General features: G+C 40.8%; 3 protein-coding genes, 1 long non-coding RNA gene and 2 pseudogenes across 6 annotated transcripts; 3 read left to right on the top strand and 3 right to left on the bottom strand.

Moving 5' to 3' along the window:
• Positions 1-1,610: 1,610 nt before the first annotated feature.
• On the bottom strand, positions 1,611-43,979 carry LOC129653811 (uncharacterized). Its single transcript, XR_008715217.1, has 3 exons — positions 43,780-43,979; positions 4,907-5,013; positions 1,611-3,107 (listed from the first exon to the last, which is right to left on the bottom strand). It is a non-coding gene; the product is annotated as an uncharacterized LOC129653811 (long non-coding RNA).
• LOC129653763 (putative methyltransferase-like protein 7A) lies at positions 17,753-29,373 on the top strand. The gene is made up of 2 exons (XM_055583460.1): positions 17,753-18,594; positions 28,043-29,373. Exons 1-2 carry the CDS (start codon positions 18,097-18,099, stop codon positions 28,277-28,279), a joined length of 735 nt encoding a protein of 244 aa, XP_055439435.1. The 5' UTR covers positions 17,753-18,096; the 3' UTR covers positions 28,280-29,373.
• Positions 25,270-26,242, bottom strand: LOC129653802 (thymosin beta-10-like; annotated as a pseudogene).
• Positions 43,980-44,195: 216 nt separating the features above from the next.
• On the top strand, positions 44,196-58,364 carry HIGD1C (HIG1 hypoxia inducible domain family member 1C). Of its 2 annotated transcripts, none has more exons than XM_055583482.1 (4): positions 44,196-44,605; positions 45,323-45,431; positions 50,539-50,673; positions 57,670-58,364. In XM_055583482.1, the coding sequence occupies exons 2-4, from the start codon at positions 45,338-45,340 to the stop codon at positions 57,732-57,734; spliced, it is 294 nt and encodes a 97-aa protein (XP_055439457.1). In that variant the 5' UTR covers positions 44,196-44,605; positions 45,323-45,337; the 3' UTR covers positions 57,735-58,364. The 2 variants fall into 2 exon arrangements, with proteins under 2 accessions (XP_055439457.1, XP_055439451.1); XM_055583476.1 differs by lacking the exon at positions 44,196-44,605 and adding an exon at positions 44,696-44,840.
• A 5,831-nt stretch (positions 58,365-64,195) lies between these two features.
• Positions 64,196-92,411, bottom strand: LOC129653934 (natural resistance-associated macrophage protein 2-like). 2 transcript variants are annotated; one of them, XM_055583571.1, is made up of 16 exons: positions 92,387-92,396; positions 89,575-89,726; positions 88,745-88,864; positions 87,966-88,085; positions 86,636-86,742; positions 85,823-85,893; positions 85,656-85,723; positions 83,017-83,172; positions 82,218-82,376; positions 81,109-81,195; positions 80,111-80,230; positions 79,811-79,960; positions 79,200-79,273; positions 76,531-76,684; positions 74,452-74,505; positions 64,196-64,709 (listed from the first exon to the last, which is right to left on the bottom strand). In XM_055583571.1, exons 1-16 carry the CDS (start codon positions 92,394-92,396, stop codon positions 64,686-64,688), a joined length of 1,626 nt encoding a protein of 541 aa, XP_055439546.1. In that variant the 3' UTR covers positions 64,196-64,685. The 2 variants fall into 2 exon arrangements, with proteins under 2 accessions (XP_055439546.1, XP_055439550.1); XM_055583575.1 differs by lacking the exon at positions 64,196-64,709 and having other exon boundaries at positions 74,395-74,505; positions 92,387-92,411.
• Positions 92,412-112,755: 20,344 nt separating this feature from the next.
• On the top strand, positions 112,756-114,682 carry LOC129653961 (putative methyltransferase-like protein 7A; annotated as a pseudogene).
• Positions 114,683-144,179: the final 29,497 nt, after the last annotated feature.

Here is a 144,179-nt window from a genome sequence, read left to right on the forward strand (position 1 = left end):
TTTACTTTTCTCTTTCAAAATTATTTTTGGCTACTCTAGATCCTTTGCATTTTAATAGAAATTTTAGAAACAACTCCTAATTTTTACATAAAGCTTGCTGGGGTATATACTAGAACTGAATTAAAGTTACAGATTAATTTGGGAAGAATTGACATCTTAATCATATTAAATCTTCTGATTCATAAACCTGGTGTATCTTTCCATTTATAGTCTTTAATTTCTCTCAGCAGTCTTTTGTGGTTGTTACTGTATACACATTTTTGCTAAGTTTACCTCCAATTATTTAATGTCTTTGATGCTATTTACATGACAATTTAAATTTAATTTACTTAAATTTCAATTTCCAGTTGTTCCAATTGACATTATCAGTCTTACCTGTTTACTGTGTATCTCATCACCTTGCTAATAAACTCTCTGAATAACTTTAGTAGCTTTTCTGTAAATTCCTTAGGATTTTCCACATACACAATCATGTCCGTGAATAATAACTGCTTTACGTTTTTCTTTCCATATGACTTTTATTTCTTTTTCTTGCGTTTTGTACTGTCTAGGACTTCCAGTACAATGCTGACTAGAAGTGGTGAGGGTGGAGAGCTTTGCTTTATCCCAATCTTAGAAGCAAATACAACTATTTAAAAAAAACACAGCAAGTATTTATTAGGATGTAGGCAACCCTTGTGCACTGTTGGTAAAAAATGTAAAATGGTGCAACTGCTATGCAAAATAGTATAATGAAAAATTAAAAATGAATCACCATATGATTCAGCAGTTCTACTCCTGGGCACATAACAAAAAAATTGGAAGCAGGCTCTTGAAGAAATATTTGAATAATTATGTACACAGCAGCATTATTCATAGTAGCCAAAATGTAGAAGCAACCCATGTGTCCATCAACAGAATGGTATACAGGTAAAATGGAGCATTATTCAGCCTTAAAAAAGAAAGATATTGTGTCACTTACTACAACATGGATGCACCCTGAGGACACTATATTAACAGAAATAAGCCAGTCACAAAAGGACAAATATTGTATGATTCCAATTATATGAGGCATCGAGAGTGGTCAAATTCAGAGACAAAAAGAATGGTGGTTATCAGATGCTGGGGAAAGGGGAGAAAAGGAGAGTTATTGCTTAATTGGTAGGGTTTTGCATGATGAAAAGAGTCTGTGGATGGAAGGTAGTTGCAGTAGCACAACAAGATGCATGGTCTTAATGTTGCTGAGCTGAATACTTAAAAATGGTTAAGATGGTGCATTTCACATTATGTCTATTTTACCACAATTTAACATATTTTAAAAAATTTAAGGCAATGATTACCAAAGTAGGTAAAAAACAAGAACCAAGTGATCTCCAGGCAAGAATACTGGAGTGGGTAACCAATGCCTTATCCAGGGGATCTTCCCAACCCATGGATCAAACCTGGGTCTCCTGCATTACAGGCAGATACTTTACCATCTGAGCCACCAGAGAAGCCCAAAGATGTCCATAAGATGCATTTAAAATATAAAGATACATATAGGTAAAAATTTAAAGTTGGAAAAAGGAAACATAAGAAAACATAAGGAGTGGCTACATACATATCAGACAAAATAGACTGTAGAACAAAAACAAACACTAAAAATAAAGAGGGACGCTTCATATTCATAGAAAGGAAATATATCAGGCAGCTATGACTATTATATATGCATTTGTGCCAAATAATGGAATCTCAAAATACATGAAGCAAAAATTAAAGTAACTAAAGGGAGAAACAAATTCACAATCGTAACTGCAGGCCTTCCCAGGTGGCTCAGTGGTAAAGGATATGCCTGCCAATGCAAGGAGACACAAGAGACACAGGTTTAATCCCTGGGTCAGGAAGATCCCCTGGAGGAGGAAATGACAACTAATGCATTCCAGTATTCTTGCCTGGAAAATCCCAGGAACAGAGGAACCTGGGGTACAGTCCATGGGGTCACAGAGTCAGACACAACTGAGCGACTGAGCACGCAATACATCTTTCACTATAACTGATACAGCAACTAAATAATTAATAATACAGAAGATGTGAATGACACTTTCAACTACCTTAAGTTAACTGACATTTATAGAACATTACACCTGATGACTTCAGCATTCTTTTCAATGAACCTGGACCATTTTCCAAGAAAGAATATATTCTGGGTGATAAAGCAAATTTCAATAGACTTCAAAAGACTGAAGCCCACATAGTATGTTCTGTGACAATATAATTATTGATAAATTAGAAATCAATGTATGTAGATACCTATGAAAGCCCAAATATTTAAGCAACTTCTAAAAATCCACAGGGTCAAAGAAAAAAAACACACAAGGAAAATTAGAAAATACTTTAAATTGAATGAAAATGAAAAGAATATATCAAATTTTGTGCATCCACCTAAAATAGTACTATAATAAAAATTTATAGCTTCAAATACTTATAGAAGAGGAAAAGGGGTTAATATCAATTATCAAGGCTTTCAACTTCAGAATTGAAAGATGATCAAATTAAACTCGATGTAAATAGAAGAATCACTGCAGATGGTGACTGCAGCCATGAAATTAAAAGACGCTTACTCCTTGGAAGGAAAGTTATGACCAACCTAGATAGCATATTCAAAAGCAGAGACACTCCTTTGCCAACAAAGGTCTGTCTAGTCAAGGCTATGGTTTTTCCTGTGGTCCTGTATGGATTTGAGAGTTGGACTGTGAAGAAGGCTGAGCGCCGAAGAATTAATGCTTTTGAACTATGGTGTTGGAGAAGACTCTTGAGAGTCCCTGGACGGCAAGGAGATCCAACCAGTCCATTCTGAAGATCAGCCCTGGGATTTCTTTGGAAGGACTGATGCTAAAGCTGAAACTCCAGTACTTTGGCCACCTCATGCGAAGAGTTGATTCATTGGAAAAGACTCTGATGCTGGGAGGGATTGGGGGCAGGAGGAGAAGGGGACGACAGAGGATGAGATGGCTGGATGGCATCACTGACTCAATGGACGTGAGTCTGAGTGAACTCCGGGAGTTGGTGATGGACAGGGAGGCCTGGCGTGCTGTGATTCATGGGGTTGCAAAGAGCTGGACACGACTGAGCAACTGAACTGAACTAAACTGAAATAAAAGAAAAAAATACCAAAGTTCAGAAAATAATGAAACAGAAAACAAAGACTAGAGAAAAATTAACAAAACTAAAAGCTAATTTTATGAAAAGATCAATAAAAGACATAAACTTTTGGATAAACAGACCAAAAAAAGGACACAGACTATGTTAGATAAGGTCTTCAAGAGGACATGATCAGTGACTGACTAATGAGCTGGACTTGAGCAATCAGAGGCTCCTCACCCCCTCAACTGTCCTAGGAATGTCCGTTTTCCCCTGTTCCCAGTAGAAGCTGTTCCAAAGACAGAGAAAGGTGCTGCTGAGACCATCTGGACTGTGGAGGTGACAGATCCCAGTGAAGGGCTCTATTTAAACTTTCATGATTCTGGTGGTGGGTGTGGAGATCTACTCATCTCATGGCCACCTAAGACAGAGGAGGCATTGTCGAATAACTAGTGATGGTAAACACTCTAAGAGTATATTTGTATGAAATTTCTATAAATTAATATGTCCTGGTATGATATTATCAATCATAAATTTTAAATGTATGTCACAGAAATAACTAAATTTCCTTGTCAATTGCACTATATCAATGAACTCTCATCAGATCCTTAACCATGGCCTTTTTTTAAGTCTTTTGTCATTTACAGACCGTTACCATTTTACCCTGATGCTTTCAAAAAAGTGTCCCTGCAAAAGTGCTTCATCTTTAAGGAGATTCATGGGGAAGACTCAAACAAGTACGGGTTTCTGATAACTAAGATCAATCTGCCTTCATGTGGAGGGATAATAATGTACCTTTCAAGTAATTCCCCAAGGCTACGTGCACAGCCCTACAATATGTTGTAGAACTGTAGTGCAAGATTTGCTCCTGTTTCCACATCAGCAAAATGGACCCATTATGTTGATGATATAATGCTAACATGTGAAGACCTGCCTCTGCTGCAGGGTGAGGAAAAGGAAGGGTGGTGAACCCACAGAAAATTCAAGGCACAGGCACTGTTTTCAGGAGTTGTCTGGTCAAGAAAGTCATGAGTTGTCCCAGAAGCCGTGAGTGATAATGTGCAAGCCTAGTCAACTCCTACAAATCTAAAAGAGGTGTGAGCCTTTGTAGGGATTTGTGGTTTTGGAGTACTCTTTACCCTCATCTGGAACAGTGCCTTGTCAAATAGACAGCAACTGAAAGTCAAGTTTCGAAGGTCATGATGTGCAAGTCCGGGCAAAAGAACATGACATTGAATAGAGGCTCTATTTCACCTATAATCTGTGAGCAGTAGGGTTGGTAAAAAGGAAAAATGGAATATTGGAAGCAGCAGACTAAAGTACTAACAGGAAAAACCACCTTGGCCAGGGAGACTAAAGTACTGTCCCAAGTTTTAATACATCTGAATGATCAATCAGTAGGGCCAGTCACCCCACATGCAAAAAGACGGACCCTTGCAAAGACACCCAACATCGTCAAGTCACAGGGAAGAGCCACTGCCCTGATTTTCACCATGAATCAATGTGCTGTTCTGCTGAAAACACCAAGGCCCATCACACCTGGGAAACATGTTATCTCCTGGAATTTGTAGTAAGACATCCCACCAGGATGGGTGAGTTACTTCATGCCCCTGGGTGAGTGGCAATCCATCTCCATTGGGATCCTATTTTCTTGCTGCAAGTTGGACCTGCTGAAACACTATGCCTGAAATTGAACAAGCCACGTGGAGAAAGAGAAGCAGGTGTGGGTCCTGGTCTGGCATATCCCACCACCCAGCCCATCTCCTCACACCTGACAGTGCTGCCTCCCTCAGCCCCATGTACGTACAACTAGGTCCTAAAGTTGCCAACCTCCTTCTACTCAAGGCCAGGTGAGCACGTTCTATCTTCCTCCGGGTTTATCATTTGGCTGCTGTCTTTGTTCCCTCCACTGGCCTGGAAGACAATAGAGTTCACATAAAAATCCTCACTAAATTTACCCAGCAAGCCTTAAATGACAGTCAGAAAAGCCTGTCCTTATCAAACATTGAAATGTCTCTAACAAGAAAGGCTGTTCCTTAGACATTATTCCTGCCTCAGAAGGAGGCACTTGTGCCATCATCCTAACAGAGTGTTGTGTGTTCATACCTGATGAGTTAAAGTGTCATCTCTATTAAATCAAATGAAGACACAAATGAATGCCCTCAGTGACCTGACCCCCAGCAGAGGGGACTGAATAAATCAGTGGTGTGGATCATGGGGGCTTAGTGGAAAAAGTTATTTATTTTGGGAATCATTGTCTTAATCTGTGTTTTCTCTTGCTTGTGTCTATACTGTTGCTGTACCATCTGCTTCCAACACAGCTAGACAGCCACCAAATAAGCCACCTCCATGCCAATAAAACTCCTTGCTGACTGCTTCAGGCACACTGTGGAAGGGGGAACATGTAACATCATAAAAGTCAGTCACAAGGGGTGAAGTGCTGGAGGAGGTAATTCAGAGGACATCACAGCCAGCTGACCTGTGAGCTGGACCCAGGCAATCAAGCTCCTTACCTCCTCCTCTGTCCATGGAATGTACACTTTGCCTACCATTCCCACATTGGGAGCTGTTCCCAGGACTCATTCTTGAGTAAGTAAGGTGCTGCTGAGGCCATGAGTACACAGATGAATCCAGTTAAAACCACTAGATAATTTTTTACAATTCTGATGGGCAGGTGTGGAGATGAACTTGTCTTGAGGCTGCCCAAGATGAGCTTTGTAAATAAGTTCCCTTGCTTATTAAAATCACCACCTACCAGGGAATGTAACTTGGTGCAGCCAGTTTGGAAAACAGTACAGAGCTTCCACAAAAAAATAAAAAATAGAAATACCATATGATCTGGGTTTCCCAGGTGGCACAGTGGTTAAAGAATCTGCCTGCCAATGCAAGAGATGCAAGAGATGCAGGTTCAATCCCTGGGTTGGAAAGGTCGCCTGGAGTAGGAAATAGCAACCCACTCCAGTATTCTTGCCTGGAGAATCCCAGGGACAGGGGAGCCTGGTGGGCTGCTGCCTATGGGGTCGCACAGAGTCAGACATGACTGAAGCGACTTAGCAGCAGCAGCAGCAGTGCATAATTAATTCCAGTTAATATATTTTATATTTATTGGTTATTACAGCAAACATTTTTTATGCTCCAAAAGAAATGTCAGTCCAGCAAAAAAGCTGCATTTAATTTTCTTTTAAGATAGATAAGCTTTAAGGAAGAAACAGTTTCTCTTGCTATCTCATTTTCAAATTACTAATACTTTACCAGAGAAATAACTACGTATCTTGTCAAACATTAAATAGGCTACAAAAAAATTTCCAAGATACATTTCTTCAATTTCTAAAAAGTAAATAAAGGCTCTCATGGGCTTCCCAGGTGGCGCTAGTGGTAAAGAATCTGCTCGCCAATACAGGAGGCATTACAGACGTGGGTTCGATTCCTGGGTTGGGAAGATCCCCTGAAGAAGGGCATGGCAACCCACTCTAGTATTCTTGCCTGGAGAATCTGATGAACAGAAGAGCCTGGGGGGTCATAGGGTTTCACAGAGTTGGACACAACTGAAGCGACTTAGCACACACCCACACAAAAGCATTTACATTCATTCCCAAGCTAAGTGAATGTTAAAAAACAAAGTTTAAAAAAAGATCTCTCCTCTTTGGATAGTCCACTTAGTTACATAAAGTATTTTCTGTCCAACACTTTCTCAAATTCAGCATAATTATTTCCTAAGAGCATGTTGATAAGAGCCTTCATTTCTAATCATTTATGTGTTCTGGCAAAACTGCAAAATTCCTTGGCTACCACAAGTCACATTAGTTGACTGTGAAATTTCTCAATCTTTTTTTTTAAACAACAGTATATGGATCTTTAGTTGCAGCATACTAACTCTTAGTTATGGCATGTGGGGTCTAGTTTCCCGACCAGGATATGAACGTGGGCCCCCAGGACTGGGAGCAGGGAATCTTAGATACTAGACCACCAGGGAAGTCCCTCATCATCTGTTACTTTGAGACACACACTCCCATCAGAATGTCTACACTGAGAACCATATGCACCTTCAAAGAGTTGGCAAGGTTAAGCCTTCTCAATGCACAGCTGAACTTCTGCCAGGTCTGAAACTGTGGAATTATTTGCCAGTGGGGAAAGGAGAAGGGAAGGGAAAGGCTGTGGGGCAGGAGGTGGTAAACCTGACCCACCAACCTGCCTCCCACAACTACCACCAGGTTCAAATCAATGGAGAAATGACAAAGTAAAAATAAATGATGTTGGGTCAACTGAGTAGCCGACTGAGAATAAAGATGGATCCATAAGGATCACACAAGGATAACTTCCAAATTGCTGTCGAAGATTTAAATGTAAAAAACAAAAACACACATTTTCTAGAAAAAGCCCTGAGGGAATTTGTACAGAACTTCAGAGTAGGGAAGGCCTTTCAAACTATGACATAAAATCCAGGAGCCATAAGAGAGACTGATTCATTCTACTACTGAGAGAGTCAATTCCTAGGCAGGTTAACAAAAAGTCTCGGGGTCCCCAAGGAGAGAGGGGTCTGCGGTTCTCTAGGAGATAGAGGTCTGGAATTCTCAAGGAGGAAAGGACAATTTTTTTTTCCCTCCACATTCCTTAGTCTTAGTCACATAAAATGTTTTTATCTTTAAGCCTCAAACTGATGGCTACACAACAGCTCAGTTTAAATGCTGTACTAAGGATGGGCCAAGAGGAGCTACCCCACGTCTGAGGCCAGGCGCGGCAGCCGGGACGAGCTACCTTACATCCAAGGAGCGGTGGCTGCTCAGGCACAGGAGGGCTGAGAGGAGCTACTCCAAGTTCAAGGTCAGGAGGGGCGGCCGCAAGAAGATAACCCTCGTCCAAGGTAAGGAGCAGTGGCTGCGTTTTGTTGGAGCAGCTGTGAAGAGATACCTCCACGTCCAAGGTAAGAGAAACCCAAGTAAGATGGTGGGTGTTCCGAGAGGGCAACAGAGGGCAGACACACGGAAACCATAATCACAGAAAACTAGTCAATCTGATCACACGGACCACAGCCTTGTCTAACTCAATGAAACTAACCCATGCTGTGTGGGGCTACCCAAGACGGGCGGGTCATGGTGGAGAGGTCTGACAGAATGTGGTCCACTGGAGAAAGGAATGGCATACCACTTCAGTATTTTTGCCTTGAGAACCTCATGAACAGTATGAAAAAGCAAAATGATAGGATACTGAAAGGGGAACTCCCCAGGTCGGTAGATGCCTAATATGCTACTGGAGATCAGTGGAGAAATAACTCCAGAAAGAATGAAGGGATGGAGCCAAAGCAAAAACAACACCCAGTTGTGGATGGGACTGGTGATAGAAGCAAGGTCCAATGCTGTAAAGAGCAATATTGCCTAGGAACCTGGAATGTCAGGTCCATGAATCAAGACAAATTGGAAGTGGTCAAACAAGAGATGGGCAAGAGTGAATGTCGACATTCTAGGAATCAGCGAACTAAAATGGACTGGAATGGGTGAATTTAACTCAGATGACCATTATATCTACTACTGTGGGCAGGAATCCCTCAGAAGAAATGGAGTAGCCATCATGGTCAACAAGAGTCCGAAATGCAGTACTTGGATGCAATCTCAAAAACGACAGAATGATCTCTGTTCATTTCCAAGGCAAACCATTCACTATCACAGTAATCCAAGTCTATGCCCCAACCAGTAACGCTGAAGAAGCTGAAGTTGAACGGTTCTATGAAGACCTACAAGACCTTTTAGAACTAACACCCAAAAAAGATGTCCTTTTCATTTTAGGCGACTGGAATGCAAAAAAAAAAAAAAAAAAAAAGACCATTCAGGTATGACCTAAATCAAATCCCTTGTGATTATACAGTAGAAGTGACAAATAGATTTAAGGGACTATACTTGATAGACAGAGTGCCTGATGAACTATGGACAGAGGTTCGTGACATTGTACAGGAGGACAGGGATCAAGACCATCCCCATGGAAAAGAAACGGAAAAAAGCAAAATGGCTGTCTGGGGAGGCCTTACAAATAGCTGTGAAAAGAAGAGAAGCAAAAAGCAAAGGAGAAAAGGAAAGATATAAGCATCTGAATGCAGAGTTCCAAAGAATAGCAAGGAGAGATAACAAAGCCTTCTTCAGCAATCAATGCAAAGAAATAGAGGAAAACAACAGAATGGGAAAGACTAGGGATCTCTTCAAGAAAATTAGAGATACCAAGGGGACATTTCATGCAAAGATGGGCTCGATAAAGGACAGAAATGGTATGGACCTAACAGAAGCAGAAGATATTAAGAAGAGGTGGCAAAAATACACAGAAGAACTGTACAAAAAAGAGCTTCATGACCCAGATAATCATGATGGTGTGATCACTGACCTAGAGCCAGACATCCTGGAATGTGAAGTTAAGTGGGCCTTAGAAAGCATCACTATGAACAAAGCTAGTGGAGGTGATGGAATTCCAGTGGAGCTATTTCAAATCCTGAAAGATGATGCTGCCAAAGTGCTGCACTCAATATGCCAGCAAATTTGGAAAACTCAGCAGTGGCCACAGGACTGGAAAAGGGCAGTTTTCATTTCAATCCCAAAGAAGGCAATGCCAAAGAATGCTCAAACTACTGCACAATTCCACTCATCTCACATGCTAGTAAAGTAATGCTCAAAATTCTCCAAGCCAGGCTTCAGCAATATGTGAACCGTGAACTTGCAGATGTTCAAGCTGGTTTTAGAAAAGGCAGAGGAACCAGAGATCAAATTGCCAACATCTGCTGGATCATCAAAAAACAAGAGAGTTCCAGAAAAACATCTATTTCTGCTTTATTGATATGCTAAAGCCTTTGACTGTGTGGATCACAATAAACTGTGGAAAATTCTGAAAGAGATGGGAATACCAGACCACCTAACCTGCCTCTTGAGAAACCTATATGCAGGTCAGGAAGCAACAGTTAGAACTGGACATGGAACAACAGACTGGTTCCAAATAGGAAAAGGAGTACATCAAGGCTGGATATTGTCACCCTGCTTTTTTAACTTATATGCAGAGAACATCAGGAGAAATGTTGGGCTGGAGAAAGCACAAGCTGGAATCAAGATTGCCAGGAGAAATATCAATAACCTCAGATATGCAGATGACACCACCCTTATGGTAGAAAGTGAAGAAGAACTAAAGAGCCTCTTGATGAAAGTGAAAGTGGAGAGTTAAAAAGTTGGCTTAAAGCTCAACATTCAGAAAACGAAGATCATGGCATCTGGTCCCATCACTTCATGGGAAATAGATGGGGAAACAGTGGAAACAGTGTCAGACTTTTTTTGGGGGGGGAGGGGGAGGGGCTCCAAAATCACTGCAGATGGTGACTGCAGCCATGAAATAAAAGAGGCTTACTCCTTGGAAGGAAAGTTATGTCTAACCTAGATAGCATATTCAAAAGCAGAGACATTACTTTGCCAACAAAGACTTGTCTAGTCAAGGCTATGGTTTTTCCAGTGGTCATGTATGGATGTGAGAGTTGGACTGTGAAGAAAGTTGAGCGCCGAAGAATTGATGCTTTTGAACTGTGGTGTTGGAGAAGACTCTTGAGAGTCCGTTGGACTGCAAGGAGATCCAACCAGTCCATTCTAAAGGAGATCAGTCCTGGGTGTTCTTTGGAAGGACTGATGCTAAAGCTGAAACTCCAATACTTTGGCCACCTCATGCGAAGAGTTGACTCATTGGAAAAGACCCTGACGCTGGGAGAGATTGGGGGCAGGAGGAGAAGGGGATGACAGAGGATGAGGTGGCTGGATGGCGTCACCAACTTGATGGACCTGAGTTTGAGTGAACTCCGGGAGTTGGTGATGGACAGGGAGGCCTGGCGTGCTGTGATTCATGGGGTCACAAATAGTCGGACATAAGTGAGCGAGTGAACTGGACAGAAAACTTATAGGATGTAGCAAAAGCAATTCTAAGAGGCAAGTTTAAAATGATAGATGCTTACCTCAAGAAACAAGAAAAATTTCATATAGCTTAATTTTATACCTCAAGAAACTAAAAAAAGAAGTACAAATAAAGATCAAAGTTATCATAAGAGAGTGCCAGAGGAGTGTAATCTCCTTGGTTCTGTCTCGTCTCAACAAAAAATTGAAGCGAGGGACTTAAAGCCCTCTGCATGTTATAGCTCTCAGACAGATTGTATTATAGCTCTCGGGTCTCGGACCGACCTTGTTATAGCTCTTAGACAGATCAGTGTTACAACTCAGTTTTATTTGCAAAATACATCCTCGAGGCGTGAGGGCATGCTTACTGAAAGAGAGAAAGAGAAGAGAGGGCCCAGCCCTTTGGCTCCTGGCTCCTCTATGTTTTTTTCTTCCCCCTGGGCCTGCCCTGTGTAAATCGGGCTAGCCAGGAGTGCTGTTTGTTCTACCTGCGGTCCTCACTCTGGTCCTTGGACCTTCCTTTGTTCTATTTTCGTGGGCTTTTCCCTTGTCTTTTAACCACCGCCATTCTGGACTCCTGTTTCCTATTCTAACTACCTAACAGAAGGTCTTTGTAAATAATAAAGATCAGAGTGGAAATAAATAAAACAGAGACTAAAAAGACAATAGAAAAGATCAATGAAACTAAGTACTGGTTTTTTTAAAAAAAAAGATTTAATAGACAAAACTTTAGCTACACTCATTAAGAAAAAAGAGAGGACCCAAATAAACAAAATCAGAAATGCAAGAGAAGACTTAACAATTGGCACCATGGAAATACAAAGAACTATATGACACTACTTTGAGCCAACAAACTGGTTAATAACGTAGAAATGAATAAATTCCTAGAAACATACCACCTACCAAGACTGAATCATGAAGAAATAGAAAATCTGAACAGATACTTTACTGTTGTTCAGTTGCTAAGTTGTGTATGATTCTTTGAGACCCCATGGCCTGCGGCACGTCAGGCTCCCCTGTCATTTACTATATCCCAGAGTTTGCTCAAATTCATGTCCTTTGAGTCAGTGTTGCTAGCTAACCATCTCATCCTCTGCCACAGCCTTCTTTTGCCTTCAATCTTTCCCAGCATCAGGGTCTTTTTCAGCAAGTCAGTTCTGCACATCAGGTGGCCAAAGGATTGGAGCTTTAGCATGAATCCTTCCACTGAATACCCAGGGCTGATTTCTTATAGGACTGACTAGTTTGATCCCATTGCAGTCCAAGGAACTTTCAAGAGTCTTCTCCAGCTCCACAATTCATGAGCATCAATTCTTTGGTGCTCAGCCTACTTTATAGTCCAATTTTCACATTCATACTTGACTACAGGAAAACCACAGCTTTGATTAGATGGATGTTTAGTGACAAAAAAAAAAAGTCTCTGCTTTTTAATATGCTGTATAGGTTTGTCATAGCTTTTCTTTCAAGGAGCAAGCGTCTTTTATGGCTGCAGTCACCATCTGCAGTGATTTAGGGGCTCAAGAAAATAAAATTTGTCACTGCTTCCACTTTTTCCCCTTCTATTTGCAATGAGGTGATGGAACCAGAGGCCATGACCTTAGTTTTTTGAATGACGAGTTTTAAGCCAGCTTTTTCACTCTCCTTTTTCACTTTCATCAAGAGGCTCTTTAGTTCCTCTTCATTTTCTGCCATTAGAGTGGTATCATTTGAATATCTGAGGTTATTGATATTATGTTTGTGATTGATCCAACCTGGCATTCTCAAGGTGTACTCTGCATATAAGTTATTAAGCAGGGTGAAAATATACAGCCTTGGTGTATATTACTAGAAGGTTATGAGACAGATTACTGCTGATTCAGTCGTGTCCGATTCTGTGCGACCCCAGAGACGGCAGCCCACCAGGCTCCGTTGTCCCCGGGATTCTCCAGGCAAGAACACTGGAGTGGGTTGCCATTTCCTTTTCCAATGCATGAAAGTGAAAAGTGAAAGTGAAGTCACTCAGTCGTGTCCGACTTTTCATGACACCATAAACTGCAGCCTACCAGGCTCCTCTGTCCATGGGATTTTCCAAGCAAGAGTACTGGAGAGGGTTGCCATTGCTTTCTCCAGACAGATTACTAGTAAAGAGATTAAATCAGTAATCAAAAATTATCCAACAAATAAAAGTGTAGGACTAGAGGACTTCACTACTGAACTCTATCAAATATGCAAAGTATTAATACCAAGAATTCTCAAACTCTTCTGAGAAATAGAAGGGGAAGAAATGCTTCCAAACTCATTTCACAAGGACAGCATTATTCTGATACTAAAACCAGACGAGGATGCCACAAGAAAGAAATTTCTGCACTTCTGAAAATACCATTAAAAACACAAGCCACAGAGTAGGAAAACATTTGCAAATCACATATTTGATACATACATGATTTGATACAAGAATTCTCAACACATAATAAGAAAATAACCCAATTTTAACATGTTCAGGGGATTCCTTGGCAGTCCAGTGGTTAGGATGCTGCACTTCCACTGCAGGGGGTGTAGCCTCAACCCCTAGCTGGGGAACTAAGATCCTGCATTCCATTCAGCATGGCCAAAAAAGCAATAATAAAAAATAAAATGTTCAAAAGATTTGAACAGACACTCTGAACAAGATACATGGATGGCAAATAAGCTCATCAAAAGATGCTTGACATCATTAATCATCTGGGAGATGCAAGTTAAAACAACAACGAGGGACCACTAGATACATTTCAGGATGCCTAAAATTAAAAGGACTCCCACACCAAGTGTTGGTGAGGTTGTGGAGCAACTAAATCTCTCATACACTTGCTGGTGGTACAATCAGTTTGGAAAACAGTTTGGCATTTTTCTTTAAGAGGTAAACACATACCTACCATGTGACACTGACATTCTATTAAAGAAATTTATCCATGAGAAATGGAAGCATATGTCCATACAAAGGCTTGTACACTAATGTTCACAGTAGCTTAACTTAAAAAAAAAATGTTGGACCACACTGGGTCTTAGTTGTGGCATGCAGGATCTTTGTTGCATCATTTGGGATCTTTCATTGAGGTGCACGGACTCTCTAATTGTGACCTGTGGGTTCCAGAGCACTCAGGTTCAGTAGCTGTGGTGTGGGGGTGAGAGGGTACCAGGCAGGAAGGCTAGGTTCTCCAAACGGAAGAAACAGGCTGCAAGTGTCAGACATTTTTTATCTCTCTCTTAAGCAGCAGGAGGAAACAAACTATAAGTGTTGGTGTTTTTATCCCCTTCTCTGGTGGTGGTGGCGGTATAGTCACTAAGTCGTGTTGAAGGAGGAAACAGACAGAGCTGGACTCCATCTTAGGCCAGGCTGAGAACATTAGGCTACAAGCATGGTCACTCTCCCAGTAGACTCTGAACTTTGTTCCCAGTGTCTACAGAAGTGGCATACCAATGGAAAACCAGACCCCCCCCCAAACCCCACTCCCTGATAAAAGAGCCTCAGGACTTGTACTTGGACTCTCCGTTGCCTAAAAGAATATGCTAATTATCTCTGTAATAGAACAAAGTGGTAAATTCCATTATGTTTATCGGGATATGACCACAGTCCTATTGATAAATATCCACTGTTCATCTAGTCTTGTGACACATGAATCATGGGTTAACTTTGATCGTTATCTTTTACCTTGTCCAGACTAGTTTCAAGAAATTTGGGGAGGTGGGTTTGAGCAAGTACACTTAGGGTATATAAGGTTTTCTCAAAAACTGGTCAGGGTCCTTGGCTAAGAGGAGACTCCACCTTGGGCCCGCCGGTGTAATAAACTGCACTCCACTATCTGCATTGTTCTTCTGAGTGAGTTTGTTTCCCGGAACGCGTGGCTACAACAGTGTCTGACTCTTGCAACCCCGTGGACTTCAGCCTGCCAGGCTCCTCTGTCCATGGGATTCTCCAGGCAGGAATACTGGAGTGGGTTGCCATTTCCTTCTCCAGGGGATCTTCCCGACCCAGGAATTGAACTCAGGTCTCCTGCATTGCAGGCAGATGATTTACCAAGTGAGCTATGAGTGAAGCCCTCCCCTTCTCTATATAAATTTAAAAAGAGGTTTCTTTTAAGATCTGTGTTGCCATGATGACACCTGATTCCACCTGAACTTAACTTTTCTCAAACCTTGAGCTAACCAATGTATTTTTCTTATGGAAATGTCTGTCTTAAGCTATGTTAATGAACTATGTATTTACCCTAGACTCTGTCTTCAAGTTAGTTCCACCTAAGATTAAGAACAGACTTTGACAAACCAGTATGCTTTACTCATGCAAATGTTCTCTTAAGCTACATTAATGAGACTGTATTTGCTTGGAAACCTGCCTCTCTTCAAAATTCATGTCAATCATTTTATGGCCTGGGACATCTCACCTTGTGCCAATGTTATTTCAAAATACATGTTGTGCGTGAGGGGCCTAGTACCAGTCTCTGAGTTTTGAGACATTTCCTTTCTCTAATTAGCAGACTGCTAGTAGCTATACAATGGCAACCCACTCCAGTACTCTTCTCTGGAAAATCCCATGGATGGAGGAGCTTGGTAGGCTGCAGTCCATGGGGTGGCTAAGGGTCAGACATGACTGAGCGACTTCACTTTCACTTTTCACTTTCATGCATTGAGAAGGAAATGGCAACCCACTCCAGTGTTCTTGCCTGGAGAATCCCAGGGACGGGGGAGCCTGGTGGGCTGCCATCTATGGGGTCACACAGAGTCAGACACGACTGAAGCGACTTAGCAGCAGCAGCAGTAGCTATATAACATCTAGCTAAACACTAGCAGGGGGGCACTCTTTCTGCCCCCTTCTGATGTCTATGTCAGAAGCTTTCTCTATCTCTTTTATACTTTAATAAAACTTTATTACACAAAAGCTCTGAGCAATCAAGCCTTGTCACTGGCCCCAGATTGAAATCCTCTCCTAGAGAGGCCAAGAATCCCATCATCTTTCACGGCTCAGCAACAACCTTTCAGGGACTTAGATGCTATGCAGCATGTGGGATCTTAGTTTCCCAATCAGGGATGGAACCTGAGTCACCTGCATTGCAAGGAGGGTTCTTAACCACTGGACCACTGGAGAAGTCCCCATAGTAGCTTCATTTGTAATAAGCTACTGTAATAAGCTATGAAAACTGTTAACAACTCAAATATCCATCAAATTCAGGAGAGTAGATAAACAAACTGTTTAGATCCATACAATAGAATACTACTCAGTGGAAAATCAATGGATACATACAACAGTATGAATGACTCAATTATGCTGGATGAAAGAAATCAGACAATAAAAGTAGATATTATATGATTCCAATTAACATAAAATCATACGATGTATGTGTATGGGCTTAGTCGCTCTGTCATGTCCAATTCTTTGCGACCCCATGGACTGTAGCCTGCCAGGACCTCTGTCCATGGAGATTCTCCAGGCAAGAATCCTGGAGTGGGTTGCCATCCTCCTCCTGGGGATCTTCCCAACCGAGGGATCAAACCCAGGTCTCCCACATTGCAGGCAGATTCTTTACCATCTGAGCCACTAGGGAAACCCAAGAATACTGGAGTGGGTACTCTATCCTTTCTCCAGAGGATCATCCTGACCCAGGAATCAACCAGGAATTGAACTGGGGTCTTCTGCATTGCAGGCAGATTCTTGTAAGCCCAACTATAGGAAAGGCAAACTAACCTCCAGTGACAGAAAACAGATCAGTGGTGGCCTGGGAATACAGAGGGCAGGAAAGAGGGATCACAAAGGGGAAAGAGGTATTTGGGAGGCAGGGAGTGTGACTGATATATTCATTACCTTGACTGAAGCAGTGATTTCATGTGTGTGTACATGTGCCAGAATTTAACCAAATGATACAGCTTAAATATGTGTAGTTTATTTTATGTTAATTCTACCTCAAGAAACCTGTTAAGATGGAGCACGTATTTATAAAATACGTATTGGGTATAACATATAATGAAACAAAACACTCCCTGTATCCATCACATGGTTTTAAAAAGTAAACATTACCATTATTTTTGAGCATTTCTATGTTTCCTGAACACCCTAAGGCCCAGGTTTCTTGTTAAAAACAGATGGATGTCTGAAAATATTTTCTTAACACTTTAAGTTCCCAAAAGTGAATATTCTGGGGACTATTTTTATGTAAGTTAATTCAGTCGTGTCCGACTCTGTGCGACCCCATAGACAGCAGCCCACCAGGCTCCCCCGTCCCTGGGATTCTCCAGGCAAGAACACTGGAGTGGGTTGCCATTTCCTTCTCCAATGCATGAAAGTGAAAAGTGAAAACGAAAGTGAAGTTGCTCAGTCATGTCTGACTCTTAGCGACCCCATACACTGCAGCCCACCAGGCTCCTCCATCCATGGGATTTTCCAGGCAAGAGTACTGGAGTGAGGTGCTATTGCCTTCTCCGGTAAGTTAATTCAGTAATGTAGTAATTTGGCACAGTTTGAAGGTGAAACTTGCCCTTTAAAAATGGGCAGCCCAAAACAGTAACTTAAAAATAATCCCACTGTGCAGTTATGAACATCTAAGAACCTCTGCCTAGAATGCAAAAGGGAAAACTCTTGCTGTCACCAGACAGGCATGTGCTTTCACTTCTTTTTTAAAAAAAATGAGGCAGAGGTGGGCAGGATGGAACAGAAGTAGGACGGGGCACAGAGTAATAAATCAGGTTTACCAACGGCCTTCTGGTGTGTTTTAACCAGGCTCCACCCTCAGATTGTTTTCTTAGGAGACCGGAGAACAGAAGCTGTGAGTACACTCTGCGTTTAAAACTGCAGCAGTAGTCTCCAAGCAGGAATAGGGGGCTGTAATCAGCTTTCCTTCTAAGGAAAAGCTGGGAACCTTCTCATTTCACTTCATGAAAAATAAGCCATGAGGCAATTTCTGCCAAACATCTATTAACTGGATAAAACGGGTCTCTTGCCCGAGATCTGACTTCAGCTGTGTATTTCCAGCACAGCCAGTTCTTCTTTCCTCTGCAGCTGATTGGCTCTGGAGTGTGACCAGAAACCTACTTCCTGCAATTAAAGGAGTCAGCTCTTTGACCACTGACCTGTTTTGTTCTCTTCTGAGTGATGGCGCTCACCATTTTTATCCTCCGGCTGGCCGTCTGCATCCTGGCATTTCCCTTGTACCTGCTGGACTTTCTGGGCTTGTGGAACTGGATATGCAAACAGTGGTTCCCCTACTTCCTGGCAAGGTTCACTGTGATGTACAACAAACAGATGGAGAGCAAGAAGCAGGAGCTCTTCAGCAACCTGCGGGAGTTCATGGGCCCCTCTGGGAAGCTCTCCTTGCTGGAGCTGGGCTGTGGCACGGGGGCCAACTTCAAGTTCTACCCCTCTGGATGCCAGGTGACCTGTGTTGATCCCAACCCCAACTTTGAGAAGTTCTTGATCAAGAGCATTGCCCAGAACCGACACCTACAGTTTGAGCGCTTCATAGTGGCTGCCGGGGAGAACATGCACCAGGTGGCCTCAGGCTCCATGGATGCGGTGGTCTGCACCCTGGTGCTCTGCTCCGTGAAGAACCAGGAGCAGATCCTCCAGGAAGTGTGCCGAGTGCTGAGGCCGGTGAGTGCGGGCATGAGGAGGGCTGCTTAGTAGCAACCACATCACCACGGGCAGTCCTCCCAATTTCAGTAGATCAAACACCCTAACATAAAAGTAAAGCTACTAGAAAAAATACTGTTGAATTTTTTTAAAAATATTCGAGTGCAGAAGAAGCTATGAAGGAAAAGATTGATAATACATGAATAAAAAAAAAAGTTAGAACTCCTGCAGGGAAAAGGACCATAAATAAATTTGAAGTACAAAAATATTTTGTAAAAAATATTTACCAAGGATGATAATGAGTTAACTTCCTTCATAAAGGTGTTACAAATCAACAAGATCAACAGGATTCTTAAATAAATTGTTTTTTAAAAGAGGGAAAAAAAGCAAAGCACAGGAACAGAAATATAAATAAAAATAGCCAATATATGATTTAAATATCTAGTCTTGTAATTAAAGAACAAATTAAAGCATGATATTTTACAGTGGAATCTTGAAAATAAAACAAATGAATATAATAAAATAGAAATAAATTCATAGATATACAGAACAAACTAGTGGTTACCATCTGGGAGAGGGAAAAAGGGAGGAGCAAGAGTGGTATGGGATTAAGAGATACAAACTAGTATGTGTAAAATAAATAAGCAACAAGGATATATTCTACAGCACAGTGTAGTCATTATTTTGTAATAACTTTAAGTGGAGTATAACTATAAAAATTTTGAATCACTTTGTTGTACACCTGAAACTAATATTATAATCAACCACGCTGCTGCTGTTCCTGCTAAGTTGCTTCAGTCATGTCCGACTCTGTGCAACCCCATACACGGCAGCCCACCAGGATCCTCCGTCCCTGGGATTCTCCAGGCAAGAACACTGGAGTGGGTTGTCATTTCCTTCTCCATAATCAACCATACTTCAATTAAAAAGAAATTAAAGCAAGAACCTTTTTATCTACTATTCTGTCAGAGACTTTTAAGTTCAATATGGTATTGGGGTGGGTCTGGGGGTCTGGATACCCAACTGGAGGAAGTGTCCTCTTCGGAGGGCAATTTAATAATATCAAATTTTCAAGTAATTTACATCTTCATCCAACAGGAATTTATCCTATAGTTATCATGCAAAAAACCACAAAAACTCATTTAAAGGTAAAAATATTCATTACAGTATTTTTAATATAATAAATTGGAAATAACATCCATCAATGGGAAGTTGTTAAGTAAATTGTCACGTAGTATAAAGGATTTCTTTGCAGCTGTTAAAACAAGAAATTTTTACCTATGTCAATGAAAAACATCCTCAAGAGATAGTGTTAATTTTAAAAGCAATGAAAACAGACTATTATTTAGGTGCTAATCCATTTGTGTGTGGGGGGAGAATATACTTATATAAGTATTTATGTTAATGGGAATTATAAACATGTAACAATTAACAGTGGTTACCTATTGGGAAGGGAACTGGATGAGGGGAAAGAATTTCTTTTCATTTTATACCTCTCCGTATAGTTTGAAATTCTTTATACCTGTATGTAATTTTCACATATTACCTTTATTGTTTACTTAAAAGCTAGTTTTATTTTATTTTTTTTAAATTTAATTTTATTTTTAAACTTTACATAACTGTATTAGTTTTGCCAAATAAAAGCTAGTTTTAAATAGAAGCTTGGTGTGCTGCAGTCCACGGGGCTGCAAAGAGTCAGACACGACTGAGAAACTGAACAACAATTCTACACAAAGCTGAACATATATAAAATATTAATATTTTAACATTTGAATTTACTCTTCTAGGGGGAAAAGATGGTCTGTAATCCCCAGTTTTATTTTCTCCCATCCAAGTACTAACCAGGCCCAACCCTGCTTAGCTTCTGAGATCAGATGAGATGGCCATGTTTAGGGTGATACCGCCAGAGACCTCAGTTTTATTTTCTAACAGAGGAAGTTCCTCAGGAAGAAATGGACTTGAAGATAGTGTTTAGAGGCAATAATATACAGTTGTCCCTGAGAGTCACTCCCTACCCCCACCACAGATACCCAAATCTATACAAGCTTAAGTCCCTTACATAAAATGGTATAGAATCTGCATATAACCTACGCATATCCTCCCACATACCTTAAATCATCTCTAGATTACTTTTTAATACCTAATACAAGGTAAATGCTATATAAATAGTTGCCAGCATGTGGGAAATTCAAGTGTGGCCTTTTTTGAACTTTCTGGATTTTTCCCCAATATTTTTTATCTGTTGGTTGAAGCCAAGGATACTGAGGGCCGATTGTAATTCTGTGTTTGGCTCAAGAATAGGCCAACATCAAAACTGTAACTGAAAAAGGTCTAATTCTAACATTCAAATCCTGGGTTCATCTGTCCCAAGACTGGGCATTAACTGGGCACATTTAAGAGACATTTTGCTTATGTATTACTAATCTCACAACGCCTCTGCAAAGCAAATAATGATCACCTCGGGTTTAAGCATTGAGAATGCTCTTAGGGGATCATATTCTTCCTTTAGCTCCTACAAAGCACCCACTCACTGCTGAATAGAACCTGCATTGTCATTCACCCCATCATGCAGTCCTTAACGCAGGGACTGTCTTCATGTTGGGCTGGGGAAACAGACCTAGAGAAGTTAAGAAACTTGCCCCACATTACACAGCCAGCTGCTGCTGCTAAGTTATTTCAGTCGTGTCCGACTTTGTGCGACCCTATAGACAGCAGCCCACCAGGCTCCCCTGTCCCTGGGATTCTCCAGGCAAGAATACTGGCGTGGAGAATACTGCCATTTCCTCCTCCAATCCATGAAACTAAAAAGTGAAAGTGAAGTTACACAGTCGTGTCCGACTCATAGCGACCCCATGGACTGCAGCCTACCAGGCTCCTCCGTCCATGGGATTTTCCAGGCAAGAGTACTGGAGTGGGGTGCCATTGCCTTCTCCGACACAGCCAGCAGATCTGACTTTAATGCACATATTCTTATCACTGCACCACAGTGCTTATCACTGGGGCTTTGTATTGCTTCAACTTCAACATTTCTACCATTTTTGCTGGCTATTCTTCTTCTGCCCATCCCTTAAACATTGGAGTTTCTATTTTGGCTCTAATTTTGCTTATATACACCCCCTGTGTAATCTCATGTACCACCAAAATTTTCAATTACCACGCACACAGATGGTTTCCAAATCTAATTATCAAGCTCAGATCTCTCTTCTAATCCCAAATCTTCATGCCCAGTTGGCTACACAAGTCACCTGAAAGGGTAACAGGCTCTCTAGCCTAACCTGTGCAACCCAGAGGGCATCAGCAACCTCCTCAGACCTGGGTCTCCTCTTCTCTCCTGTCCTCTTCCATGGATAAATTTTTTTCCATCAGGAAATTTCAAGTTTTCCATTTCTGAACACACGTCTCATACTTGCCCACAGAGGGGCAAGTAGAGGGAACTCCCTCTCTAAACTCTGCCTGGACAGCTAAGACTAGGGAAGCTAGAAGAGGCTAAGAAGAATGGGTTTTGGAGGTACTCATTGGTCCCTTTCCTCCTTCTCGCCCCAGAGGTAGGTTAAGTAGAAAACTTCTGAAGACTCGTTAATAATGTGTACCCTCTACTATGTCCAGACTTGATCTATATTTACAGGAGTGTCCTAGATGAAACCACAGCAGTTACTGCTACTTGACAGTTATTTACAGACAGTATCCACTGATTGGGGAAAAAAATCAAATTACAAAATATTATCATGAATTCAGTAACACTTTTAGATGGCTCAGTATCTTTGTCTTTTTTTAAAAAAAAAAATATTTTTTAGTTGAAAGATAACTGCTTACAGAATTTTGTTTTCTGTCAAATCTCAACATGAATCAGCCATAGGTATACATATGTCCACTTCCTCTTGAACCTCCCTCCCATCTCTCTCCCCATCCCACCTCTCCACATTGATACAGAGCCCCTATTTGAGTTTCCTGAGATATACAGCAAATTCCCATTGGCTATCTATTTTATATATGGTAATGTAAGTTTCCATATTACTCTCTCCATACATCTCACCCTCTCCTCCCCTCTCCCCATGTCCATAAATTTGCTCTCTATATCTGTTTCTCCATTGCTGCCCTGCAAATAAATTCTTCAGTACCATCTTTCTAGATTCTGTATATATGTGTTAATATGTGGTATTTCTCTTTCTGACTTACTTCACTCTAATAGGCTCTAGGTTCATCCACCTCATTAGAACTCACTCAAATGTGTTCCTTTTTATGGCTGAGTAATATTCCATTGTGTATATGTACCATAACTTCTTTATCCATTCATGTGTCGATGGACATCTAGGTTGATTCCACATTCTAGCTATTGTAAATAGTGCTGCAATGAACAATGGGGTACATGTGTCTTTTTCAGTTTTGGTTTCCTCAGGGTACATGCCTTGGAGTGGGATTGCTGGGTCACATGGTGGTTTTATTCCTAGTTTCTTAACGACTCTCCATACTGTCTTCCATAGTGACTATATCAACTTACATTCCCACCAAAAATGCAAGAGGGTTCCCTTTCTCCACACTCTCTCCAGCATTTATTGTTTGTAGACTTTGATGATGGTCATTCTGACTCATGTGAGGTGGTATCTCATTGTAATTTTGATTTGCATTTTTCTAATAATGAGTGATGTTGAGCATCTTTTCATGTGTTTGTTAGCCATCTGTATGACTTTGCAGAAATGTCTGTTTAGGTCTTTTTGCCACTTTTTGATTGGGTTGTTTGTTTTTCTGGTACCAAGTTGTATGAGCTGCTTGTGTATTTTGGAAATTAACCCTTGTTTCGTTTGCTATTATATTCTCCAATTCTGAGAGCTGTCTGTTCACCTTGCTTATAGTTTCTTTGGCGTGCAAAAGTTTTTAAGTTTAACTAGGTCCCACTTGTTTGCTACTGCTGCTAAGTCACTTCAGTCATGTCCGACTCTGTGTGACCCCAGAGACGTCAGCCCACGAGGCTCCCCAGTCCCTGGGATTCTCCAGGCAAGAACACTGGAGTGGGTTGCCATTTCCTTCTCCAGTGCAGGAAAGTGAAAAGTGAGAGTGAAGTCACTCAGTTGTGTCCGACTCTTAGCGACCCCATGGACTGCAGCCCACCAGGCTCCTCCGTCCATGGGATTTTCCAGGCAAGAGTACTGGAGTGGGTTGCCATTGCCTTCTCCCACTTGTTTACTTTTGTTTTTATTTCCATTACTCTAGGAGGTGGGTCACAGAGGATCTTGCTTTATGTCATCAAGTGTTCTCCCTATGTTTTCCTCTAAGAGTTTTACAGTTTCTGGTCTTACATTTAGGTCTTTAATCCATTTTGAGTTTATCTTTGTTTATGGTGTTAGAAAGTGTCCTAATTTCATTCTTTTACGTGTAACTGTCCAGTTTTCCTAGCACCACTTACTGAAGAGGTGTCTTTGCCCCATTGTATATTCTTGCCTCTTCTGTCAAAAATAAGGTATCCATATTGCATGGGTTTATTTCTGGGTTTTCTATATTGTTCCATTGGTCTGTATTTCTGTTTTTGTGCCAGTACCATACTGTCTTGATGACTGTAGCTTTGTAGTATAATCTGAAGTCAGGAAGGTTAATTCCTCCAGCTCCATTCTCCTTTCTCAAGACTGCTTTGGCTATTCGGGGTCTTTTGTGTTTCCATATGAATTGTGAAATTTTTAGGTCTAGTTCTGTGACAAATGCCATTGGTAATTTGATAGGGATTACACTGAATTTGTAGACTGCATTTGGTAGTATAGTCATTTTCACAATATGGATTCTTCCTACCCAGGAGCATGGAATATCTCTCCATCTGTTTAAGTTGTCTTTGATTTCTTTCATCAGTGTCTTGTAATTTTCTGTATACAGTTATTTTGTCTCCTTAGGTAGGTTTATTCCTAGATATTTTATTCTTTTTATTGCAATGGTGAATGGGACTGATTCCTTAATTTCTCTCTCTGATTTTTCATTGTTCGTATACAGGAATGCAAGTGACTCCTGTGTATTGATTTTGTCTCCTGCAACTTTGCTAAATTCACCGATTAGCTCTAGTAATTTTCTGATAATATCTTTAGGGTTTTCTATGTATTGTATCATGTCATCTGCAAACAGGGAGCACTCTCCTTTTCTGATCTGGATTCCTTTTATTTCTTTTTCTTCTCTGATTGCTGTAACTAGGACTTCCAAAACTATGTTGAATAATGGTGGTGAGAGTGGATACCCTTGTTTTGTTCCTGATCTTTGGGGGAATGCTTTCAGTTTTTCACCATTGAGAATAATGTTTGCTGTGGGCTTATCATATATGGCCTTTACCATGTTGAGGTAGGTTCCTTCCATGCCCATTTTTTTTAACAGTTTAAATCATAAATGGGTGCTGAATTTTGTCAAAGGCTTTTTCTATTGAGGTTTCTATTGAGACTATCATATGGTTTTTATCTTTCAATTTGTTAATATGGTGTATCACATTGATTTGCATATATTGAAGAATCCTTGCATCCCTGGAGTAAACCCAACTTGATCATGGTGTATGAGTTTTTTAATGTATTGGTGAATTCTGTTTGCTAAAATTTTGTTGAGGATTTTTGCATCTATGTTCATCAGTGATATTGGCCTGTAGTTTTCTTTTTTCGTGTTGTCTTTGTCTGGTTTTGGAATCAGGGTGATGGTGGCCTCGTAGAATGAGTTTGGAAGTGTTCCTTCCTCTGCAACTTTTTGAAAGAGTTTTAGAAGGATGGGTATTAGCTCCTCTCTAAACGTTTGACAGAATTCACCCGTGAAGCCATCTGCTCCCGGGTTTGCTTTTTGGCAAATTTTGATCAGTTTCGATTTCTGTGCTTGTAATTGGGTTGTTCATAATTTCTAATTCTTCCTGGTTCAGTCTTGGAAGATTGAACTTTTCTAAGAATTTGCCCATTTCTTCCAGATTATCCATTTTAGGTTATGCCATATAGGTGCTCAGAAGTCTCTTATAATCCTTTGTATTTCTGCATTGTCTGTTGAAATCTCTCCTTTTTCACTTCTTATTTTGTTGATTTGATTCTTCTCTCTTTTTTCTTGATGAGTCTGGCAAAAGGTTTGTCAATTTTTTTTATCTTCTCAGAGAACCAGCTTTTATTTTTATTAATCTTTATGATTGTTTCTTTCATTTCATTTATTTCTTCTCTGATCTTTATGATTTGTTTTCTTCTGCTAATTTGGGGGATTTTTTGGTTCTTATTTTTCCAGTTGTTTTAGGTATAAAGTTAGGTTGTCTATTCAATGTTTTTGTTTCTTGAGATAGGACTGTATTGCTATAAATTCCCCTCTTAGAACTGCTTTTGCTGCATCCCATAGGTTTTGAGTTGTTGTGTTTTCATTGTCATTTGTTTCTAGGAAATTTTTAATTTCTCTTTTGATTTCTTCAGTAACCTGTTCATAATTTAGAAACATACTGTTTAATCTCACAGTGCAGCTTGTCACTTGTGTACATCTTGCAGGTGGACTTTCCTCCACCTCACATACAGGGTCTTCAAGATGATGCGGTGGAGAATCCTCCAGGTTCACAGGAAATTTCACTTTGCTTGCTTCTCCTGCTCAATGATCTCTTTGGTGGAAAGGATGTTCTTCTCCTGAGTCTCAGTCTTCTTCAGCTTGGTCTTATCGAAGCTGTTGATTTCCCCATGTTGGGCTTGTCTGCCATTTTCTTAAAACAATCCGAGAAGTTCCACTTCAAGTCTCCTGTCCCAGTGCTCCCACTTGTGTCACTGACAAAAGAGACCTAGTGGTTTTTTTTTTTTTTTTTTTTTTTTCAAAAACTCGTGCTTTTATTTTTTCCCTACTTTTTAAAATTAATTTTTATTAAAGTATAGTTGCTTTACAATGTTGCATTAGTTTCTACCATACAGCAAAGTGAATCCCTTTTAGACTTCCTTCCCATTCAGGTCACCACAGTGCATTAAGTAGAGTTCCCTGTGCTGTACAGTATGTTCTCATTTGTTAGATGATTCATTTTCTGAAATTAATCCTATCACTTTCATTCTGTGATAATGGTACAAAGGTACAGGACATGGTTATTTAGCCTCAGACAGTGGTTGGTATGGATTCAGACTCCCACAGGCTTGCAAAGTGGAGCCTAAGAAAAATTTTCAGAAGAATTTAAAGGTTTTTTTTCCTATTTTTAAATAAAAAGAGAAATTAAAAAATTGTAATTAAAAGGCAAACAAAAAATGGGGGAAACGTTTGTAGTGTATGTAGTTTATAATAAAAGCCCTTACTGCTGCTAAGTCACTTCAGTCGTGTCCGACTCTGTGCAACCCCATAGACAGCAGCCCACCAGGCTCCCCTGTCCCTGGGATTCTCCAGGCAAGAACACTGGAGTGGGTTGCCATTTCCTTCTCCAATGCATGAAAGTGAAAAGTGAAAGGGAAGTTGCTCAGTCGTATCCGACTCTTAGCGACCCCATGGACTGCAGCCCACCAGGGTCCTCCATCCATGGGATTTTCCAGGCAAGAGTACTGGAGTGGGGTGCCATTGCCTTCTCTGAAAAGCCCTTACTAATCAGTAAAAAAAAAAAAAAAAAAAGCCAATAGCCTATTAGAAAACTGATAATGGACATTAACAGACAAATCAGAAAAACAGAAATCCAAACAGCCAGTATTAGTAGTCAAAGCGTTAGTCACTCAGTCGTGTCAGACTCTTTACAACCCCATGGACTGTACAGCCCACCAGGCTCTTCTGTCCATGTAATTCTCTAGGCAAGAATACTAGAGTAGGTTGCCATTCCTTTCTACAGGGGATCTTTCCAACACATAACGTTTAGTAAAAGATGTTATAATTAAAAATACTAAAGATATGCATGTTATAAAAAAATACCACATTACATATCAAATAGATTTTTAAAAATATAGATGAGCATTTATTGAAAATGGGCACTCACATCTATTGCTGGCATGAATACAAACTGGGGCAACTCTTCCAAAGGGTAGTTTGACAACCAGGCTTCTGAGGTGGCTCAGTGGTAAAGAAGCCACCTGCCAGTGCAGGAGATGCAAGAGACACGGGTTCAGTCCCTGGATCGGGAAGATCCCCTGGAGGAGGGCATGGCAACCCACTCGTATTCTTGTCTGAAGAATCCCATGGACAGAGGAGCCTGGTGGACTACAGTCCATGGTGTCGCAGAGTTGGAAGTGACTGAGCACGCAAGCATGCATGTGACAGGCATTAAGAATAGGCCTTGAATGCTTTAAATTGCTTTAAATTTTAGCTATCATTATGTATTACTTTTATGAACAGACAATATAGACTGGCAGCTCTGTATACAATCTGACAGAAGATGACACTATTAACCAAAATGGTATCGTAGTAAGTTTGGATTTCTCCATGTCTTCTCGTGAAGAGGACCTCCGGGGCCACTGAAATCTGACATTTAAACATCTTATCGAATTGTTTGTCCCAAACTAAAATTCTTGGTGTGGTTTTCTTTCCTCCTTTTCTTTCTCAGGGAGGAGCTTTTTATTTCATGGAGCATGTAGCAGATAAGCCTTCCACCTGGAATTACTTCTGGCAACGGGTCCTGGATCCCGTCTGGTACCTACTGTTTGACGGATGCAACCTGACCAGAGAGAGCTGGAAGGCCCTGGAGAAGGTCCGCTTCTCCAAGCTGAAGCTGCAACACTTACAGGCCCCTCTGTCCTGGGAGCTAGTGCGCCCTCACATCTACGGATATGCTGTGAAATAGTGGAAGCAGGGAGCTGAGACCCAAAGGGCTCAAATAATTTAAGGTTTTGGCTTCACACTAAAAATAGTAACTGGAAGATGGGAACTCCCTTTTTTGGGTAAATTTGCATTTCATCCCTAAAAGTTTATGTTATAACCTAGTTAGCCATTTTCTATCATCTCCCAAGAATCAAAAACAAAACAACTTTGAACTCTCTCTTGAAAGAAACAGTGGGCTTCCATAATTAAATTCCACCATTATCATCAGATCTTATTTTATTCCAGAACTTAACAATTTGTCTTATTTAAATTATGACCCAACAGATTTTAATTTCACCATTTCTATGAGAGGCTGATGCTAATAAAAATTAAATCACACAAAAGAAGATTTTGAAAAGGGAGATGCAAAAGATCTTAATAATTCACAAACTGAATAAAGAAATACTAAGCACAGATTTTTTTTTTTTTTTTTAAGGAATCTGAATCTACTTGCTGTTCTTAGTATCAATGGGCTGGCTTTCAAAGTTAATGTACCAGGATGCCACACCTGATTCTGCCCAGCTCTGTTATGTTTTTTATTCCGGTATTCCACCAGAGTTTGTTCTCCTGCATTCCAGTCTTTAATTCTTACAAGGAAGATTGTACAATACACTTTAGTATATCCATAAAACTACATGAAGCAAAGTTCTTGGGTTCACTTTGCCTATTATCTAGCATGTTCTTGGCTGAATGTTTTAAGCTGTAAGCAAAGAAAATGCCCACTGTAATGAGGGAAACACTGAAAGCTTGGGTACACTTTGTAAGAGCCCCCTCAAAATAGGCAACCTGTGAGTCTGTAAAGAGGTAGACAAATATTGTTTGGATTATTTTGATCAAATTTCTACTCTGGTCCCAAGATGATTTCTTTGTTCCTTGTAACCACAGAAACCTTGGGAAATCATCACAAGTGCATTGAAAACAAGTTAGTCAGTTAGAGGATTTAGAATTTTCAGCAAAAGTTTGTATGCATTTTAATAAATTTAGTATGTTTTCTGAGATTATTTTGCAAAAGGACTATTTTGAATATCAAATCAATAAATTCACATATAATTTAGGAATGGAAATAAAATGAATAATTTATATCTTTGCTGGCTTACTTTCATTTTTCTTAGCATCCCTGGGAGGGCTTTCCTTCATGGTGGAAAATTAAGCTATTTGAAAGTACAGGTTTTTCCTTCTACAGCCAAATAACTAAATACAGCTAGCAGATTTCAGAAAAAGCAATTTGGGGACTTTCCTGGTTGTCCAATGGTTAAGACTTGCACTTCAAATGACAGAGGATGCTGGTTCAGTCCCTGGTCAGGAAACTAAGATCACATATACCATGTAGCATGGCCAAAAAATAAAAATAAAAGGCAATTTTGGAAGGGTCTGAATGGGCTTTGAAAAGTTCAAGTCCAAAAACTCCCTTTGTGAAATCCATAGAGCAGAAAGAAAGGAAGTTTACTATTCTCTCGTGCATGAAAACAGTTAACAACTGTTAACACCTGTTGTTAACACTGTTAACACCTAATTAGTTAATTAGCTAAACACCTAATTAATTAGTTAAAAACCTAATCTCATTACGGTGAGGTTAGAACATGAGTCTACAGTCTCCTGAACTATGGAATGTGAATATCCTCCCCCCAGGGTCTCCTAAAAGTAGGGATGTCTTTATTTGTCCAACTTACTACTGGTTAGGTCAGTCTAGGGATTGAGAAATCTGAAAAACCACAGTTTGATCTGGTGAAGTATTATTGGCTTGCTGGAAGGTGTGTAATACCAAAGTACAAAGTACTGGGCACATTCTTCTCAACTCCCTTTTGTTTAAATGGTGTAGCAAATATCCTTACTCTCTACGGGGGCGGGGGGGGGGGGGGTGGTGCGCAGAATAAATAAGTGAAGTTTCTCACATTCCACAATGTACTGAGCTAGTCTTAGAGCCCTGATTCCTAAAACCACAACACCTGTTTTGACAAGCATCGCTGCTATACTACCTTCTCAGGCCCGGAAAACACACATTTATGATCATTCCAAGAACCTAAGGACATGGCTTAAGCCTATGCAAAATGGAAACAGATAAGAGGCAAAACATGTCAATGCTTTTTAGGTCCTGTGTTGGTTAGATTCCCTTGATTGCTGGTGACAGAACTCCCAACCCAAAAAGACTTAAGTGGAAAAGAACTCTGACTCAAATTAGTGAAAGGTTTAGGAACAGAGGGGCTTCCCTGGTGGCTCAGAGGGTAAAGCATCTGCCTGCAATGTGGGAAACCTGGGTTCAATCCCTGGTTCAGCAAAAGCCCCTAGAGAAGGAAATGGCAACCCACTCCAGTACTCTTGCCTGGAAAATCCCATGGACGGAGAAGCCTGGTAGGCTTCATGGGGTCGCAAAGAGTCAGACATAACTGAGCAACTTCACTTTCACTTTAGGAACAGAGAGCCCGAGGCACAGCCTGGGCAAGGCTCAGATAATGTTATCAGTGGCCAGACAGTGTCTAGGGCCACATCTGGCCTCCTCTCTCTTTCAGGTGGTAAAGTCTTTGGAAATAATGCCAGTCTTCATGCTTCCAGGACCCATGGCCAGTTGAAAAGATCAAGACAACTTTTTGAAACACTCCAGAGTTCTACATTTGAGTCTCAGTTGATTCTTCAATTGACAATACTAGGTCAGAAGTCCATCCCTGAGTCATTCATCCTATTTCAATGGGATGGGTCATGCTGATGGGCACAGCACTTCATCCCAGGGGCTGAGGACACCCAAACCATGGGGACTGAGACAAGGAGAGTTGTGTATCCTCCAAATGAAAGCAGGGCCTGTGATTAGGGAAAGCAGAAATGGATGGTGGGAAGGCACACTACAAATGGCCATTATAAATACATCACTGCATTCTGATCAGACCCTCTGTTTGTCTTTCTAAGCATAGTGCCATGTTCAGAACACTGGCTTTTCCATGGGATAATAGCATGCAATGAGAAAAACAAAAGAAAAAAAGGACACTGGCTTTGCCATCAAAATGACATGAATCAAGTTCTGGCTGCGTCCTTCATTGACTATATGACCTGGGGCAAGTTACTTCGCTAGTGTCACTCTCGTCATCTGTTAATGGGGATAATCTACCTAAAGGGTAACTGTGAGGAGTTAATGAGGTGAGGTACTTAGTGCTTAATAAATGCTGAACTTCATTCAACATTTACTGCATGCCTACTGTGTACTCTGCTCTTGGTGCTTGGCTTAGAGCCCTGAATAAGCTAGACTTGTTCTCTGCCCTAGGGAGCATATACAGTTGTGATCAGTGCTCTCTCTGAGGAAGAAGTTCAGGAGAATGAAATCTGGCCCTCCCAGGGAGAGTATCAGAGGCTTCCTTGAGGAAGTGACATCTGAGCTGAATTTCAGAGGATGAATAGAGTCTTTCAGCGTAATGGACCAGCTTGTGTCACAAACAAACAAACAAAAAAAAGAAAAACAATATCTTCAAGGAACTGAAAGACAGTAGGCAGGGCTGGGAACCCCAAGGGCAGATTTTGGGATGACTACTATTTCCATCAGCTTGTTCCTAATTTTGTTAAGACCCTGGGTCCATAAGCTCAACACTTATTTTAATGACTAACAACAAAAAAAACTTACTAAATTTTATTATATTTATATATTTATTATATCCTGTTCCTAACTGTTCCAATAATCCAGCTGCTTCCCCTGAATTCCTACATATTTCACACTTGAATAGAAAGTGAGGAAAACATTACATAATAGTTCTTTTGTACTCTTGACCCTAATATAAGCCTTTCTCTTTGGTATTGCTTTAGAAAACACAGAACTTAACATAACTGAAATTCAATTCTTATTTATCTGCTAAGGAGTTCACAGTGTAATGAATCATAGCAGACTAATGTCAACAAAAGCAAAAAATAAAACAATTCAATAAGTGTCACTTTAAATACCTCAATATTTAAAACTAAAAGCATTCAGGTTACATAAAGAATAACCAGGATTCCCTGAACCATGGAATCACCACAGAACTGAGGCAAATGTCATATTAACTGAAGGCCTGGGAAATGAACATAAAGTGGCCAATGTTCCCCATTTCTAGTTCAGTTTTTAAAATAATAATAATACACAGATAATATACAACATTATTTTGTTTCTAAAGGAAACTATTTGGGAACCTACAGAGAATTACATGGGAACAAGGAAAATTACCATTCAGAATTTACCTTTTTGTTTTGGCTAAATGGCATATGGGATCTTAGCTCCTTGACCAGAGATCGAACTCACACCCCCTGCATTGGAAGTATAGTCTTAACCACTGGACAGCCAGGGAAGTTCCCAGAATTCACCATTTTTAAAGATAAAAATCTCTCACATCCCATAGTGCAACCCAGGCTGCATCCTTCACAGTCTTTAAAATGTATCTGAAACTGATATCAATCTTCTCCTTGGAATGATTCGTTTATTCCATGACTCTAACAGCTAATAATAAAAATTTTCATTTATTACCCACCTTTTTTATACTAGGGAGTTTTACATAATTATTTCATACAGTACTCACAACTTTACCAGGCAGGTGTAAGTATCTGCACCCGACAAAGAAGAAAGCAGACCAGCAGATGTTCTGTCACTTCCCAGGGCCACCGAGTGAATGGCCATACTGGTATTCCCACGTAGTTCAACTGACTCCAAAGCCCAGACTTCCCTACAATGCTGCCCTGCCTCTCCAGCTCTTCTGAATCCTAGTCTCTATAACCGTTTGCCCCTTCCTCCACCAATTCTCTTGAATCATCCCCTAAGACTCATTTGGTCTGTGTTCAGTCCCTTGAGAGTTTCTTATAAACTTAGGTTGTGAACCACCATCTTTGTGAAGAAGATTCCTAAACCTCACAATTGCCATGACTTTGATATTTCAGATTTGCCACATCAAAAAAGAATTCACTCTCTTCTTCCCTAAACAAACAACATTTTCCAGCTTCCTCAATATCTGTAATGATTTCCTAAGGAACAGGAAAAGTGATGCCCTAGAAAGCATTTGCTGGCTGTTTCAAGACGCTGGTTCTTTGAGAAATCTCTTAGCACTCATTAATAGCCACCAGTCTCTTCCTCCTTTCTTCTACATGCCCAGTACAGTGTGTACTATATAGCAGGCACTCACTGTGAAGCCAATGGATTCATCATGAAGTCCTGCCTCTTCTTCAAATCTCTCAACTGGTCCCTTCTACTGCACTTCCACAGCCACCATCTTAGCCTCAGAATTAATGCCTGGATGACCGCATGTATAGACTGAACGGGGATGGCTAGAGTGATAAACCATTTATGCTGGGACTTGGCCAGGTGTCACCTGATTCAAGGGTATGACAGCGAAGTAGCTCTAAGGCAAGGAGGGGATAATACATCTGGATACAGTAGTACAAAGACATTCCTTTTACAACCGACTTAACCTTCCTTTCCCTCTTTCACCCAATTCAACCCACAATAAAGCAGAAGTTCAGCAAACAACTTTCCTGGGGTACAAAGAAGTGGCTTCCTAAGGAAGGCACAGATATCTCACCCAAGTCCTGATCTCTCATACCAGAAAATGCTTCAAACAGGTCTCCATGCCTCCACTCCTTCATCACCCCTTTCTGAGCATGAGCTCATAATTTCCAGAACAATTTAATTTGATCATTCCCACAACTCAAAATCACAAAGATATCTATTCAGCATTAAACTGAATTTAAGCTGCTCAACTCTTTATTTAAGGCCTCTGTCAACTGACACCTCAATGTTTTTCCCCGCATTGTGGTCCAGTGAAAAAAAGCTTCCAGAATGTTTGTTTTTAAATATTTCTTTATTTTGGCTGTGCCAGGTGCAGGATCTTTAGTTGCAGTATGCGGGATCTAGTCACTTGCTTCTCAGTTTTGTCCAGTTCTCTGTGGCTCCATGGACTCCTGCCAGACTCCTCTGTCCATCGGATTTCCCAAGCAAGAATACCGGGGCAGGCTGCCGTTTCCTACTCCGGGGGATCTTCCCGACCCAGTGACCGAACCCACATCGCTTGCGTTTCCTGCACTGGCAGGCAGACTCTTTAACACTATCGCCACCAGGGAAGCTCCCTCGTCCCCTGACCAGGGATCAAACTCAGGCCCCCTGCTTTAGAAGTGCAGAGTCTTAGCCACTGGACCACCAAGGAAGTCCCTGAAGTCAGAATATTTGAACAAATCTCATCACCACATTTTATTAATATTTTACTCACTTAGCATAAGAGGGTAACAGTACCCACATCTCCTAGGATTTTTGTGAGGATGAAACAATATATAAGATGGTTTGTAAGAGCACTGCAACTGCTCCACATGGCCCCTCACTGTGGTCAAGACCCTGCCTCCCTAAGTATTTATGAGAGGAATAAAGACTACTTTCCTATCAGAAAAGATCCTTCATTTCTATAAATGTCATCCTGGAATTCCAACTGACTTAATTATTTACACAGTATAATGTTTTCTGAAGAGTCCGTATTTTTAAAATCTTTCATAAAAATTTGGAAAAGCTCTCATTTTTGTGCCTGACAATAAAAAATTGGCACCTGCATGAAATGCGTTTGCTTCAGCTGCTGAAAGTAACTTCTACAGGGAGTACTGTGGATACTTAAAGGATTTTCTTAGTCCCTCCAATATTGGCTTCCATCTTACCTGTCAAGCTAAGCAGGTAGTATTAAGCTTATAAAAGAAACATCACTCTTTTCAAATTCTATCTCACCTCTCAGGTTATGGGAACAAATTATTAACTCTGATCCCAGAGGAAGAGCCTTTTGTTCCACTTTAGTGTCCACCAAAGCTTAGGAACAAAGAAATCTAAAAACTTCCTTTCTAAAAAACCAAAGGCTTAAACAGTAAGATATACATTTATTTATAAACATAAATGATGCCATATACTAAACTGCATGCCAATGCATACCTCTCATCTGCCCCAATATTAAAAGTGGGAGGAAACACTGGAGAGAGCAGACACTATTAATAAATTGCTAACCTGTCAGCTACCTTTTTGCTATTGTGCTTTTATTTTCTTCCCTTCATATTCTGTAGGGCCCTTCTGAGTTAAACTTTATAAAGAAACATTTGCCTTCTGCTCATATAGCAACTGCAAGACAGGTATGTCTGAAAATATGAGAAACAGGTTACAATGGGGCTAATACCAATTCTTAATTTTTATAGGGTCCTAAGAGATTTCCTTGGGAGTCTGATGAAAGATACAGATCCTCTCCTTGGGAAAAAAATGCTCCTACAAATAAACTTACCATTTCTAGAGGAAAACAGGTATACTAAACATCTATCAAAGCACATCATCATTACCTCCAAAGTGCCACATATAAAATTTTACTCTAAAGTTTCATTCTTGAAACCCAGCCTTCCAGCCTTTTACCTCTCCCACCCATTTTTCAACTTAGAAACCTCAGATAAGTCTAATCTGTCTTGGTTACCAACCAAGATTGATTCCCTTCTCTAACCAGGCTGGACTGCAGTGTAAATCAATTCATCACCACTCTCCCATTCATGCCTCATTTTCCTATTGCCATAAAATCTGCCAATATCTGACTATGGGTCTCCTTTACCTCTAACCTGCTTCTTATTTGTTTAATCTCAGCAAATTGCAAAATCACTGTTTGTCACTGTTACTCAAGCTGGGAACCCAAGACATCATCCTAGCTTTCTCTTTCTTCCTACAACCAGATACCGACCCTTCCCTTCTTGTTCCATTGCTTCTGCACACACCACTCCTTACTTCAATTAAGTAAGCTTCACCACAGTCCCACCCCTCCCAAACTTCTCTATGATGCTTCTAGAAGCTAAATAAAAAATCACTACCTGCTTGAAATTCTTTGGTGGCTTCTCATGGCTTTCAGATCAAAGTTCAAAATCCTTAGCTTAAAATGCAAGATTCTGTAGTATAGTCTGAAATCAGGAAGCCTGATTCCCCCAGCTCTGTTTTTCTATTTAAAGACTGTTTAGCTATTCAAGGTCTTTTGTGTTTCCATACAAATTTAAAACATTTTTGTTCTATTTCTATGACAAATGGCATTGGTAATTTGAAAGGGATTGCACTGAATCTGTGGAGAAGGCGATGGCACCCCAACTCCAGTACTCTTGCCTGGAAGATCCCATGGACGGAGGAGCCTGGTGGGCTGTAGTCCATGGGGTCGCTAAGAGTCAGACACGACTGAGCGACTTCACTTTCACTTTTCACTTTCATGCATTGGAGAAGGAAATGGCAACCCACTCCAGTGTTCTTGCCTGGAGAATCCCAGGGACAGGGGAGCCTGGTGGGCTGCCATCTATAGGGTGGCACAGAGTTGGACATGACTGAAGTGACACAGCAGCAGCAACACTGAATCTGTAGATTACCTCAGGTAGTATACTCATTTAAAAAATTTTTTTAATCAGCTTATTGATGTATAATTTACATATAAAAAAATCAACCCATTTTAATTGTACAGTTTGATGAGTTTTTGACAAACATGTATGATAGTACAGTCATTTTGATCTTGGAGAGGCAGCAGTGAGTGTTGGTGTGAAGCAAGACCCTAATTCCCTGCCCCAGAAGTGAACCTGAGTAGCCTGGGCTTCCCTAGTGACTCATATGGTAAAGATTCTGCCTTCAATATGGGAGACCTGGGTTCAATCCCCAGGTTGGAAAGATCCCCTGGAGAAGGGAATGGCAACCTACTTTAGTATTCCTGCCTGGAGAATTCCAGGGACAAAGAAGCCTGGCAGGTTACAGTCCATGGGGTTGCAAAGCCTCGGACATGACTGAGTGACTAACATGTTCACTTTCACAGCCTGGATGAAAACCAGGAATCCTAGCCATCAGATCAACAAGTGCTAGAGGCTAGAAGCTATTTTTCCCTGGATCTTTGCCCCCCAAGGAAAAATGCATTTCTCACGGTGGCAAAAACTGTTAATGCAGGTACAAAATTTATTATTAGAGACATAGCACAACAATAAGTGGGAGAATACACAGAGACAGTTTGTTAAGATAGAAGCAAGAAAAAAAAAAAAAAAAGATAGAAGCAAGGCAGAGATGCACACCCAGAGAGAAAGGGTGTGGGCATCCCCACTAGGGAGGAGGAGCACAGTAAAGAGGTGGTTGAGCCGTTTACATAGGACAGTTCTTTTGAGTCTTTACCTTTAGCCAATTATCTGGTTTCTTTTTCCACACTTGACCTACCATAAGACTCTCCCCGACACACGTGTGCAACTTTTTTTCCAAGATGGATTCCATCCCAGAGGCCAATGAGATCACATATTAGCATCACATATCATGGGAGTGGGGTCCCCTCCTTTTTGACCCCTAAAAACCCTTGCCCCAAGGATGGGAAATATACGACCTCCCGACCTTTTACTTTTTTGGGTGTTAGTACTAAAAGGTCTTGTAGGTCGTCATAGAACCATTCAACTTGAGCTTCTTCAGCATTACTGGTTGAGGCATAGACTTGGATTACTGTGATAGTGAATGGTTTGCCTTGGAAACGAACAGAGATCATTCTGTCGTTTTTGAGATTGCATCCATCCGGACTCTTTTGTTGACCATGATGGCTACTCCATTTCTTCTAAGGGATTCCTGCCCACAGTAGTAGATATAATGGTCATCTGAGTTAAATTCACCCATTCCAGTCCATTTTAGTTCACTGATTCCTAGAATGTCGACGTTCACTCTTGCCATCTCCTGTTTGACCACTTCCAATTTGCCTTGATTCATGGACCTGACATTCCAGGTTCCTAGGCAATATTGCTCTTTATAGCATCGGACCTTGTTTCTATCACCAGTCCCATCCACAGCTGGGTGTTGTTTTTGCTTTGGCTCCATCCCTTCATTCTTTCTGGAGTTATTTCTCCACTGATCTCCAGTAGCATATTGGGCACCTACTGACCTGGGGAATTCATCTTTCAGCGTCCTATCTTTTTGCCTTTTCATACTGTTCATGGGGTTCTTAAGGCAAGAACACTGAAGTGGTTTGCCATTCCCTTCTCCAGTGGACCACATTCTGTCAGACCTCTCCACCATGACCCACCCATCTTGGGTGGCCCCACACAGCATGGCTTAGTTTCACTGAGTTAGACAAGGCTGTGGTCCGTGTGATCAGACTGACTAGTTTTCTGTGATTATGGTTTCAGTGTGTCTGCCCTCTGATGCCCTCTGGCAACACCTACCGTCTTACTTGGGTTTCTCTTACCCTGGACGTGGGGTATCTCTTCATGGCTGCTCCAGCAAAGCGCAGCCGCTGCTCCTTACCTTGGACGAGGGGTATCTCATCCAAAAAAGATGTCCTTTTCATTATAAGGGACTGGAATGCAAAAGTAGGAAGTCAAGAAACACCTGGAGTAACAGGCAAATTTGGCCTTGAATACAGAATGAAGCAGGGCAAAGGCTAATTGAGTTTTGCCAAAAGAATGCACTGGTCATACCAAACACCCTCTTCCAACAATACAAGAGAAGACTCTACACATGGACATCACCAGATGGTCAACACTGAAATTAGATTGATTATATTCTTTGCAGCCAAAGATGGAGAAGCTCTATACAGTCAGCAAAAACAAGACCGGGAGCTGACTGTGGCTCAGATCATGGACTGCTGCTGCTGCTGCTGCTAAGTCGCTTCAGTCGTGTCTGACTCTATGCGACCCCATAGACGGCAGCCCACCAGGCTCCCCCATCCCTGGGATTCTCCAGACAAGAACACTGGAGTGGGTTGCCATTTCCTTCTCCAATGCGTGAAAGTGAAGTCGCTCAGTCGTGTCCAATTCTTGCGACCCTATGGACGGCAGCCTACTAGGCTCCTCCGTCCATGGGATTTTCCAGGCAAGAGTACTGGAGTGGGGTGCCATTGCCTTCTCCTAGATCATGGACTCCTTATTGCCAAATTCAGACTGAAATTGAAAAAAGTAGGGAAAACCACTAGACCATTCAGGTATGACCTAAATCAAATCCCTTATGATTATACAGTGGAAGTGAGAAATAGATTTAAGGGACTAGATCTGATAGACAGAGTGCCTGATGAACTATGGATGGAGGTTCATGACATTGTACAGGAGACAGGGATCAAGACCATCCCCAAGGAAAAGTAACAAAATGGCTGTCTGGGGAGGTCTTACAAATAGCTGTGAAAAGAAGAGAAGCAAAAAGCAAAGGAGAAAAGGGAAGATATAAGCATCTGAATGCAGAGTTCCAAAGAATAGCAAGAGATAAGAAAGCCTTCCTCAGCAATCAATGCAAAGAAATAGAGGAAAACAACAGAATGGGAAAGACTAGAGATCTCTTTCAGAAAATTAGAGATGCCAAGGGAACATTTCTTGCAAAGATGGGCTCGATAAGGGACAAAAATGGTATGGATCTAACAGAAGCAGAAGATATTAAGAAGAGGTGGCAAAAAAACACAGAAGAACTGTACAAAAAAGAGCTTCACGACCAAGATAATCACGATGGTGTGATCACTCACCTAGAGCCAGCCATCCTGGAATGTGAAGTGAAGTGGGCCTTAGAGAACATCACTATGAACAAAGCTAGTGGAGGTGATGGAATTCCAGTTGAGCTATTTCAAATCCTGAAAGATGATGCTGTGAAAGTGCTGCACTCAATATGCCAGCAAATTTGGAAAACTCAGCAGTGGCCACAGGACTGGAAAAGGTCAGTTTTCATTCCAATCCCAAAGAAAGGAAATGCCAAAGAATGCTCAAACTACCACACAATCGCACTCATCTCACACGCTAGTAAAGTAATGCTCAAAATTCTCCAAGCCAGGCTCTGGTCCCATCACTTCATGGCAAATAGATGGGAAAATAGTGGAAACAGTGTCAGACTTTATTTTTTTGGGCTCCACAATCACTGCAGACGGTGACTGCAGCCATGAAATTAAAAGACGCTTACTCCTTGGAGGGAAAGTTATGACCAACCTAGATAGCATATTCAAAAGCAGAAACATTACTTTGCCAACAAAGGTCCATGTAGTCAAGGCTATGGTTTTTCCAGTGGTCATGTATGGATGTGAGAGTTGGACTATGAAGAAAGCTGAGTGCCGAAGAATTGATGCTTTTGAACTGTGGTGTTGGAGAAGACTCTTGAGAGTCCCTTGGACTGCAAGGAGATCCAACCAGTCCATTCTGAAGGAGATCAGTCCTGGGTGTTCTTTGGTAGGACTGTGCTAACGCTGAAAATCCAATACTTTGGCCACCTACATGCGAAGAGCTGACTCATTGGAAAAGACTCTGATGCTGGTAGGGATTGAGGGCAGGAGGAGAAGGGGATGACAGAGGATGAGATGGCTGGATGGCATCACCGACTCGATGGACATGAGTTTGAGTGAACTCTGGGAGTTGGTGATACACAGAGAGGCCTGGCATACTATGATTCATGGGGTTGCAAAGAGTCGAACACGACTGAGTGACTGAACTGAACTCAACTGCTCCTTTTACTCAAACAAGGTTTAGCCCCTCTCTGTTCCTGCCATGACTGTTATTTTATGGTGTCCTCAGGAGACAAAGCCTGGCTATTTACCCTGTTTCAGTTGTTACTTCCATGTGGAAGAGCAAACAGGAGGCTGGTTGTAAGTATCTAACCTACAGCTCACCTTTTTCTTGCACCAAGAAATGTAAACAAGAGTATAGCTGAAATTGCCTAGCCTGGCTATCTCCTGCCTCAATGTTGACAAAAATGATTCTTCCAATCCAAGAACATGGTATTTCTTTCCAACTGTTTGTGTCATCTTTGATTTCTTTCATCAGCACCTTACAGTTTTCTGAGTACTGGTGTGGCACCGGCACAAAAGAAGAAATACAGATCAAAGGAACTGAACTGAAAATCCAGCAATAAATCTACACACCTGTGGTCAATCAATCATTGACAAAAGAAGCAAGAATATACATGGGGAAAAGACAGTTTCCTCAATAAGTGATGCCAAGAAAACTGGACAGCTACATGTAAAAGAATGACATTAGAACACTCTCTAGCACTAGACACAAAAATATACTAAAAATGGACTAAAGACCTAAAATTCTTCAAGGAAAACATAGGCAGCACTCTGACATAAATTATAGCAATATCTTTTTTGATCCACCTTCTAGAGTAATGAAAATAAAATAAGCAAACAGGACCTAATTGAACTTAAAAGCTTTTGCACAGTAAAAGAAAACAGAAACAAAACCAACAGAATGTGAGAAAATATTTGCAAACAAAGTGACCAACAAGGTATTAATCACCAAAATATACAAACAGTTCATGCAGCTTGATACCAAAATAACAACCCACTCAAAAAATGAGCAAAAGATCCAGACATACTTCTCCAAAAAAGACAGATGGCCCAAAAGTACATGTAAAGATGCTCAACATCACTAATCATTAGAAAAATGCAATGCCGAATCACCTCACACCAGTCACAATGGCCATCATCAAATAATCTAAAAACAAACAAACAAAAATGCTGAAGAGGGTGTGGAGAAAGGGGAACCCTCCTACACGATTGGTCGGAATTTAAAGTGGTACAATCATTATGGAGAACAATATGGAGGTTCCTTAAAAAACTAAATATCAATCTACCATATGATCCAGCAGTCTCAGTCCTTGGTATATGTTCACAAAAAAACATAATTCAAAAAAATACATGCATCCCAATGTTCACAGCAGCACAATTTACAATAGCCAAGACATAGAAGCAACCAAAATGTCCATCAGCAGATGAACAGATAAAGAAAATATGGTACGTGTATACAATGGAATATTACTTGGCCATAAAAAAGAATGAAATAATGCCATTTGCAGCAAAATGGATGGACCCAGAGATTATTATACTAAGTGAAGTGAGTCAGAGAAAGACAAACATCACATGATATTACTTATATGTGGAATCTAATTTTAAAAACAACACAAGGAACTTATTTACAAATAGTAACAGGCTCACAAATCTTGAAATCAAACTTACTGTTACCAAAGGGAAAACGCGGGAGTAAGTGATAAATTAGGAGATTGGGATTAACATATACACACTACTATATACAAAATAGGTAACTAACAAAGACCTATATAGCACAGAGAACTCTACTCAATATTTTGTTAACAACTTACATGGGAAAAGAACCTAAAAAAAGGATGGATATATATTTATGGAGAGAGAGAACTGATTCACTTTGCTATACACTTGAAACTAACACAATATTGTAAATCAACTATACTCCAATAAAAAAATTTTAATGAATAAAATGCAAGGGTCTCATGATCTGGCCCCACTGGTGGTATAGCTCCATCCTCTACAAGCCACTCCCACCCAATTCTACACCTTGAACCACTTTTGCTGTTTGCCTCTGTGCCTTTCCCACAAGTTGTACCCTCTGCCTGCAACATCCCTACCATCTCTTCACCTAAAATCTATAAGTTTTCTTTAAAAAAAAATCCCATAAGCCACTTTCTCTAAAAGAATTCTTTAACTCTGCAGTTTGAATTTTAAGATCCTTTAGTCCATACCTCTTCCTCCCATCATCTCAACAGGTTCTCACGTGACTCTGCTTTACTCATCCATCTCCCCAACTTGATTTTAAGCTTCTTGATGACAGGGCATTTGTCTTAAGACATCTTTCTGTCTGCAGCACTCAATTAACCTTTGTTAAACAGTTGACCCCAGCCATTTTCTTCCTCTGCTGCTCTCAGGAGAAAGTACAAAATCTGAGTTAGACTTTCATTGTTGCTAAGAAATCTCATAATTTGCCCTCAGTTGCCACAAAAGACAAACTTTCACCACACTCATTTCCACAATGTTCCTCTCAGCAGATAGCTTCACTATTCATTTCACAGAAGGGGGAAAAAAAAGTCACTGAGTAAGATCAGAAATTTAAGAATCTGCAACTACTAAAGCCCACTGAGCTCGAGAGTTTGTGAGACAAAACTAGAGGGTCCATGGATTACAATGAAGATCCTGTGTGCCGCAGCTAAGACCCAACACAGCCAAAGAAACAAATGAATATTTAAAAAAAAAAAACCTATCAGTTCTGTTTCTCTAAAGAATCTTGAGTAATACACCAACTAAGGAAATGTTCCAGATTAAAGGAGTCTAAAAGACACTTGACAACCAAATGTAACATGTATTGGAGTGGACTGGATCCTTGACAAGAAAAAAAAAAAATTTTTTTTTTTTTTTGGGCTGTTAAGGATTATTGGGACCATTAGTGAAATGTGAATAAACTCTTGAGATTATCATATTATAGCACTGTTAATTTCCTGATTTTGCTCTTTGTATGATGGTTATATAAGAAAATGCCCCAAGTGCACACAAAGTATATAGGGGTACAGGCCTATTCATGTGCAACTTTCTCTCAGGCGGCTCATAGGAAGGAAGAAACCATATCCAGAGGAAAATGATAAAGCAAATGCGACTAAATGTTAACAAAGGGGGATCTAAGTTATCAGATATACAGTTTCTTGTACTATTCTGGGAACTTTTCTGTAAATCTAAAATAATTAAAAACTTCAAACTTCTAAGGTAAAAGCGCGAACGCTACCTGGTCCTCTGTCCTTAACCTGAGGCGTTCGTGGCTGCAGTCGGGAGACCGGAGTCAGAATTTCTCTGAGGCCTTAAGGCTGCACCCTCACAGAAGCAGCGAAGACAGCGTCCACCACCACCTGCAGGGGACGGCAGTAGCTTTGCACCGCGCAGGCGCAGCTCACTCACACCGTCTGTCTCCCACCCCCGGGCCTTCGGATTGGCCGAGGGCACAGTGATGTCACATCCTTCCTGGCAGGGCGAGCGTGCAGCTCCCAGCTCCACGTGGAGCTCAGGTGTGAGGGCTTGGCGGTCAGATGAGGTCCCAACAGGCTTGCGGCTCCTCAGCCTCAGATCTCCGCCACCGTGGGCGGCCATCTGAAAAGCGCACTAAAAGACCACAAGAATCTTGGCCTCATAAAGCTAACCCCACTCCCACCTACAAACCCACTGTTGTAACCCTGCCCCCACTTCCCATTCAATTTCTGAACTAGGAGTTGGGTAACGGGGACTCAACCACAGAGCAAATTGGGAGCGCCCTTTTGAAGGCAGAAGGAAAGGCCTTTTCTTGAAAAGCTTAATGTTTCCTTGAGTGTTATCTTCGAAACCCTAATGTTTGTGGTCCAGGTCCTGCTACTAGTAAGTTTCCAGCTGGGGCTTATGAAACCTTGGCCAATACCAGCCGGCCACTCCCCCTTGCTGGGCGAGGGTACTGGCTTTCCCATTATCAATTAGTTAGAAATTGCACCTGAACGTGTCCCGTCTTTGCAAAGCCTGTTCTGATCCACGGCTTCCTGCTAAGCGAACACCAGAAGACAGGCTGCAGGTGGTGGAGTACGCTAAAGGTATTGTGCTTCTGCCATTTACCAGATTACATTTTCTGATGAAAGCTGGTTGATATCAAAAAATGAAGCCATCGTATTTCAGATTTGAGGGTTAAAAATAGAGGGTTGCATGGATAACAAACAGATACTTCCAGATCATGTTGATTGTGATTATAGTTGCTCTTGCTAGCTTCCTCATTCATCCTATGCAGACAAGGAAGATTATTTCCATTGACTAGGGTACACCTGGTACATGGTAGGTGCTTGGTAAAAATCTCAATGACTTTATAGTACCCTACACATTCTGCAGAACTGGAGTGGTCATTCTCCCAGCAACTGTAAATCTGGAGTTATTTTTGCCTATATTGGCTTTGCCATCATTCTTTAAAACTGTATTTTGTAATAGAAACTCTGCTCTTACTCTTTGTGGAAGTTCTGAGATTCCCAATGATTACAAATGCCGAGCAGTGAAAGGGACTGAGTAACATTCCTATGATCTATGTTTTTACTCTATATTCATGGAATCTGATTATTATTTACCACTCTGTATATTTCTTTTTCCTCCACCCCTAAACAAAATGAAAGGATTCCACAATGCAGAGGGTGAAGGAAAGATAACTTTATTTCAGTTGAGCAGACAGTCATGTCAAGCAAATGAAGAACACATAATCAAGAGTATATTGGAAGAGGGAAACAGATTCTTTCTGATCATTCATAGCAACCACATTTATCCCCTAGTTATTAGAGAGAAAAATGTCTTCAGATAACCAGTGGTCAGCAGATGAAGACGAAGGCCAGTTATCCCGACTGATCAGAAAATCTAGAGACTCCCCGTTTGTCCCTGTAGGTAAGTACAAGCCTTGACTGGATACTGTAAAACTGTAATAACACAATAATACCTCGACCAGTATCTTTGAGTATTGAAATATTTTATATAATTGAATACTTTCAGATAATTGAAGCTAACCCCTTCTATGCATGTATGAGTTAAACTTTCAGCATGGTTCCTAGTATATGACAAATACTCAGTAAATGTTAGCTATTATTATTATGAAGCATCAAATTTTTATTCCATTTAATTCATTTTCATTCACAGTCTATTTAAAAGTACTCATTGCCAGGTACTTCCCTTGTGGTCCAGTGGTTAAGATTCTGCATGTCTAGTGCAAGGGGGTTGGATTCAATCCCTAATTGGGGAACTAAGATCCCACATGCCTCTTGGCACAGCCAATAAATAAATATAAAATATAAAATTACAGTTTTATATACAAAATTTTTTAAAAAACTTCCCAACCAGTCTAAATAGAATTGATTGAATAGACTGTAACTTTTCTATAATGATTTAGAATCAGTAGCAGCCAATTCAGTTTATTAGACTGAGTCTGTTAGGAACTATTGAGATGTATACAGAGACTCTGTATACAGAGTTATGACTTTTTGACTTTGAGATGATGAGAAAGCAATGTGCATTCAGGTAGAAATCATATTTTGAATGTTGGTCTTTTCCTGGGCTAACGATATGTGATACAATACTCTTATGGTGGTGCTGGACAGCAGCAGCTCCCAGTCAGCCTCACCATTATGAAGGTAAACACCCAATACCTTCACAACCACTCTGTACCCAACATCCTGTTTTTCACTTTCAGTACAATATTCAATAAGTTACGTGAGATATTCAACACTGTATTATAAAATAGGCTTTGCATTCAATGATTTTGCCTAACTACAGGCTAATGTAGGTACTCTGAGCACGTTTAAAGTAGGCTAGGCTGAGTTACGATGTTCAATAGGTGAGGGTGTATTAAATGAATTTTTGACTTACAGTATTTTCAGCTTATGATGGGTTTATCAAGATGTAATCCCATCACAAGGTAAGGAAGATCTACATACCTCTTTAAGTTCTTGTGTCCAACGTTTATAGATTTTTCTCTTTCTTCCATTACTGTTGGGTACCATCAGAAACTTCTGCTTCTAATATTCTGTGTTGCCAGAAGCTAGATACCCAAGCTCAAAAGAACTGTGAGTCAATTCAGAGTTAAGAAGCTCTGAATGAAAGTCTGGGCCTACCTATATACTTGAGAGCATGAACTTTGGTGTTCATTCTCTGAGGCTTGTTGTTGGCTTCCTGATGTGTTCCAGATGCTAAGATTGATGGTTAAATAAACGCTTGATGCAAGAAGTATCAATATTATTATAATTGTATCTGGAGTCTTGGCCTCTTTATCCTTTCCCAACACATATTTAATGTGTTTACATTTTTATCAAATACTATATATATGTGGAATTAAAAAAAAAAAAATCTAAGCACCAGTATTTTGTTTCAAAAGCTAAGCTTTCTCTTCCTTCTCTTTTGGATACTTTAGCTGCCCTAAGCATTATTAGTGTATACTTCAGCCATCCCTCTCTCCTAGTGTTTAGTCTGGAAACTATTTTTTAAAAAGTATTTAAATCATACATATATACAGGTAACTATACTCAATATAATGTGATTAACTATAAATGGAAAAGAATATGAATAAGAAAATATATATGTAAAACAGAATCACTTTGTTGTACAGCAGAAATTAACACAAGGTTGTAAATCAATTATACTTCAATAAAATTTAAATATATATGTATATAAATCATACAAACATAAGTTTGTGATTAATTCCACAAAAGCTTCTAGATAGGTATAAGTCATATGTTTCCATTAAATGTCACTACAAATCTAGCAACTTTATGTGTCATTATTCACGTATCAAAAATAATCAAAATTTTACTTTAAAGTAGTATTCTGTGTTTAAAAGTTTCACTTAATTTGATTAAGGCTTGTAATAGCACAAGAAATGGAGGCAAATAATTTTATAGTGATTATTTCATCATCTTTAGCATTTTTTTTCATCTTTAGCATTTATAACTAGAAAAAAAATTCAAGAACTCAGTGTCACTTGAACAGATCACTATAATGAACAGATTAATCACTGTGTCTGTTGCAAATTAAATTGTTTTTCCAGAGACATTTAGGGTGATTAAAGTAGAAAGATGAAAGTGTTTCCAGCTAAACTCAATTATATACAAACTACAGAGATTCTGTATGGAAAACAGTAAAGGTTCTGACTTTAATCTCTAAAAGAAGCAAAACAAATTTCAGTAAGAACAGAGTCTTGATAAGGGAAGAGAGCCAAGTTTTTGCTAGAAAACTAAATGATAAAATTTGTATATATATTATTAGTTTGTTTTACTCGTTTTATTAAGAATATCTACTAAGTATTTTCTTCCGCAGGATGGAGTATTCTATGCAGATAATTTATAGAACATTTTAATTTCTTATCTTGACTTCTGTCGTTATAATTGATTTATATTGTTTAAAATCTTATGATCACTGCTAAGGTCTAAATAATGACACCTCAAAACATTACATGTATTTAAACTCTGTGTCAATAGATTATTTATTTTTGCTTCTTTTACTTAATATTTCATAGTAGTATATTATACTATAATGTAAGTATAATTATATTTACAATTTTTTTTACAGCTCTGATAGTTTTTCCTCTGTTTGGGCCATTTGGGTTGTTTTGTTTTTCCTCATACATAGTGTAGCCATAAACATCTTTGTGTCAACTTCTTGACTTTTCTTTTGCTTACTTCCTTGGAGTATTTTCCCCAAAGTAGAATTTTCAGGGCATGAAGCATGTTCAGTTTTTTTTTAATTTTATTTTTAATTGGAGGGTAATTACTTTACAATATTGTGATGGTTTCTGTCATATATCAACATGAATCAGTCATAGGTATACATATGTCCCTTCCCTCTTAAACTTCTCACATGTTAGTTTAATATCAATTATTATATCTTTTCAGATTTCTTTCCAGAATGATTTGGCTAAATCTTTACAGAGCTTTCAGCATTGTACCTGTTTCTCAGTGTACCTGCCATCACTGTTTTACTGTAATTTGTTTTTTGCTGTTTTTGTTTGTAATTTTTATTTCAATTTCACTTATTGCTAATTAGCATACAAAATTTTCATATAAATGTGATTATTTACTCTGATTCTTAGAATAAATATATCCTCACCCACCCATAGAGACAAACACACGCCAACATAGTTGGTCAAAACTTGCTATTCTAGTTAAGCACCAATTGCATTTCCATATACTAACAACAAACACATGGAAGCCAAAATTAAAGACATGAGACCATTTACAGTCACTCTAAAGAAAATGAAATGATTAGGGTTTTCCTGCTGGCTCAGACAGTAAAGAATCTGCCTGTAGTGCGGGAGACATGGGTTCAATCCCTGAGTCAGGAAGATTCCCTAGAGAAGAGAATAGCTACCCACTTCAGTACTCTTGCCTGGAAAATTCCATGGACAGGGGACAGGGGAGCCTGGCAGGCTACAGTCCATGGTGTTGCAAAGAGTCAGACATGACTGAGCAACTAACACTTTCACTTTCAAGCTTCAGAAAACATATAAAATCTGTATGGTGAAAAATACAAAATGCTAATGAAAGAAATCAAAGAAGACCTAAATGAATATAGAGACTGTTGTGTTCATGCATTGTATGACTCAATAAAGATGTCAGTTTTCCCCAAACTCATCTATGGGTTTAGTGTAATTCCTATCAAAATACCAGCAATGGGGTTTTTTTGTAGATATAAACAAACTTATTCTAAAATTCATATAAAGGCAAAAGTTCTAGAATGACTAAAACAACCTCTTTTTAAATTTATTTATTTTTTATTGAAGGATAATTGCTTTGCTGTATGGGTCAGGAAATTCAAACAGGGGCTCTGTATTAACCTAGAGGGGTGGGATGGGGAGGGAGATGGGGAGCTTCAAGAGGGGGTACATGTATACCTATGGCTGATTCATGTTGAGATTTGACATAAAGCAACCTTTTTTGAGAAAAAGTGGGAGGAATCATCTTTACCTGATGTTAAGGGTTACTATAGAGATATAGTAGTCAAGACAATGTGGTATTGATTAAAGTAGATGCATAAATCAGTAGAAGAGAGATCCCCCCCCCCAAATAGAGCCACGCTTTTACCATGCAGAAGTTTCCTTTATTCTATCATCAAAATACAGCATTTTTGTCCTCACTTTAAATCTACCTTACCCCTTTTTTAGATGTCATAAATATTCTGTTCTATTTTCTTCTAGATTTTCTTAATAAATTTGTTTTGTTTTCATACTTAACTCTAACCCATCCCGAGTTTTTTGGAGGGTCTGGTGTGAGATGTAAATTCAAGCTAGTTCAGATAGTCATCCCCTTATTTGTTATATGGTTATTTTGATTTGTCATGGATTAACTTCTCACACTGTTTCAAATCACTTACTAGAATTTTCCCTATTCAGTTGATTGCTATTCAGTTTTCTGTTTTAGAGTCAACTGCATACAATCTTGGTTATCACAGCAGTATATTCAGTTCTTGACATATGTAAGGAATACAAAAATATTTGTATGGGCTTCTGGAATTTTTTAGAATCACAGTTCTTCCCAGATTCACAGGCTTCTCATGCAAATATTCACACCTTTTTACCCCTTATTAAAACTCAACAGGTCATTTTCACTTAAGATATTAAAGTTTCTTTCACTTCAATAGATTTACTGCTTATTTAATATTAATAAAAATAGAGAGGACTAAAGCCAAACACCCAAAAGCTATGAATGCTAAGATTTTGGTTAGTTCACTCACTGGTTAAACAGCTTGCCCCAAATAAAAGTCTTACTGCTTACAAATTTGAAACCATGCCTCAGGAAAATTACTAGACAAGTTTCTATACTATATAATTCAATTTTTTCTGAAAGAGTCATAACTGCAGATACTGAATCCATTAATGAAGTATTTTTTTGGTGTTTTGCTTGCTTATCTTCCACGTACTGATCCCTTGGGCAGCCCTTTATTCAAATCTCTAAGTTCTTGGGAAATTTTAGCCTGCTATTTATATAATCTCTACTTTTTTAATTTACAGGGATAGCAGGCTTTGTGACTGTGGTGTCCTATGGTCTTTACAAGTTAAAATACAGAAGAGATCAGAAAATGTCCATTCATCTTATTCACATGAGAGTTGCTGCCCAAGGATTTGTTGTAGGAGCTGTGACTCTAGGTAACCTACTTAATTTGTATATGATTTAACCATCTTTGAGAGTATTTTCATTATTCATTCATTCAGATTAGAGAGTATTTTTATTTATTCATTCATTTATATTCATTCATGAATATTGGATCAAGATGATTAATGGAGGAGGATTGGAAAGAAAGGCAGCGATCTTCACTTGGTTGAGGTTGCTGCCCAGTTATAGGCTTAATGTCATGGTATTTTAAGCACTTAAAAAACCTCAGTAGGCAAAGGTACAAAATTCCAGTTATAAAATGCATAAGTCATGGGGATATAATGTATAGCATGGTGACTATAGTTAATAATGCTGTATTGCCTATTTGAAGGTTGCTAAGAGAGTAGATCTTGAAAGTTCTCATCAAAAGGAAAAATTCTGTAACTATATCTGGTGATAAATATTAACTAGGCTTATTGTGATGATCATTTCACAATACATACAAATACAGAATCATTATGTTGTGTACCATAATGTTGTATGTGAAATATACTTCAATTTTTAAAAGGAAAAACCCAGGAAATAATTAAGTTATAGTTTGTATTATCCTCTGTGATAAAAGGACGAGTGAATAGTTTATACCCTATGTAACTCAGCTATTCAGCTTGAGCAATAGGCAATTTTTTTTATTAGTCTGTAAATTAAGTGACATTTACACAGTAAAATCCAAAGAATGGTGTAAAATTATCTGGTTTATTCAGGCTATATCAACAGCTAAATCAGATAGTTCAGATAGACAAAGAATTTACTTTGGGACCTAAATTATCTAGGTTTTTTTGTCTACATTAATAAGAACAAGTCATAATGTTCTTAGCTCCCCTTCATACTGTGTAAAGTAGATTCTGCCTGAGTAGGTCTAGGATTATGAGATGATGAGTGTGGGACTTGCCTAGAGGGAGTTATATGGTAATTATCTTCTTACTATGAGCTGTTATATGTGATACTTGAACAAAATACAACAGGAAATGTTACTACACAGTAATGTGTTCTCATTTTCATCATTCAGCAAACACTGAGCATGTGCTATGTGCAAGGCACTTGCTAGTCTAGGGATATAAAAAGTAACTCCCTACCCTCCAGCAGTTTAGTCTCCTTAGGGAGAGAGACCAAGAGCTGCTGCTGCTGCTAAGTCACTTCAGTCGTGTCCAACTCTGTGCGACCCTATAGATGGCAGCCCACCAGGCTCCCCCATCCCTGGGATTCTCCAGGCAAGAACACTGGAGTGGGTTGTCATTTCCTTCTCCAATGCATGAAAATGAAGAGTGAAAGTGAAGTCGCTCAGTTGTGTCCGACTCTTAGCGACCCCATGGACTGCAGCCTACCAGGCTCCTCCGTCCATGGGATTTTCCAGGCAAGAGTACTGGAGTGGGGTGCCATTGCCTTCTCTGAGACCAAGAGCAGGAGAAGACAATATAAAGTCAAATGTACGACAACAAAATAACACAGGTTGCCATGGAAGCACAAGCACAAAGGAGGGGCATCTAGAGCTGAGAATCCAGGGGAGACCTCTCTAAGGATGCAAACCATGTGGTGAGCCAAGAATGTAGAGGAAATAACTAAGCAGAGAAGGAAGTTGGGGCTCTAGGCAGAGGAAAAAGTCACAAAAGCATGGCATGTTAGTGGAGCTCTACATAGCTTGGTATGGTAGGAGATAAATCTGTGTTTGTTGAGACTGTAGAACTACTAGTAGTAACATAAAGTAAGAGAATTGTTATAGGTATTTGGATTTATGTAATTGTAAGGCTCTTGCTTATGTATCAGGAACTGGGACCTGAAGTGGTCAGAGCAAGCAGTTATTAAGAAATGGTAGATGAAAAATGAGAAAAGCAAGGAAAATCTAGAACCTACAAGGATGACCTAGAACACACAGGATATTCTGGAATCCTTGTGGAGTTCTCATCATTTCTAAGCCTTCAAAGTAAATGCTGGGGGTGACATAGAAAAAGCTGATGCCCCTCATCCTGGAACTAAACACAGACCTGGCCAAGGAGTCAGAGAAAGTGAAAGAGGAAAGTCAGCAGGAGGCATGGTAGCTGCACTCCTGATTGCTGCCCCATGCCAACGAAGTGGTCCAGCAGATAAGCAAAAACATGCTGCGGCAGTGCCTTGTCGGGTTAAGAGAACTTGGCTGTTGCTTTACCTCTGCCTTCTAGGCGCATGCTAAATATCTCCTGTGCAGTTTTTCAGGGGATGAAAGTGTCGACTTAAAAAAATGCACAATGTGACAGTTGCGAGTTGAGGTTTATTTGGGGCAAAATGAAGATTTCAGCCTGGGAGGCAGCACCTCAGATAGCTCTGAGAAACTGCTCCAAAGAGGCAGGGGTGGGGTGGATTTTGGTGAAGGGGGAATACATGGAGTCAAGCACATATTTTCCAGAAGGTTTCTGCTAGTCTTGTGAAGCTTTCTGGTGGTCACAAAGAATAGTCATCACTATGAAGGATTTTAGTGCTTTTCTAGATAGGATATAAAAGAATTGGGCTCATTAAGTCAGCTCCTGAAAATATCTAACTATCTGAAGACCTGCCTTCCCAGTTTTTCCCTGAGCACAGAGTGCCTCATTTCTGCTTTCTACCCTAAACTCCTTTCGGGGGGTGTTGAAAATCAAGAGCTCAGCAGCAGCAGCACACGATTTAATACTTATCAAGGTAGATGGCAAGTTCCAATTTGTAGTTGACAAAAGGAAAGGAATTCTGGAAAACCTAGTTACATTTTAGCTAAGTTGACACAACACAAATCCATCACCTTCTACTACTTGTCCTCCTGGCATCCATATATACATCTCTTGATACACTTACCTTCAAATAAAAACAAATGGCAAAATCAAACATGCCTTGTATAACCGAAAACATGCTCTCTCCCCAAGAGGATTCAAAGTCCCTTTGGGTGATGTTGATTCATTTTTGAGCTGAGTCATGTTCTCTTTTGATATCCTGTGACTTAAATACTGAGATATAAGTTTAACTACTATTAACACTTTTTATATTAGATGGTAGGTAAATGAAAGTGGCAAACAGAAAAAAAAAAAAAAAAACAAAAAACTGGTGAATATACACAAGTGTATTCATATAAAAATAAGGAACAAATATTCCTAACCAGTCTTTGTTTTTGCAACTGGTCAGGTAAGCATGGCTCAGATTATAACCATGTTTTTCCACTAGGCATTTTTCCATCCTTTGCCTTCCAAAAACACCTTGGCTATTCATAGTTATTTGACTGGGCTGTTAACCCAAACCTTCATTCTTAAATGATGTGGGTCATTAATCATCCTTCCTGTATTGGGTGTAATTTTCCACCTTCTTTAATCACAGAACATGGGAGTACTAAGAAATGCCCCAGAAGGTATACATTCCAGACACCCTTCTCCCTAGCCTAACAATATAGCAGCAATTTCCCCTTGATAGATCAGATCAGTGTAATGGACTGATGTGCTGTCCTGTGGAATAGAGATGATCAAGGTCCTACAGACTAGATTGTGGCATAGGGCTGAAAAGTTCACACAGTCCTGAGACTGAGCTCTGAAAGTATACCACTGGCCCTGCCAGATGAAAGCAAACTGCTTCTGACAGTCTTTTTATACTAAAAGGTGTGCAGAAAAAAGCAATCCATCGGATTAACAGCTGCAAATCAGATAGCAAAAATTATGTTGGTTTGCTATAGCACTGAAACCACACCTGTACGATAGCTGCAATTAGACTGATCACCTGATTAAGTTTTTATAAATCCATTATCATTCTCTAGGATCTCTCTGCCTTCTGGCAAAAGAGGCAAAATGAATAGAGATGTGGTAGAAATCGCCACCCTGGCATCTTTAAGTCGTTGCTGATGACACTAAGCTGTACAGTCCCCCTGGGAATGCAGTATTACTTTGATAATAGATGCATATAGAATGGTTTACACTTAGCTTTCCCTACCATAAGAGCCCTTACTCCACAGGTCAGAAGAACCACTGCTCTACCATGGAAGTATACTAAGGAAGTTCTGGTATTTCAGCTTCATTTAGTGGAGACTACTTTTTCGTCCAAGTTTCAGTCTTTCTCAGACAGATATAGAGGACTGTTTCTCCTGGCAAAGGAGAGTCAGTAAGATATCGGGGCTCAAGGACCCACTTTCACTGAAATCTGACCATATGTCCCCATTTCAGTTTTCAGAGTCCCATTCCTTCCAAAGCAATGCCCTAAAATTTAATATAAGAGGTGTTGTGAGGTTTGGAATTCATTTTGTGTTGTGATTAATCACTCAAAAGATTAGACTCTGTGGATATTTTTCAAAAGTAGCAATCTCATGGCCACAGGAATTGAGTTTCTTTTTGGAAAGTCATAAAGCTTTCAGATCTCTCATGCAAACCTGAGCTAGGAATTAAAAGCTATGAGCCCAGGGACTTCCCTGGAGGTCCAGTGGCTAAGACTCCAAGCTCCCAATGCAGGGACTTGGGTTTGATCCCTGATCAGGGAACTAGATCCCACATGCTGCAACTGAGACTTTGTGTATCTAAATAAAAAAAATAAATTGCATCTTTAAAAAAAAAAGCCATGAGCCCATTGTATAGTTTTCCCAAGAGTTCCAGTACACTTAGAAGTAAACAACTATATTATACTTCTTATTTCCACTAAATGTGCTATGGCAGTATATACTTGATCACCTAAGGCCTTGCTTTCTATAGACACCTGATTAAGGGTATCTGCAAGGTGATAATTTTTTTAATGTTTTGCTAATGTATGCCATGGACTGCCAGCATACTCTTAGCCGCTGGAAGTGGGGAGAAAGGCCATTAATACCTTTAAATCTAATCAGATTAGAGAACCAACGCCAAATAACCCAGAACTAACTCACAGAACCAATCCTCTGGGTTATGTTATGTTATGTTAGGGTTATGTTCCTCTGGGAGCTTCTAATACCAAATTCTGTATCATTCTGTTCAATCAGATAAGCAAAACTACTAGTTGTTTTTGTTGTTTATTTTTTATTTTTTTTTTATGCTTTTATTTATTTATTTATTTTCTGCCGTTTTTGTTGTTTAGTCACTAAGTCTTGTCCAGCTCTTTCATAACCTCATGGACTGTGTAGCCAGGCTCCTCTCTCCATGGGATTTCCCAGGCAAGAATACTGGAGTGGGTTGCCATTTCCTTCGAAAACTACTAGTAGTGATACAGAAAAAGGGATTTATTATAGAGATATGACCTTAAGCAATTTGGGGAGCTGGTCAAACAGTCCATGTTAGGCTGTTGGTTATATTTCTAATCCTGGCACCTGAACAAGGCAGAAGTTGGGAAGGAAAAAGAAACTAGAATCTGCAAGGATGAACTGGAACCCACAAAGACAAGTGGAAACTTGAGTCAGAATCTTGTCGACTCTGACCTAAATGGCATGACCTTTCAGAAAAGCTGGCACCTTCTATTATCCACATCTGGCCCGGGAGCCAGAAAAGCTAATAGAGGAGATTCACAAGGAGCTGAAAGGCCTGTGGGCCTGACTGCTGCCCAACAGTAGCAAAGAGAGCCAGCAGATAAACAACACACACAAACTATAATAGCACCTGGTCCTCTATACCAAGCCTAACAAGTGCAAAAAGTATTTGGCAGGTGCTGCTTCACTTTTCACCTTCAGATCTCAAGTCAAATGTCTCTCATGGCCAAGCTAACTCAGAACTATGCAGAAAAGGAGGCTTCCCTGGTAGCTCAGTTGGTAAAGAATCTGCCTGCAGTGCAGGAGACATGAGTTTGATCCCTGGGTCGGGGAAGATCCCTTGGAGAAGGAAATGGCAAACCACTAGATATTCTTGGACAGAGGATCCTGACGGGCTACAGTCCATGGGATCTCAAGAGTCGGACACGACTTAGCGACTAAACTACCACCACCACCGTGCAGAGAAGGGAATCCTAGAAAACATAGTGACAGCTGAGCTAAATTGATATAAAACAGATCCCCCTGTAGATTTTCATGGTTGCTAGTTGAGGAGTAACAAGATGAAGTAAACCAGTGAAGGGTTTAAACAGGGGAGTAACATAGTCGGGATAACAGTTTAGAAAGATGCCTGCGGGGGGACTTCCCTGGTAGTCCAGTGATTAAGACTCCACACTCCCAGTTCAGGGGGCATGGGTTCTATCCCTGGTGGAAGAATTAAGACCCTGCATGCCTTACTGGGCTTCCCAGGTGGTGCTAGTGGTAAAGAACCTGCCTGCCAATGCAGGAGATGTGTGTTTGAACCCTGGTTCAGGAAGATCCCCTGGAGGAGGGCATGGCAACCCACGCCAGTATTCTTGACAGAGGAGCCCAGTGCGCTACAGTCCATAAGGTCGTAAAGAGTCAGACACAACCAAGATGATTTTGCACCCAAGCACACATGCCACACTGCGCAGCCAAAGCCAAAAACAAAACAAGACAAAAAAGATTTATCAGTATATTGACTGACTATAGTACATTTATTTTGTTTATAAATGCACATTTTGAGGGGCATGCTCAACATATTTGCTTATATACAAGTTTTGGAGACCATCTACATATGGGAGGTAGAAATGTCACATTTAATATAGTCTATATGTGGGTCTCACTCTCAGAAGAGAGATCTACTTGCTTACAAGTGAAACAACAGGTGTGAATGAGGTGAGAAAAGCATTGGGATCAGAACTCCAGGAAGCACCTACATTTAAGAGGTAGCGTGCATGTGTGCTCATCAGCGTCCAACTCTTTGTGACCCCACGGACTGTATAGCCCAGCAGGCTTCTCTGTCCATGGGATTTTCCGGGCGGGAATACTGGGTTGGTTCAAGGGTGTTGCTGTTTCCTACTCTGGGGATCTTCCCAACCCAGGGATCGAAATTGAGTTTTGTTTTGTTTTTTTCCTGGAGCCACTTGTATGATCTAAACCCCAAATTAATAAGATAGAGGGTGTTTGTTTTTAATTGTAGGTTAGTTTTAGAAAAAATACAAGTGAAGAAATGCAGTGTTTGTTTCCCATGAATACTCTATTGATACACGTATTTTGTTTCTAGGTGTTCTCTACTCTATGTACAAGGATTACATTAGACCTCGATTCTTCAATAGGTACAAAAAATGAAGTTACACACAAGAAAAATAAGAAGCCTTCTGAAAAGTACTTATGAAGAATGAATTTTCAATATGTAGCCAATTATACTGCAGAAGTTTCAGCCAGAATTCTCATAGCCTTCAATTGGTTAAGATGTTGACTTCCAAATCAACAATCATAAATAGTCAACTAAAAAATGTATTTGTTGATGTCTTTTAGAACCTAGGACATGACTTTCTGACTTTTAAATTTTTTATTTTTTAGTTAGTGGCAGAAAATAATCTATATTATGCCAAATCAATCTGAAAATTAGAAGTTATATAATAGCTATAGAAAAATTTTCTCCATATTAAATGTGATGCTGTATTCATTGCTTAATTCTCTCCAGACAGGGCGAGGTAATTAAGGCTTTCACCAAGTCCTTTTTAGAATCGGCAAAAATTACATCAGAGGCAAATGAATGGCCACGTTGTTATTTAAATTTGGTTCTGCCCTGAGGGCCCCTGTGGAGCAGCAGGGTTGTGCACTGCAAGGGGGGTGCCAGTGAAATTAAAAAAAAAAAATTTGGTTTACCACTCTACACCTCACTCTCATACAGAAACTTGACTTATTTACCACAAACATAAATGTCTAACATTAAATATTGTGTATTCATCTTTATACTTTTTGAAAGTATTTCTAAGAATACAAAGGTAAATTGCTAAAACAATCCCTTTTCCCTCAAATGGCAGTATTGTGGGAGTGGAAAGATTTAGTCCTTTTGTGCTACTGCTAATCTGGCATGACACTGCAGAAAACACAAGAAACAAAGAAGATAATAAATGTAAAGTATACCTGAGGCCCCAAGCTCCTCTGTAAGCCCTAGGGTTCTAAAAACTAGTTCCATCTTGTTGAAGTCCTAACTGCTATGCCTCAGATTTATTCTGACTCCAGACATGGGAAAGAAAACCAAAGCCGGGGGAAAAAAGTACCCAACTGAGATAAAAACAAGAATGCAAGGTAAAAAAACCAAAAAATACACTAAAATGCATGTAATATGATCTGTGGTGATGATTTCCTCTTCCTGGATATTTTCTGTAGTGGAGAAATACTCTGACTGGAAGGTGAAGTCTAGCGTTTGGGGAAGGGAAAAATGCAGGAATGTTTGAACGTCTATCTGCAGTCTAGACACTAACTCACTGTTCTGTGTATTATATGCACTCTTCTCTACTGGCTCAGGTAATTATTTTTAAAGTTGCCATCTGCACCTACTATGAGGCTCTTCAAGTGCCACCAACAGAAGACATGTTTCAGTCAACACTTTAGAAACAGGCGAGGAAAGAATCCAACTACTCTATTCGCCAGAATAAACATTCCAGCAGTTGGCTCTAATATGTTCCATGAAATCAGGAAAATCTGAGACCTCTGGCATAGAAATGTCATCCTTCATGTTGATTACACAATGAAAAGATACTTCTAATCAGGCTACCAGAAAGATGCCCCTCTCCCAAAACATGCTCAGCATTAAAAAGAGATGAACTGAAGTATTTACTCAGAAACGGGCTCTTCTGACAAACTGATTCGTCTAGAGTTGCTGTCGCTGTATACAGAAACCAAAACACTGAAACCCATTTTTTGTTTCTTTTTCAAGTAAAAGCTGATAAATGGTGTTAACTCAGTTTTACTTTTAAGATCAGAAGGTCTATAACCTCTCTGGCAAGGCTGTTGCTCTTATGAGAAGTTTCAAGGGCCACAAACAAGAAACAGGGCATTTTAAAGAATCACCTTGGTAAAAAATCCCTGTCACTTAGAGGATCGAATTATAAATGAACAAAGGCAATGTCTGGAAGGTGCTCAGTTTTAAAATAAGGCAGTAAGGTTTATGCTGAAGGAGGAAAATGATGCTCAAACATACAAAGGCTGCAGGGTTTGTAAACTCAATGCCTTTGGTGCTGAAAGGAAATGAGAGAAGGCATGGTGTGTATTCCATTAAAAATGGATAGCTGCCATTCACTGTAAGCCAACGACACTTCCATGAAGAGATGTGAGCCTGGTGTTGAAAATCTTCTGACTTTTCAATCAAATCAATATGCAGAAACTTTCAAGTATAGGTATTAAGTGTCTCATTATACAGATTTTATGGAGGCCGCTACGGGTGTCCAGGTTCCTGCAGTGAGCCACTGCCAACCCATGCCACCAGAGGAAGAGTCTCCAACACTAGCAGATGGGGTATTTTTTTTGGTGGGCTCCAGCATCCTCCTGTCGATGGTTGTTCAACAGATAGTTGCAATATTTTGCTCTCACAGGAGGAGATGGGTGCACACATCCTTCTAATCTGCCATCTTGAACCTAGACTGACTTTTAAACCACCAGCTGTTTAATTGTGTTGTCAAGTAAACAGTTTTGACTCCCTTCAAAAAAAAAATTATGAAATAAAAAAAATCCTAGTTAGGTTCAGTTCAGTTCAGTTCAGTTCAGTCGCTCAGTCGTGTCAGACTCTTTGCAACCCATGAATCGCAGCATGCCAGGCCTCCCTGTCCATCACCAACTCCCGGAGTTCACTTAGACTCATGTCCATCGAGTCAGTGATGCCATCCAGCCATCTCATCCTCTGTCGTCCCCTTCTCCTCCTGCCCCAAATCCCTCCCAGCATCAGAGCAGAGTCTTTTCCAATAAGTCAACTCTTCGCATGAGGTGGCCAAAGTACTGGAGTTTCAGCTTTAGCATCATTCCTTCCAAAGAACTCCCAGGGCTGATCTCCTTCAGAATGGACTGGTTGGATCTCCTTGCAGTCCAGGGACTCTCAAGAGTCTTCTCCAACACCACAGTTCAAAAGCATCAATTCTTCGGCGCTCAGCTTTCTTCACAGTCCAACTCTCACATCCATACATGACCACTGGAAAAACCATAGCCTTGACTAGACGGACCTTTGTTGGCAAAGGAATGTCTCTGCTTTTGAATATGCTATCCAGGTTGGTCATAACTTTCCTTCCAAGGAGTAAGCGTCTTTTAATTTCATGGCTGCAGTCACCATCTGCAGTGATTTTGGAGCCCCCAAAAATAAAGTCTGACACTGTTTTCACTGTTTCCCCATCTATTTCCCATGAAGTGATGGGACCAGATGCCATGATCTTTGCTTTTTGAATGTTGAGTTTTAAGCCAACTTTTTCACTCTCCTCTTTCACTTTCATCAGGAGGCTCTTTAGTTCCTCTTCACTTTCTGCCATAAGGGTGGTGTCATCTGCATATCTGAGGTTATTGATATTTCTCCCGGCAATCTTGATTCCAGCTTGTGCTTCTTCCAGCCCAGCATTTCTCATGATGTACTCAGCATATAAGTTAAATAAGCAGGGTGACAATATACAGCCTTGACGTACTCCTTTTCCTATTTGGAACCAGTCTGTTGTTTCATGTCCAGTTCTAACTGTTGCTTCCAGACCTGCATACAGATTTCTCAAGAGGCAGATCAGGTGGTCTGGTATTCCCATCTCTTTCAGAATTTTCCACAGTTTATTGTGATCCACACAGTCAAAGGCTTTGGCATAGTCAATAAAGCAGAAATAGATGTTTTTCTGGAACTCTCTTGCTTTTTCAATGATCCAGTGGATGTTGGCAATTTGATCTCTGGTTCCTCTGCCTTTTCTAAAACCAGCTTGAACATCTGGAAGTTCAAGGTTCACGTATTGCTGAAGCCTGGCTTGGAGAATTTTGAGCATTACTTTACTTGCGTGTGAGATGAGTGCAATTGTGTGGTAGTTTGAGCATTCTTTGGCATTTCCTTTCTTTGGGATTGGAATGAAAACTGCCCTTTTCCAGTCCTGTGGCCACTGCTGAGTTTTCCAAATTTGCTGGCATATTGAGTGCGGCACTTTGGCAGCATCATCTTTCAGGATGTGAAATAGCTCAACTGGAATTCTATCACCTCCACTAGCTTTGTTCATAGTGATGCTTTCTAAGGCCCACTTGACTTCACATTCCAGGATGTCTGGCTCTAGGTGAGTGATTACACCATTGTGATTATCTGGGTCATGAAGATCTTTTTTGTACAGTTCTTCTGTGTATTCTTGCCACCTCTTCTTAATATCTTCTGCTTCTAATAGGTCCATACCATTCTGTCCCATATTTGCATGAAATGTTCCCTTGGTATCTCTAATTTTCTTGAAGAGATCTCTAGTCTTTCCCATTCTGTTGTTTTCCTCTATTTCTTTGCAGTGATCACTGAGGAAGGCTTTCTTATCTCTTCTTGCTATTCTTTGGAACTCTGCATTCAGATGCTTATGTCTTTCCTTTTCTCCTTTGCTTTTCGCTTCTTTTCTTTTCACAGCTATTTGTAAGGCCTCCCCAGACAGCCATTTTGCTTTTTTGCGTTTCTTTTCCATGGGGATGGTCTTGATCCCTGTCTCCTGTACAATGTCACGAACCTCCGTCCATAGTTCATCAGGCACTCTATCTATCAGATCTAGGCCCTTAAATCTATTTCTCACTTCCACTGTGTAATCATAAGGGATTTGATTTAGGTCATACCTGAATGGTTTAGTGGTTTTCCCTACTTTCTTCAATTTCAGTCTGAATTTGGCAATAAGGAGTTCATGATCTGAGCCACAGTCAGCTCCTGGTCTTGTTTTTGCTGACTGTGTAGAACTTCTCCATCTTTGGCTGCAAAGAATATAATCAATCTGATTTCGGTGTTGACCATCTGGTGATGTCCATGTGTAGAGTCTTCTCTTGTGTTGTTGGAAGAGGGTGTTTGCTATGACCAGTGCATTTTCTTGGCAAAACTCTATTAGTCTTTGCCCTGCTTCATTCTGTATTCCAAGGCCAAATTTGCCTGTTACTCCAGGTGTTTCTTGACTTCCTACTTTTGCATTCCAGTCCCCTATAATGAAAAGGACATCTTTTTTGGGTGTTAGTTCTAAAATGTCTTGTAGGTCTTCATAGAACCGTTCAACTTCAGCTTCTTCAGCATTACTGGTTGGGGCATAGACTTGGATTACTGTGATATTGAATGGTTTGCCTTGGAAATGAACAGAGATCATTCTGTCATTTTTGAGATTGCATCCAAGTACCGCATTTCAACTGTTTTGTTGACCATGATGGCTACTCCATTTCTTCTGAGGGATTCCTGCCCACAGTAGTAGATATAATGGTCATCTGAGTTAAATTCACCCATTCCAGTCCATTTTAGTTCGCTGATTCCTAGAATGTCGACGTTCACTCTTGCCATCTCTTGTTTGACCACTTCAAATTTGCCTTGATTCATGGACCTGACATTCCAGGTTCCTAGGCAATATTGCTGTTTACAGCATCGGACCTTGCTTCTATCACCAGTCACATCCACAACTGGGTATTGTTTTTGCGTTGGCTCCATCCCTTCATTCTTTCTGGAGTTATTTCTCCACGGATCTCCAGTAGCATATTGGGCACCTACTGACCTGGGGAATTCATCTTTCAGTGTCCTATCTTTTTGCCTTTTCATACGGTTCATGGGGTTCTCAAGGCAAGAATACTGAAGTGGTTTGCATTCCCTTCTCCAGTGGACCACATTCTGTCAGACCTCTGGATCAAAATAAAAAGCTATAACCCACATGCAGGCAGGCAGTTTGTGACCTGTGGACTAATCTTCCAAGCCCCAGTCTAGTTCTAATCTCATACCACTTGCTATAAATAACTTAAAATGCTTAACATGCCCTAGGAGAGTCAGCATTAGAAACATTAGCCACTACAGAAATAGACTTTGACCTAGAAATCATGTCTGGAGTATTAATGGGAAAAGGGGGAAGAAAAGACATGGTGGGACTATACATACATTAGGAAGAAAATTATCATTATCTTCTGTTGGGCCTTGCAAAGCTCAGTGTTAGAATTCTTTTTATACCCACAATGTTAGAATGGGCTGAGTTACAGTGCAGAATGGTAAACTGATCATTGGTTAAAGTATAATTTCTGGATCCTGTTCCTAGGTATTAAGCTCTTTGGAAAATACCATCATATCTCTGGGGAAAAAAATTCAAGAAAAACAATAGAGAAAATGACAATCATGGAGGATGCTGACAACCAGGATGAAATATAACTGTCAAATAAAGAAAAGTCTTCTTTGGAAATGATGTGCTAATACTGGAGAAGGCAATGGCAACCCACTCCAGTACTCTTGCCTGGAAAATCCCATGGATGGAGGAGCCTGGTAGGCTGCAGTCCATGGGGTTGCTAGGAGTTGGAAACGACTGAGCGACTTCCCTTTCACTTTTCACTTTCATGCATTGGAGAAGGAAATGTCAACCCACTCCAGTGTTCTTGCCTGGAGAATCCCAGGGACGGGGGAGCCTGGTGGGGTCCATCTCTGGGGTCGCACAGAGTCAGACACGACTGAAGCGACTCAGCAGCAGCACTGCAAATACTAGTAGTTACCAAGGGCTGTTTAATTAAATCCAAGTCAAGTTTAACAGGCCATAGTCAAGTATCACTTTAAAAATAAGTCAATTTGACCAGTTCATTCTGAAAAAGAACAGTGCTCTTTTTCTTTTGTCATTTGTGATTCAGACAAAATAAATATCTGATTTATGTGAGCAATATTTGTTTTAAAAAATACAACATATCTATCATGTTTATATAAAACTCTACCCAAACTGATATGTTCAGGTTTACATAAACATACACACATATATATTTTTAAAATTCCTGAAGTCCAGGCAGAAGCCCATAGGGGTGTGTGGCCACCATAGGCTAATCACTTAACTCGGGCAGTTGTAGGACTGTTGTGAGGTGGTGGGTCTCTGACCTACACTTGACAGCTTTCAGCCTTTCATGCCCTTCCTATGAGGAAATCTTTACCTTTTGTTCAAAATGTTTGAACAAAACTCACCACTGAACAAACAGATTTATTAACATGACACTTGGCACAAAGGACTAAGAGAAAGTGGGTCATATATAGTCGGTCAGGCTGTCAGCCATCTAGACACAAGTGAGTCAGCGTCCACGGTGTTCGGAAGGTAGAGTTCATTCAGGCTAAACTGTCAGTCCCAGATGGTGCTGAGGACAAAAAGATGGAAAAGGGTTAGACTGATTTGCTAGTTTTTAAAATTGGAATTTAAGTACCTATAATCAGCATATAAAAGTAGCTCTTGTTTCAGTTCTGCTATATTGATTTTCTTTCAGAAAATAAATGGCTTACAGACAGATGAATGGTTTATTGTATATAAAATAATCTATATGAGCTAAAATCAAGATTGAGGTAATACCAAATGCAAAATTTTCACTTTAACTATTCTTATGACACTCTACCTCAGGATGGGTGTTTCTGATCAGGATATTAAGAGCAAATGCACTGTGAGCTTTTATACTTTAATACCAAGTGTGTTAGAAATAAAATTTCAGGGAATTCTCTGGCAGTCCAGTGGTTAGGCTGCACAGCGTGGCCAAAAAAGAGAAAAGAAATCAAATTTCAAATGGTCTAAATCCTGAGCCCTATTATCTGGGCCTTAATATCTTTTGACACCTGAGCAGAGAAAAGCCTTTCATTAAAAATAATAATAAAATGGCATGTGCTAAGAGAAAAGGAAATGACCAACGGTCCCAAACGTTTATCAGATTGAATAAGAATTACTTTAGCTGCTTCTAAAACACATTACCAGGAACTTCCTTGTGATCTAATGGTTAAAAATCCACCTTGTCAGGCAGGAGACATAGGTTTAAGCCCTGGTCTGGGAACTATGACTCCATATACCTGGAGGCAACTAAGCAAGCTCTGGCTCTGGAGCCCACAAGCAGCAACTAGAGAGAAGCCTGCGCACGGCGATGAAAGATCCTGCGAGATGCAACCAAGACCCAGTGTGGACAAAAATAAATATGAAAACAAAGCAAAAAAATATATTGCCAGACTCACTCCTAGAGACCTAATCCCAATGGTTTGTACTGGCATTTGTGAAGCTGTAGCTTACTTTTTTTCTCTCCTCTGCATTCACCATGGGACAATCACTGAGCCTCCTTTCAGCTCACTGGTATTACCTGGGGTTTTAGGACGTTGTTGCTGCTAGGTACCAACAGCCTCTTTTTGGCCTTTCAGTTACTTCATCTGTATAGAGGCTAATTCTTTAGTTGTAAGAATTAAAATGAGATCATATGAGTGCTCAGGACACCAAATGCACACTGTAAAATCATAGAAAGAAAACATTTCTAGTATAGTGTAGTGGAGAATGAGATATCAAGGTGGCAGAGTAGAAGGAGGTGTGCCCATCGTCTCCTGCAAGAACACCAAAAATGCAACTAGTTGCTGAGCAACCTTTGACAGGAGGATGTTGGACCCTATGAAGAAAGATTTCCCAGGTCTAAGGACCAAGGAGTAGCCACAGTGAGATGGTGGGAGGGGTACAATCATGTTTAAGTCAAATCCCATACTGGCCAGGTGGGCAACCCACAAACTAGAGAGCAGTAATCCCAAAGAAGATTTCTCACTACTGTGAAGGTTCTAGGCCCCATGTCAGACTTTCCAACCTGGGGGTCCAGCAAAGGAACTGGGAATCCCCAGGGAATCTGACTTTGAAGGGCAGCGGTATTTGATTACAGAACTTCCACAGGACTTGGGGAAGCAGAAACTCTTGGAGGGTACAAACAAAACCTTGTGTGGACCAGGACCCAGGGAAAGGAGCAGTGACCCCACGAGACTAAGCTAGACCTGCCTGTGACTGTTTGAGAGTCTCCTGTGAGGCGTTGATCAGCAGTAGCCTGCCACAGGGACGGGGCACTGGCAGCAGCAGTCCTGGGAGGCACCTGTTGGCATAAGTCCTTTTAGAGTTCACCTTTAGCCCTACAACAGAGCCTGTAGACTCCAGGACTAGGCCTCCTCAGGCCAAACAACTAACAGGGAGGGAGCACAGGCCCACCCATCAGCAGAAAACTGGATTAAAGATTTACTGAGCATGGCCCTGACCACCAGAGCAATACCAAGCTTACCCCACAGCCAGTCCCTCCCATCAAGAAGCTTGCACAAGCCTCTTATCCTCATCCATCAGAGGGCAGAAAGAAGAAGCAAGAACTACAATCCCACAGACTCCAGGACAAAAGTCACAATCACAAAGCTAACCAAAATGAACATATGGATCACAGCCTCGTGCAACTCAATGAAACTATGATCCATGTCGTGCAGGGGCACCCAATGCAGACGGGTTGTGGTATAAAGTTCTGACAAAATGTGGTCCACTGGAAATGGGAATGCAAACCACTTCAGTAAGAACACACTGGTCATAGTAAACACACTCTTCCAACAACACAAAACTCTACGCATGAACATCACCAGATGGTCAATACTGAAATCAGATTGGTTATATTCTTTGTAGCCAAAGATGGGGAAGCTCTATACAGTCACCAAAAATAAGACCTGGAGCTGACTGTGGCTCAGATCGTGAGCTCCTTATTGCAAAATTCAGACTTAAATTGAAGATAGTAGGGGAAACCACTGGACCATTCAGGTATGACCTAAATCAAATCCCTTATGATTAGACAGTGGAGGTGATGAATAGATTCAAGGGACTAGATTTGGTAGACGGAGTGCCTGAAGAGCTATGGACAGAGGTTTGTAACACTGTTCAGGAGGTGGTGACCAAAACCATCCCCAAGCAAAAGAAATACAAGAAGGCAAAGTGGTTGTCTTAGGAGGCCTTACAAATAGCTGAGAAAAGAAGAGAAGTGAAAGGCAAAGGAGAAAAGGAAAGATATACCCAACTGAATGCAGAGTTCCAGAACAGCAAGGAGAGTAAGAAAGCCTTCTTAAGTGAACAGTGCAAAGAAATAGAGGGAAACAATAGAATAGGAAAGACTAGAGATCTCTTCAAGAACATTGAAGGTATCAAGGGAACATTTCACACAAGGATGGGCACGATAAAGGACAGAAATGGTAAGGACCAAACAGAAGCAGAAGAGATTAAGAAGAGGTGGCAAGAATACACAGAAGAACTATACAAAAGAGTTCTTAATGACCCAGATAACCACAATGATGTGGGCACTCACCTAGAACCATACATCCTGGAGTGTGAAGTCAAATAGCTCAGCTGGGATTCTGTCACCTCCACTAGCTTTGTTGGTAGTGATGCTTCCTAAGGCCCACTTCACTTCACACTGCAGGATGTCCAGCTCTAGCTGAGTGAGCACACCTCTGTGTTTATTTGGATCATTAAGACCTTTTCTGTATAATTCTTCTGTGTATTCTTGCCACTTTTTAATATCTTCTGCTTCTATTAGATATTTACCATTTCTGTCCTTTACTGTGCCCATATTTGGATGAAATTCCTTTGATATTTCCAAAGACATATCAATAGATTGATATTTATATCAAATATCAATAATTGATAGACTCTTGAACAGATCTCTAGTCTTACCCTTTCTGTGGTTTTCCTCTATTTCTTCGTTCACTGAAGAAAGTCTTCTTGTCTCTCATCATTCGTCTCTGGAATTCTGCATTTAGTTGGGTGTACCTTTACTTTTCTCCCTTGCTTTCAATTCTCTTCTTTCCTCAGCTATTTGTAAGGCCTCCTAAGACAACCACTTTGCCTTCTTGCATTTCTTTTTCTTGGGGATAGTTTTGGTCACTGCCTCCTGTACAATGTAACAAAGCTCTGTCCATAGTTCTTCAGGCACTCTGTCTACGAGATCTAGTCCCGTGAATCTATTTATCACCTCCACTGTCTAATCATAAGGGATTTGATTTAGGTCATACGTGAATGGCCTAGTGTTTTTCTCTGGAAGTGAAAGTGTTAGTCTCTCAAACGTGTCTAATTCTATGCATCCCCATGAACTGTAGCCTGCCAAGTTCCTCTGTCCATGGAATTCTCTAGGGAAGAATACTGGCGTGGGTAGCCATACCCTTCTCCAGGGGATCTTCCTGACCAAGAGATTGAAGCCAGGTCTCCTGCATTGCAGGCAATTCTTTACCATCTGAGTCACCAGGGAAGCCCCAGTGGTTTTCTCTACTTTCCTTCATTTAAGCCTGAATTTTGCAATAAATAAGGAGCTCATGATCTGAGCCACAGTCAGCTCCAGGTCTTGTTTTTGCTGACTGTATAGAGCTTCTCCATCTTCAGCTGCAAAGAATATAATCAATCTGATTTCAGTGTTGACCATCTGATTTTAGCAACCAAGAGCAATTGTCAGATACATTGACAATTCACTTCAGCCTTTTCTCAAGTGAGCTAAGGTTGGGAGGTGGGTGTGTAGTAAACAAGGGCTGGTTCTTTAGTTCCATGATCTCCAGGTTGTATCATTTGATGACTTAGTAGAGAGAACTCCTTCATTGGAGAAGTTTGTTGTATTTCTGGGGCTAAATGGTAGAGGAATTGGCTAAAACTTTCAAGGGCAGTGCTGTGCTGTGCTTAGTTGCTCAGCTGTGTCTGACCCTTTGCAACCCCATGCATTATAACCCACCAGGCTCTTCTGTCCATGTGGATTCTCCAGGCAAGAATACTGGGGTGACCATGACCTCCTCCAGGGAATCTTCCCAACCCAGGGAAGCAACCCAGGTCTCCTGCATTGCAGGAGGATTCTTTACTGTCTGAGCCACCAGAAAATGAATAAGCTATCAGTTCTTACTTATTGCTGGGATAGGATCATACAGGACCCTGCCACTTTCCACATATACCTGAAAAAGCATTCAGGTAGTTTGGAAAATGTAGGACAGGCCAAACAAAATTAGCCTATCAATTGGCAGCTTTTGACCTAAAACATATTCTAACCCTAATCAGAGTATTAAGCAAAGTATCTTTGATATGGTGCTGTTCTTGGTGCTGCTAAACACCAAAGTTGGTGTCTTAAAGTATATACTATGAAATAAATACTGATTGGTAATGGTAACATGGGCTCTGGAATTTAGCTAGTCAGATTCAAATGGCAACTACACAGTTATTAGCGATGTTATTCTACTTTGGGCCCTTCAGTTGTCTTATTTTTGTCTTTTGTTGTAAGGATTACAAGAGATCTTATGAGTGTCAAAGGCTTCCCCAGTGGCACAGTGGTAAAGAATCCTCCTGCCAATGCAGGAGGCCCAAGGACACGGGTTTGATCCCTGGGTCAGGAAGATACCCTGGAGTAGGAAATGGCAACACACACTAGTATTCTTGCCTGGAAAATGGCATGGACAGAGGAGCCTGGGGGGCTACAGTCCATGGGGTCACAAGGAGTCAGACATGACTGAGTGACTGAGCACACACACACACACGAGTGCTTAGACCCCAACTAGCATAGTAATGTGTTGGTCATTTTTAACGTTCCAAAGCTAAGATGTCAAAGGAAGGTGACACGTCTGGACTCACTGGTCCTGTCCAAGGAAGGAACAGAAAGCGCTGCAGAGGGCAGAGCTAAAGCAGGATCTTCAAATGGTTGTGCATCCTATTTTAGTTCTGAAATTAAACCCAAATAAGGAGTTCCCCATGGCTTAATGGTTACGATTCCAGACTGTCACTGCCGTTAGTCTGGGTTCAATCCCTGGGCAGGGAGCTAAGATCACATAAAGCACATGGCACAGCCAAAAAAAAAAAAAAGAAAAAAAGAGCTAAATGAGAAAGGACAACATGGAGAACGAAATTCTCATAACTTCCATGGTGGTACTTATAGAATTCAGTTCCTGTTAAGACAGACAGGGGAAGCTTGCAACACAGAAAGCGAAAATGAAGTTCTAGTGACACCTCTGGAGCAAATTAAGTGCTGACTTATCTTTTCCTGCCCTGTGTTTGGTGACATTCCTAGCAGTTTACTGTTTCTGAGCTTTGTCCTTGTATTTATATCTGGTCTCCAAAAATGTTTTCATTTCTAAGCTAAACAATTTTGGCTTCTCTTTTCAAATACACATACTTTTCATTGGCAGCATATACAGAATATAAAACCCTACATCAATGGTAAAACAAGACTACAGACAGAAAAATGTTCAGCTTAGAGTGGAGAAAGGCAGAATGACAATTATCTCTCAACTTTAAATATGGTAATGATGTCATCTTTAGCAATGGCAAAACTAAATCGGTGATAGAGATTAGTGTTTGGTGTCAACAATTCATCAAGTCTTCTGGGAACTAAACCTATGTTGAGTCTTGAACAACATGAATTTGAACCCCGTGAGTCTCCTCATACAGGGATTTTTTTCAATGGTAAATATGACAGAAATACATGATCCCAGACAGGGTGAATCTGAGAATATGGAACCACAGATTTGGATAAACACTGGACATGGAAGGCCAAGTATAAACATGAAGAGCTGACTATAAATTACTTGCAGATTTTCTATTCCATGGAAGATCAATACCCCTAACCCCTGCATGTCCAGAGATCAACTGTATACCTCTATACCTTCTAAAGAGAAAATCACTAACAGTATGAGTCTAATATGTCAATCCAGGTGGTAATTGATGTTTCAGTATTTCAAAGTTGGTGTGTGTGTGCACTCACTCAGTTGTGTCCGACTCTTTGTGACCCTTTGGACTGTAGCCTGGCAGGCTCCTTGTCCATGGGATTTTCTCAGCAAGAATACTGAAGAAGGTTGCCTTGCCCTCCTCCAGGAGAGCATCTTGACCAGGAATTAAACCTGAGTCCTCTGCGTCTCCCGTGCTGCAGGAGGATTCTTTACCGCTGGGCCACCAGGTGAAAGTAGCTCAGTTGTGTCTGATTCTTTGTGACACCATGGACTGTAGCCTGCCAGGCTCCTCTGTTCATGGAATACTGGAGTGGGTTGCCATTTTCTTCTCCAGGGGATCTTCCTGACCCAGAGATTGAACCCGGGTCTCCGTCATTGCAGGGAGATTCTTTACCACCTGAGCCATCAGGGAATCCCCAGAAACTGTGTTTATATGTTGTTAAGTGTCAGTAAGAGTTCATTGTAACCACTCCTAAAACCACTAGCAGGACCTCACAGGAACCAAAATACAGCTCTTCCCATCCCTGTTAATTCCCAGTACACTGTAGCAGCGCAGTTTTATGGAGAACGAGGACCAACTTACATAAAGTACAATTGTATATCCTTAAACATTTCACACAGAGTGCGCATGCTGGCACTGGAAGATGTCAGCTCTAAACACTGTTTACTGTGCCCGAAGTAGTGGCTGAATAGAAAGCACACTTTCCATGTGAGAGCTCCGATGGAATATAGCATGGGAGTGTTGTTAACACTGTAAAATACTACACACATAGTGATATAAACTGCCATTTAACTGGGAAGAAATTTTCATCATTGCAAGTCACATATATAACTTCTAAAAGAAAACTAGCAGCTTTTACCTGGGCTTCTAAATATTTGTGAATCTGAGACTGACTGCACCCACTCAAACTCCCGGCAAAGGTAAATGTTAGTGTACCACCTTTACAAAGAATTTCGTCAACATGGCCCTCACCTACTGAGGCCAGACGAGAGCCTAAGAGGTCAGTCCCCAATGTCTCCAGAGTGCCCTTGTGAACAGCTTAGGGGATGATGGTAGCGGAGAGGGAGGAACGGTTGGGGAATCTGTCTCTCAGGATTCTGTGCTATGTCACTGGAGGGGCTGAGGTAAAGGTATGGTCAGTGGAACACACAAGTTTATTTACCCTTAAAGCCATGTAAAAGACAGTCCATTCAGTCTGTGCTTTTGACTGTGTACAAAGTATTGGAAACAATGCCTTTAGGGGCTCAGGTGAACAGAGAACATCAATCAACAGGCACTTCAGAAGGAAGACACCAGAAATGCAGTCCTTCAATTGCAATCCCATTACTGTTCTCACCAAGTCAGTGGCTATAAAAGACCTGATTATTTATCTCCACCGGACAATGTGACTTGGTTTGAGATAATCACATGGTGTCAGGCTCCACATGTAAAAACATCAGAAGTGGCTGAAGAGCAGCAGCTCCATGCTGAAGGGACCCATTTCCTCTGACTCTAGAGCTCCACCATCTGGTCCCAAAGTTTTTCCCTCTGAAGGAATGGCTGAAGAGAGGTAGCCCAGTGCAACCCTGCAGAGAGAACTTGGCAACCAGTGACACCAAAGGACTCGCTGAGAGGGAGCGAGCTTTCCAACACTTACATCTAGAGCTCCTGAGATTGCCTTGCAAGTCTTCTTGGGCATGCCTCAGAAAAACATGACAATTCTGGAAGAAGTTGTTTTTTAGGAATAAAACAGATGGCTCCTCTTCTTTCAAGTTTTTTCTCCTCACTCCAAAGTCTCTTGAGAACATCAATTCATAAATGCTACCATCTTTTTCTATCACTACCATCCTGGAGATGGAAGGGGAAGGTTTCCCAACTCTAATTGCTCAAGAAGAAATACCATCAAGAGAGCTCTGTACATGAGAGTACATCAAGAGAACTCTGTAACATGAGAGTTATTAAAATCAGGACTCCCAAGAACATTTCAGTAAGCTCTCAATCTCTGAGGGAAATCATCAGAGTGATTTTCAGAAGAGATTAGTATTAGTCACCACGACCACAAGTGAGTTTTACCATCTGTCCATTTATCATCTTAGTGCTTTCTCACCCCTCTTAACTTCCACTGACAAATTTAAAGTGAAAATAAGTTAAAAAAATCCTGAACCTGATAGATGAAGATTATCTCATAATTAAATATAATATGAATCAAACTACTCTAGTTGAGATTTTATTTTTTATAATAAAAATAATTCAAAGGATTTGTATAAGGAAAGTATTTCTCAGCCCTTTATTTTTTTACTGTATACTTTTTATTTTTTTCAAACTTTAAACTTTTTGTTTTGTATTGGGATATAGCTGATTAACAATGTTGGGGGAGGTGAACAGTGAAGGGACTCAGCCATACATATACATGTGTCCATTCTCCCCCAAGTTCCCCTCCCCTGCAGGCTGGCACATAACATTGAGTAGAGTTCCATGTGCTATACAATAGATCCTTGTTGGGTATCATTTTGAATATAGCAGTGTGTACATGACCGTCCTAAACTCCCTAACTATCCCTTCCCCCCAGCAACCACAAATTCGGTTTCTTTTTTTTTTTAATTTATTTATTTTTTTACTTTACAATATTGTATTGGTTTTGCCATACATCAACATGAATCTGCCACGGGTGTACACATGTTCCCAATCCTGAACTCCCCTCCCACCTCCCTCCCCATACCATCCCTCTGGGTCATCCCAGTGCACCAGCCCCAAGCTTCCTGTATCCTGCATTGAATCTGGACTGGTGATTTGTTTCTTATATGATATTATACATGTTTCAATGCCATTCTCCCAAATCATCCCACCCTCGCCCTCTCCCACAGAGTCCAAAAGACTGTTCTATACATCTGTGTCTCTTTTGCTGTCTCACATATAGGGTTATCGTTACCATCTTTCTAAATTCCATATATATGCGTTAGTATACTGTATTGGTGTTTTTCTTTCTGGCTACTTCACTCTGTATAATAGGCTCCAGTTTCATCCACTTCATTAGAACTGATTCAAATGTATTCTTTTTAATGGCTGAGTAGTACTCCATTGTGTATATGTACCACAGGTTTCTTATCCATTCATCTGCTGATGGACACCTAGGTTGCTTCCACATCCTGGCTATTATAAACAGTGCTGCGATGAACACTGGGGTACACGTGTCTCTTTCAATTCTTTTCAAAAAATATATCAAACAAAGTCTTTCCCAACAAACAGCTGAGTCCTAAATGCAGCCTGTGCAACAGCACATACCTTTGGCTATGTTCACACAGTAAACCGTAGAAACACTGGCCCTGATGGCTACCTGTGAACAGTGTCTACTTAGTACAGCCACTGGTGGTTTCTTTGGTCAGCAGGACTTTAGAGATGCTTACCGTGTGCCCACAGTCCAGGAAGGACATGCCCAGTGCAATGAAACACTGCCAACCCTGGAAGAGAAAATATAGTTGGTCATCATTCGCTGACCCCTCTGGAGAGCCCTCTTACCCCCGTCACCGCCCACACTGCACTGCTCAGATGCAAAACTCTTTGTTGTACTAATTTCAATACTCAGCTCCCTCTGTTCCTACTGCTTTGCATTTATTTCTTTTATCTGACTGGGAGAGGTCCCTGACGACCACTTTTTTTCAGTCCTACACCATTCTTCACAATATGAGTAATGACTGACTGGCTAAGAACAACTGTGACAGTCTTCTGAACAAAAGAGTAGGATAGTAATTCATTCTAGAATCCGTCCTCAGCCTTAAAACTGGGTCTTCAACAATTTCTATAGCCTCAGGCTGACTGAGAACAACTGAGAACCTTCATAACCAATTTGCATACAGGAAGGATCCCCTTAACTTCTACAGAAACTTCCTTGTGGCCATGCTGCCTAGCTTGTCAGAGAAGGCAATGGCACCCCACTCCAGTACTCCTGCCTGGAGAATCCCATGGACGGAGGAGCCTGGTAGGCTGCAGTCCATGGGGTAGCTGAGGGTCAGACACGACTGAGTGACTTCACTTTCACTTTTCACTTTTCACTTTCATGCATTGGAGAAGGAAATGGCAACCCACTCCAGTGTTCTTGCCTGGAGAATCCCAGGGATGGGGGAGCCTGGTGGGCTGCTGTCTATGGGGTCACACAGAGTCAGACACGACTGAAGGGACTTAGCAGCAGCAGTAGCCTAGCTTGTAGGATAGGATCTCTGTTCCCTGACTAGGGACTGAACCTAGGACTTTGAAGCAAAAGTCCAAAATCTTAACCACTAAGCCACCAGGAGATGTCCTACAGCAAATTGTTAAAACAATTTCTGTCAAGGCCATACTCAGTTATTTAGGTTTCATAGATTGAGGGCAGGAGGAGAAGGGGGTGACAGAGGATGAGATGGTTGGATGGTGTCATCAACTCAATGGACATGAGTCTGAGCATACTCCAGGAGATAGCAAAGGACAGGGAAGCCTGGCATGCTGTAGTCCATGGGGTTCCGAAGAGTAGGACACAACTTAGCAACCGAACAGTAACAACCATCCCTATATTATAGGGTCAGCTTAATCTAAGTGTACCCATGGTTTACCGGGCAAGAAAAAAGAAGAGATATATCTATCCAAGACATAATTTCTCAGTATTCACTAAAATGTTTTCGCAATCAAGACATTGTCTGTGGCCGACAATGACATGGGGACTAGGTAAGTGTTAAGAAGATGAGCAGGGCATTTCTACCCTACTGCCTTGCCATGCTTTGTAGTAGTCCCTAATCCTCAACCCTGTGTTTTTTTAGAGAAACCTGCGTAGAATAGGGAGGTATATGTGTTGTTGCTATAGCTACTTTTCATTCATATAAATAATATTACAGAAGAATTGGAAAATAGAGAAAAGAATATTTCCATAATCCCACAATCAAAGGCAACTACTATTACTATTTTAATATAATTTACTCTAGACTTTTGATAATTTTTTTGTTATCTAGGTATACATAATTCTCTATTCTTTTTCTATGGAGCACTATGTTTTACAACCACCATTTTTAATAATTCAGTGAGAGATTATCACTATTTACTTGTGTCATCATTGGACAGCTATTAAGTAGTAGAGCTGGCCAGGGCTGTGAACCCACATGTGCTGCCCTCCAAAGATTTGAAATCACACAACACAGCTCCCTTCTCCAACCCCATCTTGTACCACTCTGTACTTTTACATAGCTGATCTTCTTCAAGTTCTTCAAACATACTACACTCTCTGGTTAGGAATTATTAGAATGGAAATCAGACAGAGTGACAAAAATAGAAAAATGACAGCTCTTAGGAACCAGGGAAAATTTATGGCTAAAAATATTCTTTAGTCACAGCTGATTTAACAATTTCATGTAAATTGTGTCAATAACCTGAAGATAGATTGGTAAATGCTCTTTGGGATCCTTTTTCTTCTGAGTGTTAGCCCCACCTCACCACCCCTGCCCTCTCCCAGCTGGACTTACCAAGTAAAACACAAAGCTCAGATAAGCTACGCTGACCACTGCAGCCACCACGTACAATGCCACGTGCCCTAGACCCTGGACATAAACCACGACAAAGTACATGTTGATGAAACAGACGACAAGGACCACAATACCGCCTATGATCCTCCAGCCTCTGTCAAAAGAATCAGCACAATTATTGGTGGAACAGTTTAACCTATTCATAAACAGAAAAGAACACTGTGTCTTTTGAGGTCACAAGACAGGAGTAAGGGGCATTTCAAAATAAACTGAAAAGTGCTTCTTTTGTCCCAGATTAGATTAAATGAGCAAAAATTACACAATGATAGGAGAAAGAGAAAAAAAAACAAGCCACTATCAAATAATCCATATCATCAGTTCAGTTCAGTTGTTCAGTGTCCAACTCTTTGCGACCAGCACGCCAGGCCTCCCTGTCCATCACCAACTCCCAGAGTTCACTCAGACTCATGTCCATTGAGTCAGTGATGCCATCCAGCCATCTCATCCTCTGTCATCCCCTTCTTCTCCTGCCCCCAATCCCTCCCAGCATCAGAGTCTTTTCCAATGAGTCAACTCTTCACATGATGTGGCCAAAGTATTGGAGTTTCAGCTTTAGCATCATTCCTTCCAATGAACACCCAAGAATGATCTCCTTCAGAATGGACTGGTTGGATCTCCTTGCAGTCCAAGGGACTCTCAAGAGTCTTCTCCAACACCACAGTTCAAAAGCATCGATTCTTTGGTGCTCAGCTTTCTTCACAGTCCAACTCTCGCATCCATCCATATGTGACCACTGGTAAAACCATAGCCTTGACTAGACGGACCTTTGTTGGCAAAGTAATATCTCTGCTTTTCAATATGCTGTCTAGGTTGGTCATAATATTCCTTCCAAGGAGTAAGCGTCGTTTAATTTCATGGCTGCAATCACCATCTGCAGTGATTGTGGAGCCCCCAAAAATAAAGTCTGACACTGTTTTCACTGTTTCCCCATCTATTTGCCATGAAGTGATGGGACCAGATGCCATGATCTTAGTTTTCTGAATGTTGAGCTTTAAGCCAACTTTTTCACTCTCCTCTTTCACTTTCATCAAGAGGCTTTTTAGTTCCTCTTCACTTTCTGCCATAAGGGTGGTGTCATCTGCATATCTGAGGTGTTTGATTTTCTCCCGGCAATCTGGATTCCAGCTTGTGCTTCTTCCAGCCCAGCGTTTCTCATGATGTACTCTGCATAGAAGTTAAATAAGCAGGGTGACAATATACAACCTTGACGTACTCCTTTTCCTATTTGGAACCAGTCTGTTGTTCCATGTCCAGTTCGAACTGTTGCTTCCTGACCTGCATATAGGTTTCTCAGGAGGCAGATCAGGTGGTCTGGTATTCCCATCTCTTTCAGAATTTTCCACAGTTTATTGTGATCCACACAGTCAAAGGCTTTGGCATAGTCAATAAAGCAGAAATACATGCTTTTCTGGAACTCTCTTGCTCTTTCGATGATCCAGTGGATGTTGGCAATTTGATCTCTGGTTCCTCTGCCTTTTCTAAAACCAGCTTGAACATCTGGAAGTTCATGGTTCATGTACGGCTGAAGCCTGGCTTGGAGCATTTTGAGCATTACTTTACTAGCGTGTGAGATGAGTACAGTTGTGCAGTAGTTTGAGGATTCTTTGGCATTGCCTTTCTTTGGGATTGGAATGAAAACTGACCTTTTCCAGTCCTGGGGCCACTGCTGAGTTTTCCAAATTTGCTGGCATATTGAGTGTAGTACTTTCACAGCATCATCTTTCAGGATTTGAAATAGCTCAACTGGAATTCCATCACCTCCACTAGCTTTGTTCGTAGTGATGCTTTCTAAGGCCCACTTGTCTTCACATTCCAGAATGCCTGGCTCTAGGTGAGTGATCACACCATCATGATTATCTGGGTCATGAAGCTCTGTTTTGTACAGTTCTTCTATGTATTCTTGCCACCTCTTCTTAATATCTTCTGCTTCTGTTGGTCCATAGAAGATAAAGGACATTTCTGTCCTTTATCGAGCCCATCTTTGCATGAATCTGTATCATATAAGTCCCTAAAAAATGCAACAAGCCCTACAACTGAAAAGGTCATGAGTCCCTAGCGATATAACAAGTCATTTCAAATACCCCATGTCCTTTAGACATGTATATAAAAGGTTATTAGCTTATGCCTCTCTCATCAAGATCATTTAAAATGGATTTAAGATGCTTTAACCTTCAGTGGCTGAAGTTGAAGAGTTAAAGCACTAAAAGCTGAAAAACTTCCCCCAGAAATAAAACATGTGCTTGCCCTCCTTTGTTACATTTACCATCTCTGTTTTCTTTTCTTTAATTTTTAAAAATTGAAATATAGTTGATTTACAATGTTGTATTCACTTATTTTTAATTTGGGCCACACCCTGTGCCATGTAGGACCTTAGTTCCTTGACCTGGGATCAACCCCTCACCCCCTGCACAGGAAGGCAGAGTCTCAACCACTGGACCATCAGGGAAGTCCCCAGCAGTCTCTCTTTTCTTAGTCAGAGATTGAGGGGGCAGCTCTAGCAACCACCTCTTAAAGCACATAGTCCCCTATGACTTATTTCCTGACTGGCCTGTTTGATGAAGATATCCTTCCCCCCCCACATCTTGGGGAACAAAAAGAAGTACACTCACAATCCATTGGCAAATTCGCTCATCACAGGCCGCAAACTTGTAAATGTGAGGATGGGTATGAGAGCAAAAGGAAGCTGCAAAAGAAAAAAATAAGATAGGGCTACAGGGGGTCCTTGTAACACCCCAGAGAGCAGCACTGTTAGCAAAAGGGAACCACAGACCCTGCCTCATCTATTCTGTGAGAAATTATTCCTGTCATCACAACATGCTGGAGGGTTATGTGGAAATCTGTAGCATGAACCCAGCATCAATTATGATCACAGTGTCTTTAAAAAAATTGTATCTGCCTTGTCTTCTTAATCTCCATAAAGCCCAACAGTGTCCTATACATTATTTAAAGTTTGCTAGGATTAACGAGCAATGATTGTATTCTATGTGTAATTATAGCTTATAATTCCCATTCAACAGGCTTAAAAATAAAGCCATTTCTAAAAGCCTTCTAGATGCCAGAGATTTCATATGCGTTCACCGTAGACCAAGACTGTGCCTCTTTCTTCCTCTGAATTTTCCCCACAACCACACTAGGCTTGTTATCTAAAAGCAATACAGAATAAAGGTACAGAATCCTTCCTGATTTAGTAAGATGTGAGTTTCCCCAGCTCCCTTCTCACTTGTAAGCTCTGAAGAACATTCAGGAAGTCATTCATCCCTGTTAGATGCTCCACATCTTGGAAGACGGCAATAAGCAGAGCGGGGATGATGGCAATAGAGCGGGTCAGACTCACTCGGGCGAAGCGTGACCACTTTAGGTTCAGGAATCCCTGGAAGAAAACACAGAAACAGGATGAATGTCTGGAAGGAAATAGCAAAAGGGCTGGGAGGTTTGGGAAGACCTTAGAGGCATGGGATTAAGAAAGGACAAAAGGACAACGTCCTCTTCCTCTCGTCTATCCCAGTCACAGCAAACGTACCTCCATGACAAACTGGCCGGAATAGGTTCCTGTCATGGTGGAGCTATGCCCTGCAGCCAGGATCCCCACTGCCCAGATGTAGAGAGCGGCAGGCCCGAAGTAACACCCCAGCACAACACCCTGGAGAGGCAAGGGAGAGAGATCACCTGAGACAACACCCCAAACATATCCTTGGTGTCTCTTCTCCCCATTCCTGGCTACGCACCCACCTCTACCGAGCGCTGTGCTGGCACTGTCCCAGAAGCGAGACTCGGGTCCTGACCTCATTCTAGAGGCTTTCTACCTAAAGTCTGCTGGATGGGCCCCCATTCCTCCTCAGCCTAGTCCCTTCTCTTCTCTAGGCTCCTAAAGCCTTTATCCTCAACTTATATGTTAATTATTTAAAAAAATCTACAACACATTTCCTAAATTATATTCCTTAACACAGTATTCTGGAAGATGGTAATAGGAATGAAGAGAAAGCACAAATGAATTTTGGAGATGCTACATATTCTACTCTTGGAAGTTCATAATGTAACCAGCATAAAGGGACAGAGAGGCCCCAATAAAGATGACTTTACAGGGACTTCCCTGGTGTTCCACTGGTTTAAGACCCTGTACTCCCAGTGCAGGGGGTATGGGTTTGATTGCTGGTCAGAGAACTAGGTCCCACATGCTACACAGCACGGCCTAAATAAATAAAGTGTCCAGCCACTGGGGCTAGGTGGGGAACAAGTATAAAAAATAAATCACTTTACTAAGAACACTTTCTCTAGTCACCCAAATTAATGCCTATAACAGCACAAGTTTGGGAATTGCTGATTTAATTAATTCATCTTTTCAGCAGATCTTCTATTTCCTTCTACATAATCCAAAAGTCTTATCTGGTATCTGGACCTCTGAAAAAAAACACTTCAGAGAAGATATGCTGAGCTCTGAAGTGAACCCACGGCAAAGACCAGATATTATGCTGACAATATTGATCCAGGAGCAGAGATCAGAAATCTGAACAGGTTTACCCCTTTGTAGATGTCCACAGTCAGTGTTGAGTTATCATCAGGGAAAAGGTGAGCATGGGCACTGCTGCTGTTTTTACAGACCGAAACCTGGAACCAAAGCAGTTTAGGAACAATTTTTTTTTTTTTTAACTTTACATAACTGTATTAGTTTTGCCAAATATCAAAATGAATCCGCCACAGGTATACATGTGTTCCCCATCCTGAACCCTCCTCCCTCCTCCGTCCCCATTCCATCCCTCTGGGTCGTCCCAGTGCACCAACCCCAAGCATCCAGTATCGTGCATCGAACCTGGAATGGCACCTCGTTTCATACATGATGGAACAATTTTTAATTTTGAGTCCAGGACTCAGATAAGAAGCCCTCTCCTATAGATCACACACAGGTCATCTAAGAGATGGATGCTGAAGGCGAGACACTGGGCATGGATTGATGACAGCAGAGACTGGCAGCAATGGCCTTGAGGTCTTCCTTGATAATTTTTATACACTCCCAGGTCATCAAAAACTTTCCCTGAGTTACAGTATGCATGGTAATACATGAATGTTAGGTCAGTTTAAATGGTGACATGAAGTGAGGGTCCTTAGAAGGCTTCAAATATGAAAGGACACCCAGAATAGAGAGTCCTTATTCAAAGCAGAGCCAGGAATCAGAGGTCCTACGATGGGAAACAAAGGAGTGATCAAAACTAGATTGGCAATCAGGAGTCAAGAGGACAGAGAATTCAGTGTGATAAAACAGTCTGTCTAGCCACAGGTTCTATTTCCTGTGTGTTGACTCCTCCCAACCTGTCATCACCAAATGGCAGGGCTGGAAAGCAGTCAGGAGTTGGAAGCAAAAGGAGATGAGAAAGAGCAAATAGACATGAAGCCACTGACCACAGCATGAGGCAGTCTTTATCTGAGGAATGCTCCCTTCCCAGTCCAAAGCTGAGAACGATGGGTGTGGACCTGGCCACTGCCCTAGACTATAAGCCTGACTAGCGCAGTGACTTAGGGGCAGCACTGAAATCCATTTCCCCTGTGCTCGAAGTCTCTGTCACGTTTTCCTGCCCAGTTAGCCTCCTCCTTACCCTCACATCCACTACTACCCAGGTCCCTGGCTTACTTACCACCTGCTTGTTGGTTTTCTCAAAAAATGCTTCGGCAAACACTGAGATGACAAAGATGTTGATGATAAAGGAAACAAAGAGAGCAATGCAGGAATCAATGAAGAAGTACTTATTGGCTTCTTGAACTTCCTGCTTATTGGCTCGGTCTACCTGTCTGGACTAGAGAGGTAATAGCAACAGTCATTTTTTGACTAGCTGAAACAAGTTTCCTTGTAATATTTCATGAGTTGGAGTCAGCTGGAAGTCCTAGAGGTCAAACAATTGACCACATGAAATGTGAGAGACCATACATCCCGGTTCACTGAGTTCAATCATGACCCTTTGATGACATCACACACACCCAAAGAGGGGAAAGTGACTGAGTGACTGATGAGCCCTCAGTTACTGTGGCTTGAAGAACTGCTGACCTACAAAAACAACCTGATTTTAGATCTAAGGGGGAGTTAGCCTTAATTACAAAGGTCTCTGAAATCTTCCAGCAAACAATTGTGTTGGACTGACTGGTAAAAGCTAGGTTGGGCTCCTTCCTCCTGACCTCCATGAGGCCATTGAGGTTTCTGAGATTTAAAGACAAGAGACACGGTGCCCCTTCAGATCTTTTAAGGACTTTAGTCCCTTCTCTATGGGGTCAGTCATCTCTGGTCACCTTGGTTATACAAGAGTGTGGTGTCCAACTGTGGAAAAACACCGTGCTCCTTTAGGGCTCCAACAATTGTAAACTAAGTATGTGTCCCTTGTAACGAAAGGAAAAGATGCCATGAACTACATAAGTCACTGGGATAAGACAGGTCTTGCTTACCTTGACTAAGGCAGAATGCAGGTATATGTTGTGTGGTGTGATAACGGCACCCACGATGGCCACAGCCTGAATGATCTGTGGGGTACGACAGCCTGAACAGGATGGCAGGAACATGCCTTGGAGGACCTGGGTCTGGCTGGGTTTCACTGTAACATACTACATACAAAGAGAACATCTATTAGCCTTTTCTGGAACTTGACACTAGGGGAGTAACACGGTACTAGATAACATTGCATCCTTTACTCCTTAAACCCCTTGATCAACACTATTTAGGAAATAAGGGACATAGAACCATCCAAAAAAAAACCAAGCAGCACAAGGTTAGAGAATTTATGACTGGGGTATCCAAACATTTCATACTGTATTTTATATATACCAAATAGATGTGTAAAGAATATAATTAATATTCTAAAGAAATAACATGGCTGCTAAGGGCCTTATTGATATTGGTGCCACAATAACTCCTGTGAGACACACCTTAGAATACAGTCAATTCTTGATTACCCACACTAACCATGCTTCTGTGCTCAGTTCAGTTCAGTGGCTCAGTCATGTCTGACTCTTTGTGAACCCACAGACTGCAGCACACCAGGCTTCCCTGTCCATCACCAACTCCGGGAGCTTGCTCAAACTCATGTCCATTCAGTTGATGATGCCATTCAACCATCTCATCCTCAGTGTCCCCTTCTCTTCCTGCTTTCAATCTTTCCTAGCATCAGGGTCTTTTCCAACAAGTCAGTTCTTCACACCAGGTAGCCAAAGTATTGGAGTTTCAATTCATCATCAGTCCTTCCAGTGAATATTCAAGACTGATTTCCTTTAGGATTGACTGGTTGATCTTGCAGGCCAAGGGACTCTCAAGAGTCTTCTCCAACACCACAGTTCAAAAGCATCAGTTCTTCAGTGCTCAGCTTTCTTTATAGTCCAACTCTCACATCCATACATGACTTCTGGGAAAACCATAGCTTTGACAAGATGAACCTTTGTCAGCAAACTAATGTCTCTGCTTTTTAATGTGCTGCCTAGGTTGGTCATAGCTTTTCTTCCAAGGAGCAAGTGTCTTTTAATTTCATGGCTGCAGTCACCATCTGCAGTGATTTTGGAGCCCAAAAAAATAAAGTCTCTCACTGTTCCCATTGTTTCTCCATCTATTTGCCAAGAAGTGATGGGACCTGATGCCATGATCTTAGTTTTTGAATGTTGAGTTTTAAGCCAACTTTTTCACTCTGCTCTTTCACTTTTATCAAGAGGCTCTTTAATTCCTTTTTGCTTTCTGCCATAAGGGTGGTGTCATCTGCGTATCTGAGGTTATTGAAATTTCTCTCAGCAATCTTGATTCCAGCTTATGCCTCATCCAGCCTGGCATTTCGCATGATGTAATCTGCATGTAAGTTAAATAAGCAGGGTGACGATATAGAGCCTTGACGTATTCCTTTCCCAATTTGGAACCAGTCTGTTGTTCCATGTCCAGTTCTGTTGCTTCTTGACCTGCATACAGATTTCTCAGGAGGAAGGTAAGGTGGTCTGGTATTCCCATTTCTTTAAGAATTTTCCACAGTTTTCTATGATCCAAAATCAAAAGCCTTGGCATAGTCAATAAAGCAGAAGTAGGTGTTTTTCTGGAACTCTCTTGTTTTTTTGATGATCCAACATCTGTGCTCACATATGTATATAAAAATCACTTTTGCTTGCCACTAGCATCTGCTGACGGAGAAGGCAATGGCACCCCACTCCAGTACTCTTGCCTGGAAAATCCCATGGACGGAGGAGCCTGGTAGGCTGCAGTCCATGGCATCGCTAAGAGTCGGACATGACTGAGCGACTTCCCTTTCACTTTTCACTTTCATGCATTGGAGAAGGAAATGGCAACCCACTCCAGTGTTCTTGCCTGGAGAATCCCAGGCATGGGGGAGCCTGGTGGGCTTCCATCTATGGGGTCGCACAGAGTCGGACACGACTGAAGTGACTAGGCAGCAGCATCTGCTGAGACTCACTCAGAAACACTTCTCATACACTCTTTTTCCTGGTTCAGCATTTCTCTTGGAAGCCTTAGGCCAAGCTGTATCATCTACTTATAGAGTAGACATATATTCAAAAGCTTAGCTAGTCCAATAAACAGAAATCAGTTAATAATAATTGGACACAGAAAGGTGCTGGGTTTCACTTCACTGCATATAATGAATGATAAGATTAGGCTTAACCCAATGCAGTATTGGGGCTGGGGCACAAAACAGGAAACAGGCACTGTATCCCCTATAGTTCATTAACTGTTACAATACAGAGAAAGTCCAAGCTGGAATTACTGTCAACCAGGATATGCAAAAACAGAACCCGTCAAGGTGACAAACCAAGAATAACCCTGCAACTCCTCTCCTCATCTTTGCCAAGGCTGTTCTGTTGTTGAGATGGCCAATTTGGGACCAGGGAGTCTAGTCTGGAAAGTCCGAGAAATTCTAGTCCCTGCAAAACTTCCTGGACACTAGTCTTTCCTATATCCTTATTCCTTTAAAATTGGCCTAGTGCTGAATTTGGGTTTTGTTAACACACACTGTCTTTTATAATAAAAGGGCAAAAATTTTGTTTAAAAAGCTAATGAAAAAAAGACAAACAGCAGCTAATGATCAGCCTGTAATACTTGCCTCATAGCCAAACGTGAGGGCCATAATAGTGATGAGAAAACCAAAAAATGCTTCTAGCTTCCGCAAACCTGAAGGGGAAAATGTAGCAGTGAGTTCACAGAAGGCAGATTTCCCTGTAAGCCACATGATGGAACTTTCAGTGACCCCTCTGTTCCCACTGTCCTTACCATATTTGTCCAAAAAAAGAAATATAAGGGTATCTGCAATGGTGATGAGAACTCCACCCCATAGAGGAATCCTAGGTCAGAGATTAAAAAGGGAGATTAAAGAAAAGAAAAGAAACATTAAGAAAAAGACTCTCTTCGCAACAACTCTCTAGATATATGACACTTGAAGGAGCAAGGACCTGGGGAAAAGGGAATAGTGGTAAGGAGGCCAGGCCTTGGGTGTTTTAGGATCACAGCACTAAGCAAAGTAATACATTCATTCAAACTTTATCTACTATTACAGACATTCAGGACACAAAGCTGTAAAGTATGGGTCTTATCTCTCAAGGAGTTCACTTAACAAGTGGGATAAACTGACTTACAAATTAATTATAATATACATTGCCACACACTGGATAACACAGATATGCATGACCAAACACGAGAACATGGGAGATAAAGAGCCAGGAAGAAGGTGGTTCCAGAGTGGTTACACAGAAAAAATAATACTTGAGTTGAATTTTGAAAATTGAAAATGACTTGGGTTTTTGTTTTTATGTTGTTGTTTCGTTGCTAAGTCATGTCCAACTCCTTGGTGACCCCATGGACTATAGCCCACCAGGCTCCTCTGTCCATAGGATTTCCCAGGCAAGAATACTGGAGTGGGTTGCCATTTCCTTCTCCAGTGGATTGTGTTGACCCAGCGATCAAACGTGCATCACCTGCTTGGCAGGCAGATTCTTTACCACTGAGCCACCTGGGAAGGACTTTTGTTTTTATACTTGCTTTGAAATCCCACAAATATTGATTACTTTCTAGAGAAAAACCCCTCACCTTCCTACAGACAGGAGATTGATGGCAATAGCTGAGCCAATAACTTCTTGCATATCTACGCCAATGATAGCCAACTCCACCATCAGCCACAGAAGGATTCGTGGAACCTAAACATCAAACAGCAGAAAGATATGGTTCTAATTAATCATTTCTAAGAACTTCCCCCATAGTTTGGAATTCACATTTTGGCACTGATCCAATAACAGTCCTTTATTAAGCCTGAGGTCTAGAGATGAAGGACCAGAACTCAGCTGCACTTGGCCCCCTGCTGGAGAGGGCCAGGCTGCTCTTTGTGGCAGAGCCTGTGAGTCAGGGTCAGGGCAGCAGCTGATGCCAATTTCTTCTCCTTCTGTTTCACTTGACAGAAGAATGGAATTTCCATTCATTATTTCCACTTAATTTTTGATCTAAAAACAATCCTGAAAGTTTTAGCGGAAAATGAGAATGCTAGGATGGTCAAAGTATTGTTCACGAGAGAATAAAAATACTGCCGAAGAAAATATCTATCCTGACCACAGCTGAAGAGACAAAACAAACGTGAAGAGGCTGGAGTCATCCTTAGTGTAATAATACACAAGCAAGTGAAAAACACAGATAGGCAAAGGGCCTCGGGGCAAAGTGATGGGATTGGGTGTCCTATAATAAAATCTGGGATCTAATCTGGTCAAATAATCGAACAGAAAGAAATTTAGTAGTTGCTTGCTCACTGAGGCCAGGAAAAGAAACAACCTCCCGGTATCTACTACCTAAAATATACGTCACAAAAAACAGCCACTAAGATGCATGAAGAAAGAGAAGATAAAACAAACTATAAATTCCCAAGTTGTTTTTTTTTTTTTTTTAAGAGGCATATAAGATAAAAAGCAGGTAAGGATACTCTCACAGCCAAGAAAGAAGATTGAACATTTAAGACAAACTGGAGGCAGATTAGTACTTATCTAAAGATCAAGTCAGTTTAAACCTGTCTTCCAGACATTGTTGCTGTTGTTCAGTCGCTCAGTGGTGTCCGACTCTCTGCGGCCCCATGGACTGCAGCACGCCAGGCTTCCCTGTCCTTCACCATTTCCCGGAGTTTGCTCAAACTCATGTCCATCGAGTCGATGATGCCATCCAACCATGTCATCCTCTGTCGTCCCCTTCTCCTCCTGCCTTCAATCTTTCCCAGCATCAGGGAAACATGGTTTAGCAGCAAGAGGAGCTACAGAATTTCCCTTGGGATTCCCAGCCCTCAGGGCCACGAGCCCCACATCCGCCACTATTTCAGTATACAGGGGGCTAGCACAGATCACAGACACACAGCTGCCTATGACGTGAGACAAGCACTGCTTACCCTGGGGTACTGGCGGTGACAGACCTCAGCCAGATGCAGCCCAGTGGCCACGCCCAGTCGAGCTGCAAGGCGCTGCAGCAGGAGCCCCACGGTGGTGGCCAACAGAAGGACCCAGAGCAGCTGGAGAAAAACAGACCCCACCATTACACTCGTGAGATAACTAGTGGTTTAAGTTTGGTTGTTTGGCAATGTCAATGGGAAACAGTACACTCAGGAAAGAGCTCCGCTCAGGAATCCAATGACCTGAGTTCTGTATCACATTCTGCACAGAACTTGCTAGGTCACCTTGCACCTTTCTGAGCCTTAGTTTTTCCCATCTGCAGTTGTGCTTTTGTTCAAGGAAACTACCTGGGTAAATAAAATAAAACTAAAAACCAACTACGTGATAAACTAGAATTTAAATACAAATCGAAAAGTACTTTTCATCAAAGTGTCAGAGCCAATGAAGAATCAGCATGTAGCCACCAAGGTTCATATCCAATAGGCAGAGCAGAGGAAAAGGCTGTGATGTGCTGTGTGTGTTTAAAAAGGAAAGAAGTCAAAGTGTTAGTCACTAAGTCTTGCCTGACTCTTTGAGACCCCATGGACTGTAGCCTGCCAGGCTCCTCTGTCCTGGGATTTCCTAGGCAAGGATAATGGAGTGGGTTGCCATTCCTTTCTCCAGGAAATCTTCCTGACCCAGGGATCAAACCTGTGTCTTCCTCATTGCAGGCAGATTCTTTACTACCTGAGCCACCAGGTAAACCAAAAAAAGGGATGAGGGAAGAGTTTATGTTCACCTTAAATCCAGCCAGTGCTCCAGACTGCAAATCACATTCAATGTTTCCTGGATCCACAATGCTCATAAGAAATCCTGGTCCCGTAAAAGCCCAGAGTTTGCGAAAGCTAAAACAGGAGTGCTGTACAACAGAGAAAAACAGAGCAAAATGATTGTCACCTCCAGGGGGAGAATAGATACATGCCTGTGTATGGCTGACTCCCTTTGCTGTCCACCTGAAACTACACAGTATTGTTAATTGACTATACTCCAGTATAGAAGAAAAAGTTTTAAAAAATAATAATAATAAAAGTGTCTCTTGGAGAAAAAAAAAGATTATCACCTCCAAACTGCTGATCTAATTTATCTATTATTTTATCACATAAAAAGCAACAATATCAGTTTCATAAGAACAAAGAGTTTGGAAGTGGGACATGGGTGGGTCCAACTTTCTCCTCCATCTTATCCATTCCTTATCAATAACCTGGTTAGCACTCTGTACAAATAAGAGCTCTTCTCTTACCTGCCCTTCCAAGAGCCTTTCAGTCTAAAACCCCAGCTATAAAAGCAGTACCTCTGTGCTCAAACACTACCCAAATGGGACAAAAGGCACCGTACAAAAGGGAACATGAAAATTTCCCTTTCTGGGTCAAAAAATGCTCACTAGTACAACTTGGCAATTTTTCAAGAGCCTTAGTTTCCTTAAAAGTTTCTGTTTACTCTCTACAAAAATTCAGTCTTCACAGATTGGTTGCCAGAACTCTGAGGTTGCTGATCCTGAGTTATCCAGCAGACATTGTACATAGGTTTTCCCTAGATAATAATATTTTTCTCTAAGGACCTGTCACTAACCTTCTCCTCAGGAATGGCAATCTTCTCATCAAAGTAGGTGGTAAAGGGTTCCTCTGTGTGTGCCCCAGGGGACTGTGGAATTGAGAAGTTACTGCGGGCAGGGTTGATGGCACCAAGACTGACAGAGACCCCATGGTCTCCAGAAGCATTTTCTGAATTAACAGATTTGAGAAGAAATGAGTTAAAATTAACAGAATACACTGATATTAGTAATCACCATAGAAATACTGAAATTAAACCTTTTTAATACCTAAATGCACAAGATCAACCTGGCTCTATATCAATTTTTGGTTCAGTTCAGTTCAATCGCTCAGTCGTGTCCGACTCTTTGCAACCCCATGAACCGCAGCACGCCAGGCCTCCCTGTCCATCACCATCTCCCAGAGTCCACCCAAACCCATGTCCATCGTGTCGGTGATGCCATCCAACCATCTCATCCTCTGTCGTCCCCTTCTCCTCCTGCCTTCAATCTCTCCCAGCATCAGGGTCTTTTCCAAAGAGTCAGCTCTCCGCGTCAGGTGGCCAAAGTACTGGAGATTCAGCATCAGTCCCTCCAATGAACACCCAGGACTGATCTCCTTTAAGATAGACTGGCTGGATCTCCTTGCAGTCCAAGGGACTCTCAAGAGTCTTCTCCAACACCACAGTTCAAAGGCATCAATTCTTCGGTGCTCAGCTGTCTTTATAGTCCAACTCTCACATCCATACATGACTACTGGAAAAACCATAGCCTTGACTAGACGGACCTTTGTTGGCAAAGTAATGTCTCTGTTACTTTATTTTTATTTATATTTCTAATAAATTAATTTTTGAATAGGCAACACATTCACATGGCTGAAAATTTGAGAAATACAAAATTGCTTATGGTGATAAAGCTCCCTCTCTACCCTCTTCCCCGGTCACTAAGCTCTACATGAGTTTTCAACACTAATCTCACAAATGGTCTCCCCCCACTTTCACGCTTCTATTGTACTGCACTGTGAAAGACACTCAGTCATGTCTGACTCTTTGCGATCCCATGGACTATAGAGTCCATGGAATTTTTCAGGCCAGAATACTGGAGTGGGTAGCTGTTCCCTTCTCCAGGGGATCTTCCCTACCCAGGGATCAAACCCAGGTCTCCTGCATTGCAGGCAGATTCTTTACCAGATGAGCCACTGGGGAAGCCCTCACGCTTCTACTGCCACTTGCCAATTTTTAGAATAATTTTCTTCTAAAATCACTGATGTCTAGGGCTTAATATAGAACACCCCTGGACTAGCCGCACTGATAAACTGAAAGTGAAAGTGAAGTTGCTCAGTCGTGTCCAACTCTTTGCGACCCCATGGACACCAGGCTCCTCTGTCCATGGGATTTTCTAGGCAAGGGTACTGGAGTGGGTTGCCATTTCCTTCTCCAGGGAATCTTCCTGACCCAGGGATCGAACCCAGGTCTCCCACATTGTAGACAGACGCTTTACCGTCTGAGCCACCAGGGAAGTCAAAATCTTAACTTTTAGAAGGAAATTGTCAGGCTAATGGGACACTCCAGTCTCCACCCCCACCCATTTTTTTAGTAGGATTTACTCAAAGGATCATCCTTGGACATATCTCCATCAGGCTGCCCCCAAAATGGGTAACTTGCAAAATTCTGCCACATTTCAGGCTAAAAACTGAAGTTTCAGGGAAACCACCAAACAGGAACCTTTTGCCACCTGACTAAAACGCTGGGCTGGAAGAAGCACAAGCTGGAATCAAGATTGCCGGGAGAAATATCAATAACCTCCGATATGCAGATGACACCACCCTTATGGCAGAAAGTGAAGAGGAACTAAAAAGCCTCTTGATGAAAGTGAAAGTGGAGAGTGAAAAAGTTGGCTAAAAGTTCAACGTTCAGAAAATGAAGATCATGGCATCTGGTGCCATCATTTCATGGGAATTAGATGGGGAAACAGTGGAAACAGTGTCAGACTTTATTTTTTTGGACTCCAAAATCACTACAGATGGTGAATGCAGCCATGAAATTAAAAGACGCTTACTCCTTGGAAGGAAAGTTATAACCAACCTAGATAGCATATTGAAAAGCCGAGACATTACTTTGCCAAAAAAGGTCCATCCAGTCAAGGCTATGGTTTTTCCAGTGGTCATGTATGGATGTGAGAGTTGGACTGTGAAGAAAGCTGAGCGATGAAGAATTGATGCTTTTGAACTGTGGTGTTGCAGAAGACTCTTGAGAGTCCCTTGGACTGCAAGGAGATCCAACCAGTCCATTCTGAAGGAGATCAGCTCTGGGATTTCTTTGGAAGGAATGATGCTAAAGCTGAAACTCCAGTATTTTGGCCACCTCATGCGAAGAGTTGACTCATTGGAAAAGTTCCCTCCCATGCTGGGAGGGATCGAGGGCAGGAGGAGAAGGGGACGACAGAGGATGAGATGGCTGGGTGGCATCACTGACTCGATGGACGTGAGTCTGAGTGAACTCCAGGAGTTGGTGATGGACGGGGAGGCTTGGCGTGCTGCGATTCATGGGGTCGCAAAGAGTTGGACATGACTGAGCGACTGATCTAGACTGAACTGATCTGAAGACCTGCAGTGAAGAGCTTGAGGAAGGGGAAGTGTCACCCTTGTGACAGGAGGGCTCATTGCTGACTAATCATCAGTGTTTCCCTTGTGTGAATGGAGCAGGTCTCCATGATATTGCTGGCTGGGGGACAGGAGATGGTGACAATATTTGATGAAACAGAGGACAAGAAGGACAATATGGTAAATTTCTGTTACTGGCTTAAGCCTAATTCCAAACAAAAATGAGTCAATAACACAAAGCTGTAAATTACCATCTGGCATCTTCTGTTCAGGACCCAACACCGTGGTGGATACCTGAGCGCCTGAGTTCACAGAATAGGATTCTGGAAAGGAGAGAAGAGAGGGAGAGGAATTAGCAAGAACAAATTAAAACAAGTTTCACAACCAGCATTCTGTGACTCTGTATGACTGAGCCCTTACTATGTGAAAAGAATAATTGTTCTACTGAATTAGATAACCTTGGAAATAATCACAGTTTTCAGATTATGATTAGGAGATGTTTAATAGAAAAAATATAAAAGTCTTAATCATATTTTTACTGGCAAGACTTCAAAACAAAACTGAAGTAAAAGGTATTTCAGGGAAGTGGGCAAGTAGTTGGTAATAAGCATCCACGAGAGACAGTGAGGGACAGCGACACCTGGCGAGCTGCAGTCCATGGGGTCGCAAAGAGTCGGACACAGATTAGCAACTGAACAAGACAACAAAAGCATCCACAGAATGGCTTCGAGGCAATCTCCCAGTCTCTGTCTTTGTCTCCAGATTAACCCAAATATTTAAAAGACTGACTTCCCACCATTTTGATGGGTTTCTAAGGACAAAGATCTATAACTCCCTTTGATCTAACTAACAGCTTAAGCTCATATTTCAAGATTTTGGCGGGGGGCAGAGAGAGGGGGAAGCATCTCAGGAGGACACTGGTAGAAGAGAGCCACTGTTTCACAGCCTCACCCTTCCCTGAACAGACTTCAGCTCTAAGGTTTCAGGTCTCATTCCCAACACTTCAACGCTGAGAGGAAGATGAATGACCAGCCCTGTCTCCCTGCCCTCCCCCCACCCAGAGGCACCCAGAGGACAAGGCAGAGTCCACAGACCACCTGCACTTCTCTCCATCAGCAATAAGCAGCTTGGGAAGGAGAGCGCGAGGACAACCGGGTTAAGTTTAACTGGGGGTTAGAGCGGGAATATTAGTAAGTCCATTGGGCCACAGATCTATGGCATATTGTCCAGTCAACTCCATCAATAAGGCTAATTTTTTTTTTTTAATTTTGATCTACTGATTAAGGAATCTACTTCTCAGTTAAGTTCAAACTTTGAAGGGGAAAGGTAAATAATACTAATTGTTAACCACTCCCCTTGAACCCCAATAACTACCCTACTAAAAAACTGAGGAAGCCTCCCCTTCTCTATTCTTTACTAGTCTTTTTCCACTCTTGTACCATTATTGCTCCTGTGGAACAGTGCTCTACGTTTCTTTTTAGATATTCTAGTGACATATTCTGGGGCTTCCCTGGTGGCTTAGGCGAAAAGAATCCTTTTGCCAGTGCAAGAGACTTGGGTTTGAGCCCTGGTTGGGAAGATCCCCTGGAGAGGGAGATGGCAACCCACTCCAGTATTCTTGACTGGGAAATGCCATGGACAGAGGAGCCTGGTGGGCTACAGTCCATGGGGTCTCAAAAGAGTCGGACATGACTTAGTGACTAAAACAACAACAAATTGACATATTCTATACCTATTTTACAAAATTACAGAATTAAGACCTGAAACGGGTGTTAGATTTCATCTGTATTCTGGAGTGTAAAACATACCACCTCTTGCTAAATTAGAAAACATAATCTTTCATCTCTATAGTCACCAATATCAAGAACTTTGTTATAATGAACAGTATCCAAGTCCTTCCTATCAGAGTTTGAGCTACCAGATGGTTTCACAAGCAGACCTCAATGTTGCTGACTAAATCCCACCCCTCTCTCAGCCAGCACCTCACCTAAATTGGACTTACACATCTGACCACTCAGCATACCACTTGAATTCCAATCACAGCACAGCTCCTAGACCCCACTCAGAGCATTTTTACTTTAATTTTACATTAATTCTAAGAAGCCAGGATAACACACAAGAAACTAGAAACCACAAATCCGATCTGGGACTATGGCTCTTACATGGAAAATCGTGGGCTATTTATATGAGATAACTTTCATATACTTCAATCACTCTGAAACATTATTGTGAAGATTATTAGGAATTCCCTGGTGGTCCAGAGGTTAGGACTCCATGCTTTCACAACCAAGTGTGTGAATTTGATCACTGGTCAAGCAATTAAGATCCCACAAGTCACACAGCACAGGCCCTCTCCAACCCACCTCCCAAAGAAGAATATTATTATGGGAGTCACCTGGTGGCATAGTGGTTAGGATTCTAGTCTTTCACTACTGTGGCCCAGGTTCAATCCCTGGCTGGGGAACTGAGATCTTGAAGCCACGCAGCATAGCCAAAAAATAAACTAATTAAATAAATAAAATAGGAAGAAGTGCCAAAATGTCTTGAATGATTTTTTTAAGATTAGTATTATTAATATTATATTAGTAAGAATAACTCAAGTTTCTAATTGCTGCTCTACTCAGGAAGGACCAATTCAATTAGATTAGTTTTGTCTTGATGATTGATATCTGGTTTCAGAAGGCACAGAAGTATTCAATACATTTGAAGAAGATTCCTATTCAAAACAGGCCTTTAAAGGTTATATTTAAAAAGCAAACAATTGAGACAGTAGTGTGTTTTACCCCAAGAATCATGTGTGAAAGGGTGATAGTTAAATAATTTTAAAAAGAAATGTCTCACCACAAAATAGAATAATTGCAATTAGTATTCTAAGTGATTATTCCCATAATTATATACAGAACTTTTAAACACAGGAGTCTGATCTTCTTTCCGAAATCTCTCTCCAAGAAGGAAAATGGATTCTAGATTTCAACTTCTTTCTTTTTTCTTTTTTTGCTGCGCTGTGCAGCTTGTAGGATCTTAGTTTCCAGACCAAGGATGGAACCTGGGCCTGGAAGCAAAGTCCCCGAGTTCCAACCACTGGACCATCAGGGAATTCCCTAGATTCCAACTTTCTCATCAAAACATTGAGTCAACAACTATAATTTTCATTGCTTGCAGTGTCTAGAGAACATAACTAGAGCAAGGAATGGAGAGTCAGTACGCTCTGGGTGCTACACAGTGTTTAGGTCTCCACGAAAATCCAACACCCATACAGAAGCAGTGAGTTAATATAAGACCACTCTGCTCTCTAGGACCATACCACCAGGTCACTTCAGTCATTAAATTAGGTTAAGAAAAAGATCAAGTGGAGATACAAGCAACAAGATTCAACCCTGCAGTACTCGGACAGTTATGAGTAACAATGTGCCTTGACTTTTTAGCTCACCCCCACCCACTAAGTGTCACCTTCTCTTAAAGCCAGTAGGTTTCCTCCTATCAAACAGCCATCGACAGCAGGGGGAAAAAAGGCACTCATGGGTCAATGTATTATAACTATTTTATCCCATTCCTTATCAAAAAACTTTTAAGACTGTTTTACAAGATAAGAATACTAATTACATTTTCTGTCTAAATGTCAAAAGTCTACATATCCTTTGACCCAGCAATTCCATTTCTAAGAATGCATACTAAAGAAACACTTGTACAAGAAGTATCAATATGTGCAAGAATATTCCCCACAGCACTGTCTGTAGTGTCAAAAGACTAAGACAACCTAGGACACTCATAGGATGGAACACTGTAAACAAGGCAGATCTAAGCGGATTGACAGGAAACAGTCTCCAAGATACACGGTGAAGTTAAAGACACTCAGAACAGTATGCTATCATTTATGTAGCAAAAGAGAGACACAGAATATACAATATACATACAAACAAAATCCAAAGGACGTGCCAAAAACTGGTAATGCCGTCTCCAAGAGGAAGGAGTGGAGGAGCACAAATGAGGTCAGGCAAAAGGACCTCTCATGAATATACACTGTATACGGTTTCGCAATTAAAAAAAATTTTGCCAAGTAAATGTATTGTTTATTTTTTGAAAACATAAAGAACATGTAGATTTACTCAGTTTCCCAACAAACACCTCAGGAACCTTCTGTTTCTCAATGAACACTTCAGGGATGAATCAGTTCTCTCTGATAAGCGTCTGCAGTGGATAACCAGAGATCTGAAGCTGTCGGTGGGCAGGCATGTGTGGCCTTAAGCTTAACTTACAAATACTTTGACTTAGTGTGCAAATAGCCATGCTCTGAAATTGTGATTTGGAAGTTTCTCCTGAATCCAAAGAAATTAAAAAATCTTCCTCAGCAAAGTGTTTCCTCACTCCCTAACCTGGGTTAAATGGCCCTCTTTCATGCTCCCCCAAGGCATCTGCAGCTTACTATTATCATACCATGTTACCCTGAAAGCATTCATTCCCTGATACTACTCTTGCAACTTTTCTGCAAGTTTTAAATTATATCCACATAAAAAGTTATATCCCCCAACACTTACTGCTGCTGCTGCTAAGTCACTTCAGTCGTGTCCGACTCTGTGTGACCCCATAGACGGCAGCCCACCAGGCTCCCCCGTCCCTGGGATTCTCCAGGCAAGAACACTGGAGTGAGTTGCCATTTCCTTCTCCAATGCATGAAACTGAAAAGTCAAAGTGAAGTCGCTCAGTCGTGTCCGACTCTGTGCGACCCCATAGACTGCAGCCTACCTGGCTCCTCCGTCCACGGGATTTTCCAGACAAGAGTACTGGAGTGGGCTGCCATTGCCTTCTCCACCAACACTTACTAGCTATCATAAATTCTGAATATTTAATTGACAATACTTCCAAGTGTTTTCTTAGCATTTACAAGAACTCTGAAGAACAATTTGGATAGCCCAAACCTGGTTTAAAAATTGCCAACAAGAAAGTGTGAAATACTGAGTATTAAAATACATACAATTTCAACTTTTCCCCCCCATGGTTTAAAAAAAATTGAATTTAAACTAATATTTATCTTATTAAACTCTCTTATAAAGAGCAAAGTCACCCAAAACCATTTCATTGATTTTAGAGCTGTGTTCAATGTTGCAAAGGTCTCCCTAAAATTAATCTTAGTTTTGGAGAGGAATGTTTTTTGAACAGTCTTCTAATTCTTCTCCCCTTCTTTCACTCCTTTATATAAATAAAACTGGAGACAGCATTAAGAAGGAAAAGAAGTTTCATAGGGGCAACCAGAAAAGTGTGCATGGAATCAGCTGATTAGATAAATGCGAACAGAAATATTTAAAGCTGAATGGCAAAGCCACCTCTTCTTTCTCTTGATGTTTCCTCAGCCAATGTTCAGTGTTCAACATGCTGGTGATAAAATGGAAACTGCTGAGACAGGCCTTAAAAGTCATACCCAAGCTGTTTATTAGAGAATAAAAAGGAGTTGTGACTTAAAAAAAACAAAAAACACAGAATTCCATTTGTTTTGAAGAAAATGTAAAGATGTCCAGATCCTTCTAAAATTCTCTTTCCTCCAAAGGTCTACTTTAAGGCTAAAATACTTGATAATCCTGCTGCTGCTGCTAAGTCACTTCAGTCCTGTCTGACTCGGTGCGACCCCATAGACGGTAGCCCACCAGGTTCCCCCGTCCCTGGGATTCTCCAGGCAAGAACACTGGAGTGGGTTGCCATTGCCTTCTCCAATGCATGAAAGTGAAAAGTGAAAGTGAAGTTGCTCAGTCGTGTCTGACTCTTCTGACCCCATGGGCTGCAGCCCACCAGGCTCCTCCGTCCATGGGATTTTCCAGGCAAGAGTACTGGAGTGGGGTGCCATTGCCTTCTCTGTTGATAATCCTACTAAACCATTATTTTTAGTATAGCTTTTATATTGTATAAGATGCTCTTCATGAAGGTGAGCTCCTGCCCCTGTATGATTAGGAGTCAACAAACTAAAATATTCTGTGTTTCACACAGAGCTCACTGCTGTCTGAACTTATGGATTTTAATAAGGAATATTACTGGCCATGTTTTAGAATGAGAAATGATAGCTTCCTCTGTTTTTCCATTCCAGGTCAATAAAGAAGCATCAGTTTCTGAGTCTTTCCATCAGGATATTTATCTAATTGATTCTGAAACTCAATCTGCCCCTACTAGGGGTGATGAGAGAGAAACCATGTGAATTTCTAAATTATAATTGAGGATGGGAAATTCAGAATTATTTTTAAAATTTTAATACGAAATAATCCCATTTTTCTTTCATAAAAATGATGTTGATATAAAATGACATAATAAAAAAAGATAGGTTGGAGACAGATTACATCTACTTCCTGACAAGCTTCCCTGGTGGCTCAGATGATAAAGAATCTGTCTGCAATGCAGGAGACCTGGGTTTGATCCCTGGATCAGGAAAATCCCCTGCATAAGGGACTGGTTACCCACTCCAGTGTTCTTGCCTGGAGAATACAGGCAGAGGAGCCTGGTGGGCAACAGTCCACGGGGTCTCAAAGAGTCAGAAACGACTGAGCAACTAACACTTTCGATGTCTGTCACCTGACAGAAGAACAAAGGGAGAAGCTTCTCTGGTGTTAGTTTAAGAAAAAGGCCTTGAAACTCTAACCCTCTCTACCCTAGTGGTTAATATTTCGGTAAGCTGAACATCACACACAAGCACGCCCAGTTCATAAATAGTGCTGCTACGGTACAACATGCTTAAGAGCCTGTACAGAGCTACTGTACAGCATGCTTAACTTGCTTCAGAGACTCTCTCTTTCTCTCTCTCTCTCTGACACAATGGCCACTGAGAAAGACCATGTCACTGACTTTTTATGTCATGGTAATAATCTCAAAATTGGAGACATCTCAATTAGTCAATCGGAGAACCACAATTTCAACTCAGCACCAAGTTTGCTGTTTCCACTTGACTTAGACTTTTGAAAATCTGTTTTAAGGTTGAAAGGAATACCTGACATGCAGAACATCTAATGATTAAGAAAAAAGAGAAAGAGAAAATGTTAGGCAGCAAGAAGAGGAGAGGGGGTAATATACAAGGAGGAAGAGTACAGTTGAAAATAAAGTCAACTGCCTTGGTGTCAAAGGCAATAACAGTGGGGAGAAATGTGGCCAGGCTGTCAAGAAGTACTGAGTTTTTAGACAAAAATAATCACTCATCAACCAGAGACTTCAGAACTAGAATGGCCCAGTCAATACCCATTAAATAGGGCCTTCACTTTCTCTGCTCAGCCCTCTGAGGCTTTGCCAGCTTCCAAACCTCCTTGCCTGCTTATATGTCAGGGCCACTAATAGCTTAACTTTCAGAAATTATAGCTTGGTCTTTGTTCCTCACAACTCTCGCTGTAAGCTTCTCCTGATTTCTTCCCAACCCAAAGTTCACAGCAGTGTATTTCCCTTTGACAGCCCAACCTGGCCTCCTGTCCTGACACAACTATCTCAGAACACAACTCCAAGCTCTGTAAAAATGTCAAAGACTCCTTTACCCTGAAGTAAGAAAGTCTATTAAACCAGTCTGTACCCATTTCTTACTTCAGAAAAAAATGGTTTGCCCTTATACTTAAGAAGCTTTTCTCTTGCAAATGTGAGGAATGATTACCATTAGGTTACATTCAACTTATTTAATCCAGTGACAGATACTGGCTGCCCCCAGTGTAGAATGACCTTACAATTTTTAGTACATATGTGCCTCAAAATTGTCTGTGATGACAGACTATATATATATATATATAAAGTCAGACTTATATATATATATAGTCAGACATATATATATATATATATATATATATATATATATATATATATGATTCTCTAGTGTGCGTGCAAGCATGCTAAGTCACTTCAGTCATGTCCAACTCTTTGCCACCCCATGGACTGTAGCCTGCCAGGCTCCTCTGTCCATGGAATTCTCCAGGCAAGAATACCCAAGGAAGTTGCCATGCCCTTCTCTAGGAGACCCTCCTAAGCCAGGGATCAAATCTGCATCTCCTGCATTTCAGGTGGATTCTTTACCATCTGAGCCACCAGGGAATCAAGACTCATACATTCCTCCTTCTACCATTTGGAAACTGCTGAAATTTCAATAGTTAACTTTCAGCCTCCTTTTTTACCTAGGAATTTTATAGACACTTTATTATTAGTGACAGATGAAACAAAAGAAAACAAAAATAACCCATACAAGATGACCTACTAGCAATAAGAACAAAGACAAGACTGAGAACCCTAATTTTCCAGTGTAAGTCTTTACTGGAAACTGATCCTTATGCTAAAAAATGTAAGTTACTCTGACCTTAAATTAAAAATGGAAGAGGAATTAGACAACAAATATATTTTTATCATTGGCCAACTCTTTTATATTCCATTCTGATGGTATTACAGTTTATAATTCATGTTTATTGTTTTACTATGTCCATGATATTCCCAATGATACCTGTAGGGCTCTTCCTGTGTCTACAGGGGCCAATAAACGTTAATTGTTCAATACATGCTTGTTAAATTATCAAAAGACTAAATGGCATTGGATGGCTGAGAGAGCAACGGTCTAGTTCTTCTGACTCCTTATATTCTGCACATTCAAATGCTCCCTAACCAGAGAGACTCCCATGATAAAGACGACAACAATAATAAGGCAAAAGGCTTCCCTTTCCGCCTCAAACACTGCATTCTTTAAAGATGTCACTCCCTGTCTTCCTTATATAAACAGGATTCATAAAGACAATGTCCTCCACTCAAACCAAGCCAGTATCCACTTTCAACACTATGCAAGTACTAAGCTGTCTTTATCCAAAGCTAAATAACTAAGCTTATACTACGTGTGTGTGTGTGTACTCGAAGTCGCTCAGTCGTGTCTGACTCTTTGCGACCCCATGGACTGTAGCCCACCAGGCTCCTCTGTTCAGGCAAGAATACTGGAGTGGGTTGCCATTTCCTCCTCCAGGGGATCTTCCAACCCAAAGATGGAACCTGAGTCTGCAGCATCTCTTACATTGTCAAGTAAGTTCTTTACTACAAATTAGTTCTGAGAATCTCTCTGCAATGCATATGGGGTGTTTCAGAAAGGCTTGATGAAGTCCCTCCAGACCAGAACCTTTCCTTTGGGAACTTCTGCTGCAACTAGAAAATAAAATGGCTGGACCCTCCTTTTCACATTCCAGGCCTGCTCTCAGGTGGGCAGATTCCCTTGGCTGCTTATATACTTACTTGCTGGCTACTTACTTAGCTCACAGTGTGGGACTGCCTCCTCCTTAAGCTGTTTCTTCATTGTGCAGGCTCGGTCTGACTTTTCCCAGGGCTGCTCCTGTCTCTTGCCTCTATATATGGAGACAAGTGCGCCTCCCCTTGGTTAGACAAGGCCACTTACCCTGCTCTGGGCAACACATTGTTAAAGACACCACAGGGAATTTCAAGAAGCAAACCACACCCTTCAAAACATAATCAAATTTCATCTTTGACCTGTCCTGAAAAGGAAAGCATCATATATCTTCGGGAGCTTCCAAGGAGGCTCATAGTAAAGAATCTGCCGATCAATGCAGGAGACAGGAGATTTGGTTCAGTCCCTGGGTTGGGAAGATCCCCTGGAGGAGGAAATGGCAAACCACTCCAGTGTTCTTGCCTGGAGAATTGCATAGACAGTGGATCCTGGTGGGCTACTGTCTATATGGTCACAAAGAGTTAGACATGACTGACAAACTGAGCATGCACGTGTATATTTGCCACTTCTGGATATTAGCAAACAGTTAATTACATTTTAAAACTTTTATTCTAAAATTTCATCTCTGTCTCATTTTGCAGGTGCGAGAGGCCCAGAACAGCCGTAGCACCACAAGATGAAGAAGATCCCTTCCTTTCAGGACTAGAAGCCATCTCATTACAACTGACCTATCTCTTTGTCCTTGTTCTACAGCAAACAAGTTCCCTAAGGCAAAACGGCCTTAGATTGGGTTGGGCTCAATTTGCCCCCCTTCATGGAAAAATAAAAGAAGAAATATGAAATCACCTAAGAACTAACCTGTTGCAGGAAAAACCCTGTTGTGGTTTAGGACTCCCAAAATAGGAATTCACTTTACAAGGAGACTCTGTCATAGTACTCCTGTGGCCTTTACTCAGGAACTGCTCCCAACATACACACTCCAATCTTGCCTGCTAGGTCCCCCATGCACTTACAGTAACATTAATGGAATCCTTATTATGTGTCAAATACCATATTTAGGACATTATAAACAAGAATTGCTCTTCACAATAAATTTGTGAGGCAAGGACTATAATCTTTATTTTGCATATTAGGAACCCGAGTTTGAGGGAGGTTAAGTAATTAGTTACTTAAGGAGGTAAATTAATTAAAGTTAATTAATTTAACAGCATGTTCGTGGTAGAGTCAGGCTTTGAATAAAAATTTGTTAGATCCAAAAGCCAGCACCCCAACTACCATATCACAGTGCCTCATCTTACACACCTAAAGCAGTTTCCTTCCATTCAAATCTCTAGCTCAGAAATAATTTCTCTTATAAAATCCTATTCGTGTAAGTTCACTGAACATTTCACATTATCATAATAGCCCACTGATTTCTAAATAGATGTTAATATGTATCTGTATCATGTGTAGTTTTATTTAAATAGGAGACTTTTTCGTCCATGCTCACTTCCCATCCACTCTCCCAGTATTCTTTTTCATGCTTTTTTTTTCCCCCTGAACAACTGCTTGAAATTAACTCCTCCATGCATGCCTACTCAGAAGTTCGGTACTGTCTGACTCTTTGCAACCCCATGGACTATAGCAGGCCAGACTCCTCAGTCCATGGGATTTTCCAGGCAAGAATATTGGACTGGATTGACATTTCCTCCTCCAGAGGATCTTCAAGACCCAGGGATCAAACTCAAGATCCCAAGAACCCAAGAACCACATCTCCTGTGTCTCCTGCATTGACAGGCAGGTTCTTTATCATTGAGCCACCCAGGAAGCCCTCTCCTAAGTCCTCCCACCCCTCCCTTTTTGTTGGAGGACAGAGGGAACAAAACATACCCATCAAACTGAGATGGCATCTTGAGACAGGAAAGCAGACAGGCAGTTCCATATAATCATGTTTCCATTTATTATATGGTAACTTACTTACAGGGTGGGATTGGGGGAACAATGATCCAGAAGACTTCAAAACTACATTCCACAACTGTTCATTGGGACAATTTTATTGTTAAACTAGGGTATGGGGGTAGGTGCTCAAAACAGGACCTGTATTCCTAAGACTTATGAATGGGTAACTAGTCTCATGGGAATACATCAGCAAAGGTTGTCATTGTTTGAAGATCAACAGAGCATAGGGGCCACCTGATCCCAATGATTATTAAACTACACCTATTAACTACAAAGCACTTGACAACAGAGAAGTGAGTAACAGCACAGCACAGTCCTGGGTTGGGTCAGGGTAAAGACAAGAGGAACTTGGGCGTGATGGTGTCAGTTATGCTAATAGTTGTACACATTTCTTACCTGGAAAAAAACCTCATTATTATTGTTGGGTTTTTTTATTGTTATTATTATTAGTTCCATTAAAACCCTTCCTCTAAGGAAGCATTTGCTGACTCCTTCCTCCAGGCAGCATTAGCCCTATATCCTGTCTGCTACACAATCACATCTTACTCTACTCTAACACCAACTCATTCTGAATGCATTTATTGAAAATCAATTACCTACCAGGCATAAGATGGGTGGAACAGACACAATACAAATAATATAAGCACAGCCCCTTAGTGGGTTAATGTTTTATGCTTTCTTCTCCCACAAAAATATGAGCTTCTCAAAAGAGGAAATTATCTTTGTACACCTGGTGTTAACAAAGTCCAGCTATATAAGAGGTGTTCCATAACTATGTATAATCCCATTGTTTTAACATGTTACAACTCAAGCAATGAAGACTAATAACTAGGGTATATCTGTTTATATTTATGTATCTATTTCCAAAATTGAGTCTTTGCATGTTTGTTCAGTTGCTAAGTCATATCAGATTCTTTGCAACCCAATGGACTGTAGCCCACCAGACTCCTCTGTCCATGAATTTCCCAGGAAAGAATACTAGAATAGGTTGCCATTTCTTCCTCCAGGGGATCTTCCCAACCCAGGGACTGAAACTGAGTCTTGTGATATTTTTATCTATCCTAAAAGTATTCCTCTTTGTGATAATGCTGGAATGCACTAGAAGTATCCCCTGTGAGAATGAAGGACTCATTACCCCTGTTTCAAGTGGGAATGCTGTTGGCCTCAAGCATGACCTCTTATGCCTCTCTTAGGCAGCCCACATCAAATAACTGATCTAGGTGGGAAGATGAAGATTCACCCCTCTTCCCCCAACCAGGGACAGCTCTGATGGTCGGCTCAACCTGTATCCTACATCACAGCTCAACTCCTGTGCAGACTGCTTCCTTCCCTTCCTTTAGTGTCTATCTCAAGATCACCTCCAAATAACTGACTGCCTCCATCTTGAAGTTGGTTTCCCTTTTAACTACTTCCTGCATCCAGAAATTAATGTATCTGAAAAAGTGATCTGCACTCCTCTACTTCTCCAACACTTTTTTCCATTCTTTTGTGACCCCCACCTAGAAATTACATTCTCACTAGCTAAATAAGATTATCGCCAAGTAGAGTCAGAAAACCCACTAACTCTTCAACTCTCTCCATCTTTGAAATGTGATACCATTCCTCTTACGCTTTCTTTGGCTTCCATCACGCTGTGCTGTTTGAGTCGTTCTGTTTGAATTGTTCTCTCTCCTACCTTCACTGGGACTTTCTTCTTCCTACTCCTCACATGAAGGCATTACTTAGGCTCACTCCTTCGTCCTCTTCTAATATTAAACAACCTGTCTGTAATTTCAGTGTAATAATACTGAGGACCAATCAGCATTAGAGACATTTGTGGGACAGTGAGAGTAAAAACAGCCTCTTAAGGGTAAAACAGACCTGGATTCCAGGTCAAGCCAACTGAGAAACTGTGGGTAAATCATCAAATCTTTGTTTCGTTTCTTTATCTGAAATGAGTATGATACCAGCCTCACAAGGATGCTCCCTATATTTTTTGTTCCCCAAATGCACTGATGTTCCCTTTACCTCCCTGTCTTTCACATGTTGTGCCTCTGCTGCAGCATTCTGGCTCTGCCCATCCTCCATCTAGCTAATTCCTACTTACCACTGATGTCTCACTTTGCTTTTATAAAAAATAATTTTATTTATTTATTTTATTTTTGGCTGTGCTGGGTCTTCTTTGCTGCACGGGCTTTTCTCTAGTTGCAGAGTTCAGGGACTACTCTCCAGTTGCCGTGGGCGGGCTTCTTATTGCGGTGGCTTCTCTTGTTGCAGAGCATGGGCTCTAGAGCACATGGGCTTCAATAGTTGCAGCACGTGGACTCTGTAGTTGCAGCTCCCCAGATCTAGAGCACAGGCTCAACAGTTGTGGCTTATGGGCTTAGTTACTCCATGGTATGTGGAATCTATCCAGATCAGGGATCAAACCCGTGTCCCCTGCATTGGCAGGCAGATTCTTATCCACTGGACCACCACAGAAGTCCCTGATGTCTCACTTTAGATGTTCCTTCCTCTAGGGGGGACATCCCCAGTGGTCCAGTGGTGAAAGTAAAGTCACCAGTGGCCCTGGTGGTGAAAGTAAAGTCTGATGCTAAAAAAAACAATATTGCATAGAAACCAGGAATGTTAGGTCCATGAATCCAGGTAAATTGGACATGATCAAGCAAGAGATGTTAAGAGGCTTCTCAGGAGGCACTAATGGTAAAGAACCTGCCAGCCAATGCAGGAGACATAAGAGATGCAGGTTCGTTCCCTGGGTTGGAAAGATCCCCTAACTAGGAAATGATCACACACTTCATATCCAAGCAAGTATTCTTGATCCATTCAGTATTCTTGCATAGAAAATCCCATGGACAGAGGAGCCTGTCAGGCTACAGTCCATAGGGTCCCAAAGTGTTGGACAAGACTAAAGCGACTTAGCAGGCATGCAAGCAGAAGACAACAGTGAACATCAACATTTTAGGAATCAGTGAACTAAAATGGACAGGAATGGGTGAACTTAATTCAGATGGCCATTACATCTACTATTGTGGACAAGAATCCCTTAGAATAAATGGAGAAACCCTCATAGTCAACAAGAGCCTGAAATGCAGTACTTGGGTGCAATCTCAAAAACGACAGAATGCTCTCAGTTCATTTCCAAGGTAAAGCATTCAATATCATAGTAATCTAAGTCTATGCTCCAACCACTAATGCTGAAGAAGCTGAAGATGAAAGTTTCTGTAAAGACCTTCTAAAACTAACACAAAAAAAACTGTCTTAACCAAGGATCCCACCCAGGCCCCAGGGCCCTACTAGTGATAGCACTGAGTGCTAACCATTGGACCATCAGGAAATTCCTTTGTTTTGGTTTTAGATTACCTGTGATAGAAATCCAGTTCAGACTATGCTCAAAGGGAAGTGAATCACACATAACACAATGGTACAGTGAGTTTGGACAGGGCTTCATCTGGGAACTCAGATAATATCAACCAAGCCACCGTCCACTTATCTCTTTCTTTCTAACTCCCTCTTGCTCTGGGCTCTACTTCAGTCCCAGTGTGGTTTATTCCCAGACAGGTTCTGCCTGCATGGTAGGACGGTGGCCACCACCTGCTCTGGGCTGGTGGAATCCTCACCACGAGCAGATAGACTATCTTTTCTCTTATTGTTCCAGCAAAAGTCTCAGGGAGGGCTCTATCTGACACCTAGCTTGGGTTATGAGTCAAGTCCCAAACCAAAAATAGTGGTCAAGGGTGCCTAGGACACAAGCTGACCATTGGAGTTAGAGGGTGAGGCACCCGGAGTAAAAAGAGGTTGGGGAGGAGTCTTCTCAAGAGGTAGGGTCAAAGATTCAGAATGACCAAGTTTCCAAAGCTGAATAGATTAGTTTAGAAAGACATCTCAGTCTCTTCTATTTAATGTCACCAAACAAGATTAGATTGAGGACACACAAACACACGTTTGTTCCATTTCACTTCATTCATATAATACAGCATTGAGGATCTACTCTGTGCCAGATACTATTCTAGACACTGGAAAACAGCAGTGGTTAAGACATACAGGGACTTCCCTGGCATTCCAGTGGTTAAGACTTTGTCTTCCAAATGTAGGCTGTGTGGGTTCAATCCCTGGTCGAGGAGCTAAGATCCCACATGCCATATGGCCAAAAACCAAAACATAAAATAGAAGCAAAAGGAGAAAACTGAAAGCACATCAAATATCTTCTTCACCACAGTGGAATGAAACTAGATATTAATTTCAAGAAGACTGGAAAATTTACAGCTATATGGAGGTTAAAAAAACATGCTGTTGAACAATCAAAGAGTCAATTAAGAAATCAAAAGAGAAACTGAAAGATACCTTGAGAAAAATAAAAAAGGAAATATGAACAAACCTAGTGGAGGTGGTGGAATTCCAGTTGAGCTATTTCAAATCCTGAAAGATGATGCTGTGAAAGTGCTGCACTCAATATGCCAGCAAATTTGGAAAACTCAGTAGTGGTCACAGGACTGGAAAAGGGCAGTTTTCATTCCAATCCCAAAGAAAGGCAATGCCAAAGAATCCTCAAACTATTGCACAATTGCACTCATTTCACACGCTAGTAAAGTAATGCTCAAAATTCTCCAAGCCAGGCTTCAGCAGTACGTGAACCGTGAACTTGCAGATTTCAAGCTGGTTTTAAAAAAGGCAGAGGAACCAGAGATCAAATTGCCAACATCTGTTGGATCATCAAAAAAGCAAGAGAGTTCCAGAAAAACATCTATTTCTGCTTTATTGACTATGCCAAAGCCTTTGACTGTGTGGATCACAATAAACTGTGGAAAATTCTGAAAGAGATGGGAATACCAGACCACCTGACCTGCCTCTTGAGAAACCTGTATGTAGGTCAGGAAGCAACAGTTGGAACTGGACATGGAACAACAGACTGGTTCCAAATAGGAAAAGGAGTACGTCAAGGCTGTATATTGTCACCCTGCTTATTTAACTTCTATGCTTATTTAACTTCTATACATCATGAGAAACGCTGGGCTGGAAGAAGCACAAGCTGGAATCAAGACTGCTGGGGGAAATATCAATAACCTCAGATATGCAGATGACACCACCCTTATGGCAGAAAGTGAAGAGGAACTAAAAAGCCTCTTGATAAAAGTGAAAGAAGAGAGTGCAAAAGTTGGCTTAAAGCTCAATATTCAGAAAACTAAGATCATGGCATCCAGTCACATCACTTCATGGCAAATAGATGGGAAAACAGTGGAAACAGTGGCTGACTTTATTTTCGGGGACTCCAAAATCACTGCAGATGATGACTGCAGCCATGAAATTAAAAGACGCTTACTCCTTGGAAGGAAAGTTATGACCAACCTAGACAGCATATTAAAAAGCAGAGACATTACTTTGCCAACAAAGGTCCATCTGGTCAAGGCTATGGTTTTTCCAGTGGTCACGTATGGATGTGAGAGTTGGACTGTGAAGAAAGCTGAGCACCAAAGAAATGATGCTTTTGAACTGTAGTGTTGGAGAAGACTCTTGAGAGTCCCTTGGACTGCAAGGAGATCCAACCAGTCCATCCTAAAGGAAGTCAGTCCTGGGTGTTCATTGGAAGGACTGATGTTGAAGCTGAAACTCCCATACTTTGGCCACCTGATGTGAAGAGCTGACTCTTTTGAAAAGACCCTGATGCTGGGAAAGATTGAGGGCGGGAAGAGAAGGAGACGACAGAGGATGCAATGGTTGGATGGCATCATTGACTCAACGGACATGAGTTTGGGTAAACTCCGGGAGTTGGTGATGGACAGGGAGGCCTGGCATGCTGCAGTTCATGGGGTCGCAGAGTTAACATGACTGAGTGACTGAACTGAACGGAACTGAACATACCAAAACGTATGGGATGCAGCAAAAGCAATACTAAGAGACAAGTTCAAAATGATAGATGCCTGCCACAAGGAACAAGAAAAATTTCAAATAGCCTAATTTTATACCTCAAGAAACTAAAAAAAAGAACAAATAAAGCACAAGATTAGTAGAATGAAGGAAATAACAAAGATCAGCGTGGCAATAAATACAACAGAGCCTAAAAAGACAATAGAAAAGATCAATGAAACTAAATATTGGCTTTTTAAAAAGATTTAATAGACAAATCTTTAGCTAGGCTCATCAAGAAAAAAAGAGATGACTCAAATGAATAAAATCAGAAATGTAGAGAGGAGACTTTACAGTTGATATCACAGAAATACAAAGAATTGTTAAGTGACTACTATGAGCCAACAAATTGGTTAACACAGAAGAAATGAATAAATTCCTAGAAACATACCACCTACCAAGACTGAATCATGAATAGAAAATCTGAAGAGATAGATTACTAGTAAGGAGATTAAATCAGTTAGGAACAATCTCCCAACAAACAAAAGTCTAGGACTAGAGGATTTCACTAGGGAATTCTATAAAATATGTAAAGTATTAGTACCAATCATTCTCATACTCTTCCAAGAAACAGAACAGGAAGAAACACTTCCAAATTCATTTTACAAGGACAGCATTATTCTGATACCAAAACCAGACAAGGATGCCACAAGAATTTCTGCATTTCTTAGCATACCATTAAAAAGACAAGCCATGGAGTAGGAAAACATATTTGCAAATCACATATTTGATAAAGACTTGAAAGAATTCTCAACACTCAATAAGAAAATAACCCTATTTTTAAATGTTCAGGGAATGCCCTGGTGGTCCAGTGGTTAGGGTGCCACACTTCCACTCCAGGGGGCACAGGTTCAATTCTTGGTTGGGGATCTAAGAGCCTACGTGCCACACAGCATAGCCAAAAACAATAATAATAATAATAAATAAAACATTCAAAAGATTTGAACAGACACTTCAAATAAGATACATAGATGGCAAATAAGCCCATTAAAAGATGCTTGATATCATTAATCACCTGGGAGATGCAGATTAAAACTACAATGAGGGACCACAAGACATTTTTTAGGATGGCTAAGATTAAAAGGATGACCACACCAACTGTAGGTGAGGATGTGGAGCAACTCATCCTCTCATACACTGCTGGTGGTACAACCACTTTGGAAAACAGTTTGGCATTTTCTTTCAAAGATAAACATGTACCTACCTTGTGACTTACACATTCTACTCATAGGAATTTATCCAGGAGAAAGCATATGTACATATATAAGACTTGTACACTAATGTTCACAGTAGCTTAATTTTTTTAAGTGTATTTATTTATCTGACTGCATTGAGTCTTAATGCGGCCCACAGGATCTTTGTTGTGTCATGCAGGATCTTTTGTTGCAACACAGTGGATCTTTCCTTGAGGTTCACGGGCTCTTTAGTTTTGACTAGTGGGTTCCAGGCTCAGTAGTTGTGGCATGGGGGCTTAGTTGCTCCCCAGAAACTTAGTTGCCTGACCAAAGATCAAACCTGATTCCACTGCATTGCAAAGTGGATTCTTAACCACTGGACCACCAGGAAAGTCCCCATGGTAGCATCATTTGCAACAGCCAAAAACTGTTAACAACCCAAATGTCCATCAACAGGTGAGTGGATAAACCAACTGTTATAGATCCATACAAAGGAATACTAAGCAGGAAAACCAACGGATGCATGCAACAATATGGATGACTCTCAATTATGCTAAATGAAAGAAGCCAGACCAAAAAATGTAGATATTGTATGATTCCAGTAACATTAAATTATAGGAAATGCAAACTAATCTGTAGCAACAGAAAACAGATCAGTGGTGGCCCAGGAGCAGGGAGGACAGGAAAGAGGGATTACCAAGAGGCAAGAGGTATTTGGGGGAGGTGATAGGTATATTCATTACTTTGACCAAAGCAATGACTTCACGGGTGTGTACATGCATGAAAACATAACCAAACTAGACAGTTTAAATGTTTGTAGTTTATTGTATGTCAGTTCTACCTCAAGAAAGCTGTTAAGATGGAATATATATTTATAAAATATGTGTAGGGTATAACAAATAATAATGGCTTACCTGGTGGCTCGGTCTTTGAAGAATCTGCCTGCAAAACTGGAGACCCTGGTTCCATCCCAGGGTAGGGAAGATCCTCTGGAGAAGGCAATGGCAACCCACTGCAGTATTCTTGCTTGCTAAATCCCATAGACAGAGGAGCCTGGTGGACTATAGTCCTTGGGATGGCAAGAATCAGACACAAATTAGCAACTAAACTATGGTAACAAATACTGAAACAACAGAACATTCTTTGTATCCATCACCTGGTTTTAAAAAGTAAGTATTATTTTTGAAAATTTCTATGTTCCCCAACCACCCTAAAACCCAGGCTTTCTTGTTTAAAACATACGGATGTCTGGAAACATTTTTTGATGTAAATAAGCTCAGTAATGTAGTACATGCATGTATATGTGTGCTAAGTTGCTTCAGGGGTGTCTTACTCTTTGTGACCCTATGGACTGTAGCCCACCAGGCTTCTCTGCCCATGCGATTCTCCAGGCAAGAATACGGGAATGGGATCTTCCTGACCCTGGGAAAGAACCCGCATCTCTTACCTCTATTATTGAACTGGCAGGCAGGCTCTTTACCCGTAGCAACCTGGGAAGCCCCAGTAATGAAGTGGTTTGGCACAGTTTGAAGGTGAAATTTGCCCTTTAAAAGATGGGGGGCCCAAAACAGTGATTTAAAAATACTCCCATTTTTGGATTTAATAATAATAATCTCGGCAGACAGCCTCTGCCAAGAATGCAAAACGGAAAAGTCTTGCTAACTGTGACCAGACAGGCACTTGCTTTCATTTCTTTTTTTAAAAAAAGAGGCATAGGGGGGCAAGATGGAACAGAAGTAGGAGGGGGCATGTAGTAATAACTAGGCTTTGGCATTGGCTTGCTGGTGTGGGTTTTAGCCAGGCTTCACCTACAGATCGTTTTCTTAGGAGGGGTCACTGGAAAACAGGCAAGCTGTGAGTACACTCTGCATTTAAAACTGCAGCAGTAGCCTCCAAGCAGGAATGCTGCTGCTGCTGCTGCTAAGTCACTTCAGTCGTGTCCGACTCTGTGTGACCCCATAGATGGCAGCCCACTAGGCTCCTCTGTCCCTGGGATTCTCCAGGCAAGGATACTGGAGTGGGTTGCCATTTCCTTCTCCAATGCATGAAAGTGAAAAGTGAAAAGTGAAGGTGAAGTCGCTCAGTCGTGTCCGACTCTTAGTGACCCCATGGACTGCAGCCTACCAGGCTCCTCCGTCCATGGGATTTTCCAGGCAAGAGTACTGGAGTGGGTTGCCATTGCCTTCTCCCCAAGCAGGAATAGGGGGTTGTAATCAGCTTTCCTTCTAAGGAAAAGCTGGGAACCTTCTCATTTCACTTGATGAAAAATAATGAGGCAATTTCTGCCAAACATCTATTAATTGGATAAAACAGGTCTCTTGACCAAGATCTGACTTCAGCTGTGTATTTCCAGCACAGCCAGTTCTTCTTTCCTTTGCAGCTGATTGGCTCTGGAGTGTGACCAGAAACCTACTTTCTGCAATTAAAGGAGCAGATCTCTAACTGTTGACCTGTTTTCTGAGTGATGGCGCTTACTCTTGTTGTCCTCCGGCTGGCCATCTGCATCCTGGCATTTCCCATGTACCTGCTGGACTTTCTGGGCTTATGGAACTGTATAGGCAAACCGCAGTTCCCCTACTTCCTGGCGAGGTTCACTGTGATGTACAACAAACAGATGGAGAGCAAGAAGTGCCGGGGACCAGCCCCGGCTGATCCAGGGTATTCGAAGGAGAGACGGCTAGGTGAGGGTCAGGGAATAACTGCTTAATTACACTTTAATTAAGGATACAAAGAGTAATAGAATAAGGATAGCTCAGTGAAAAAATTCAGTGGAGAAAAGCGGCTGAAATAAGGATAGCTCAGTAAGAAAATTCAGTGGAGAAAAGAAGCTGAGTGGCTTGGTTTACACGGAAAATCAATATAACCCGTGACACCAGGTTAGCTCTGACCACGGAGGCCGCAGGCGCCCTCTCGAATAGCGGAAGGTGCCCCACCTTAGACACCTTCTCGAGTGGGTCTTAGAAGCCCAGGCAAATAAATGGTCGCAGAGGACATCCGCGCTCCAGATGGACGCTCAGCTGGAATTTGGGAGAGATAGTGACATGGGGAGACCAAGTTTCAGTGAACAAGGCCCGCACTTTATTTTCCAAAGTAGTTTTTATACCTTAAGGTATGCATAGAGGATAATGGGGGAAGGGGTGGAGTCATGCAAGGACAGCAGTTCCTGGTTCTAATCTAAGCCAGGCTTTCAAACTTATCATATGCAAAAGTTCAGGTGATTGACATCATCTTCTGGCCCGGAGGCCTGTTAACATTTTAAGAAACTTATCTTTCTCTAAAGGTGATTATTCCAAAGTCAGGCGCCAGCCTTCCAAAAAGCATTGGACAAAGCGGCATTTTACATTTCTATACACCCATTATATCAATCAATACACTGCCAAGGACACAGTAGGTAAGGAGTATGGAGACTTAGCAGCAAACATTGGCCCAACAAGTGAAAAACCCTTCACCAATACATTTTCTAATCAATCTTTTAACTACTCAAAGGAATCTGTGTTTAGGCAGTTTAGAACATCTCCTGCCTCTCACAGTTGGGAGGCTCTGAACAATCACATGTGGCCGGAAAAACCCATTCAGGCAGGCTAGAGGATTTCCAAAGGAGTTTGTAGGTTAAACACTGTCACACCCAGGAATTATTAACTGGAGCTGTGAGCTAACTCTTTTTTTTTCAGAGAGAGGTAGTGGGAGACAGCCCCCCGTAAAGTCAGAGGTGTAGGTGAAAGCACAAAGCAGAAAGTAGGCAGACTCTGGTTTTGGGGGTAGATGCTTGAGAATTTCCAGGGGGACTCCTGAGGCTCGATCCCGCCTTTGCGTATGCCGAGCCTCCTTCCTCATGACCTTTGTCATGGGCGGAGTTCCTCACGCTGGCTCCCGGCAGTGATAGAATTCCGGTTGAGCTATTACAGATCCTCACTCAATATGCAATATGCACTCAATATGCAATATGCCGGCTCCCGGCAAAGAAGCAGGAGCTCTTCAGCAACCTGCGGGAGTTCACGGGCCCCTCTGGGAAGCTCTCCTTGCTGGAGCTGGGCTGTGGCACGGGGGCCAACTTCAAATTCTACCCCTCTGGATGCCAGGTGACCTGTGTTGATCCCAACCCCAACTTTGAGAAGTTCTTGATCAAAGCATTGCCCAGAACCCACAGCCACAGTTTGAGCGCTTCATAGTGGCTGCCGGGGAGAATATGCACCAGGTGGCCTCAGGCTCCGTGGATGCTGTGGTCTGCACCCTGGTGCTCTGCTCTGTGAAGAACCAGGAGCAGATCCTCCAGGAAGTGTGCCGAGTGCTGAGGCCGGTGAGTGCGGGCATGAGGAGGTCTGCTTAGTAGCAACCACATCACCACGGGCAGTCCTCCCAATTTCAGTAGATCAAACACCCTAACATAAAAGTAAAGCTACTAGAAAAAATACTGTTGAATTTTTTAAGAAAAAAATCTTGGAGTACAGAAGAAGCTTTAAAGAAATAGACTGATAATACATAAATAAAATTTTAGAACTCCTTCAGGGAAAAGAAATAGACTATAAACAAACTTAAAGTACAAAAAAAATTATTAAAATATTTGCTAAGGATGATAGACAATGGGTTAACTGCCTTCATATTAAAAGACATTACAAATCAACAATGGGATTCTTCAATCAATTGTTTTTTTTTAATTTGTTTATTTTAATTAGAGGCTAATTACTTTACAATATTGTATTGGTTTTGCCATACATCAACATGAATCCGCCACAGAGTACACGTGTTCCCAATCAATTGTTTTTAAAAAGAGAAAAAGAAGCAATTTACTGGAACATAAATATAAAGATAGCCAATATGTGATTTAAATGCTTAGTCTTGCAATTAAAGAACAAATTAAAGCAAGATATTTTATAATGGAATCTTAAAAATAAAACTAACAAGTGAATATAACAAAACAGAAACAAATTCACAGATACAGAGAACGAACTAGTGATTACCAGTTGGGAGAGGGGAGAGGGGAGGAGCAGCACAAGGGTATGGGATGAAGAGATACAAGCTACTATGTATAAAATAAATAAGCATCAAGGATATATCCTACAGCTCAGGTAAATATAGCCATTATTTTGTAATAACTTTAAATGGAGTATGTTGTCGTTCAGTTGCTCAATAGGGCCCAAATCTTTGCAACCCCATGGGCTGCAACACGCCAGGCTGCTCTGTCCTTTACCATCTCCTGGAGTTTGCTCAAACTCATGTCCATTGAATGAGTGATACCATCCAACCATCTCATCCTCTGTCATTCCCTTCCCCTTCAATCTTTCCCGGCATCAGGGTCTTTACTACTAAGTCAGCTATTCACATCAGCTGGGTAAAGTTTTGGAGTTTCAGCTTCAGCGTCAATCCTTCCAATGCATATTCACGGTTGATTTCCTTTAGGATTGACTGGTTTGATCTCCTTGCAGTCCAAGGGACTCTCAAGAGTCTTCTCCAACACCACATTTCAAAACCATCAATTCTTTGGCGTTCAGCCTTCTTTATGGTCCAACTCTCACATCCATACATGACTACTGGAAAAACCATAGCTTTGACTAGACAGACCTTTGTTGGCAAAGTAATGTCTCTCCTTTTTAATATGCGATCTAGGTTGGTCATAGCTTTTCTTCCAAGGAGCAACCCATCTTTTAATTTTGTGGCTGCAGTCACCATCTGCAGTGATTTTGGAGTCCAAGAGAATAAAGTCTGTCACTGTTTTCATTGTTTCCCCATCTATTTGCCATGAAGTGATGGGACCAGATGCCATGATCTTAGTTTTCTGAAGGTTGCATTTTAAGCCAGATGTTTCACTCTCCTCTCTCATCTTCATCAAGAGGCTTTTTAGTTCCTCTTTGCTTTCTGCCATAACGGTGGTATCATCTGCATATCTGAGGTTATTGGTATTTCTCCTGGCAATCTTGATTCCAGCTTGTGCTTTATCCACTTGGTATTTCTCATGATGTAATCTGCATATAAGTTAAATAAGCAGGGTGACAATATACAGCCTTGATGTACACCTTTCCCAATTTCGAACCAGTCCATTTTTCCATGTCCAGTTCTAACTGTTGCTTCTTGACCTGCATACAGATTTCTCAAGAGACAGGTAAGGTGGTTCCGATACTCCCATCTCTTTAAGAATTTTCCACAATTTGTTGTGATCCACACAGTCAAAGGCTTTAGTATAGTCAATAAAGCAGAAGTTTTTCTGGAATTCTCTTGCTTTTTCCACAGTGCAATTCAGTTCAGTTCAGTTCAGTCGCTCAGTCATGTCTGACTCTTTGCGACCCCATGAATCGCAGAACTCCAGGCCTCCCTGTCCATCACCAACTCCCGGAGTTCACTCAGACTCATGTCCATCGAGTCAGTGATGCCATCCAGCCATCTCATCCTCTGTCGTCCCCTTCTCCTCCTGCCCCCAACCCCTCCCAGCATCAGTGCAATAGATGTTGGCAATTTAATCTCTGGTTCCTCTGCCTTTTCTCAATCCAGCTTGAACATCTGGAAGTTCTTGGTTAATGTACTATTGAAGCCTTGCTTGGAGAATTTTCAACATTACTTTGCTAGTATGTGAAATAAGTGCAATTGTTTGGTAGTTTGAATACTCTTTGGCCTTGCCCTTCTTTGGGACCAGAATGAAAATTGACCTTTTCCAGTCCTGTGGCCACTGCTGAGTTTTCCAAATTTGCTGGCATATTGAGTGCAGCACTTTCACAGCATCATCTTTTAGGATTCGAAATAGCTCAACTGGAATTCCATCACCTCCACTAGCTTTGTCGTGAAGCTTCCTAAGGCCCATTTGACTTTGCACTCCAAGATGTCTGGCTCTAGGTGAGTGATCACACCATCGTGGTTATCTGGGTCATGAAGATCTTTTTTGTATAGTTCTTCTGTGTATTCTTACCACTTCTTCTTAATATCTTTTGCTTCTGTTAGGTCCCTACCATTTCTGTCCTTTATTGTGCCCATCTTTGCATGAAATGTTCCCTTGGTATCTCTAATTTTCTTGAAGATGAGAGAGTTAATTCTTAGGTAGGTTGATGAGGAGTCCAGGGCTCTCAGGGAGGAGAAAGCAAAAAAGTTTTTTGTCTACATTCCTTCATCTTAGTCACATAAGACTTTTTTTTCTTTAAGCATACAGCTAATGATTACACAACAAAACAACTTATCTTGCTCAAGGGCTTGTTTTTCCTTAAACTCTGTACTAATGATTACATAACAACATTATATCTTGCTAGAAGACATATTTCTCCTTTTTAAGAACCTTCTGACTAATCCTGTTATCTTAAAATGTTTGTTTGTTTTTTGGGGTCTGATAAAACCCTTCTCTTGTTAACAACTATTTGAAAAGGTACGTAAGGCCTTGATAAGACTAGTGGGGCCCTCTCTGCCCCCTTCTGATGTCTGTGTCAGAAGCTTTCTCTACCTCTTTTTCACTGTAATAAAACATTTGCCAGGAAGCTCTGAGTGGCTAAAGCTGAGTCTCTGAATCTGAAGCAAAATTCTCTCCATCGGAGATCACAAACCCGACACTGTTCACCATTCACCATAGGCTATCAAAGAGATCTCTAGTCTTTCCTATTCTATTATTTTCCTCCATTTCTTTGCATTGTTCACTTAAGAAGGCTTTCTTATCTCTCCTTGCTATTCTTTTAAACTCTGCATTCAAATGGGTATAGTTTTCCTTTCTCCTTTGCCTTTAGCTTCTCTTCTTTTCTCAGCTACTTATACATTCCCTTCAGACAGCCTTTTTTCCTTTTGCATATCAAAAACCACTTTTTGTACAATGATCACCACTTCCTATACAATGTCATGAACCTCCATCATAGCTCTTCACTCTGTCTATCAGATCTTATCCCTTGAATCTATTTGTCATTCCCACTGTATAAGCATAAGGGATTTGATTTAGGTCATGTGGTCCACTGGAGAAAGGAATGGCAAACCACTTCAGTATTCTTGCCTTGAGAACCCCATGAACCGTATGAAAAGGCAAAATGATAGGATACTGAAAGAGGAACTCCCCAGGTCAGTAGGTGCCCAATATGCTACTGGTGATCAGTGGAGAAATAACTCCAGAAAGAATGAAGGGATGGAGCCAACGCAAAAACAATACCCAGTTGTGGATGGGACTGGTGATAGAAGCAAGGTCCGATGCTGTCAAGAGCAATATTGCATAGGAACCTGCAATGTCAGGTCCATGAATCAAGGCAAATTCGAAGTGGTCAAACAAGAGATGGCAAGAGTGAATGTCGACATTCTAGGAATCAGCGAACTAAAATGGACTGGAATGGGTGAATTTAACTCAGATGACCATTATATCTACTACTGCGGGCAGGAATCCCTCATAAGAAATGGAGTAGCCATCATGGTCAACAAAAGAATCCGAAATGCAGTACTTGGATGCAATCTCAAAAATGACAGAGTGATTTCTGTTCATTTCCAAGGCAAACCATTCAATATCACAGTAATCCAAGTCTATGCCCCAACCAGTAATGCTGAAGAAGCTGAAGTAGAGCGGTTCTATGAAGACCCACAAGACCTTTTAGAACTAACACCCAAAAAAAATGTCCTTTTCATTATAGGGGACTGGAATGCAAAAGTAGGAAGTCAAGAAACACCTGGAGTAACAGGCAAATTTGGCCTTGGAATACAGAATGAAGCAGGACAAAGACTAATAGAGTTTAGCCAAGAAAATGCACTGGTCATAACAAACACCCTCTTCCAACAACACAAGAGAAGACTGTATACATGGACATCACCAGATGGTCAACACCAAAATCAGATTGATTATATTCTTTGCAGCCAAAGATGGAGAAGCTCTATACAGTCAACAAAAATAAGACCAGGAGCTGACTGTGGCTCAGAACATGAGCTCCTTATTGCCAAATTCAGACTGAAATTGAAGAAAGTAGGGAAAACCACTAGACCAGGTATGACCTAAATCAAATCCCTTATGATTATACAGTGGAAGTGAGAAATAGATTTAAGAGACTAGATCTGATAGACAGAGTGCCTGATGAACTATGGACGGAGGTTCGTGACATTGTACAGGAGACAGGAATCAAGACCATCCGCATGGAAAAGAAATGCAAAAGGAAAAATGGCTGTCTGAGGAGGCCTTACAAATAGCTGTGAAAAGAAGAGATGCAAAAAGCAAAGGAGAAAAGGAAAGATATAAGCATCTGAATGCAGAGTTCCAAAGAATAGCAAGAAGAGATAAGAAAGCCTTTCTCAGCGATCAATGCAAAGAAATAGAGGAAAACAACAGAATGGGAAAGACTAGAGATCTCTTCAAGAAAATTAGAGATACCAAGGGAACATTTCATGCAAAGATGGGCTCAATAAGGGACAGAAATGGTATGGACCTAACAGAAGCAGAAGATATTAAGAACAGGTGGCAAGAATACACAGAAGAACTGTACAAAAAAGATCTTCACAACCCAGATAATCATGATGGTGTGATCACTCACCTAGAGCCAGACATCCTGGAATGTGAAGTGAAGTGGGCCTTAGAAAGCATCACTACGAACAAAGCTGGTGGAGGTGATGGAATTCCAGTTGAGCTATTCAAATCCTGAAAGATGATGCTGCCAAAGTGCTGCACTCAATATGCCAGCAAATTTGGAAAACTCAGCAGTGGCCATAGGACTGGAAAAGGGCAGTTTTCATTCCAATCCCAAAGAAAGGAAATGCCAAAGAATGCTCAAACTACCACACAATTGCACTCATCTCACACGCTAGTAAAGTAATGCTCAAAATTCTCCAAGCCAGGCTTCAACAATACGTGAACCGTGAACTTCCAGTTGTTCAATCTAGTTTTAGAAAAGGCAGAGGAACCAGAGACCAAATTGCCAACATCCGCTGGATCATGGAAAAAGCAAGAGAGTTCCAGAAAAACATCTATTTCTGCTTTATTGACTATGCCAAAGCCTTTGACTGCGTGGATCACAATAAACTGTCGAAAATTCTGAAAGAGATGGGAATACCAGACCACCTGATCTGCCTCTTGAGAAACCTGTATGCAGGTCAGGAAGCAACAGTTAGAACTGGACATGGAACAACAGACTGGTTCCAAATAGGAAAAGGAGTACATCAAGGCTGTATATTGTCACCCTGCTTATTTAACATCTATGCAGAGTACATCACGAGAAATGCTGGACTGGAAGAAATACAAGCTGGAATCAAGATTGCCAGGAGAAATATCAATAACCTCAGATATGCCAATGACACCACCCTTATGGCAGAAAGTGAAGAGGAACTAAAAAGCCTCTTGATGAAGGTGAAAGAGGAGAGTGAAAAAGTTGGCTTAAAACTTAACATTCAGAAAACGAAGATCATGACATCTGGTCCCATCACTTCATGGGAAATAGATGGGAAAACAGTGGAAACAGTGTCAGACTTTATTTTTGGGGGCTCCAAAATCACTACAGATGGTAACTGCAGCCATGAAATTAAAAGATGCTTACTCCTTGGAAGAAAAGTTATGACCAACCTATATAGCATATTGAAAAGCAGAGACACTCCTTTGCCAACAAAGGTCCGTCTAGTCAAGGCTATGTTTTTTCCAGTGGTCATGTATGGATGTGAGAGTTGGGCTGTGAAGAAAGCTGAGCGCTGAAGAATTGATGCTTTTGAACTGTGGTGTTGCAGAAGACTCTTGAGAGTCCCTTGGACTGCAAGGAGATCCAACCAGTCCATTCTGAAGGAGATCAGCCCTGGGATTTCTTTGGAAGGAATGATGCTAAAGCTGAAACTCCAGTACTTTGGCCACCTCATGCGAAGTGTTGACTCATTGGAAAAGACTCTGATGCTGGGAGGGATTGGGGGCAGGAGGAGAAGGGGACGACAGAGGATGAGATGGCTGGATGGCATCACTGACTCAATGGACATGAGTCTGAGTGAACTCCAGGAGTTGGTGATGGACAGGGAGGCCTGGCGTGCTGCAATTCATGGGATCACAAAGAGTTGGACACGACTGAGCAACTGAACTGAACTGAATGGCCTAGTGGTTTTCCCTATTTTCATCAATGTAAGTCTGAATTTTGCAATAAGGAGTTCATGATCTGAGCCACAGTCAGCACCTGGTCTTGTTTTTGCTGACTGTATAGAGCTTCTCCATCTTTGGCTGCAAAGCATATAACCAATCTGATTTCTGTATGGCCCCTCTGGTGATGTCCATGTGTAGAGTCACCTTGTCTTGTCAGAAGAGGGTGTTTGCTATGACCAGTGCATTCTCTTGACAAAACTCCGTTAGCCTTTGCCCTGCTTCATTTTGTCCTTCAAGGCCAAACTTGCCTGTTACTCCAGGTATCTCTTGACTTCATACTTTTGAATTCCAGTCCCCTATTATGAAAAGGACATCTTTTTTTGGTGTTTGTTCTAGCTAGAAGGTCTTGTAGGTCTTCCTAGAACTGTTCAACTTCACCTCCTTTGGCATTAGTGATTGGGACATAGACTTGGATTATTGTGATATTTAATGGGTTGCCTTGGAAACAGAGATCATTTCGTTGTTCTGAGATTGTAACCAAGTACTGCATTTTGGACTCTTTTGTTGACTATGAGGGCTACTCCTTTTCTTCTTAGGGATTCTTGCCCACAGTAGTAAATATAATGGTCATCTGAATTAAATTTGCTCATTCCTGTGCATTTTAGTTCACTGATTCCTAAAATGTCGATGTTCACCCTTGCCATCTCCTGTTTGAGCACTTCCAATTTACCTTGATTCATGGGCCTAAGATTCCAGGTTCCTATGCAATATTGTTCTTTACAGCATCAGACTTTACTTTTACCACCAGACACATCCACAACTGGGCATCGTTTCTGCTTTGGCGCAGCCTCTTCATTCCTTCTGGAGCTCTTTCTCCACTCTTCTCCGGTAGTATATTGGGTGCCTACTGACCTGGAGAGTTCATCCTTCAATGTCATACCTTTTTTACTTTTCATTCTGTTCATGGGGTTCTCAAGGCAAGTAGGTTTGCCATTCCACTGAAGAAGGGTAGAGGGGCAAGACAGGAGTGTGGGATGAAGAGATACAAACTACTATGTATAAAATAAAAAAACAATAAGGATATATTATACAGCACAGAGAAATACAGCCAGTATTTGTAATAACTTTAAATGGAGTATAAGCTATAAAAATTCTGAATCACTATGTTGTATACCTGAAACTAATATTATAAATCAACTATACTTTAATTAAAAAGAAAGTAAAGCAAGATGCTATTTTACCTACTATTCTGTCAGAGACTTTTAAGTTCAATATAGTGTTGGGGTAGGTTTGGAGGACTGGATACCCCAGTTGGAAGAAGTGTCCTCTTTGGAGGGCAATTTAATAATATTAAATTTTCAAGTACACTTACTCCTTCATCCAATAGGAATTTATCCTATAGCTATACTGTATAAATGTGAAAAAACTCATTTATATGTGAAAATATTCATTACAGTATTTGCAACACCACAAATTGAAAATAACTTAAATATCCATCAGTCAGAGGCTGTTAAGTAAATTTTCACAGAGTATAAAGAATTTCTGTGCATCTGTTAAAAAGAACAAGGAAGAGTTACCTATGTTGATATGAAAAAAATCCTCGACTTAGTGTTAATTTAAAAGGCAATGAAAACAGAATATTATGTAGAGTACAAGTCCATTTGTATGTGTTGAGGGAAGAATATACCTATATAAGTATTTATGTTAATGAGAATGATACACAAGAAACTATTAACAGTTACCTCTTGGGAAGGGAATTGGGTGAGGGGAAAGAACTACTTTTCATTTTATACCTCTCTGTATAGTTTGAAATCTTTATACCTATATGTAATTTTCACATATTACCTTTATTGGTTATTTAAAAATTAGTTTTACAGTATTTTCTAAATATAGGTGAACATACATTAAGTACTTTGGCCACCTCATGTGAAGAGATGACTCATTGAAAAAGACTCTGATGCTGGGAGGGATTGGGGGCAGGAGGAGAAGGAGACGACAGAGGATGAGATGGCTGGATGGCATCACCGACTCAATGGACATGGGTTTGGGTGGACTCTGGGAGTTGGTGATGGACAGGGAGGCCTGGCGTGCTGCAATTCATGGGATCGCAAAGAGTTGGACACGACTGAGTGACTGAACTGAACTGAATTGATATTAAGTATGAACATCTTAACATTTGAATTTACTATTCTAGGGGAAAAGGATATTCTGTAATCCCCAGTTTTATTTTCTAACAGAGGAAGTTCCTCAGGAAGAAAAGGACTTGAAGAAAGTATTTTGAGACAATAATACACAATCGAATCTGGTATCCCAGGGTCCCTCTCTGCCCCCACCACAGATAACAAAATCTACACAAGTTCAAGTCACTTATATAAAATTGTGTACAATCTGCATATAAGTTATGCACATCCTCCCACATATTTTAAATCATCTCTAGATTACTTAGCATACTAATATAATGTAAATGCTATGTAAATAGTTGCCAGCATGTGGCAAATTCAAGTTTGGCTTTTTTGTAACTTTCTGGATTTTTTCCAGTATTTTCCATCTGTGGCTGCTTACATCTGAGGACACAGAACCTAAGGATACCGAGCGCTTTGCTGTGCTTAGTCGTTCAGTCGTGTCCGATTCTTGGCAACCCTATGCACTGTAGACCACCAGTCTCCTCTGTCCATAGGGATTCTCCAGGCAGGAATACTGGAGTGGGTTGCCATGACCTCCTCCAACGGAGCTTCCCAACCCAGAGATCAAACCCAGGTCTCCCACATTGCAAGCAGATTCTTTACCATTTGAGGCACCAGGGAAGCCCAAGAATACTAGAGTGGGAAGCCTATCCCTTTTCTGGGGGAACTTCCCAACCTAGGAATCAAACCGGGGTCTCCTGAATTGCGGGTGGATTCTTTACCAGCTGAGCTCCCAGGGAAGCCATTGGATACCAAGGGCTGAGGGCCAACTGTAATTCTGTCTTTGGCTCAAGGATAGGCCAACATCAAAATAATATCTGAAAAATGTCTGATTCTGATACTCACATCCTGGATCCTTATGTCCTAAGATTGGGCATTAACTGGCACAGTTAGGAGACATTTTGCTTATAGTGTTACTAATCTCACGCCTCTGCAAAGCAAATAATGATCATCTCAGGTTTAAGCACTGAGAATGCTCTTAGGGGATCATATTCTTCCTTTAACTCCTACAAAGCACCCTCTCACTGCTGAATAGAACCAGGGACTTTCCTACATTCTCATTCACCCCATCACTCATTCCTTAACACAGGGACTGTCTTCATGTTGGGTTGGGGAAACAGACCTAGAGAAGTTAAGAAACTTGCCCCACATTACACAGCCAGCAGATCTGACTTTAATGCACATATTCTTCTCACTGCACCACAGTGCTTATCACTGGGGCTTTATAGTGCTCCAACTTCAACATTTCTACCATTTTTGCTGGCTATTCTTCCTCTGCCCATCCCCTAAACACTGGAATTTCTATTTTGGTTCTAATTTTGCTTATTTACACTCCATGTGCAATCTCATGCCCCCCAAAGTTTTCAGTTATCTTGTACTTAGATGGTTTCCAAATCTAAGTATCAAGCTCAGATCTCTCTTCTAACTCAAATGTTCAAGTCCAGCTGTCTACACAGCAGTCACCTGAATGGGTAACAGGCATCTCTAGCCTAACCTGTATAACCCAGAGCGCATCAGCAACCTCTCAGGCATAGGTCTCCTCTTCTCCTCTGGCCTCTTCTATGGAGAAATTTTTTTTCCACCAGGAAATTTCAAGTTTTCCATTCCTAAACACAGGTCTCATACTTGCCCACAGAATTAAGTGGAACTCCCTCTCTAAACTCTGCCTCGGACAGTCAAGACTAGGGAAGCTAGAAGAGGCTAAGGAGAATGGGACACTCACCATGGGTTTTAGAGGTACTCATTAGTCCCTTTCCTCCTTCTCCCCCCAAGATGTAGATAAGTAGAAAACTTCTGAAGACTCCTTAATAATGTATAGCTACTACTGTGTCCAAACTTGACCTGGACTGTCCCAGATGAAAGCAGCAATTGCTGTTATATGACAGTTATTTACACACAGCATCCACAGATTGAATAAAATAACTAATGACAAAATATTATAATGAACTGCTTGTAAACAGCCAGTGGGAATTTGCTATATGATGCAGGGAGCTCAACCTGGTGCTCTGTGACAACCTAGAGGGGTGGAATGAGGTAGGAGACGGGAGGGAAGTTTCAGAGGGAGGTGACATATGTATGGCTGATGCGTGTTGATGTACGGCAGAAACCAACGCAATATTGTAAAGCAATTATTCTCCAATTAAACAAATCAAAAGAAGAAAAATGTTATCATGAATTTAGTAAGACTTTTAGATGGCTCCATATTTTTTTAAAAATTTCAACAAACCAAAAATGTATGCTTTTATTTTAAAATGTTTTCCCTATTTTGAAAATTAATTTGTATTTAAGTATAGTTGCTTTACAATGTTGCATTAGTTTCTACTGCACAGCAAATAGAATGTCTTTTGGATTTCAGTCCCATTCAGATCACCACAGTGCACTAAGTAGTGCTATACGATATGTTCTCATTTGTTAGGTGATTCAGTTTTTTTAATTACGCCTATCATTTACATTCTGTGACAATGGTACAAAATATAAAACATGGTTATTTAGCACCAGGCAGTGCTTGGCATGGATTCAGATTCCCACAGGTTTGCAAAGCAGAGCCTAAGAACAATTTTCAGATAAAATTAAAGTTTTTTAAAAAATGTAATTAAAAGGCAAACAACAAATGGGGGGGAGGGGAACATTTGTAGTGTACATAGTCTAACTATACTAAAAGCCCTTACAAATCAGTAAGAAAAAAGCCAACAGCCTATTAGAAAACTGATAATGGACATCAAGAGACAAATCAAAAAAGAAGAAATCTAAACAACCAATAACATTTATAAAAGATGTTAAGATTATTAAAGATATGCATGTTATCAAAAATACTGCATTACATATCAAGTTGATCAAAAAATGTATCGATGAGCATTTATTGGAAATGGGCACTCATATCTGTTGCTGGTATGAATGCAAATTGCTGCAACTTTTCCAAAGGGCAGTTTGAAAACAGGTTTCTCAGGTGGCTCATTGGTAACGAATCTGCCTGCCAATGCAGGAGGTGCAGATTCGATCCCCAGGTTGGGAAGATCCCTCCGAGAGGAAATGGCAATCCACTCCAGTATTCTAGCCTGTAAAAGTCCATGGGCAGAGGAGATTGGTCGGCTACAGTCCATGAGGTCGCAAAGAGTTGGAGGTGACTGAGAAACTGAGCACACATGCAATTTGACAACCTGTGCAAACAGTTGGACTTCCCTGGTGGCTCAGACGGTAAAGCGTCTGTCTACAAGGTGGGAGACCCGGGTTTGATCCCTGGGTAGGGAAGATCCCCTGGAGAAGGAAATGTCAACCCACTCCAGTACTATTGCCTGGAAAATCCCATGGACAGAGGAGCCTGGTAGGCTACAGTCCATGGGGTCGCAGGAGTCAGGCACGACTGAGCGGCTTCACTTTCACTTTCACCAACAGTTTTAAAAAGGCACAGACTTTTGATTCAGCAACTCCACTTTTTAGCAAGTTATTTATTTGGAAATAATTTTAGATGATCACGAACACTTCTGGGTAAGGATGTTCACTGTAACAGTATTTAGAGTAGTGAAAACCTGGAAATAGTCTAAATGAGAATGGTTAAATAGGAAATGGTAACTTTAGTGATGTGAAATGCTGTGTAGAGATTTTGTATTGTTTCTTTTTTTGTAAAGATTTTTTAAACCATGTTTTAGAATAATACTCAAATACATAGATAAAAGAAAAAATTATAAAATAGAATGTATATTCCAATCCTAGTATTAGGGGGAAAATACATATTCATATAAAAGTACATACAAAATCTTAACAGTAGTTATCTCGAGGTAATGAAAGGTGGTTGACTGTTTTTCTTTGTAAACTTTTCTCTATTTTCTAAATTTTCTAAAATAAACATATTGGTGCAACAGTATTACAAGCCTCTGGAGTCAGACAATTCAAGTTAAAAACCTGGTTCTGACATTTGTAAGTTGTATGATGTTGAGCAAGTTGTTTATTTTCTATGTGACTGTTTCCTTACCTGTGAAAAATAGGAATGATAATAATATTTACCAAATAAGTGCATTGTGACGATTAAGTGGATTAACATGTGACAGACAGGCATTAAGGATAGGCTCTTGACTACTTTAAATTGCTTTAAATTTTAGCTATTATTTCTATTCCTCTATGAACAGACAGTATAGACTGGCAGCTCTGTAGACAATCTGACAGAAAATGACACTATTAACCATAACGGTATCGTAGTAAGTTTGGATTTCTCCATGTCTTCTCATGAAGTTGGCCTCTGGGGCAACTGAAATCTGACATGTAGTCATCTTCTAAATATATATAATCTGACATATAATAAATATAATATATAATCTGACATTTAGTCATCTTGTTTTCCTCATACTAAAATCCTTGGTGTATTTTGTTTTGTTTTCCCTTTTCTTTCTCAGAGAGGAGATTTTTATTTCACGGAGCACATATTAGGTTGGAGCAAAAGTAATTATGGTTTTACATTTTTGAAATTTGCTGTTTGATATTAGAATATGTTCTTAAATATGGTTATGTTATACATCATTTTAATACACATTTCTCGATTCATTATTTTGCTAATGACTTTTTGTTTTTTTTCCCCCAAACTTTAAACTTTTTATTTTGTATTGGGGTATAGCCAATAGTAATGTTGTGGTAGATTCGGGTGAACAATGAAGGGACCCGGCCACACATATACATGTATCTGCTCTCCTCTAAACCCCCCTCCCATCCAGACTGGTATGCAACTGTTAAGTAGAGTTCCATGTGCCATACAATAGGTCCTAGTTGGTTATCCATTTGAACATAGCAGTGTGCACTTGACCTTCCCAAACTCCCTAACTCTCCCTTCCCCCTGACAACCATAAGTTTGTTTTCCAAGTCTGTGAATCTCTTTCTCTTTTGTAAGGAAGTTCATTTGCTTCATTTCTTTTTAGATTCCACATATAAAGGATGTCATACAATATTTCTCCTTCTCTGTCTGACTTACTTCACTCAGTATGGTACTCTCTAGATTCATCCATGTTGCTATAAATGGAATTATTTCATTCTTTTTAATAGCTGAGTAAGATTCCATTCTGTATGTGTACCATACCTTCTTTATCCAGTCCTCTCTCAATGGACATTTAGGTTGCTTCGATGTCTGACTATTGTAAACAGTGATGCAGTGAATATTGGGATGCATGTGATCTTTTGGGTCATGTTTTCCTCTGGATGAATGTCCAGCAGTGGGATCACAGTGTCATAAGGTAGCTTAATGCAGGAGATACAAGTTTGATCCCTGGATCAGGAAGATCCACCAGAGGAGGGCATGGCATCCCACGCTAGTATTCTTGCCTGGAGAATCACATAGACAGAGGAGCCTGGTGGGCTTCTGTCCATAGGTATCAAACAATCTGACACAACCAAAGGGACAGTACACAGAGTGTAAGAGGGTCCCTTTCCCCCACACCCTCTCCAGCATTTGTTGTGGATGTTTTGATGACAGCCATTCTGATCGGTGTGAGGTGATATCTCATTGTAGTTTTGATTTGCATTTCTCTAATAACTAGTGATGTTGAAAATCTTTTCATGTGCCTGTTGGCCATCTGTATGTCTTCTTTGAAGAAATGTATATTCAGGCCTTCTGCCCATTTTTTCAGTGGGTTGTTTGTTTTGAAGCTGTTAAGCATCATAAGCTGTTTGAAAAGTTTGGAGACTAATCCCTCAGGGGTCACTTGCAAATATTTTCTCCCAATATGTAGGTTGTCTTTTCATTTTGTTTATTTTTTCCTTTGCTGTGCAAAAGCTTTTGAGTTTAAGTAGGTCCCAGTTGTTTATTTTTTGTTTTGTTTCCATTCTTCTGTGAGATGGATTTAAAAAGATATTGCTGCGATTCATGTCAGAGAGTGTTCTGTATATGTTTTCCTCTAGGAGTTTTATAGTGTCCAGTCTCACATTAGGTCTTTAATTCATTTTGAGCTTATTTTTGTGTATGAAGTTAAAGAATACCATGATCAAATGAGATTCATCTCAGGGATGCAAGGAATTTTCAATATCTGCAAATCAATGTGATAGACCACATGAACTGAAGAATAAAAACCATACACTCATCTCAATAAATGCAGAAAAAGCTTTTGACAAAATTCAGCACCCATTTATGATAAAAACTCTCCAGAAACTGGGCACAGAGGGTACATACGTCAACATTACAAAGGCCATGTATGACGGAGCCACAGCTAGCATCGAACTCGATGATGAAAAGCTGAAAGCATTCCCTCCAAGATCAGGAATGAGACAAGGATGTCCACTCTCATCACTTTTATTCAACATAGTGTTGGAAGTCCTAGGTACAAGAATCAGAAAAGAAAAGAAAAAGAAGTTAAAGGAAATCTAAATTGGAAAAGAAGCTAAACTATCACTATTTGCAGATGATATGATACTATACATACATACAAGATCCTAAAGATGGTACCAGAGAACTACTAGAACTCATCAGTGAATTTGGTAAAGTTGTAGGTTAAAAAATCAATACACAGAAATCTGTTGCATTTATATACACTAACAATGAAAGATCAGAAAAAGAAATTCGAGAAGCAATTCCATTTACCATCACATCAAAAAGAACAAAAAACCTAGGAATAAACTTCAGTTCAGTTCAGTTCAGTTTTGTCTGACTCTTTGCAACCACATGAATTGCAGCATACCAGGCCTCCTTGTCCATCACCAACTCCCGGAGTTCACTCAGACTCATGTCCATAGAGTCGGTGATGCCATCCAGCCATCTCATCCTCTGTCGTCCCCTTCTCCTCCTGCCCTCAATCCCTCCCAGCATCAGAGTCTTTTCCAATGAGTCAACTCTTCACATGAGGTGGCCAAAGTATTGAAGTTTCAGCTTTAGCATCAGTCCTTCCAAAGAACACCCAGGACTGATCTTCTTTAAAATGGACTGGTTGGATCTCCTTGCAGTCCAAGGGACTCTCAAGAGTCTTCTCCAACACCACAGTTCAAAAGCATCAATTCTTCAGCGCTCAGCTTTCTTCACAGTCCAACTCTCATATCCATACATGACTACTGGAAAAACCATAGCCTTGACTAGACGGACCTTTGTTGGCAAAGTAATGTCTCTGCTTTTGAATATGCTATCTAGGTTGGGCATAACTTTCCTTCCAAGAAGTAAACGTCTTTTAATTTCATGGCTGCAATCACCATCTACAGTGATTTTGGAGCCCAAAAAAATAAAGGCTGACACTGTTTCCCCATCTAATTCCCATGAAGTGATGGGACCAGATGCCATGATCTTAGTTTTCTGAATGTTGAGTTTAAGCCAACTTTTCCACTCTCCTCTTTCACTTTCATCAAGAGGCCTTTTAGTTCCTCTTCACTTTCTGCCATAAGGGTGGTATTATTTGCATATCTGAGGTTATTGATATTTCTCCCGGCAACAAACTTACCTAAGGACAAAAAAGACCTATACTCTGAAAATGATAAGATGCTGATAAAAGAAATCAAAGACATAAACAGATGGAAAGATATACCATGTTTGTGGATTGGAAGAATCAATATTGTCAAAATGACTATACTGCCCAAGGCAGCAACCTACAGATTCAGTGCAATCCCTATCAAATTACCAATGGCATTTTTCATAGAACAAGAACAAAAAATCGCAAAGTTTGTATAGAGATAGAAAAGACCCTGAATGGCCACAACAATGTTGAAAAAGAAAAATGGAGCTGGAGGAATCAGGCTCTCCGACTTTAGACTATACTACAAAACTATAGTCATCAAAACAGTATGGTTCTGGCACAAAATTAGAAATAGAGATTAAAGGAACAAGATAGAAAACTCAGAAATAAACCCATGCACCTATGGTCTATTAATCTATGACAAAGGAGGCAAGACTACACAATGCTGGAAAGACAGTCCCTTCAACAAATGGTGCTTGGAAATCTGGACACTCACAAGTAAAAAAAAAAAAAAGTAGAAATCATCCTTTGAATGTTGATCTTTTCCTGGGCTAGCAATATGTGGTATGTGATGATGGACAGCAGCAGTTCCCAGTCAGCCTCGCCATCATGAAGGAAAACAACCAAAACACTTACAATCACTCTGTGTACCCAGCCATTCTGTTTTTCACTTTCAGTACAATATTCAATAAATTACATGAGATATTCAACACTGTATTATAAAATAGACTTTGTGTTTGATGATTGTGCCTATCTACAAGCTATTGTAAGGATGCCAAGCATGTTTAAAGAGGCTAGGCTAAGCTGTGGTATTCAGTAGGTGCATGGGTGCATACTCAGTCATTTCATTTCTGTCCAACTCTTTGCGACCCTATGGATTGTAGCCCACCAGGCTCCTCTGTCCATGGGATTCTCCAGGCAAGAATACTGAAGTGGGCTGCCATGCCCTCCTCCAGGGGACCTTTCTGACCCTGGGATGGAACCTGCATCTCCTGCATTTCCTGCACTGCAGGTGGACTCTTTACCGCTGAGTCACTGGAAATACCTGTTCAGTAAGTAAGGTAGTATTGAATGAATTTTTGACTTAATGTATTTTCAACTTATGATGGGTTTATCAAGATGTAACCCAATCATGAGTTAAGGAAGATATACATGTCTCTTTGTCAGCTAATCAACTCCAACCTTTAAGTTCTTGTGTCTGATGTTTATAGATTTTTCTGTTTCTTCCATCACTGGGTATCCTCAGAAACTTCTGCTTCTAGTATTCTGTGCCGACAGAAGCTAGATACCCAAGCTAAAAGAACTGTGAGTCAATCCAGAGTTAAAAAGCTCTGAATGAAAGCCTGGGCCTACCTATATATTTGAGAGCATTAACTTTGTGGTGTTCATGCTCTGTGGCTTGTTGCTGGCTTTCTGATGTGTTCCAGATGCTAACATTGATAGTTAAGTAAAGTCTAGGTTCAAGAAATATCAATATTATTATAATTGTATCTAGAGTCTTGGCTTCTATATCCTTTCCCAACATATATTTAATACATTGACACTTTTAACAAATACTATATGTATGTGGGCTTAAAAACACACACACAAAATCTAAGCACCAGTAATTTGTTTTAAAAAGCTAAGCTTTCTCTTCCTTCTCTTTTGGATACTTTTGCTCCCCTAAGCATTATGATTGCATACTTCAGCCATGCCTCTTTCCTTCTGTGTATTTTGTCTGGGAACTATTCAAATAACTTATTTACCCCTGGGAGGCCAATTCTTTTCCTGCCAGAGAGGAAGAGGGGCACAGCTGGGATGCGGAGGACCTGACCCTACTTCCCTGCCCCTGGAAAATTCATTATTATTATTTGGGGGTCTTTTTTATAAATTAAATATATAACAAATGCTAAAAAAATAAAATAAAATAATTAATTCAGATATATATACAGGGAACTATACTCAATATCATGTGATAAACCATAATGGAAAAGAATATGAAAAAGAAAATATATGTGTATAACAGAATCACTTTACTGGAGAAATTAACACAACATTGTAAATCAACTATAATTCAACAAATTTTGAATATATATATGTATAAATCAGACATATGTAAGTTTGTGAGTAATTCCACAAAAACTTCTAAGTAGGTATAAGTTGTATATTTTCATTAAACGTCACTACAAATCTAGCAACTTTATAGGTCTCATTATTCACATATCAAAAAAACCAAAATTTAATTTTATGGTAATATTCTGTATTTAAATGTTGCACTTAATTTGATTAAGGCTTGTAAAAGCAAGAAATGGAGCCAAATAATTTTACAGTGATTTCTTCATCTTCTTTAGCATATTTAACTAGAAAAACAATTCAAGAGATCAGTATCACTTCAGCAGATCACTATAATGAACAGAGATTATTCACCATGTCTGTTGTAAATTAAATGTTTTTCCAGAGACATTTAGAGTGATTAAAGTAGAAAGATAAAAATGTTTCCAACTAGACTCAATTATATACAAACTATAGACACTGTATGGAAAGCAGTAAAGGTTCTAACTTTAATCTCTAAAAGAAACAAAACAAATTTCAGTAAGAACAGAGTCTTGATTTGATAAGGGAGGAGAGCCAAGTTTTTGCTAGAAAAATAAATGATAAAGTTTGTATATATATTATTGAATAGTTTCTTTCACTAAGAAAGAATAGAATTCTGTTCTTTCACTAAGAACAGAAAAGAATTCTGTTTCACTAAGAATATCCACTAAGTATTTTCTGCCACAGGATGGAGTTTCCTGTGCAGATAATTTACAGAATATTTCAATTTCTTACATTAACTTGTCATTATAATTGATTTATATTGTTTAAAATCTCATGATCACTGCTAAGGTCTATGTGTACATTATATGTATTTAAACTCTGTGTCAATAGATTATTTGTTTTTGCTTCTTTCACTTAGCATTTCATTGTAGTATATTAGTTCTTCCTATACTTACAGTTTTTATATGGCTCTGCAAGGAGATCCAACCAGTCCATTCTGAAGGAGATCAGCCCTGGGATTTCTTTGGAGGCAATGATGCTGAAGCTGAAACTCCAGTACTTTGGCCACCTCATGCGAAGAGCTAACTCATTGGAAAAGACTCTGATGCTGGGAGGGATTGGGGGCAAGAGGAGAAGGGGACGACAGAGGATGAGATGGCTGGTTGGCATCACTGACTCGATGGACGTGAGTCTGAGTGAACTCTGGGAGTTGGAGATGGACACAGAGGCCTGGCGTGCTGCGATTCATGGGGTCTCAAAGAGTCAGACACGACTGAGCGACTGAACTGAACTGAACTGATGGTAGTTTTCCCTCTGTTTGGGCCATTTGGGTTGTTTTGTTTTCCCTCATATATTATTGTTTTTCAGTCACTCAGTCACGTTCGACTCTTTGAGACCCCATGGATTGCAGCATGCCAGGCTTCCTGGTCCTTCACAGTCTCCCGGGGTTTGCTCAAACTTATGTCCATTGAGTCAGTGATGGCATCTAACCCTCTCATTCTTTGTTGCCTGCTTCTCCTCATACATAGTGTAGCCATAAACATCTTTGTATCAACTTCTTGACTTTTCCTTTACTTACTTCCTTGGAGTATGTTCCCCAAAGTAGAATTTCCAAGGCAGGAAGTATATTCAGTTTAATATCACTTATTATACCTTTCCAGAGTTCTTTCCAGAAAGATTTGGCTGAACTTATAGAGCTTTCAGCATTGTACCTATTTATCAATGTACCCGCCATCATCATTTTACTGTTATTTGTTTTTTACTGTTTTTTGTTTTTTGCTGTTTTTGTTTGTCATTTTAACTTCAATTTCACTTATTGCTAATCAGCCTTCCAAATATACATATAAATGTGATTCTTCTGATTCTAATTTCCACTTATTAAATGGACTCTGAGAGAATAAATATATCCTCACCAACCAGAGACAAACATGTGCCAACACGGTTAGTCAAAACTTGCTATCCTTCATGAACATCAATTGTATTTCTGTATACTAACAACAAACATGGAGACTGAATTTAAAGACAGGAGACCATCCACAATCACTCTAAAGAAAATGAAATGATTGGGTATTCTGTACACAAAACGTGTACAGAATCTGAATGCTGAAAAATATAAAATGCTAATGAAAGAAATCAGAGAAGACTTAAATAGAGACTATTGTGTTCACGGATTATAGTCTTTTTCAGTTCACTAGATTTATTTCTTATTTAACATAAATAACAAGTAGAGAGGAATAAAGTCAAAACATCCAAAAGCTATGAATGCTGAGATTTTCGTTGGTTGACTCACTGGTTAAGTGACTTATCCCAAATAAAAGTCTTGCAGCTTATAAATTTGAAACCATGTATCAGGAAAATTACTATACAAGTTACTACACTATACAATTCAGGTTTTTCTGGGAAGAGTCAAAACTGCAGATACTGAATCCATGAATGAAGTATTCTTTGGTATCCTGCCTGTTTATCTTCCAGGTAATGATCCCTTGGAGAGCCCCTTTTCAATTCTCTAAGTTCTTGGGAATTTTAGCCTGCTACTTAGTTCAGTTCAGTTCAGTCGCTCAGTCGTGTCCGACTCTTTGCTAACCCATGGACTGCAGCACGCCAGGCCTCCCTGTCCATCACCAACTCCCGGGGTTTACTCAAACTCATGTCCATTGAGTCGGTGATGCCATCCAACCAACTCTTCCTCTGTTGTCCCCTTATATAATGTCTACTTTTGCTGCAGTTCATGGGGTTGCAAAGAGTCGGACACGACTGAGCAACTGAACTGAACTGAACTTTTTTAATTTACAGGGATAGCAGGCCTTATGACTATGGTGTCCTATGGTCAAGTTAAAATACAGAAGAGATCAGAAAATGTCCATTCATCTTTTTCACATGAGAGTTGCTGCCCAAGGATTTGTTGTAGGAGCTGTGACTCTAGGTAACCTGCTTCATTGGTATCTTTTTATTATTCATTCACTCAAATTAGAGAGTATTTGTATTCATTCATTCATTCATATTCATGCATGAATATTGGATCAAGATGATTAATGGAAGAGGAGTGGTAAGAAAGACAGTGATCTTTACTTGGTTGAGGTTGCTGCCCAGTTATAGGCTTAATGTCTTGGTATTTTAAGCACTGAAAAACAAAACAAAACAAACACTCAGTAGGCAAAAGGCACAAAATTCCAGTTATAAAATAAATAAGTGAGATAAGTGATAGGGGTGTAATGTACAGCATGGTGACTATATTTAATAATGCTGTGTTGCATATTTGAAAGGTACTAACACAGTAGATCTTAAAAGTTCTCATCAAAAGAAAGATTTGTAACTACGTCTGGTGATAGATGTTAACTAGGTTTATTGTGGTGATCATTTCTCAATACATACAAACACAGAATCATTATGTTGTACACTATAATGTTGTATGTGAAATATACTTCAATTTTAAAAAGGAAAAACCCAGTAGAGAACTAGATTATAGTTTGTATTATCCTCTATAATACAAGGAGCAGTGAATAGTTTGTACCCTATATAACTGAGCTATTCAGCTTGAGCAACAGGCAATTTTTTTATTAGTCTATAAATTAAGTGATATTTACACAGTCAAACCCAAAGAATGAACATAAAATTATATCAACAGCTAAATCAGATAGTTCAGGTAGACAAGGAGTCTACTTTGGGACCTAAACTACTTAAGGATTTTTGGTCTACATTAATGAGAACAAGTCACAATGTTCTCAGTTCCCCTTCATGATGTGCAAAGTAGAATCAGCCTGAGTAGGTCTAGGATTATGGGATGATGGGTGTGGGGCTTGCATATAGGGAGTTACATGGTAATTATCTTCTTACTATGAGCTGTGATATGTGAAAGAAGTGAAAGTGTTAGTTGCTCAGCCTTGTCCGACTCTTTGTGACCCCATGGACTATATAGCCTGCCAGGCTCCTTTATCCATGGAATTCTCCAAGCAAGAATACTGGAGTGGGTTACCATTTCCTCCTCCAGAGGATCTTCCCAACCCAGGGACTGAACCCATCCCTCCTGCATTACAGGCAGATTCTTTACTGTCTGAGCCACCAGGTCTTGAACAAAATACACCAAGAAACTTTAGTACAAAGTAATATGTTCTTCTTGTCATTCAGCAAACACTTATTGAGCATGTGCTATGTGCAAGGCACTGTACTGGTCTGGAGATAGAAGTAACTCCCCACCCTCAAATAGTTTAGTCTCCTTTGGGAGACAGACCAAGAGCAGGAGAAGACAATATAAAGCTAAAGGTACTACAAGATAACACAGGTTGCTATGGAAGCACAAGCACAAAGGAGGGGCATTTAACTAGGGCTGAGAATCCAGAGGAGTCTTCTCTAAGGATGTGAGCCATGTGATACACCAAGAATATGGAGGAATTAACTGAGCAGAGAAGGAAGTCAGGACTCTGGGTAGAAGAGAAAACAAAGGACATAGAGGCATGGCATGTTAGTGGAATGCTACATAGCTTGGTATGGTAGGTGAATCAATCACTGTTTGATGAGACTATAGAATTATTAGTAGTAACATAGAGTAATAGAGTTATTGTACATATTTAGATTTATGTAATTGTGATGATCTTGCTTATTATGTATTAGGAGCTGGGACCTGAAGTGGTCAGAACAAGCAGTTAGAAAGAAATACTAGATGAAAAGTGAGAGAAGCAAGAAAAATCTGGACCCTACAAGGATGACCTAGAACAGATTGGAATCATTGTGGATTTCTCACCATCTGTAAGCATCCAAATTAGATGCTGGGAGTGACATAGAAAAAGCCAATGCCCCTTAGTCCTGGAGCTAAACATGGACCTGAACAAGGAGTCAGAGAACATGAAAGAGGAAATTCAGCAGAAGCCATAGTAGCTGCAGTCCTGATTGCTGCCCCATTCCAACAAGGTGGGCCAGCACATAAGCAAAAATAGGCTGCAAGAGTGTCTTCCCAGGTTCAAAGAACTTGGCTGCTGCTTTACTTCTGCCTTCTGGTCTCATGCAGAATGTCACCTGTGCAGATTTTCAGGGAATGAAACTGTCGAACTTAAATGCACAACGTGAGAGTTGAGAATTGAGGTTTATTTGGGGCAAAATGAGGACTGCAGACTGGGAGACAGCACATCAGATAGCTTTGAGAAACTGCTCCAGAGAGGTTGCAGGTGAAGTGGAGGAAGTGAAGTGAAGTGGAGTGAAAGTCACTCAATCATGTCCAACTCTTTGTGACCCCATGGACTGTATAGTCCTTGGAATTCTCCAGGCCAGAATACTGGAGTGGGTAGCCTTTCCTTTCTCCAGGGGATCTTCCCAACCCAGGGATCAAACCCAGGTCTCTCGCATTGCAGGAGGATTCTTTACCAACTGAGCCACAGGGAAGCCCATGTGGGGGAAGGGTAGTATATATTTGATTTTGGTGAAGGGGGAATACATGCAGTCAACACATATTTTTCCAGGTTTCTGCTAGTCTCATGAGCTTTCTGCTAGTCACAAGGAACAGTCATCACCATAAAGAATTTTAGTACTTTTCTAGATGAGGAGATATAAGAATTGGACTCATTAAATCTGCTTCTGAAAAATCTGAAGACCTGTCTTGCCAGTATTTCCCCAAGCACAGAGTGCCTCATTTCTGCTCTGCACCCTAAACTCCTTTCAGGGGGTGTTGAAAACTGGCAGCACATGATTTAATCCCTGTAGAGGTAGATGCCAAGTGCCAATCTGTAGTTGACAAAAGGAGAGGAATTCTGGAAAACCTAGTTACAGTTTAGCTAAGTTGACGCAGTACAAATCTATCACTGTCTACCCCTTGTGGACCTGGCATTCATATATACCTCTCTTAATACATTTACCTTTAAACAAAGACAATGGCAAAATCACTCATGCCTTATATAACCAAAAACATGCTCTATCTCTCTCCCAAAAGGGGATACAAGTCCTCTGTCCATCTTTGGGTGATGTTGATTTATCATCGAGCTGAGTCATGTTCCTCTTTGACATCCTATGACTTAAATCCTGAGATGTGAGGTTAACTACTATTAACACTTTTTATATTAGATGGTAGATAAATGGAAGTGGCAAACGAAAAAATTGGTAGATGTATACACAAGTGTATTTATATCAAAAAAGGAAGAAATAATCACAACTATCACAGTCTTTGTTTCTGAAACTGGTCAGATGATCATGACTTGTATTACAACTATGTTTTTCCACTAGCCATTTTATCTATCTTTGCCTTCAGAAAGCATCTTGGCTATTCATGGTTATTTGACTGTGGTGTTAACCCAAACATTCATTCTTAAATGATCTGGGTCATTAAATTATCTTTCCTGAATTGGATATAATTTTTTACCTTCTTTAATCACAGGACATGGCAGTACTAAGAAATACCCCAGAAAGTATACATTCCAGACATACTCCTCCTTACCCTAAGTATACAGAAGCAATTTCCTCTTAACAGATAAGATCAATGTAATGGACTGATTACATTGGTTTTTTACAATGGACTGATGGCTATGGTTTTTCCAGTGGTCATGTATGGATGTGAGAGTTGGACTGTGAAGAAAGCTGAGCGCCGAAGAATTGATGCTTTTGAACTGTGGTGTTGGAGAAGACTCTTTAGAGTCCCTTGGACTGCAAGGAGATCCAACCAGTCCATTCTGAAGGAGATCAGCCCTGGGTGTTCTTTGGAAGGAATGATGCTAAAGCTGAAACTCCAGTACTTTGGCCACCTCATGCGAAGAGTTGACTCATTGGAAAAGACTCCGATGCTGGGAGGGATTGGGGGCAGGAGGAAAAGGGGACGACAGAGGATGAGATGGCTGGATGGCATCACTGACTCGATGGACACTGAGTTTGAGTGAACTCCAAGAGATGGTGATGGAGAGGGAGGCCTGGCGTGCTGTGATTCATGGGGTCGCAAAGAGTTGGACACAACTGAGCGACTGAACTGAACTGAAATGAACTGAACTGATGTGATATCCTGTGCAATAGAGAGATGATCAAGGTCCTATAGACTAGATTCTGGCATAGGGCTAGAGAGTCCACACAGCCCCAAGTGAACACTGAAAGTGTACTGCTGGCCCTGCCAGATGAAACAAAACTGCTCCTGAAGGTCTTTACTAAGGTGTACAGAAAGAAAGCAACCCATAAGATTAACAGCTGCAAACCAAATAGTAAAAACTGTGTTCATTTGCCATAGCAATGAAACCACACGTCTACAGTAGCTGCAATTAGATTGATCACCTGATTAAGTTTATAGAAATCCATTATCACAGTGTCCCACAAATGTGATTATTTCCCCCTTCCTCTTGAACAAGCACCCTGCTGAATAGTCACAGCTTCCTTGAGGAAGACTAGAAGGAGAATTTATATAGTATTTGCATTTTTGGCTGTGGAGTAAGGTCTTTCCTTAAGGACATCTGTCCTCGCCTTTACTGCAAGGACTTTAGGTCTATGAATTGACTCAAATTTGGGAATTGGTTGAGAGGCCATGGCTTTCTACTGTGATGATTCAAGTCCAACTTTTGTTCACCAAACCTAGAGCTTTTCTGCTTACATGCTGCTCAACACTTTCAACTCTAGGTACATGATAATGACTTAGCCAATGTCAAAGATCTTTTTGGCTTAGACTATTCTGATTACTGCTTAAGATTTGCTGCCCATAACAATAATCATACTTTCCTTGTCTTTGACAAATACATGCTGCTGCTTGACCCCTGCCAACCTACAATCTCATCATTCCCACTGAATTCAGGAAGCCCAGAAATTGCCACTGTCATTTCTGACTTACAGAAAATCACTACCAATACCTCTTCAAGGAGGCCAGAGCTCCCTTCACAAATGTATTACTCACAGCTTTCAGAAGGAAGGAGATATATTGAGGGGGTGAATGAGCAGGCTAAAGCTTCCCATGTGTCTCAGTGGTAAAGAATCCGCCTGCCAATGCAAGAGATGTGGGTTCGATCCCTGGGTCGGGAAGATCCCCTGGAGGAGGAAATGGAAATCCACTGCAGTATTCTTGACTGGAAAATCCCATGGACAGAGGAGGGTCACAAAGATTCCGACGCAAGTGAGCACACCTGCACACAAGAGCAGGATAAATCCAGTCTAACATTCCAATCTCCCTAAGCCCTGAATACCTTCCTTTGTGGCAAAGTTTCTCATACTCAATGCTATTGACATTTTGGACTGGGCTACTCTTTCTTGTGGAGGATTGTCCTGTGCATTTCAGAAAGTTCAGCACTATTCCTGGCCTCTACCCAACTAGATGCCAACAGTACCCATCCCACTGTGACAATCAAAATGTCTCCAGATATTGCCAGATTTCCCTGGGGAATACAATGCCCCCAGTAAAGAAGAATCACTGTCTACCATGGAATTATCCTAACAAAGTTCTGGTATTTCAGCTTCATTAATGGATACTACTTGTTGGTCCAAGTTTCAGTCATTCTAAGAGTGAGATAGAAGGACTGCTTCTCCTGGCAAAGGAGTGTCTGTAAGCTATTGGCATTCGAGGATCCATTTTCACTGAAATCTGCCTGTATGTCCGCATCTCAATTTTCAGAGTCCTACTCCTTCCAAAGCAATGCCCTAAACTTTAACATAAGAGTTAAAGTTTAACTCTTATATAAGTTAATAAGAGGTGTTGTGCGGTAGGATGTTTAATAACCACGAGATTAGCCTTTCTGTATATCTTTCAGAAACATCAGTCTCATGGCTACAGGAATTAAGAGTTTCTTTTTGGAAAGTCACAAAACTTTCAGGTCCCTCACACAAACTTGAGCTGGGAATTAAAAGCCATGAGCCTATGGACTTCTCTGGTGGTCCAGTGGCTAAGAATCCAAGCTCCCAATGCAGGGGGCCTAGGTTTGATCCCTGGTCAAGGAACTAGATCCCACATGCTGAAAAAGACCTGGTGCAGCTAAATAAAGAAATAATATTGCTTCTCAAAAAAAAAAAAACAACCCTTGAGCCCATCATATAGTTTTCCCAAGTTCTCCAGCACACTTAGAAGTAATCGACTGTATTATACTCCTTATTTCCACGAAATGTTCTATGGCAGTAAATACTTGCTCATCCAAAGCCTTGCTTACTATAGGCACCTGATTAAGGGTATCTGCAAAGTGATGACTTTTTTAATGTTTTGCTAACACAAGCCATGAACTGCCAGCATACTCTTTGCCACTGGAGCAGGGGAAAAGGACCATTAATACCTTCAAAGCATCAGAGAACAAACTCCAGATAGCCCAGAAGGAATCCTCAGGGTTATGCAACTCTGGAAGCTTCTAATGCCAAATTCTGTATCAGTCTGTTTGTTAGGGGAAGCACACTGACTCTAACCGCCCACCCTGGCCAGGCACCATAGTAACCATTTGCGTGAGTTATTTTACAACAGGAGGGCCTAGAGAGGAATGCAGCACTAACCTGCAGAGTTCCAGAAAGGTCAAAAGGAGATACCATGTGTCTGACCACATCCCAAAATCCTTCTTGCTGGTATCCATCTTGGCTGAGCAATGCATGCACCACCAGGAAGGACTCTTGAGTCAGAAGATTGGCCAAAAACAACGTGGAAACTAATCCCACTGCCATAAAACCCAAGACTGGGAGCCACAAGGCACAGCAGTTCTCCTGGGTTCCTTTACCCTACTGCTCTCTGCCCAGGTGCCCTTTTCAATAAAATCTCTTGCTTTGTCAGCTTGTGTGTCTTCTCAGACAATTCATTTGAGTGTTAGACAAGAGCTCACTTCTGGGCTGTGGAAGGGGTCCCCATTCCTGCAACAAATGGTGACTCTGGTAGGGACTTTTCTTTGCTGCACCTGACATCCTGACCACTTGGGGTACTCAGGGACCAGTTCACCTGCCAATGGACCAGACCCAGCGGCTGCAACCAGGACCCTTTTTTCCCTGGTCTCTTCCTGAAGCAGACAACTCACCAGGGTGCCCTGACCATGTAAGGAACGAGAGACTTTATTGACCTCTCTTTACTTCCCTCCCTCTTTCCTCTCCTTAACCCTTCCTATCCTGATGCAAGAATCTGGTCAAAGGGCCTCAGCCTGACTGAGGATCAAAGGCTGATCACCTCCACTTTGCAGAGAACTCAAATTCTGGCTCTGTTCTGGTCTGGTTTCTGGCTTGAATTCTGGTTTTGTTCCAGTCTGGCCTGGACTGGTTTCTAGTAGGGCCGAGTTTCAGTCCTCCCTTCTCTGGAAGCCCAGCATAAGGTCCTGTAACACCTGGATTCTGCAGGTGGCAGGAGACGTCTGTAAGGCCACCCCTTTTGCCTCCCCCTCCCCAGGCCTCCCTCCCCCTCTTCTTTCAACCTGGCTTCCTTTCCTCCCTTTGAAATCTTTGAAGACCTAAGCTATTTTCATTTACTCTATTAGACTTGGATCTGAAGTTCTGTATCTCCATAGGAGGTTTTCTGAGAGACTGTCATCTTGTATTTAAGGGAATGTGTGATTAGGACTGACAGGCCTGTGTGTTTCATACTTTATGTTCTGTGTTATGATTTGCAATGGCCATTTTGCTTTGTATGAACACCATTTTATTAGACCTGCTGCCATTCTGTTTGGACCTCAGAGAAAGTTGATTTAGGTAAAAGTTCTAAAAAACTGGTCCCAAAATTTTTGCATATACGGTTAGTAAAAGCAAACTTGATCAAACGGCTTTTTAGAATTCTGACCCTGAGATCAGAAAATCAAGTAGAACTTGATTTTCTCTCCCTATGCCTTGAGACCAGGGCTCTCAGGTACACTTATCCAGACCACCTCTAATTCCTGAGACTGAGGGGAAAATGGGAAGAAGCCTTTAAATTTTTTATTTATTCCAACTGTTAATTATACATTAGTGAATTTTATATTCTAATATCTGATTCATGACTAAGTTTAGAAAATGAAGCTAGATCTTGCGTTGTGTCTGTCTGAATGTGTATGTCTTCGCATGACTTTCTTAGCCCTGAAAGGTTTTAAGAGTTCATCTGAGATTGTATAAAAGTTTCAGCAAAGCAAAAAGTCTATGATCAATTATGGTTTTATAAATCATCAGGCCAAGTTTATTGAGACGAGACCTATTTCATAAACAAACTGGTCTTAATTTGGTTATGTTTGGTAATGAGGGTGGTTTTAGGGAGAAAAAGATGTTTCAGTGAATATTAAATCCCAGTTTGTTAATGGAGGTCTGTGTCAGACTCATTTCCTGGATAGTTCTTTGCTATTATGCAATATTAACATAAAATTTAATTGAACATTTAAAGAACACCCCTAAGTTTATTCCTGAAACTTATCTCAGTAATCTTTGGACAAAGATC

Source organism: Bubalus kerabau, chromosome 1 (genome assembly GCF_029407905.1).
Source record: "Bubalus kerabau isolate K-KA32 ecotype Philippines breed swamp buffalo chromosome 1, PCC_UOA_SB_1v2, whole genome shotgun sequence".
Taxonomy (NCBI): domain Eukaryota; kingdom Metazoa; phylum Chordata; class Mammalia; order Artiodactyla; family Bovidae; genus Bubalus; species Bubalus kerabau.

Excerpts from the sequence above, each read along its gene's own strand:
- LOC129653763 (XM_055583460.1), top strand. The coding sequence starts at position 18,097 with ATGGCGCTCACCATTTTTATCCTCCGGCTGGCCGTCTGCATCCTGGCA. Across the intron at positions 18,595-28,042 it reads TGTGCCGAGTGCTGAGGCCG|GGAGGAGCTTTTTATTTCAT; the intron begins GTGAGTGCGGGC and ends TTTCTTTCTCAG.
- HIGD1C (XM_055583476.1), top strand. Across the intron at positions 45,432-50,538 it reads CTCCCCGTTTGTCCCTGTAG|GGATAGCAGGCTTTGTGACT; the intron begins GTAAGTACAAGC and ends TTTAATTTACAG. Across the intron at positions 50,674-57,669 it reads TGTAGGAGCTGTGACTCTAG|GTGTTCTCTACTCTATGTAC; the intron begins GTAACCTACTTA and ends TTTTGTTTCTAG.
- LOC129653934 (XM_055583575.1), bottom strand. Across the intron at positions 85,894-86,635 it reads AATCTCCTGTCTGTAGGAAG|GATTCCTCTATGGGGTGGAG; the intron begins GTGAGGGGTTTT and ends TCTCTGACCTAG. Across the intron at positions 76,685-79,199 it reads AGCGAATTTGCCAATGGATT|AGGCTGGAGGATCATAGGCG; the intron begins GTGAGTGTACTT and ends TTCTTTTGACAG.